Here is a 108,621-nt window from a genome sequence, read left to right on the forward strand (position 1 = left end):
ATAGTATAATAAAGATGTAATATGAATTTGAATTCCTTATTATTTGCACATAAAGTAATAATTCAATACGATTATTTTTCGTGCAAAATAAGTTAGAACATTGAACTAACTAAAAGGATTTATTTGAAGGATTTATATCGATTTTTTTTAAGATTTTATTTCTAAAATCAATATAAATATATATATAATTTTATGTCAAGTTTATAATTTATTCAAGTCGACAAAAAAGTATATTAAATGTTTACAGAATTTTTAATGAGACTGATTTTTTTCTATATTCAATTTTTTTTTCAATTTTAGTTCAATTTTTTATTACTGATTTTCTACGTATTTATTTTATTATTTTTATATAAATTATGATTTTATAAATTATATTTTCTGCAAATATTTCCGCAATTATTTTTGTATAAATTATATTTGGAATAATTGTTTAATTTAATAATTTCATTCAATTTTAACAATATCATTTTAATTTATTTTTAAACTTATATTTCATCACTAAAATCACTAAAACAAGATTTCAATAAAAAAAGAAGATTTCAAGAAGAAAAAATATTATATTTTTATTCATTTAAATTAAAAAAAAATTTATATATATTTAATTGTATGATTTACATATACTATTATATAATAAAATATATCGATATATCTATTAAATTCAAAGATCGAAAATACTCAAGCAGATAAAATGACTAGAAATATATATATAACATTTTTATAGAATGACCTTACATTCTAAAACTACTAGTCATAAATGAATGCAAAATATTTGTGCGATATATTTCATTAATTCCTAAAACTTTGGTTATTTGTTAGAATCTGAGAAATATCTATTAAATTAAAACGAAGAAAGGAAATATAACAATAAATTAATTAAAAGATGAAATTATATATTTCAAAAAAAAATATTTCAAATATAAATATCAATAAATTGTAAATAAATATAACTAAACTAAACTATAAGTATCAATAAATTATACTAATATTATTTTCTAAATTTTTGTTGTGAGACAATTATATTTGGAATAAATTATATTATATTAAATTATATACAATATAAAATGATATATTAAAATATAATATAATATAATAGTTATTAATAGAGATAGTTATTAATTATATGATTACAATTTAATCATACAAATTTAAAATCAAACATTATACATATATAATTGTCCATGGAAAACTCTGATATTTTTCATAAAAACGTGAAAATAATTATCTCGATTTACTATAATTGATTATTTTTGACAGATTAATATCAATGTCACGATCAATAACATATAGTATGATTAACTTTAAATTAACTTTAATTGATAAAATTGAACAATGCTAATTTTTTACTGTCAACTTATGAATTTAATTGAGATTATTATGTATATGTATAAATAAATATTATCATATATATATTTATAATATATATGTTATATATATATATATATATATATATATATGTTTTACGGATATAAAACTGTCTTTGCGTAAAACTGTCCTTGCATATAAAATAAATATATAATGATCCAATTCTATTTATTTTATATTATTATTATATTATATTATTTTATATTTAAATTTTTCTAAACTCACTAGATCCTTTGTTCTAAGGATCCTTATAAAGATCTTAAAATTAATACACTTTTATTTTACGAATTATTAATAACGTATTTTCGATTGAAAAAAATCTTTCTTCTAAGTCTCGTAAAAAATACAATTGCTTTATCTTTTTATCTTCTAATTCTAAGTTCTGTTCCAAATTTTCCATTCTGATGACGTAGTATTTGTTTAAGTAAATTGAGTTTAACTAATAGAGTTCTTTGCTTACTATTATCACTGAATTGTTTATTTATACAAATGTAATTTTTGATAAAAAATTATTTATTGGAAATTTCCTTTTATTCTTTTAATAACAAAATATTAATTTATAAATTATTAATTTATAATACCGTTCGTTCAAAATTTAATCCAACTTTTAAAATATTAAAATACATATAATTATTTATATATTTATCACAATTCTTTATTTATCGTTTGTCAGAAATTTAAAAAAATTTTCTATTATTAAAAAAATTTTAGTTAAATTATTTTCATATTATCCTTAATTTATTATTAAGCATTCTTCAATTTTTTATCACAAAAAAATATAATTTTGTATTAAGCATTTAAAATATCAATAGCTTAAAAGAATAAAATATATTCTTTTTTTATCTATAAGGAATGAAAAAAATTTAAAATAATAAAAATATTTTTTTTATATATCTAATAGAAATAAACTATTTTTATGATATCTTAATGGAAAATTGTTTGTCACGGAAAAATATTTCGACACTAGTAACCAAAATATCGAACCTTGAAATAATATAATATACATATAAGCTTATATAAATTTAGTATTCATATTTAATTTAATAATATTCTAATTTATTAGTTAAGATTTTAGTTAATTATTCACTTATCTATAGTCTATTAATTATAGTTTAAAATTATTTAAAATTATTTATTTCGTTATTTAATAAAGCTATTCGTTATTTAATAAAGTATATTCATTTTACTAAGATTTCTATCAAGAATAATTAAAATTTTTCATTATAATATAAAATAAATTTACATTAAAACATAACTTTTTTCAATGTATTTTTGATACATTTTTTAATTACACGAAACATAATATATGAGATTTCTTTGAAATATTTTTACATAACATTGTTATTCAAGAATTGTCTGTTATGAGAAAAAAATAATGTCATCTTTAACAACATATCAAGAAAATTTTAATTAAATTTTATTATATTACCAAAGATTGAACAGCTGAATCATGAAAATTTTCCACTGTAAAATCAATCTAGACTGAGATGACAAACAATGACTAATGCACATGAACCATTTATTATCAATACATTCATTTATTTGCATTTATTGCATGATTATTTTACTTCAAATAAAATATAATAATATGGTGAGACTATCTTTTTAACTATCTTTCATTATTTTTGTTTAAAATTTTATCGTATTGTACAAAAAAATTGCAATATATAAATATAGTTTCAATATACATATATAATTATTTTTATTTTATTATGCAGAACTGATATAACATAGCCATGAGCAAAGTAACATTTTAATTTTATTTTGCGTTTTTAGGCTACTATTTAGGGAGTAGTGCTAAGATGATCTCTCTCGGAAGAGAATCTAAAATAACTAGGTCTCTTGCTAGGTTCTGGTCACTGACCGACAGATTTTACGATCTCTGATAATAAAAAAAATAAATATTTATAAATATTATTAATTATTATATTATAAATATAATTATATTATAAATATTATTATTAATATTATAATAGTATATTATAATAATAATTATAATAATAATATTATAATAAGTATATTATTTAATAATTATTTAAAAAAATAAATATTTTAAATATACTTTTATGTTAATTATACATGTTTTTCTAAAAAACATAAATTATTATTTATATATATATATATATATATATTCTGGTTTTTGAAAAAAATTTCATTGAAAACATCATTCATTATAAACAAAAATATAATATAGTAAGAATAATAAAAAGAAATTTGTTTAAACAATATTATTTATTTTTAAATGAAATTAAATATAAAATATATTTTTTTATAAAAAATATTTATATATATATAGTAAATAGATATATAATTTTAATTACTTGAAATAAATTCTTATTTAAAAATAAATATAAATAACCATTGATTACATTTGATTAATTAAAATCCACGACAAATATAAAAAATAAGATCATATTTTTTGTGAAAAATATTAATCTATTTTAATAATAAAATAAAATACATCAAAAAACGTTTTATTTTTATTTGATTTCAATTTTTTTCATATTTTGTTTTGCATTTTATACATATATTTTTTGCAAATATTCATTTTACAATAGCAAATGTTAATAAATGCGATACAAAGCAGATGTATGTATATAATGTATGAAATAAATTATTTAAACAGTTATCCTCAAGTATATATTCTACATCTTCAATTATAATGTTGATGCATCACTGTTAGTGAAAGCAAGAACTGTAAAACACACCTCTTCTGGATCACGAGCCATATATTCTTTACAAACACGCGCTGCATCTTCTAATAATGTTTCCGGACTAGTTGTACCATGATTAATAGGAGCAGATTTACGACCATCTAGAAAGTCCCATATATATATATATATATATATATATATGGAAATATTATGATGATATTCTTATAATATTAATCATTATAATTATTTATTATTAATGTTTTATTTACTGTTAATGTAATATTTTTATATGTTAATTATATATTGTAGAATTAAAATATTTACCTAATTCATATAAAACTCCATTCTTTTGTATGAATGCTACAAAATGATGATAAACTGGTTCTTCTTCACTTGGAACCTATCAAATATTTTAAATTACTATGATTGTTTGATTGATTGTTTCTATGATTGTAAAAATCATACCTCTGTTTGTCCTTCTTGTGCAACATCTTTATGAGTAGTACTAATACCATGCGATTCCATTAAATGTTTTCCACATTCCGTAAAAGAAAGATTTTTTGCATCATCTAAGAAAGATTTTAAAAAACCATCTTGAAGATTTATGCTGAAAAAATGAATTAAATAAACTATAATATATAATATCTGTTTCAAAATAAATTAACAAATTAAATTAATTATGTATTTTTAATAAAATGCCTACATATTTTGATTATTTGCAACACTATGAATTAATGCAATTGTACCACAGGCATTATGAATGTATTGTTTCATATGAAAAACTTCTGCATCTTTAAAATTATTTGCATCTTTCATTTTGTCAGCTTCCTCTTCATCTTCTAAACTATTATCGCCCTATATTATATAAAATTATTATACATATTATAAATTATGATCTTAAAGAAATAAATAAAAATATTAATGTAATTTTAATTTTTTAACCTTTTTGGATAAAGGATATAATAAAATAACAGCAAGAACTGGTTTAGGTACAAGAGCCAATAGATCAGGTTCCAATCCATAAACATCAACAATACACCAATCTTTTGGTACACCTAATTTGTGTAAAAACTGTAAAATAAATATTTTTATTAGAAAATTTAATAAAAAATTATTAACAAAATTATTTTATAATCAATTTAATTATTTCATATAAAAATTTATCAGTATAAAATTATCAGTATAAAATTTATCAATAGTAAATTTATCATATATAAATTTATCAGTTAACTTTTTAATAAATATATATAAAAAATTTTAAAATTATTTACAATATAAATATCGTAGAGGTTAATATCAACAATGAAAAGTCATGATTTACCTTTGTCATAACCTGAAAAAGAAAGAAATGAATTTAATTTATGTATAAAATTGTATTTTTTAACATTAAAATAAAAATTCTTACTTCTGGATTCGATTCCATTGGTATCCAAGACGTCATGATGAATTTTATTGAATTTTATTTTATCTAAAAAATATAAAATTCAAAACTTCATATTTAAACTTTATATTTATTATAAAAGATATAATAAATTTTAAAAAGAATTTTTATGAAAATAGTTACTCACAACAAATGTTGGAAATTCACTAAAGTGTATAGTGTTATACCTACGTAAAATTTAAATATTGATATATATATTAATTTATTACACTCTGACGAATTTTTTATCTAAACTCTGTAACATTGACACAATTGTGTAATATGTTATTGGCTCTGAATAAAATCAATGTTAAACTTATATGAGTAATAATAACATATTTATTTTTATCTATAATTTATTTTATTAATTTTAAAATATAAATAAAAAATTTAATCTACTTTATTAAATTTTTCAATTGTCTGTAGTAGTAAAAATAGCTAACATTTTAAAATCAAAATATCTTTAAAATTTTTAAGCAGGTAAGTACATATATGTTTATATAAATATTTGTATTGATTATAATATTATAATACATATATATTATAATATTACTTTTTTTTTATTTAAAAGATCTTTGAAAAGATAATAATAAAAAATGACTGTAAGATTTTTTTTATTTTAAATTATTTTAAATATTGATTTATTAGTAAAAATTTTATAATTAAATAATAGATTTGTTAAATAAAAAAATACATTAAAAAATACATTAATACTATAGCAAATAATAATATAGCAAAAATTTGATTACAAAGTAATAAAATTGCCACAAAATCTCCGCAATTTGACTTAAAAAAAAAAAAATTACTATATTCATCATATATATCAAATTACTTTCAATATAAAAAAAAAATATATCAATCAACTTTGATATCAAATTTGCAACAAAAATAGACTAAGATTTGGTACATAACTTAGCATATCTTCTTTTGATGCCAAATATATAAAATGAATAGTTATAAATGAAGTTCAAATTAACAAAGACTCCATAAATCTATCTTTTTGAAAATAAATAAGATATATAAAATAAGATATATAATATAAGATATATAAAATATTTATTTTGTAATTATTTATTTTTTGTATCAAAAATGTAAAAATATATACATAATAATAAATAAATTAAGATTATAATTATATATTTGATAAAACTACAAATAGTTTTATTTTAACTTTAATTTTAATTAATTAAAAATCTTTTTTTGTGTAATTATTATTTTCAAGAGTCCTATTTCAAATCTTCTTCTATATCATGAATTGAAGAACATGAAAAAAAACAATTAGATAAAATACATTAATGTTACATAATACATAATAATACACATACATAATAAAATATATAGTAATATTAATTTAAAAAAATAAAATAATTTGTGTATGCCATAAATATAGGAAATGAAAATAATCATTGTACAAAATCTAATTTGAAATTAGAAAATGTTATGTTCAATCAAACTTATTCTGCAAATAAAAAACACATTATTAATATCGTACATATATGTGTAACACATTTATAAATAAACATAATATTTATATTTTAATTACAATCATTCATTGTCTTTATAATCTATTTTATATCACGTAATATATTTATGTATATTTATATCATGCAATATATTTATGTATATTTATATCAAATTATGTATATAATTATGTAAATTATGTATATTATGTATATTTATATCAAATTATACTTGTATCAGAATATTATATATAAAGATATTATATATATTATTATTATTATTATATGTAAAGATCATATATGGATTCATATATAAATGAAATTAGTACAAATATAAATTTTGAGATATATAAACAAATTAATATATGTATATTATAAATCTAATATAATTATAATAAATAACAACAATATAATTGTTTTTGTGTGTATTTGAAAGCAAAAAGTAAAAATAGATAAATTTATTATGATATTAAATTTTATGATGATAAATAGATATAATTTTATTAATGATATAGATTTTCACTATGTATAATATTGCAATATAATATATATAATATATTATAATATAAAATATATTGTATAAATAATATTGTATTTTGCATTTATATTATTCTATCATCATTGTTTTCTGATGTACTTTTTTTAGAAAACATTTTTTAATATAGTTATATTTACTATAAATTCAATCTTAGTTAAAAAATAATACATAACTGAAACATTTAAAACACAAAAAAATATATAACAGAACTTGATATATTTCAAACACTTGAAACACAAAAAAACATACAACTTGATATATTACCATCAACCTTATTATGTTTTTAATAAAAATTGACTGATATAATTTTGACATAAATCAAGCTTTGTATATTTGTAATACTAATTTATTAATATAACTTGATAATCAAATTTTATATTGAATTTGTAATATTTTAATTATAAAACTTATATCAAAAAATTTTACAAAATCTAACAAAAATAAATGATTGACAGAGTTTAATCTGTCAAATTATTACAAATAATATAACAAAATTAAAATTGATAATCAAATATATCAATTTTCAATTTTTTATATAAAAATGTATGAGTATAAATATGTATAAAGTATTTGTACAAAATATTTTATATTATTTAAATTGAATTTTAGTTTACAAAAATTTCATATTCAAATTTTAATCATTTTTATAATATATTTTTCATAAATTTAATGAGGAATAATATGCAATAAAATCAGTCTTAATTATTAAAATTTAGTTTAAGTTTAAAATATTTACAAATTTATGAATAATTTAAAATTTTTGTTAGTTATATTAGTAAATTTTTATTGCTTGAAAAATAAAAATCACTAAAAGATTGAAAAATAAAAATCACTAAATTCGAATTAGTTTTCAATTTAGAATTTCATATGATACAATTAATATTATACAATTATTATTAGTATTATATAATTATTAATATATAAATTTAATATATAAATTAATAATTAATTTAATTAAATTAATATATAAATTCATAATATCACATTATTCCCATTGTCACTGTTAGATTAAATAAAATTAAATAAAAGCATCTCATATGATACGATAGCTTTGCTTTGAAAATTTGGCCAACAAGAGAGAAATTAAGCTATACTGATAGAGAAATTGTGTATTATCTGCGTCTGACAAATCTATAATTCAATTTGAGTTAAATCCAGATATACCAGACTTATAAGCTCTAGAAGGTTCTTTTCATATTTTGATTTTGAAATAATAGAAAAAAGCTGATTGAGGAAAAAATGTGATGCGATTATATTGTCAGGATATATGTGTAAGAATTTTGTGTATTGTGTATTGAATTTTTATCATGATATATAATGCTATAATATCGTGAGAATGATAATATATGTCTTAATATGTTTCTAATTGCGTTGGTAGTATTGTGCCAATCGAGCACAAATTTAAGCAATATATATCGAAAAAATATATATCTATTGAATATTATAATTTATTTATTGTTTGTGATATAATTCAATATAATTTTTCATTGATAAAAAAATATTATATTCCATTATTTTCAACATATTTTGTTTAGATTTGTTCATATTGGCACGTAGCCAATACTAGCATCGTGATGATTATGTTATGCGCTCTATGATTGGTCAGTGTTTTTTATTAATAATTCATTAATAAAATTGTAAAGAAAATTTTTACAAAAAAAAATCTTAAAATTATTTTAAAAATCTTTAGTTTTTTTTAAAGATATTTTAGGATATTTAATATTTTTAGGATATATATGTATACTTATAGATAATCTATATGTATATTGAAATTCACGAGTATTCATTGAAACAAAAAAAAAGAAAAATAATAAATATTGTTTCAAATATGTATATATATTTATAACTATAACCAGCTATAAATAAAATTATATATTTATTTATTTATAATAATTATTAATAATAATGTATATATTTTGTATAAAAAATTATAAAAGACAACAAAAATGATACAATCTAAATCCAAAATATATGTTGAACCAAAACTTTGTATTTATTTTAAACTTTTATTCATCAAGAATATACAAATAATAACAAATAATAAATTACAATTAATAAACTAATAATATTAAAAATATTAAAAATAATATTAATAACATTTCATAATATTTTACATTATCTTCAAACTTTGTATAAATTTATTTTACAAAGTTTCAAAATTATTTTATTTTATAATCAATAATTATGAATAAATAATTTTCTTTAAATTATGTATATTTTCTTAATTTCTTATTGTTTTTTTAAACTAAATTATAATTTTTTTTAAATTTTTACTAATTAAATTTTTAATAATTAAATTTTTTTAAAATAAATTATAAGAAAATAATTACAGATTGTATATTATCAATTAAATTTAATCTTTATTTTAATTAAAATTTAATAATTTAAATTAAAATTAAAATTAAAATTTAATTTTTTTGAAATTATAATTTCCAAAATATAATTAAAACACATTATGTTTAAAACACTATTTAAAATCATAAGACTAAAATAAAAATTAACAGATTAAAATAAAAAATATATATAAATAATATATAAATATATAATATATAAAATATAATAATAAAATATAATAAAATATATATAAAATATATTTTAGACTTAATAATGTTTAAATTACATTTTGTAAATGTTTATATAATATTTTGAAAATAAAAATTTTTATCATTATTTTGTTCGCATATTACTTAGATAATTTTATTTCTGTATTAAAGCAATTAATCGAACCCATATTTATAATAATTAAATCAATAGCAATAATATTAATGATATTCAAACGATTTAATATCAAAATAGGAGATATCGAAATTTTTAAATACTTGATATCATTTTTTGGTGATATCTTTTAAAAAATCATTTAATATTTGAATCAAAAATCATTTAATATTTTATGAAAGTATCGATATTACTTGTTTTATACAAAGATTTTATTATTTTACAAATAGAGATTAGTTTTCATCAATAGATTAGTTTTCATTTTTAAATATCAAAATCAGATATTGATCAAATATTGCATACTCGAATAATAATAGAATAAATACAATTAGAGAGAACAAAATATAATATATTTACGATAATATACGATAATTAAATACAATTAAATACGATAATTAATTACAATTAACGATAATATATATCTATTATTTGTGATACCTGATAACTCTCTTTCTTTTATTCGACGATATATAATAATTTTATTTATAAATGTGATTTCAACATGCTTGAATGTATTAAATCAATCAAAATTAATCAATCAGATTTGTATTTTTTATAGAGGATTTCTTATCAATTGCATTTTAAAAGTTTCGATCGTTTCGAAAGTTTTGTTTTGGAAGTTTTAAAAATTTTGATCGCCTCAGAGATTTTTTAAATTTTAAAAAATTCAAAATTTTTATTATCTCATTCATATTAGCTGTTTTTCATTCTTATTAATGTTACCTGATTCTGGATTTTATTGGTACTTTTCAAAGGATAAAATCAAAAATAAAAAAAAACAATAAATTATGCAAATGAAGTAAAATAACTTTCAAAAGATTTGAATGTTTTAAAATAATTAAAATTTTCAATTAAGACAAGAAACAATTAAGATTTTCAAAATTTTCAAGAATTTTTAAATTTAGAATTTTCACTATTTTAAAAATTCGAAACATTGCAAATTCTATCAATTTATATTATATAAATTGAATTCTCTTCTTAATAATTTGAATTCTCTATCTAAAAGACAATTTGAATTTGATGCACAGTGCTGCTTATATCACTTAATTAGATTAGATGAAAATTCAATATGGCATCATAACTTACAAAATTTTCAAAAAATTCTTAATTTGAATAATTTGAATAATATGTGTGTGACTTTTGTGTAACTTTTGAATTTAACTATTAAATTACCCTAAATTTAATTTAAAGTAGGGTAAAATAAAATTCAATAAACTATTATTTTTAAATTTATAAAAGTATTAAAAAAAGTTCAAAAATTTGGATGCAAGTTAAGTTCAACTTTTATTTATAATAAATTTTAAGAAATGCAATGATTTTATCAATTTATATTGTTTTAATCTTTTCAATATTATGTACATCATGGGAAGATCAATATATATCTATAATAACTGATAAAGAAAATTATAAAATATTTCGGCCTATAAAAGCAGAAGTAAATAAATATTTTCCAACATGGAATAGTTTAGATAGTCGTCCACTTCCAAATTGGTATAATGATGCGAAATTTGGTATTTTTATTCATTGGGGTATTTTCAGTGTTCCTAGTTTTGGCTCTGAATGGTTTTGGAATAATTGGAAAGGTAATTTATATTTTTTTATTATTAATTATAATATTTTTTACTTAATTTAAAATTCTATATTTTTCAAAATAATATAAATTTATATTTATATAATTAAATTTAAATTTTATATATAGAAGAACATATTGGTACAAAATACCATGATTTTATGAAACAAAGGTATCCCCCTAATTTTACATATCAGGATTTTGCTCATGACTTTACTGCTGAATTTTTTAATGCATCACAATGGAGTGAACTATTTCAAGCTTCAGGTGCAAAATATATTGTATTGACAAGCAAACATCATGAAGGATATACTTTATGGCCTTCAAAATACTCATTTAGTTGGAATTCTATAGATGTAGGACCACAAAAAGATCTTATAGGTATTAATTAAATTAAAATTTATATTAATAGTAACAATCCAATTTTTTAATTAATAATTTTTAATATTAGGTGAATTAGCTACAGCAATAAGAAATTTAACTAATTTGAAATTTGGTCTTTATTATTCTTTATACGAATGGTATAATCCTCTTTATCTACTTGATAAAAATAACAATTTTACAACTCAAATCTTTGTTGAACAAAAGATAATCCCTGAATTACATGAGTTAATAGAAAAATATAAACCAGAAATTATATGGTCTGATGGTGATTGGGAGGCATCAGATGATTATTGGAAATCAAAAGAATTTTTAGCTTGGCTATATAATGAAAGTTCTGTAAAAAATACAGTAGTAGTAAATGATAGATGGGGTCAAAATATATCATGTCATCATGGTGATTTTTATACATGTTCTGATCGTTATAATCCTGGTAAATTGAATCTAATATAAACAATATTTTTTCCAATTTATATTTTTTATTTATTTATTTGTAATTTAAATTTCTTAGGAGTACTTCTACCACATAAATGGGAAAATTGTATGACAATTGATAGAAAGTCTTGGGGATTTCGTAGGAATGCTGTTCTATCAGAATATTTTACTTTAGCAGAATTAATAAAAGAATTAGTAATTACTGTAAGCTGTGGAGGAAATTTATTAATGAATGTAGGACCAACAAAAGATGGTATTATTACTCCAATATTTGAAGAAAGATTACGTAGAATGGGTATGCTTATAAATAAAAATATATACTCATAAATATAAATTTATTTAAATATATAATAATTTATTTAATAGGTGATTGGTTAAAAATAAATGGAGAAGCTATTTATAATACTAAACCTTGGACAACACAGAATGATACTTTAACTTATAATGTTTGGTATACACAAAATAGAAACACAAAACAAATTTATGCAATAATTCTTACATGGCCAAATGAAGGTGTATTATATTTAGGATCATTTCGAGCAACTTCCAATACACAAATTTCTGTACTTGGATCTAATTTATTAATAGAGGTATACATAGTAAGAAAATAATGAAGCTAATAAAAATATGAATAGTAAATTATAAATTTTTTGTTTTTTTGAAAAAAATCTCCAAAAAATTTGACAAATATCAATTTATATTAATTGTTTAAAAGAGTTTTAAATTGAAAAGAATGTAAAATTATTCTATTTGCATTTAATTGTCTTATTATATTTTGTTAAGTATAAAACACAAATTTATGTTTTTAATTGTCTTTTTCATAAATTATCTTTTTTTACTAGCCTCATTATTTTCTAGTATTATATATATTTAATTTTAATAAAAACATCATATTATATAAATTATATAAATTATTATATAAATAGTAATATAAATATAATTATATAAATTTAATAATTTAATATATCTTTAATTTCAGTGGAAACAAACTATTAAAAAGTTGAAAATATTCTTACCAGCAGAACTTAATAGAGGACAACCAGCTTGGACATTGAAAATAAAATAAAAATAATATTAATTCTTCATAAATGAGATTCATTTGTAAAAAGATTAAATTATACATTTGTAGTTATGTATGATATATTCAAACATTACTTAAATTCTATTCTTAATTTAAAATGTTTTAAAAAGTTATTGAATTTTTGCTGAATTTTTTAAAGATTTTTTTTACCTATTGAAGAACACAAATGACAACGCAAAAATAAATAAATAATTCCCATTTTTGAAATAAAGATAAAATAAGGACTTAATTAATCTTTTTTAATTAAATAACATATTTAGTTTTCTTATGCAAAGAAAAAAAATATATTCAAATCAAAAATATAAAATGTTATTTTTTTATTTTTTATTACATATTTTTCCTTCAAAATTTTATTTATGGATGTTTATGTCATAAAATATTTATAAAAATACAAAATATCTTTGGAGAGGATTCTAGACATCAAAACAATGACAAAAATTTATTGATTCAAATTCAAAATACATATACATATATATTAACTAAGCTTAATTAATGAGTTATAAGTAATTTTAAGTTTACATTAGAATGAGGATAACAAGTAAAAAAAAAAAAAAAAAAAAATAAAGAAAGAACACTGAATTGAACTTATTTAAATACTTTAATATATATTTTTACATGATATTATTATACCATAATAAGCAAAATGAAAAAAAAATAAATACAAAGACAAATTTATATATTTTTAATAAACTATTTCACAATAGCATAATATATCATACAATGTATATTATGTAATTATTTATTTAACAAAAAATTACCTCAAATAAGTTACAACAAATTTTAAAATATTGACATTATAATATAATAACATTAAATTCATAGATTCATTTATATTTATAGATAAATTGTACAAACATTTTATTTAAATCCATAAATAAATTGTTATGTAATATTCAACTTGTCTATTTATCAAAATCTATAAAAACAAATCAAAACACACTTTCATCTAAATTAGAAAAATTAAATATATTTTTCTATCCAAACTTGGTTTTTTTAATTATTTTTATAAAATAAAGATAAAAGCTGATTCATTCTTATATTCAATAATCTGTGAAATTCAAATTAATACTGAGATTTTATATATATATAAGAATAAAACAAGTTTTTATATAGAAAAATATTTAAAATCTTATGGGAATGTTTTGATTTATTCCTATAAATTTTGATAAGTAGACAAGTTGAATATAATACGATGATTCATTTCAATTTGAAATGTGTAATATAATATTGTATATCATGAAATTGGTAAATTGCAGATTAATATATGTTAATATATATTGTTCGAGCTAAATGCTCTTTGTTAAATAATTAAAAAAATTATATAGATTTCAATTTATATAATTATATTTTACTATATCTATGTAAATTATATATTATATTGCATTAAAATTCAGATAATTATTTATACATAGAATATTAATACGTTTATTTTTGGAATTGAGGAGTTGCTACAACACAATATTATCGCGCGTTGAACATTCTCCTAACATTTTACCTAACATACCTAACATAAATTTAAAATGCTTATAATTCGTTAATTAACGTTATCGGATGTACATATATTTATTTTTTTTTTTTCGTTTTAATAGAATCCATCCTTCAAAAATATCTCATATTTTTATAAACATTGCTTATAATACAAAAGAAATAAGTTCTTGAATGCGTCGATATAAATTTATATTTTGATTATTTTTTTAATATATATGTATGTGCATGCAATGTTAATGTTGAAGTTGTGCTATCTCATATAAATAAGCTCCAAGTATCTTAGTCTAAATAAAAAATAAAATATTTTTATATTTAAATAAAATTATAATGAAATATATTGTTTTAAATAAGAATACTTACACCTTCAATATAATTACAAATATTTATTTTTTCATTTTGAGAATGTGCTCCATCATCACTAGCACCAACTGGTAAAAGTATTATATTTTTGCCTGTTGTTTCTTGGAATGTCAAAGTAACTGGAATAGAACCTCCTTCACGTGATAAGTCAGGTTCTACATTATAAACATGTTTAATAGCTTTTCGACCAGCCAAATAATTTGGATGATCAGGATTTTCAGACCATGTTTTTCCTCCATGATACATATTAACATTAAATGTATTTGGACTACCTCTAGCAGCCCATTTTTTATTTAAATATGCTGTTACTTTCTTTGCAGTATCTTCAGGTGTCATACTTGGCACTATTCTAATTGAAAACTTTCCAATAACTTTCCTTGGAATAACAGTTTTTGCACCTGGTTCACTAAATGCACCTTCTATTCCATGAAGAGATAAACTTGGTTCTCTCCATCGATGCATCAAAATTTGAATCTAACAATATAATTTAATTTATTAATAATACAAATATATAAAATATATTATTATACATAATTAAAACTTAATAGCAATTAATTTCTTACTTTATCTTCATTATGAACTAATTTATTAATTCCAATAGAATCCCTGAATTCAGCAACATCAAATTCTATTGTTTTATAAGATTCTAATTCTTTTTCTAGAATTTTATCAACTTTATCATAAATATCATCTATTAAAATTTTTCCATTTACATCAACTAATGTGTTTAACAAATATATCAAATCTGGCATTGCTTCATGCAAAATTCCACCATACGTACCACTATGCATATCTTTATCAGCACAAATTACTTCTACATGAAAATAACAAATACCTCTTAAACCATACGTAATACAAGGTTTTTTAGTAGTCAACCAATAATTATCAGAAATGCATATATAATCAACATTTTGTAAAAATGTATTTTTTCGTGCCCAAAGAAGTTCATCTAAACCTTCACTACCACTTTCTTCCATACCTTCAAAGACAAACTTCAATCGAAAAATATTTTAAATAATAATATAAAAAAAAATTGAGAAAAATATTATCACAAAATTATAATTGAAAATACCTTAAGATTAACAGGAATATCTATTCCAATAGCTTTATAAGCTTGTAATACATGAATCCAACAAAGTACAGGACCTTTATCATCTGTACTTCCACGTCCAAATAATTTACCATTTTTTTCAGTAAGAATAAATGGTTCAGTATCCCAACCATCTTCTTTTAATGCAGGTTGAACATCCAAATGTCCATATATGAGAACTGTTTTTTTTTTAGGATCAGATCCATAAGTTCCTAATAAAACAGGTGGTAAAGGAATTTGATTTCCATCGGGAAGAACTTGTTTTCCTATATCTACTAATTCTGTATTGATTCCAAGATTTTTCAATTTGATTTCTGTCCATTTCATCATCTTGATTACTTCATTTCTATGATTTGGCCATGCTGAGACAGATTTTATAGCTACTACTTCCCGTAAATTATTTATATATTCTGTTTTATGGTCATCAATATAACTAAAAATATATTAAAAAATATTACATAATTACAATAAATTATATATAAAAAATAAATATTATTTATATACTTAAATAGTTGTTTCAACGTTGGTGGAAGTTCTGAAGCCATTTTTTTTATATTTTATTCAATATTTATTAAAAAATTATAGCTCTAAACTCGAAAAAAATAAGTTGAAAATATTTCCTGTAAATATATATACATGATGAAGTAGAAATCTTATCTTATCTTGTATTACAAGTGACTCATTTATAATATATATATGACTTATTTTTAACATGACTCATATATTTTACTATGCATTATATAAATTTTAAAAAGTATTTAAAAACATATTTCATTTCTTTTTTTTAAAAAATAAATTTAAATTTTTAAGTTTCAATTTTTTAAAATCTTAAGTATTTTGATGATTATATAATTATACATAAATATATATATAATTATAGATAACTAACTATAACATAATAAGCATGCAATAAAAGCAAATAACTTTAATTATATTTTTTTAATATTGAAAAATATATTTCAATATATTTTAATTTAATATTATTTAATTTAATGTTTAATATATATTTTATCAAATAAATATTTAAAATAAAATTACATAGAAACGTAATTTAAATTTAACCAGTTAAATTCTTGCGTTTAATTGCTATAGTGATTGTAACAAAAATCCAATTGCAAATGATATTTACATACATATAAATTAATATATATAACATTTATCATTTTTATTACCTTTAAACGTAAATAGTAATTAACAGAAGAGAATTAAATATTAAATAGTTGTTAATTTAAGTTGATATAAACGTTGAAACGCCAATATAGATGGCGGAATTTAGATCAACTTATATATATATATTCTTTCTCGTATAATATGGAAAGTTACAAATAATAAAGCATAAAAGGATTGACCTCTTTATTACAATTTTACAAAATGTCTCGTCATCGCGATATACGATGCATGAATTATTCAGAAGGTTCGAAATAAATAAAATACTAATTACATTTTATTTTTATGGCTCTTAAAATTTTTTATCAATTTTTAATGACATATTTTTTATAGAATATGAAGGTTATGATGATGTTTATGGACATTCAGTAGAAGATGACTACTGTGTATCTCCTAGTGGTATTTTTACTTAATACATAATTGATGTATTAAATTATATATATTTAGTATAAAATTAATATTAGTATATTGATTATTTCAATTACAGCTGAACAATTTTTATTTGATCGAAGTAAACAACAAAATATTGCATCTTTCATTACGGAACCAGATATAGTAGAAGATAATGAAGATAATGAGGAACTTCCAATATCTTTAAATGAAGAAGATATAGTGCTTACAGAAATTGAATGGGCTAAGCTTATGTCATGCATGGAATCTATCAAAAGTGTTATAGGAGATACAATATCTGAATCTGAAATTAAAAAGAAAATTATTCAATCGAAATTTGATACTGAATTAGCAATTGATTTAATTTTAAAAGAATCTTCAAAAATTAATGGTATGTGTATTTATTATATATAATATTATATATAAATATTTTTATTATTTTACAAATTAAAATAAATAAATTATTTTAGATTCATCTATAATTAATAAAAATAATTTGGAACTTCATTCAGGTATATTATTATTTATTGACATTATAATTATTGTAATAATTATGAAATATTTTTTAATCAATGATTATATTTCTTAATCTAATTTTAATTTAATTTTTTTGTTTCATGTGTTGTCTTTAAATCCATTGGTAAGGTAAGATGCTGCATCAATTAAATCTCATTCTAATTCATTCATAATTCCTAAATTATCATTTAATAAACAAGAGAATATTGAAGGTACTAATGAGAATGTATGTCTTATAAATAATTTAGAAAGTTTCAAAAATTTAACTATTAGTAATTCTCTTATAAGATTTTCTTCTTTGTCTGAATTTACAAATAATTCTATTGATTCTACGTTATCAAATTCTACAATGGATTCTTTAAAAAATAATACAGATACAATATCATTTAAGTCTTTAGCTGATTTAACAGCACATCATTTACAAAAATCTAGCAATTTAATCGATAATACAAATTCTAATGAAAAAAGATTTTCATCTAAAACAAATTTTGTAATACCAAAATTATCAATTCAGAATGAAAATTGTAATGATACACAATTAGATGTATGTGTTATTCAAAAACATATAGATTATTCTATGGATTCATTAGAAAAAAGTTTATCTAGCGTATTTGCCTCTTCAAAAAATTATACTGACACTAATATAAAAAATGATTCACAAAATATAGAATTAAAAAAAGATACGATATTAAATGAAAATGGTACTCGGACATCATCTCCAGATTCTTGGATGATTGATTTAAATTCTGCTTTAAAAGAAGCTACATCGTTAGTTTCAAGTAATCAGAATTATGCAAAATCAAAAATTTTAGAAGATGATTATAATATTATTTCTAATACAAATTTAAAAACTTTTAATCAAAATGATGAAATTCCATGTGATATGCTCCCTACAACATTAAATTTAAGTTGTCTTAGATATGTTAAACTTCCATATACAAAAAAGAATGTATCTTTATTTGGTAGAACTTTATGCAGAACATGGAAATTGAAAAAACCAATTCTTAAATCTCAGGACCATCATGAAAAATTAAAAAGATTTGATTTTTCAGTTCCATATACTCGTACTTAAATGTGTAATAATGTACAGATTAAATTAAGTACAAAAGTTTTGGAGTACAAAATATTATTATGATAAATATTACTTTTATGAACATATACATATATGTTACACATATATAATACTAAATTATAAATTTTATATAAATTTATGAATACATAAAAAAGTTATAATTAACATACATATATATATATATATATATATATATGTATATATATGTATGTATGTATATATTGTATGTATATATATATGTGTATGTACAAAATATTTCTTTTAAGTAAGAACTGTTTAATATTTCATTGGATTAAAGTTATCAAAAAAATGTTTTACCAAAAGTTTAGATCAAAAGCGCATGTATTATGCATGTACTTTTTTGTATATATTATACATTACTTTTTTATAAGTCTAATAATAGAGATTTCAAGGTCAACTTTATTTTTTTAAATTAAATAAAAACTATGTAATTTGGAATATATTAATCGATTTATCTAGATGTTGTCTATAAAAAAGTATTAACCTATTTACACATATTAAAAAACTATTGGTTTAAAAGATATTTTAACTTGAAGTTATAAAAACTATCATATAAAAAACAAGAAAAGCATGAATAGTAGAATATCACATTTTTCTTGTTTTTCATGATAAGTTTTATGAACTTTAATTCTTAAATTAATAATTTTTCGACATAAGTAGGTTAACACTTTTTTTATATGCCAAAAATAAATCGATTACTGCATTTAAAATTTCATTTAAAAAAATCAAGTTGATCTTAAAATTTTCTCTAGTACTTAATTTGCAAAAAATAATCTGTACTATATAATGCTTTTTTTAAACCAAATTTTTATTAAAATATTTTTTTGATAATTCAATATAAAATATTCCATTATTTTTACTTAAAGAAAACGTTTTGTACATAAAAATATATACATACATATATACACATGCATACATACATACATACATATATATATAAAAGATCATATAATATAATTTATTAAAAAATAGTTTTACTTATATTAATTATATTTACTGTAAAGTATTATTTTCATGTAAATATTTTCGAAATTTTAAAACGAAATTTGTGAATTTTTAAACTGCAAGAAAAAGAAAATGTATTTTTAATACTAGAACTAATAATATATGTTTATATTAAAATCTTTACATATTTTTTTTATATTTAACATTAAAATAACAATTAGTTACTACTATAATAGTAGTTTACAATAAATTTTATGATAGGTAAAAAATCATCCAAATCTACATTTCAAGTTACAACATCTTCTAATGCGAAAATCATTCCTGCTGGAAAACGACCTATTGTAAAAGGCTTTAATGTAGGCGGAATTGAGAATACAAATGTAATGAATCTTCATATTGAGAGTTCTCGCTCTCAAAGTCCATATTCTGATTATAATAGCCCAGAAATAAAAAAGAAGGAAAATTTATTGAAGGAAAAAAAAACTATTTCTTTGAATGTAAATAGTCCACGATGTCAATCTCCAATATCAGGATATCAAACATTTGATTTGGATTCTAAATTAAAACTTAATGAAGAGAAAATTGATATTATGAAGATTTATAAAAATAAAAGAGAAAATAGCAAAGAACAATTACATTTAATTGTGGTTGGTCATGTAGATGCTGGTAAAAGTACTTTATTAGGACGGCTTTTATGTGACTTAGGACAAGTTCCATCTAGGTTAATACATAAATATCAACAAGAAAGTAAAAAAATAGGAAAACAATCCTTTGCTTATGCATGGGTTTTTGATGAAACAGGAGAAGAACGGTGATTAAAATTTAAAAACTAAAAAATAATTTAAAAAAACTGATATACATATTTCTATTATCAATTAATTTTTATATGTTCTTTTAATAGGGAACGTGGAATAACAATGGATATTGGTCATTCTAAATTTGAAACAAAAACAAAATCTATTACTTTATTAGATGCACCTGGTCATAAAGATTTCATACCTAATATGATTACTGGTGCTACTCAAGCAGATGTTGCTTTATTAGTAGTAGATGCTACTAGAGGTGAATTTGAAACTGGTTTTGATAGTGGTGGTCAAACTAGAGAACATGCATTATTATTACGTTCATTGGGTATTTGAATTTATGTGAAATATTTATATAGTATATAAAATATTCGTATAAAGCATTTATATGTCATCATGGCTAAGTAATAAAAATAATTAATTTTTTAGGTATATCTCAATTAGCAGTAATAGTAAATAAATTAGATACAGTAGATTGGTCAAAAGAGAGATTTGATGAAATAGTGAGCAAAATAAGCATATTCTTGAAACAAGCCGGATTTAAAGATAATGTCATTTTTGTTCCTTGTAGTGGTCTGTCTGGTGAAAATATATTAACAAAGCCTAAAGAATCTTTGTTTAATTGGTAAAACTATTAGTTAAAATATTTAATATAAATATACATATATTTATATTATATAATATAATTATATTATATTATACATAGGTATAAAGGACCTACATTAGTGGATGTTATCGATAATTTTAAATGTCCTGAACGTCATATAAACAAACCATTTCGTTTTTCAATTAATGATATATTTAAAGGTACAGGATCTGGATTCTGTGTTTCTGGTCATGTAGAAACAGGAATGGTATCTTTGGGTGATAAAATTTTAATATTACCAAGAAATGAAACTGCAGTGATTAAAAGTATAAAGTATTAATCTTATATTCTTCTTATGCCAGAGATATGAATGTGCAATTCAATAACTTATAGAAATTTATATCTTAAATGTAAAATATAATAAATTAATTATCTTATAATATTTATTATAAGATCAATATTTTATTTTATAAGATATTTATTTTAAAATTCAATATTCAGTTTTAAATTCAATATAAAATATTGTTTTATTATTGTGAAATTTAGAATAAAAAACATTCATTATTCATTTGCACATTTTTACTTATTGGTATGAAGAAGATATTATTTTCCTTACATATTTAAATATTTGTAACATAAATTGTAAAATGAAATTTTAGGTTTACAGATAGATGAAATATCTATAACAAATGCATTTGCTGGAGATCAAGTTTCCTTAACATTATCTGGAATTGATCAACAAAATGTAGGAATTGGAGATATTATTTGTAATCCTCAAAATCCAGTTCCTGTGACATTATGTTTTCAAGCGCATATTGTTGTATTCACTGTGAAAGTACCAATTATAAAAGGTCTTCCTATAGTAATTCATCAACAATCTTTAGTTCAACCTGGTGTTATTACTAAATTAATAGCACAACTTCATAGAACCACTAGCGAAATGATAAAAAAGAAACCACGTTGCTTACCAAAAAATTCAAGTGCTATTATTGAAATTACAATGCAAAATCCAATTTGTATGGAATTATATAAAGATATTAAACAATTGGGTAGAGTTATGTTACGTGTAGAAGGAACAACTATTGCAGCTGGTTTAGTTACAAAAATTAAATAATAATAAATTTATTATATATTTGCAAATCTCATTTTAGAAATACATTATTATTTTTGTTTTTTCATTATATTCAGTTATGTATTTATAGTAAGTATATATAATATATAATATATCATATATATAATATATTGTTGTAACTTATTAACTAAGTGTATATTTGTATATACACTTATTTAAAATAGAAAATTTACTTCATTTTTTTTTAATTTATATATGTATATGTATATGTTAATATATTTATAATGATTTATAACATTTTTAAGAATAATCCATATTTTTAATAAAATTGTCCAAAAATTTTGTGTTTAATGATTTCTTAGAAAAATTTCATAATTTTATTTTTCAATATGTTAGATTATGATAATTTAAAACTTTGGAATAATTTATAATTGCTTTATTTCAAATCTTAATTTTTATCTAGTACAACTTCTACATCCTCCAAATGGAATATCAATAATATTTCCTGTATTAGGTCTTCCCAATCTACGAGTTGGTGGACGTGGTGGTCTATGAACAAATATTAATTTATTTAATATTCATTTTATGATAAAAATATCATGATGTGTAATTATTTTAAATCTTACCCAGATCCAGGTTTATAATCTCTTGTATATTCATTTCCATATTTATTCATATTAGGATTAATCAATGTCTTAAAACTACATAAAAATAATTCATTCATTTATGTTTTTTTTATATAATAAATTAATATAAGAAATGATACTTACAACATAATGATCATAAAGATTATGCCTGTGAAAAATCTAAATACTTTTAAATATAATGGAGTACTACATAAAACGCTTCCATCTAAAAATTTATTAATAATAAGATTTTATTTACAGATTTAGTTATATATATATAGTGCTTATACTAAATTTTCATTATATGATATTACAGATTGTACTAAGGTTATCTTTATTACCATTTAACACATAAACCATGTTTTATGATTATTTCATAAAGAATATTGTTTAATTTATTTTAGTAATTAATTTATTTAAAATATTGCTTATTAATAAATGTTTATATGAATGTATTTAAAATTACAAATTTCGTAGTTTGGTAGTTTTAATATCACGTCATATATAGTATGTGAAACATTAATGCGTAAAATAATAAAATAGCGTTAACTTCAGAAATATTATATTGTACAAAGCATAAAATATACAACATTATAGATATTTGTAGAATGCTTTTGAAAAATTAATAAGTTTAAAGGCAACAAACATAAAAGTTTTACAAAAATATTACTTATTTATTAAGTCATAAGTAATTGAAATTTAAATTAAATGAAGTGAGGAGGCAGAATGAAGCAGCAATGTAACAAAGATAAAACTATTTCATTTTATGCTTTTTATTTAATGTAAATTTTAATTGATTATAAGTTAATAAATAAGCATTAATTCTATATCATACTTTTATATATCAACTTTTATATTTATTTTTATTTTTAAAATCGATTCTCATGTCGCAGAAATATATTAACTATAATAATATTATATTTTATAAACTTGATTTTAATATTATATTATAATATTAAAATATTATATTATTATTAATAAAGTATCATACTTACATATTCACATAAAATATAAAATACGTAAAATGTACATACCAATTCATTTTAATTTTTTTTTCTTTTAAACTTATTAAATATTTATTCATATTTTTGAGTGAGATTTAGTTTTTAAATAAAAATAAAAGATATATTACAAAATATCATTTTAATCCATTGAAAAATAATTTTGATATATATAATAATTATTAATATAAAATTATTCAAAATTTAAAGTCTTTTTTAACAGATCTTTTAATAATCAAAATTATAAAAAAAATATTTTATGTTTATGCTGCAATACTTTTTAATATTTGATCACGTTCAATAATTTTTACCCATAATCCTCCTTGTGCTCTGATTGTCATCCTAAATTTTGGCCGTATTTCCTTTTTTCCAGGAATCGATTGTAATCGGCATCTTCTAAGAATTGCACTAATTATAGATTTCATTTCAAGCATTGCAAATTTGTAACCTGTAATATAATATAATTTTTATAAATAAATTAATATCATTATTATTAATAAATTAAAAAAATATAATGAATTTATTATAATGACAAAAAAATTATTAAAAAAATATTTATACCAATACAATTTCTTGGTCCAGCACTGAAAGGTATATAAGCATAAGGATGTCTTTTCTCCGAATTCTCTGGACTGAAACGTTCAGGTTTGAATGCATCAGGATCTGGAAAATGATGTGGCAAATGATGTGTACTATAAGGTGATATTAATACACTACAGCCCGCTGGTATTATATATTTTCCTAAAATATCCATTATTATTATTAATAAACATTGTTAATAATAATTTTGTAATAATTTCACAGCAAAAAAAAAAAAAAAAGAATGCATAAGACATACCAATTTTTATATCTTCACCTAATATTCTTCCTATTATTGGTACACTTGGGTATAATCTAAGTGATTCCTTGATGCACATTTCTAAACATTTCATTTCTTTTAAATCACTTATTGTAGGAAATCTTGTATCTCCATTAAAAATTTCATCAATTTCTTCTATACATTTATTCTGCCATTCAGGATGGTTAGCTAAAAGAAAAATTGTCATCGCTGTCGCAGTACCAACTGAATCTTGTCCTGCTAACATAAATGTGCAACATTCTTCAACAATATCTTCGTCGGAAAAACAAGGATTTTTTTCATTTATTTCTACCATGTATTCTAATAAGGATATATTTCTATTTTTTTTTGTATCGTTATTAGGGATACGTTCTTTACTTTGTAAAAGATTACGCTTCTCTTTTACCATTTTGAAGCAAGTATCGAAGAGATCTTTTCGTTGCTTCTCTTCTTCTCTACCATATTTTGTTAACCGATAAATCCATTCAATTAAAAGCCAAGGTCTTATCATTCGATATAAAAGCATAATTTGTCCTCTGAAAGAAAAAATTCATGCATTCTATTATTATTTGCCTGTACATTTAATATAGAAAATTATGTATAACAAGAATATAAAAATTAAATTAGAGAAAATTAATTCTCACTTTCGAAAAGGTAAATCATCCATTTCATTGATCTGATTTATTCGGTTTATTCCCAAAACTGTTTCTGCAAACAATTAATAATTACTTTAAATATTGCAATTAAAATTTATATTCTTTTTCTTTTCAATGTATTAATAATAATATATTAAAATATTTATAGTTAGAATAATCCTTTATTATATTATAATTCTTTATATTCTTATTTTTTCATATTTATACATAAATCATAATAATCATTAAATTTTGATAATAAACATATTATTATTGATTATATTTAACGATTTTTCATTTATGAAATTAAATTATGATCAAATTTATTTTCAAGGAAATATATCATAAAATAAAATTGAATATAAATTTATTAACTCTAGATATAAAATAAGTAATAAAATAATAAAATATAAATATAAATTAATAAAATATAAATATATTATGTTATTATTTACTTAATACTAACTGTTTAATTTTAATATAATATATATAATATATATATAATTTTAATATAATATATTTAATATACATTTATATTAAATTTATATAATATATATATATTTTATATTAAAGTTTGCGTAGTATATTTATTTTAATATATATTATTATTATTATTATTATTATTATTATTATTATTATTATTATTATTATATATGTATCTATATATAATAATATATTTAACAATATACTATATGTAATCTAGGCTATATATATTAAATATATGTAATTCATAAATTAATATTAAATTAAAAAAATTATTAACTGCAAATTATTTGTCGTACTTTACTGATTTTTTTAAAAAAAATTACAAAAGAATATGAATATTTCAACTAACAAATTATTGATTCTGTTACTCATATGCGAAGTATATTTGCATGAAATTAGGAAAGCATAGATGACTTTATGATGTATCATTATTTTTAAATGTATTTTTAAATACAATTTTTCATAAATAAATAAAATATGAAAAAGTATAGTAGTTAATATTAAAAAATTTATTATATATTTTATATTATTTAAATATAGAAGAATATTTAAATATTATTTTATATAAATTAATATATATATAAGATATTATAAAATATTATAAAATAATATTTTTATTTTGATACATAATAATGATTTATCGAAAAATAAAATTATATCATAAATTGCATATATACATTATTATATCATAGATATGTAAGATTCATTATAAAAAATAATTATTCAATATTTAAATATTATTTAATTATTCAATATTTAAACGAAAAACATCGAAAAGACAAGACTTTCTTAAAATTTACAAAAAGAAAAATATTTTATTTTTATATTTATTGGTTTAGTAATTATTTTTATTATATTATAGATTATAATGGATTATAAAGATATTTTTACTTACCACTCAAGATATTGTAAACAGAATCATTGATGAAGGTAGTAATATTAATTTCTTGATTGTTCTTTTCAAGAATTTTGTTCATTAAATGATCTGCATGTTTTGCGAAAGTGTTTGTAAATTTTTGAAGAACATGAAGATGAAAAGCGGGCTGTAATAATCTTCGATGAATTCGCCAACTTTTAATATCTCTTGTAATCAAACCTTTTCCAAGAAAATTATCTAACAATTTGTAAAAAAATACTTTCCGCGTATGCTTTGCATTGTTGAGGATCAATTGGATATCTTCTGGTTCCAAAAACATTACATATGGAAATATTGTTAACCATATTCTGACAATACGTCCATACATTTGACTTTCATATGCTAATCTATAAAGAACTGAAAATTACACAATATTTTAAATATGATTATATTTATATTATTTATTTATTTCTTCTAAATTTCTTATGTATTAAAATATTAATTTTGAAAAATTTATTTTATTCTTTTCAATATCAAATGCTTACAATTTTCTTTAAGAATACTGTTTGCATTTCCAATAATTGGTATAGTTTTCGGGCCATTTAATCGAGAAATGTGTATGACACTTCTGATGTAAGTCCTCAGAATATATAGAATGTAAATACTGGTCAAAATGATGAGATATACCCACGCCTCGCCCGGTGTATGCTCCCACTAAGAAGAATAGAAAGTGATGAATTGCATTATTAATTATTATATAGTATTATATAGTTTACTTGATTTATATAAATTAAATTTAAAATTGAAATATATAATAAAATATATAAATTTTAAATTAAATAATCTAGAAAAAGTAATTTAAAAAAAATTTATTTAAATGTTATTTATATATACATATATATAAATATTATATTATATAAATATATATTATATAATTATATAATTATATATTATATTATATTATATAAATATATATATAAAATTATGTAAAAATTAATATAATTATTAATATAAATGTATATATATATGTAATTATGTTAAAATTATTATTCTCATTTTTCAAAGAAAAAATATTATAATTTTCGAAATATTGCAGTTATCTTTCTTATATTGTATTTAATTATGCTATTTGAATTGTGAATAAAAAATGAATCTTGTTAGCAAGTATTGTCTTAATTGTTGTATATACAATGTACATGTTTACATATATTTTTTCTTATTCGTAAACTAATTTTATTAAACAATCTATTTGATTAGTGTTAATGAATATATAACATTCATACAATAAATTTAACTTTGACTTGATTATAAATTATGAATTAATTATTATGAATTCATTTTTTATATTAATATTTATATTAATATATATTTTTATATATTTATATTAATATATATTTATATTAATAATTCATTTTTTAAATTATAAATTTTTAAATATAATTTTTGGTTTTTAATACATTTTTAATACAAATTTTTAATACATGTTTTAATAAAAAATTTGTATATTATATCATTTTAAAATTGTTTAATGTAAATATATATAGGATTAATAGAAATATATATAGGATTTTATAAAAACTATTCATTCACTATTCAAATTAGATTTATTAATTGATTCATTGATAAGTGCTATTGGTTAAGGATACATGCTATTTGAATAATAATATATCAATAAAATAATAAAAATAATAATACAAATTAAAAATAATTTAAAATAATAATAATAATAACAATATAACAGAATAATTGAAAATATATCTAAATATTATATCAAAAGAAAATTTAATTGCATTTATTCAATATTTTTAATATTCCTTATATGTGATTTATAATTTAATTTTACATAAAATATAAAAATATACTTATATTATATGATATTTAATCTTTATATCTAATCACAAAATATTTTTCATCACTTACTATTTGTTGAGCTGTAACAACCATATTTTTTCTTAAATGTATAATATATAATAATTGCTTATGTTAACAATGCACTAAAATATACTTTTGATAAAATATATTTGGAATCGCAACATCGAACTCTGGCATACCCATAAAGATCCAGGCTATTTAAGCATCTACTCCCACCAGATTTGTATGGATCACTCAAGATTTGCTCAAAGTCCATAATGTATTTAGAATACGTCATATCTTGTATCGAAAGTCACGTAAATTTTTCATCCCTAACAAATATATTTCAATTCTATTTACATATGTATATGGCACTTGTTAAGAGTGTAAAGCTACCAATTATGAACGTCAATTCTTCGTATTTTTCGATTATCTTGTATTATTGAGAAAACGAAAATATTTTATAAAATGTATAACATTTCAATAATATCGAAAAAATACATATGGATCCAAATCAAAACAATTCTTATTTTTCGATTCTTATATTTTAAGGATCAAAAATTATATATTAAACTATTAAAAATTTATTTATATAATAAATTTTATAATAAATTTTATATATAAATATAATTACAATAAATAATTTGTATTAATATAAAAAATGTATATTTTTATATTATTATATTATTATTAATTATAAATTTTCTTTTACTTTTATCTCATTTAATTATAATTATTAATTTCATTAAGTTTGATTTCGGAACAAATTTGACTTACCTTTAGGAGCACCATAGAAATATCATAATTGTTTGTAACGCGAAATAAAAACAACTCTGCACATGCGATTAAAGTAATCGATCAACTAAACCTCACTAATGGGTAGAAATAGTTTATATAGGTGTAATGGAACATGAAGTGCTTACAAAATTCATTAACAAGCAGTTCACAAACAAATCACGTATTGCTGATATGTGCAGGCGTGCTTTATAAAATATTTCTTTTCCGATCAGCTTCTGGGAGGCAATCACCAAAGATGATGTTTTATACGCATCCTTCTTGTCAGGGTCGAAAGGAAGGAACCTCGAAAAAATTAGTTGTGTGAATATACTTATCGTATCGTTAAACAGATGTTATCATTATAAATAATAAATCATTGATTAAACGAATGAATGTATTATTAGCAAACAATAATTGATATATTAATTGATAGATAATATAAATTCTTATATTCATTAAATTATTTTTTTATTTATTAATTTTATTAATATATTTATATATTATTACATTCATTAAATTTTTTTTATTTTATTTTTTTAAATTATTTTTTTATTTTTATTAAATTATTAAATTTTATTTATATATATATATATTGAGATTAATTTTTTAAATATAATATTTTATGGAACGTTTGTATTTATAAAAATAAATTGAAATAAGTTAATGTGATGTATGAAAACCTTGAAATGGAATTTACAAATGCTATTACGTGTTAGCTTAAAATTCTCTTCCTTTAACAATCTTTGTTATATGCAAATTGGCAGTTGAGCACAATTAATTGTCTACAATATACCTGGTGTCAACAATCTTTTAATTGGATAATTGCTAACTATTTTACTAAATTCCATTGCAATTTGTGTTTACTACATTATTTTGGGATAATAAAACTTTTTTCTTTTAGGAAATAAACATTTATAAATTAATCAATCACAATTATAAATAATTAATTAAAATTATTATTGAATAAATAAATTATAATATTATAAGCATGAAATATTATAAATATTAATCTTTATATTTATGATTTTAATAATTAAATTTCTAATATTGAACGATTGCATCCAAAGTTACATGAAAAAATTTTTATTATAAATATTTCTAATTGTTATGTATTTTATATTATATTTCATAGAATTTAATTTTTCAATTTAATCTTCATTACTCTTCATGTGTTGTTAAACTAACTATTCCTCGATTTCCAAATACTTTATGACATTTCCATTTACTTTATGACATCATATTGGATAGGCCAGTTTTCTTATGTAGATACCACCATAATCACAAGACCACTACCATAGATGAGCACAAATTTTACGTCAAATATTTTATATAATAATAATTTTTATTTTATAAATGAAAATGTAAATTCAAAAAATTGTGAAATTTTTTTATAAAATAAATTGATATATAGAGGATATGTTACATAATTTTTTATTGTCCAAAATTATTCTAAAGGAATGAAATCGATATCTGCAGATTCTATTTTATTATTTATTATTTTATATAAGTCGTGAATTGTAAAAGAAAAAATAAAAAAAAGTTTTCAGACATAAGTTATAAAGATTGTAATTCTTTTAATTAGAACTATAATTTACTAAAAAATTTATCAATTGTATATATATTCAAATATACATATAATTAGAGATATGTTATAAATAAAAATATTAATAATTTTTTCTAAAATTTACTTTTTCACATAAAATCTTAATCAGTGATTTATGTAATTGTAAAACTGCATAAAAAAATAAATTTTTTTATAACAAATTCAAGTTTTGTTGAATTATTGAATTATATTTCTTGAAAAACTTCTAGGTCTCATTGTACATATGACATGAAATATGACAAACATTTTTTTAATATAAAAATATATGATAATATAGAAATATAAAAATAAATAATTTATAATATTATAAAATTTTTGTTTTCATTATGTATTGAATAAATATGTTAGATAAAAATAAGAGAAAAAAAAAACTAAAATTATATATATTTTATCTTTATTAAAACTTTTTATTTTTAAAATAATTAATGAATTTTTATTTTTTCATAAAATAAAAAGATAACTTAAAGATATAATAAACAATTCAAATATAATTAGATACTAACTTTGAAAATATATATAATATTATTATAAATATATATAATATTAATATAATAAATTATTTTTTATGACGAAATTCCAATGTTTAATTAGATTAAATTAAATTTTAAATAGAATTTTAAAATTTTAAATAGATTAAATAGAAAAATTAAATTAAATTAAATTAATTAAAAATTAAATGTTTAAAACATAGAAATTTATTATATCGCACATTATGATTGTTGCATATGGAATAAGTGAATTGAACCGAATATATCAGATTTCTTTATGAAAAATTTTGAAATCTAGAATTTTCAAAATTATTTAATTTTTTATTAAATTTTTATATATAATATTTTTTTCATTTTTATATATAAATAAATATATCATAATACTTTGAAAATTGATTATAAATAAAATATGACATTAATTTAATGTAATTTAATGCATTCCATGCACATGACATTCCATGTAAATCAGTATCATAATTAAACAATATTATAAGATTAAAAAATTTTCGTATAAAAAAATCATTGTATGTAGAAATCATATTTATCAAAAAATTATGTTCTTGTAATTTTCTTTGAATGAAATAACATGCTATTTAACATGCTAATTAAATATACTGTTTTCTAATAGATGAATTGTGACCAGTTCACAAATCCAATAATAAAATGCTTCGAAATTTGATATTTAATAAATATATATTTGTTAATCATTTATTAAACCTTATTTTTATTATTATTATATATATTATTATATATGTTATATGTATTATATATTTATTAAATTTATTAAAAAGTTCTTTGATTAATAATAAATATATTTTAGAATTATATAAACATTCATTTTATAAACATTCCATACATTTGAAATAAAGATTGAAATATGCATAAAAAATTAAATTACTATTAATACATTATAAATACTATTCTATTCTTTCAGGACAATGAAGAGCGAAAAAAGAAATGTCTTCCAAAAAAATAATATGATTATGATATTATAATACACATAGTATAGCTAATAACGAATATAGATTATCATAATATTTTTTATTTTTTATAAAGCTAAAATAAAAAAATATAATTATATAATGTAAATTATATCCATTTTTATTAACATTGAATATATTTCCTGTTTCATATTTTTAACATAAAATTTTATATTATTAATAAAAACTAAAATGACTTTATTTAACTGTTATGAAATATTCATCATAAATAATATTTATTTATCAAATTTTAAATATATAAATAAATAAACTTTTTGTTAAAAATATTTTTATTTTTTAATTTTAAAATATAAAATGCTTAGATATTAAATCTTATAATTTAGAATGTAGAAATTAGATACCGATACGATATTGAATAGATAAAAATTAAAAAAAAATAATTATATCAATATTTTTATAATATAAAACATTAAATATAAAACATATTTATATTTAATATTTAAATCTTATAAATAAAATCGATTTTTATTTCTTTTCAGCTTAACATTTTTATCAATTCATTTTTTTAAATGCAATATATAGACTATTAATATTGATCCTAAAGATCAAAATAAACAAAAGTTATACGTTTGTGTAAAATGAAGATAAAAATAATAGACTATGACAGCGGCGGTATAACGGAAACAGAGTGATCTCATTTTATTTTTATCTTATTTTATTTAATACAAACTTCAATTGCTTGTAACTTAATAAATAAATTCTAATTAATATTTTTTATACCAACTTTTATGTTTATTTTTTCTAGAATCGATTTTTCAAAAGTATCACACGAATATATTAACACCCTGTATATTTGCTATACCAATGTCTTACCGACATCTAGTGTTCATAAAAAGAATTATGTAATAAAATACGTAATAAAATCGAAATAAACAGAAATTAATCGATTAGCATTAAGTTAATTTTAGAAGTATAAAACGATAAATATAAAGATAGTATATATATTATAAAATATAATCTTTCACATAAAATAGTTTAATTAGTTAATCTTTAAAGATGTATAATGCCTAAATTATAAATTAAATTTATCATATTTAAATCATATATATTTATAATACGATATTAATAATTTTCATTACATTATTATGTTAATTTGATAAACATATTTGCGATTATTTTTATGAAAAGAAGAATATTTGCGCATGCGTAGCAAATGTCGACATGTCTGTAGTCATGCTTCGCAGCTCTCAGGTGCGTGCGCATCTCGGCGCGACTCGCGGCTTTCAGGAAAAAATTGAACGTACCACTCGCCAGTAAACTGTGAGACTTCCAGCGATTCGTCAGGTGAAATGTTGTGTGACTATTAAATTTTTCTTTTTAATTGTATCATCGAATATTTTAACATACAATTATTCATCGAAATTACTTACTTTTCCGAAAGATTTTAATCATTTTGATCATTGTTATCGGTTAACTGTCAAATTATCAAAGATACGACGGTACATATTATCTAATTTCTCTTGCAATTTATTATTAGTCATAATAGTGAAAAAAAGACATCGCAACAGCCATGGATATTAGTCAGCTACCAATCACGAAATAAATCTGGTATTCGTGCAAGACTAATCGATTTGAGAAATCGTGTAGTCTAATGAGTATTTGTCATCATATCAAAAATGCAGGTTATTATTGTATTATCAAAAATATAACACAGATTTCATTATGAATTAATTATCATAGTACAAGATTGTGATATCAAGAAACAAAAATAGTAATTATCATAGTATAAAATACGTGACGACAAGAGAATTCAAGTGACTGTGAGAGTGTTAGATAATAAACAATCATTCGATGATTAATACTTATATTTTGCTGTGACGCGAATAATATTATGAAATACAAAATTAAAATATCATAATTCCCCCGGAAAACACGCAGTGAAGTTAGCTCGGTGGATGTCATTGACCGCCATATTCAGGACAGTCGTCCGAGACAGTTTCGAAAAAAAAGTTGGAAGGTGAAGTGATAAGAGTGTCGAAAGGTTAAGGATTGTGCGTTGAACATATTATTACGCATAAAAATCAGTAAAACTGACACAATAAAAAACTTAAGATGGAGTTCAAGTTCAACGTAAATAAACTTTTACCTAGAAAGATCAACAAGGTCACACATACTCTCATTCCAGAAGATTTCAAAGGTGATCGTCGTGAATTAAAGTAAGTATTTCTATTATTGCTATTACAATTCTACAATTTAAATCTTTTTTCATTTACTTAATTAATTAATCTTAGTATTCGTATTTTGATTCTTATTTTAAAAATATTAAATTTTTATTTTACTTTATTAATTAATAGAAAAAAACAAGTTGAGTATTTTCTTATATTTATTATATTATAAATATTTTCAAATTTACGAATAAGAACATCATAAAAAACATCATGAAAAAAAGTTGATACATTATAAGAGGTTATTTATCATAGTTGTCATCTTCAAGGTTATATCGCAATATGGATATATATGATATGCATATATATATATTTTCATTTTTCATCAATAATATCAAGTATAATAATTTAAATTTATTTTTATGTCTATTATTTCCTGAAACATCGATTCTTTTTTAATATAATATAATAGATAGATTTCATTCGACATTTGAATAAATTAACAAATTTATATTTGCCGATATTATTGGTAAATCGATAGCGAAAGTAAATGCCAATGAAACAATCATGCGTTGGCGTGATTCAAATTCTTTAAAGATATTTCCTTGTGAAAATGTTTATAATATGATTTAATTTAAATAATTTTTTTAATTACAAATATATTAATTTTAATGCAAAATAATTTTAAAAATATAAATATACATGAAAATTATTAAAATTAAAATAATGAAAATGTCATATATTGATTATAATAACAAATAAATAACTATTATATATATATAAAACAAATTCTCTAATAATTAGAAAGAAATAAAAAATGAAACTTAATTAAAATTGAATATAATGAACAATGAATTTAATATACATATAAAAATAATTTGTTTTTGATACTATTACTAAATTATTTCATTACTAAATCAACAATTATTTTTCTTTAAATAAACTATATATTATTAGTATTATTTAGTCCATTTCAATTTGAATAAATTTTATATTATCTCTTAAATATTTTTCTATTTACGAATAATATTATACACAAAATATACTATTTTTTTTCATTTAGTATTGTCAAAAATTAAATTATTTAAATTAAATTAAATTTTGTGTCAAATATATTCAATTCTATATTTCATACAGTATAATAATTTATCTAATAATATTATATTTAATAGTATAATATCATATAATATGACAAATCATGTATTAATAATATACTGATATAATTCTATAAGTATATAATATATGTATAGCAAATAAATATATATATATATATATATATATGCATATTATATAAATGTATAGAATATATTATTATATAATGTATATAAATAATATTATTATTATTATAATATTATTAATATTTATTAAAAAAATGAACATTATAAAGTTAAAAAAAATTTAAAAAATTAGAATTGAATAAAAATAATAATTTTCGCTCATTTTATTTCTCTAATTTTTGTTAATTATTTCTTTAAGTTTCTTTCGATTTATCTTAAAGCGTGAATGTTTAATTTAATATTTTCACTTACTAAATAGCGAATCAAATTATATCTGATCTCTCATATGTATTAAATTCATCGATAAATTTAATTGCATGTTTTTATGTTTAAAAGTAATACTAATATTAATTATTTCAAAATTCTTATAATAATTCGATATATTTCTACAGAAAATATATTTATATAGAAGAACTGCGATATATTTGAAAAATTAAATTTAAAATACTATACTACTAGATATCTAAAGAACTAATATTTAATTTATAACATCATAAATATTAAGTGTAAATGATCTAACTAATAAAATTAACTAATGAAATTTGTAAAAACTGTAATTTTAGTATTTTTATTATTTATCGATGAAAATTTAATTTACAAAAAAATAAAATTTTTTCAATAAATATTTAATCATTGAAATCATAATTAAAATATGATCAGAACTTTAAATTATTTAATCTATTCATTTTAATTTTATAATTTTAATGAATTTTGTAAATATTCTGAAAATATTAATTTGATATAATTTTTGCCAATTCGGATTATTGAAGATGAAGATAATTTGAAATACTTAATTTGAAATACTAATAATAGAATATTCTATAACGTTCACATTAAATAAAAAAAGACATTGATTAATTAATTTATAAACAAAATGATTAGTTATACATTTGTAACGATATGATTCTTGACGAACATTTTGAGAAATTATGGTTGATTAAGTAACAATGGAGAAAAAAATTTTATTAAAAATGGAAATTAATATTTATTTAATGTTGTTTTTTTGTATTTGATTTCGCAAGAAAGAATAATTTTAATTTTAATAAATATTTTTTTTTTTTTTTGCAAAATTATGATATTTCAAATTATCCATATTTTAATGAAATTATATTATTTTGCGCTTTTTTTTAATTAAACCAAAGTATCAAGTACTTTATATTTTTTTATTATTATTCAGAATTTGAAATATAATAATTTATTAGTTATTCTATAATTTTATTTATTTATTATTTATTATATTTTTTATTTATTATTATAATTTTATTTATATATTATTTTATTTATTACTAACAGCAATAATTTCTTATTCATTTTACACAAAATAATATTCCAAATATATTCCTTTATTTTCCTTTAATTTCCTTTAATTTCAATTAATAAGTGATCATTTTCACACTAGAATCTTTTAATATTATTAGAATTTAATTTTTTAAGCTACTTTTTAAATAAATTATAACTCTAAATTCTTAATATTAAATTTTAGATATTACGAAATTATAAATTAATAATCCTAACTTCTTAACTTCTTCATAATATTATAACACAATATATTAAGATCGATAAATAGCATAAAGATATTGAATCTCAAGATAAATAATCTTTTGATAAAAAATAATGTAATAAAAAATACTATATATATGTGATATTATAATTTAAAATGATATTATAATTTATAATTTAAAATGATTTGGTTATCTAAAGCTGAGAAAGTTTATAAGACATATTCAAAATTCGAGAGAATGTGTCAGCACTATTAATATCATAACAATTTCTAGATTCAAAATTTGAGGAATCTCCGAATCATTTAAATTTCGAGAATTAATTAAATAAAATACAATCCAAAATTTAATTAGAATTATTTAAAGCAAAAGATTTCGATCAAAGTAGTAGAGTCCTTAGAATTGAAATAATTACAACTTAGAATTATTTAAACTCTGAATTTAAAAGATTTGATTAAAAATACTCTCAGTAAAAATTATCTAAATCCACGTAATAAGATTAAAATGATTCAATATTTTTTATGGATTTTAATTAGAAAAATTTAAAATTCGAAATATTCTATTAGAAAATAAACTATTCATTTATATTTCATATTTCATATTTTTATTCAGATAGATTTAATTTTTCGAATTCTAATTCATGTTTTTAATTTCTAATAAATAAGTTATGTAGACTAGAATTTTTAAATTTTATGTATGTTTAACACATACAGAAAATTCTCTTAATTCTGAATGTTTTTATTAGATTCCATTGTTATTTTAATAACATCAATCACAATGTTTCTTAAGATTCGAATATTAAAATCTTTCATGTTCTCAATAACTGCAACAAGATTGAATGGCTTCATTATTTTTCAATATTTGAGCTTCTCTGGATAAGATTTCAGATATTATGATTTTTTATACTTTAAATAGTTTTAGACAAGTTTCACAAGCTCTAATTGTTAAAACCAAAAGATTTGATCATATTGTTAATTGATTCCATGTGGATTTCTCATATCCATAATAGTATCAATTTAATATATAATATATAATTAATATATAATAATTAAACATAATAAATATTAAATATAAATTAATATATATATAATTAATATATAATTAATATATAATATATAATTAATATATAATAATAATAGTAAAAATACTTTAATCTATAAAATTTTATTTAATATATAATTATCATATTATTTTATAAATTGTAATTTTTTATATTTTATAATTGTATCTATCATATCTATCATAAATCCTAAAATTAATTTTTTATAATTTTAAAATCTTAAATGACTATTTCTGGAATTAATGAAGAATATTTTCTGTATTTTTTTAATATATATTGCTCTCGATTTTGCATTACATTTATATCAATTTAAAATTATGCTATTAATGTTTAATTAAGATTAAATTTCACATATTTTATATTTATTTAAACTTTCAATTAATGAACGATATATTATAATACATATATCATTGTATCAATATATGTATTAATACATCAATGTATTAAAGGATAGATATTTTAGGTATAATCTGAAAATTTTATTTAATATATAAAGATAATATTTAACATCATAATTATAACAATTAATTATGACAATCAAATATCATTAATGAAAAAGTATTGTCTATCAATTAGCTTGATGAAGTAATATTTTTAACTATTCTTATATTTAGTTGTATTTAGTTTTTTTAAATCAATAAATTAAAATAATTATAAGAATATGTTATCATTTCAAATAAATAAAAATTTCTATTTTAAAAATTATGTACATTATGTATCTTAGTACATAATTTTTTAATTTAAAGTTAATCTAAAGTTTCGAAAGTTAATATATGAACTAAATATTTTTAAGATTCTTCAATTCATCAATTTTCTATAAGATGTATCAATTTTAAATAAATATAATTAAATTTAGCAATAAGAACAAATACTTAAGAAATTATTTTATCTTATTTTCCCATGATAATTAAAGTTTTTGATATTATATGATTTAGTCTGATTTTGGATGATTGAATCATTGATGAATTAAAAAAAAAACATTATCTGATTACAGGAAAAAATATTTTTCAGAAAAATCGATCATTTTATAAGAATCACTCTAATACAGAATGTTAATATATTCAATATCATATGTACAATATTTTTGAAAAATCGATTATAAAAATCAGAAAAAAATATTGATTCATTAAATCATTAATTGAAGAAATTATAAGCAATTTAAATTTAAATAAAATAAGATATCTCCGTCATATCATCATACTTTATTTTTTGTCTATTTTAACTAACGCAAACTTAAATTACTTATAAGTTATATCTTAATTAATAAGAAATTTCATTTGATATTTTTATATAACAACTTTTATCTTGATGTCTTCGAAAAAATCGATTTTCAAAGATATCCTGCATATATACATATCGTCAAAATATATTTCGAATCGTTCAAATATCTTGAAAAAATATGAATGCTACGAAAAAAATGCTTCAAACAGATACTATTTGATATAAAAAAATACATGACGCAATAATAACTTTTTTACAGATTAATTTTGTAAAAATCATGTAAAGATTAATTTTAATTTTTTAAATGGAATAATTTTTATTGCATTAATCAGTGTAATCTATTATTTTTTATAAACAATTATTAAATTATTATTATTTATATTGTTGAAAAATTTTTAGTTTAGAATATATTATAATTTAAAATTTTTGTAAAACTTACCATATAAAAGATAAGAAGAATATGAAGATTAGAATATTGCTTCGTTTCCTTATATGATTTTAATATCTTTTATTATAATATCTCAAATTATAATATTTTTCAAACTAAAGATTTTTCGATAATTTAAATAATTTTTTGTAGAAAATAATAAATTGTAATCATTAGTGTAATACAAATTATATAGTTCTAATTAAAATTAGAATATTAAAATATTAAGATTAATTTTTATATGACCTTAATACGTCAATTTGTAAAAAAAAACTATTAATATTATATAATGTATTTTTATTTTTCTCATTTTATTATTCTTTTATATTTTGAAACATTTTTTTGTATGATTTTTGTATTATTTTAGAATATTTGAGCGATTCAAAATAAACCAGGCATAATATTATATTATATTGTATAATATTATTATTATATATATTATTATATATATATATAATATGTTATAATATAATATATTATATATATATATATATATATATATATATATATATTATATATAAATAATTATAGGTACTATTATGTAATAGTATTATTAATAGTAATTAATTATTATACATGTTATTATTATTATATATATACTAATTATATATACATGTATACATATAATACATATTATATACTATATGTATATAATTATATATATATGTGTATTATATACATAGAATTAGTATTAGTAGCAATAATTCTTAATTCGTAAATATCTTGAAAATGAAAACTTATTATATATAAAATAATTAAGAAAAGATGCGAAATGAAGAGAAATATTTTAGGTAATCATAGAGTTTATCCAGCAAATATTAACATAAGTGTTTTATGATTTTTTTTATAATAATTTGTAAAGAAGATCACCTAAAATGAATTGAATTTGCTGTATCATTTGTAAAAAGTGGTTATATAATATGTCTTTTGTTAAGTCTTGTGAAAAATGTAGCGAATAAAAAATATTATATAATTTTTTGTTTCATTTGCATCATTTCCAACAATGAAATGATGTTTTAATAAAATTAAGATGATAAAAAAATGTTTTTATATTGTAAATATATAAACAACTTAGCTAATACATTAAAGCAAGATGCCAGATTGTATATAAGAAGAATTGTTTTTATTAAATTAATATTTAATTTATTTTAATTTAATAGTGTTTATTTCATAGTATAACAAATAAAGTTTGTTGATTTATTAAAAATATAAATATTAAAGTTTTTGTAAGTTTAATATAAAATTTTAAATAATCTATATCTAATTTCTAATTATCTTATGGGAAAAAGTAATTCAAAATATTGATTTTTATAACGTATTTAAAAATCATAGAAAACAAAAATGACGATTATTTTTTTTAAATAATTTCTATAAAATTGTTCTTAAAAATTAATTAGTAATTGAAAATACGAATTGATATATTTTAGATATATGTATTTTCACAGTAATTTTAATGAATATAACCTACATATAGATATATTATTATAAAGATTTATGATAAACATATTCAATATATATTTATGAAAATAATATTTTTTTTTTGTAAAAATAGCATTAAAACTTTGTTTTTTTGTATTTTTTAATATTTTTTTTATTTCTCTTTTTTATTAAATTGCTTCATTCTTTAACATTTTATTAATTTGAAATGATGTCCTCTTCAGAAGGGAATAAAAGTTAATTGATTCAAGTTGTTGGATTTTCTATATTCAATACAATAAAATAATATTGATAAAACTTTAATGACAATTTTATGTATGTGAAAAATGACTGATAAATTTTCAATGATTATATTGATGCAGTTTTGAAATTATCCCAAAAATTGTATCTAATTTTTATAATTTCTAATTTTTTGTCTGAAAATATTCTAATAGATTCTGAATTTTATTTGTACGAACAAATGGTAATAAATAATATGTTTTTAAAGAGAAGAATAAATATATATTTGCTTATGATTACTTTGCATATTACGTGATATGATAAATATCATGTAAAGTTTTCAGAGAAATATGGCAATTGAATTTGCATGTATTCTACGTAAGATTCAAGTGATAACCAGAAAATAAAATTTATGTCTAACACAATGGAATATGAAATTTTTTAATGGATTATTTATGTTTCATTGTATATAAAATCATATATTTAATATTGACTTTAAATTTTTAAAATTGATAATTTTTTATTTAAATGAATGTAAATATTTTGAGAATGAAGGAAGAAAAAATTTTGATTGATTGAAAATTTCTTAGTAATAAAATTAAATAATTTTCCTATTTTGTTCTTTCTAATTCTAAAATAAAATAGTATCATTTTTTAATCTTTAAAACATTATAAATTGTAAGAAAAATTATATTCATATTTTTGTAAAATTTATGATAATGAAATGAATATTATAATATAATGAAATTTTCAGATATAATGCAATGGAATATAATATATATATTTTAATAGATTTAAAAATATGTGTCATGACTGTAATGATTCCATTTCATAGCATCATAATTGGTAGTCAGTATATTCATATAATTATATATATTTTATAGAAATAGATTCTTTTACTAACAACAATTCAGCATCAATATGATTGCTTGCAACTTTTTGCTAACAATTTAAATATTTTATCAATAACAGTTATGAGTATTTAATTATGAGTATTTATTCATTCACTTTGTTATTGATATATGAAGATCTTAAATTTATTAAGTTATAAGCAATTTAAATTCGCATTAAATGAAATGAAATGGAGACAAAATCTATATCACATTGCCATTTCGCTTCTGATATAAAAATTGCTTAAAAATAAATCGTATTAAATTGTTTATAATTTAATAAATAAATCTCAATATACATTTTTATTAAATTTTTTGTACTTATTTTAGTCTTTAGAATTGATTTTTCAATTATAAATTTTGGATGCAGAAATGAAAAAAAAAAAAATAATAAAAAAATAAAGAAAAAAAAAGAAAAACAATTTAATTTGGATGATAGAAATAATAAATAAGAAATCATACCGTGCAGATGCATATATTGTCAATAGATGTGTTATATAAAATTTAATGTATTATGTCAAAATTTTTTTTTATTAATATCTCGGAAAATAATAAAAATCTAAAATTTTATACAGGATTTCTTTTCCTTCTTTTTCTTATTTTACTTCTCAAAATTTCAGCTCGTTTGGTCATGGGATGCATGGTATACTAATAAATATATGCATTGTTTAATAAATAATATATATATTTATTAAGAATAGTAAATTCTTATATTAAATTATATTTTCATTAAAATATTCAATAGATGATCAAAGTTATAATAATCGATTTTGAAATACTCTATGGATACTGGAATCGATGTGACTATATTATATCAAATACTCTATTTAATTACATTTGACGCAATAACTTATAGTATGAAAATGATTGTGTTAATCTGTGTAAGCAACATTTAGTGTGTTAGTTATATCTATATAAATAGAATTCAATATTACTAATAATTTTTAATTAATATTGTTTACGGCTGTAAGAGTAGTATTGTAATGATGATAGTGAACGTAAGCTAATAGCTAATATTTGTAAAATGCCCTTCAACAGATGTCATAGCAAGTGATATATTTCTTAATGACGAGTGGAGTGTATTATTGGTTACACTTGCAGTACGCATGCAGTACTAAATCTCTCACTATTTTATAGCAAATAATCATGTCTGATGACCAGAGCACAATGTGATGTTAGAACAAACTATCTGTGGTGTTGTATTCGGCGGTCAGACTACGACGAAAATGAAACTTTGTTTACAAATAATGATAGATAATTAAATAAAATGTTCAATGATCACATTACGATGTAATCACTATGAAATTTACGAGTAAAATTTATTAGTAAATTTCGTTCGTGTTTTCAGAAAATCTTAATTCAATTCAGAGGATTTCCTGACGGAGCACAACAATAACCAATAACATCGCGGTTAATGCCTGAGTTGCGACACTTCTAAGGAAATTATATATATATATATATAAATCTTGGTATCATAGTTATTACTATTTTAACTTCTTATTTATCCTTTATTTACCGATCGTGGAATGTGAAATTAGTTCTTCACGTAGTATTCAATTTTTTGAATTTAAGAATACGTAGAACAAGGAAACAAACATAGTTGAGTTTCGATGATTCAGATGCTAATTTAGAAGTGTCGATGTATAATCATTATGTAATCGATTTATGAATCCTATTTGAAAGAAGAGAAGCTGTAGAAACATATTTTACTATAATTAAGCGATAAAAAAAAATATTATATATAAATAATATTTGATAAATAATATTATACATATTATATATATATATATATATATATATATATATATAATATATAATATAATTATATAAATAATAGTGATATTTGATAAACTAAAAAAATAGATAGATCGAAAATTGATGAAATTGATGAATCTATTTAATTCATCAATATATATATTGATAAATATATTAAATTACTAAATAAAAAATTAATAAAAAATTATTAAATATAATTTATTAAATATCTAAAATTCATTTAAAAATAGTTATTTGTTGAAATGATTATATTCTATTTAAAAATCAATATTATTAATCGTATCTTATATAATAAAAAATAAATGGAAACTTTTTTCTTAAAAATATATTTTTCAAAAGTATATGTATATATTATATATATATTTTATATTTTAAAAATATATATATTTTGATCAAATATGAATATGAAATAGAAATATAAGATTTTAATTAATACATAATATCGATAGTTTTGATAATGATTATACATAATATTCCAAATGTTATGACGACTAAAATGTCTCTTAATTGTTATTGTCTCTTATTGTTATTTTTCTTTTGTTTAATATTTTTATATTTTAATTGTAATAAAAAATTTCTATACGAGCTTATTCAAATGAAATTATTTTATTTTTAAGGAATAGAAAATATAAATCATATTATAATAATATAATATAATAATATAATAATATAATAATATAATAATATAATAATATAATATAATAATATAATAATATAATAATATAATAATATAATAATATAATATATAATCATGGTTTTAAAATATTAATAAAAATTTGAAGTTTTTATTTTTAATTATGATATGATAAAAAAAAATAAAATAATAAATTAATAATAAGAAAATAAAATAAAGATATAAGATATTTAACTGATAACAATATAATTAAAATTTTTCGAGTATTTTAAAGCGAATTATAAAAAATAAATCGTTTATCATACTAATTATAAATATATTATAATTATACGAATCCAGAAAGGAAAATTTATATACAGCTATTGCAAAATAAAATAAATTATTTACTTATAAATTTTTCTAATTATGATTGATTTATTATATTTAATACTATTTATTGTACTATATTAATAAAATCTTTTTGGTAATAATTTAATTTTAATGTTTCCCTCAAAAATAATAATAGTGTCTTATGTTATTCAAATTATATATTTTATATATATTACTATATTTAGAAAAAATAAAAAAATTAAAAGTTCTAAAGTCATTTATATTTGTATAATATATTCTATATGAAATTTTTCAAACTTTTTTGATTTTTTTATTTGTTAAATTTATTATTATTCTAAAATATCAAAAAATAAAATGAATGTCATATTTGTACTTTTTTCTCTATGCATTGAAAATTATTATAGTTAAAATTTATAAAATCATATAGGAATTTTAGAAAAAAGTTAAGAATTAGTGTAATTTATATATATAATTAGTGTCATATATATATATATATATATATATATATATATATAACATAATCTATATAATCCATATTAATATATATTGAAAGTAGAAAAAGAAGATATATAGTAAAAGAAGAATTTATAGCATTTATATTATTATTATAGAATTTATATTAGAATATATATTTATATATTAATTCATAATAATTTCAGAAAATGGTTTCCTTATATTATATTGTTAATTACTGAACTATATGATTTTAAAAAATATATGATTTTAAAAAAGTATGTCTTGAAAGATTAAGACTGACTAGTTAAATATATAAGAAAAAATTAAAATCATTTATAATATATCATTTATAATATATTTAAAAAATATCGAAATAAAAAAATAAAAAGGTTTTTTTTGCAACTTCATTCAATATCTATATTTATAATTAATATCAACATAATAAACAATACTTATATAATTATCTCAATTATCCTTTCTCGGATTATCTATTTTTAATTACTAAATTATTATCTTTTCCGTACATTCACAGTCGATAGCGTTTTATATATATATATGCGACAAATTTAATTTAAATTTCTAAGCTATTATTTGTAATTAGCTTTAATGTTTGATCTTAGTTTTTGAGAGTATTTGAAAAAAATTTGTTGTTATATTGAATTTCACATATATTTATATATCCAATGAATCAATTAAAAAAATTATTTCATGAATTTTAATTAGCTTGAAATATCTTAATCTCCTTAATGAACATTAAATTAAATTAAAATAATTATATTTTTAGCTAATAATTTTATCATAATCTCAAAATAAAAAGTTGAAAAATATATTTGTAATTAATATAAGCACAAAATTTTAGAAAAATTATTTTTAAATATTATATATTAAATTTATTATTTTATATTATTATTTATTATTTTGTCTTGATAATTATCATAAATGAATTATAAATATATTTATTCAATTGCATTTTTAAGTTTCAACTAACACAATGCTAAGTGTTTTAATCTGTATTATTTTATATGCATAATTATAAGTTATAACAAAAGAGATTTTTTTATTAATATCTCAGAATTTTTTTAGTAAATTTAAACATTTTTTATTACTTTAATTGAAATAAATATATAAAAAATTTTGTCAATTTTCTTTCTGATATTATAATAAAATATAACATAACTTTAATTAAATTTATTATATCTTAATGTTTTAATATATATTTTATCGCAATAAAGATAGAGAAGAATCTCAAAAAAAAAAGAATAGTATTTTTTTAATAGTAATTATATGAAGAAAAAGGAGAAAAAAGAAAAAAAAATTAAAAGTGGAGCAGTTGTTTCGTGCTATTTAAATTGTAAACCGTACTTTATAATTTATGGAAGTTAAAATAAATAATTCTGAAATTGAGGTTAAATTATTAAAAACAAATAATTCATTTTCTTTTATCAAAAATATTTTAATCATATATCTCTTTTTTGCACATATATTATATAAATTATATAATATCATATAAATATTAAATAAATAAAAATTATAGAAAAAATATTGAACTTAAATTAATCATGTAATTTTTTAGATAAATTTATATTATAAAATGAAATAAAGAGTAAATATCTGATAATAATCTTAAATAAATAAACAGAAATCAATGAAAAATCAAATAGATTTGCTTGTAAATTTTTCAACTAATATTAATATAATAAATTTGTATTTTAAATATAAAACTTATATATATATGTATATTTTTTCAATAAATATAATATGTCACGTTAATGTTATATAATTATAAAATCTAAACTCATCCAATTTTACTAGAACATCACAAAAATTATAATTATTATTATCATGTTCATTATTTTTATTAAAAATAAATATTAAAAATAAAATTTTACTAAAATAAGTTTCTCACAGTTTGTGTTTTTTTTTCAATTTATTTAATATTAATTTTAATTGATTATACATACACAAAAAAAAGATTTTTTATTCCTTATTAATTTTTTTATTCCTTATAAAATTCCTTATGAATTGTTATATTATATTTTTTAATTCCTATTAATAGAAGAACCTATTAATAGAGAGAATAAGAAATATAAAGAAAATCATCAACAATTAATTTATTTTTTAATTTTTATTATTACATAAATATGTAGATATTATTTAAGTAATGTAATAATTTTAATCATACAAATGAAAATATAGTATTATAATATTATATTAAAATTATCTTTATATTCATTTCCTAAAAATTATCTAAATTTATCTTTTATTATAAAATCATATATTATTTTTTTAAATATATTTTTAGAAAGCTTTAACATGTTTTTAAATTATACAATTTTTAATGCTTGTGAATTCATGTAAATTGATTGAAAATTGTAATTAATATTTGCTATATTTAATATTTAACTGATTTAACTGATTGAAAATTGCATAATTAATATTTGCTATATTTAATATTTTCATTTTTATTGATTGTATATATGAATTTTTGCAGCATTGCATTATGTATGTATGTAATTTTTTTTATTCGAAGTAGCTATTATTATGCTATTTTTTATATATCAAGTGGAAATTGTAAATTCTTTAATTAATAAAAAATTTTCTTGTTTCAGCGAATGTCAGAGACAACTGAGTAGAATTGTTGATGATATGGGAGAGGCTTCTGCCAAAGCTCAAGGTCTGAATAAGCCAATAACCAGCGCCTTAAAACTTCGAGATACGGATCATATAGTTTATTTATTAATGGATAATGAAGCTAATAAGTAAGTTTTTTTAAATTTCTTTCATTCAATATTTTTTGTTAAACTAATTTTTTGTTAAATCAAGAACAAATATTTTTCTTTTGTTTTGTATTAGCTTTTGTTTTAAAAATTATATTTCATGATTTTTTTGATATAAAATATTTTTTAATATCAAATAATTATCGTATTTCATTAATTTTTAATTGTACTACTTCTAAAAATTATATTTCTTGCAAATATACAAACATACATACAAATAAAATTTCTGAAAATTTTTTATTCCTTTTACTATTTTATTTCTACTGTATACTTTTATCAAAAATTATGAAATCATTTTCTTTTGTTAATCAACTATCTATAAATTCCTACTTTTTTCTAGTTCAATATTTTTTATATTGTTCTATTTCATTTGATTAATTAAAATAACATAATCTTCTAAAAAAATATCTAAGACAATGTTTTAATATAGAAAACGATTTCACTATTCTCTCTCTCCTCTCTCCTTTTCTTTCTGTCATATCACTAATATAATTAAAATTGCAAGATTTCTTTAGTATTTTAGTAATATATATAATATAGTTTTATCTTAAATATTTATTTATATTATATTTTATCAAAATTTTATTATAAAATATATCAACATGATGGTGTAATGGGATATAATTAAAAAAAATTAGGAAATATGATTTAAAAAAAAAGTTAATCTTAATAAAGAAAAATAAGTAATAATATATAAAATAAAATAATGCAAAATAATTCAGTTGAAAAATGCTATTATCTATTAAATAAAAAAATATATATTTTTATATAAAATATTTATTTTATAAATATATTTTATAAAAAATATAAAATATGCTCAGATAAATTTTATTAATTATTACTCTAATTATTTATTTTAAAAGCGGATAAACCAAAATCCTCGTAAAAAGTGTAATTTATTCAAAAAAATAGCCAGAAAGGAGTTATTACATTTCCTAGGATAAGAAATTCATAGTGTGTAAAATGGTCGAACGATCAATATATGGGATGTTCTTCTGAAAGAATTTAATTTCTTATCCTTGCAAATTCTCATTTCTCTTTTTGTTGTATATTCAAAATCTATTATTCAAATTTAAATTAGAAAATCATAGTAACAAAATGAAATAATATTAAATATTCAAATAACATTAAATTTCAAAATATAATAAATATTAATAATAAATATTAATAAATTTAATAAATTATAATAAATATTAATAAATTTTGAATATATGATGAAAAACGATATTTAAAATATACTTATTCTTATTAAATATATATATAGATGAATATATATATATAATGAATATATAACTTTTATATATATAACTTTTATAATGAATATATATATAATAAATATATAATGAAAAAAATAACTTTTATAATCTAAAATAATTTTTTTATTGATTTAAAATTATAATGTAAATATTCTCTTTGCAAATAATTGCTTTTTCTATCTTTTAATATTTAATCTGATTTTTTTTAATATAATATTGATTATTATTTATCAATTTTCTTTAGTTAGTTAAAATTTAATTCCAAAATATAGAGAAGATTATAATATTCAAGATGGATTATAATGTTATAGAGTGAAAATTGATAAAGAATATAATCGAAGAATAAAAGAATATAAATTTCTTAATTTTATTAAATGAAAAATTTATATATATATATTTATATATATATAATAAATTAAATGCAAGTTTATTATATGAAAACTTTATTACATAAAAAAATGACTTATATATTTATCATAATATAAAATAATTTTTAATTTAATGAAACATTTTATAATTTTTAATTACTTTTAATTTTTTATATAATTTTATAATTTAATTTAATTTTATTTTATTTATATAATTTTAATTATATAATTTTTTATAAAGACTTATATATAAATTCAATTTTTTAACATTATTTAATTGGGACTGATGCAATTAAGTAGTTCAATCAAGGACAGTTGTAAAACTTTTTCCATTTCTCATTTTTTATTAATAATTAATTTAAATATTATTTGATATATAATAAAACTATAATAACTCAATAATATTAGATAAAAAAGTAACATTTTCGTATAAGAATTTTGATGTTAATATATATATTTCGTATAATAATTTCTAAATATGTAATCATATTCCAAAGTTAAAAATATTACTACCATCCTAATCGCTTCTAATTGAAAACAAAACTCTATTTGATATTAAAACATATTATTTTCAAATTAATTGAAAATTAAAAGTATTTAATAATTAACATTTTATTTATACTATCATCGTTAAATATAGATATACATACAGGATATTTATTTAAAATTTTTATAATATTTTGAAAATAACGTATTTTCAAAAGAATATTAAATTCAAAAATTTAATGATTTTAAAGAAAAAATACAACTATCTTATTTATTTTTAATTTTTTGAATGTTTTTGAAATTATTAAAAGATTAACTTTTGTAACATGTTTTCAAAATGCTCCATTTTTTCTAATTCATTTTTTATTTTTCTTAAAAATATTTTCTTAATATTTTTACATTTTTTTATTAATCTATTTCTTAGTTTGAAATTTTCTAATAAATTATATATATAAACATAAATCAATCATAAACAAATTTTAACTTGATTAAAGATTGTTCAAAATTATTTAAATTTGATATAACTATTGATATATTTGATATAAATGTGATTTTTTATTTAGTAAAAAAATCCTGGAATAATTAATTATTTTACCTTATATAATAATAATTATCTAATAATTATCAAAGGATTAAAAAAATTTTATTTAATTTTCTTTCTTTTATTTTTTATTTTGGGAATAGCAAAATAAAAAAATTTATTTTATTAAATCTTTTAGTTGTTAGTATTGATATAATAAATTTAAACAAAATTATTATTTTCAATATTTTCTTTTCTTAAAAAAAATCTCATATATTACAAAAATTTCAATATAGTGATATGATAGATTATTTTTATTAATAATCAAATATGGCAAAACATATTCCAAATATTTTATTCTGCTCTATGTATAACAACGCAAATCTCGTGTGAACTACATGGATGAATCATCATCGCATAATATTACAAACTTGTTATGATTTTATAGCGGACTGGGCAGTGTGGTGGGACTGTTAAAAACTGGATCGAAAAATCTTTTCATGTTCGACGAGACTGGCGCTCATTATCAATTAAAACCTAGATGCATTCTGGATTTTTATATTCACGAATCACAACAGCGCATGGGCCTTGGAAATATTCTCTATCAGCATATGCTTTCCGTAAGTAATTATGAAATTGTTCTAATTAATGTATATAAAATGAATGGTTTTAATCCCATATGGAATATATAAAATTCAGTATTCTAAGAAGAATATAAGAAAAAAAGATAAAGATTATGTTTAAGACCAATAATGATTAATAATAAAAATAATATTTTAATTTAGTATGTGATATTATGAGTAATTTATGATAGTTTTAGAATCTATAGCTTTAATATTTATTTTTTATTTTTTTAATATTATAAAATAAATAGTTCTTGATAGAAAAGTCAGTATATGTGAATAGCAAAAAAGTTAAATAATAATTTTAGAATTGCAATAGAATTTAAATTTTTTTAATATAAATAAAAATTTAATTTTCATTTATGATGATATATATTGTTGATAAAATAAAAATATAATTAATAAGAAAAATAATTTAATATCTTATCAAGTTATATTTAATAAGAAATAAATATGTTATCATGTACGTACATACATGTAAGGATATGCATATTATTTTAATTTTATTAAAAAATATATTATTTATATAATAAAATATAATATTTAAATATAATATAATATATAATAAAATATATAATTTTATTAAAAATATATTAAAGAAACTCAAATTTTTTTAGGATAGATATTTTATTTTATTCACTATTGTCAATATTGAAATTGCAAATAAAAATAAATAGAAAAAAAGAAAAAACGAAATAGAAAAAAAATAGAAAAAAAGAAATTAAAAACATTTTTTTATTCTATATTTATTATTATTTATTCAACGTTTTATTTATTTATATTAAATTAATTATATAATATTCAATTAATATGATTTTCCTGATGTAGTATTTTTTCACTATTAATGCTTGTTAATTTGACTAGGACATTCTACATGTAGAATTTATTACTAGTAAAAAAATCATATTTTTTTATTATTTTGTAAAATATTTAAATTAATATTAATTACAAAGTATTTTACATGCATTTTTGAAAATAGAAAAAAGTAAGATAGATAAAAAACATTCAATAATCAAATATGTTATATATTTATTATTATCTATATATTATCATATATATTATCATTATCTATATATTATATTTTATATATATTAGTCCAATGTTAGTTGACAAAAATCAAATTTTTATTAAGTACATTAGATATTCTTTCTTATACTATTCAGTATATTCAAGATTGATTTTACATAAAAAATCATATTTTTCATAAAAAAATCTATATTTTACAATTTTAAAGTTAGTTTAAAATTGTATTTGACTATCTGAATTTTTAACATGAATTTCTCAATAAAAAGATTGTTAAATTTTAGCATTTCTTAAACAAAAATTTATTTATTATTATTATTAATTTTTAATATAATATCATAATTTTATATTTTCTTATATATTAAAATGAAATATTTTATTCTACATCATTTTTGATTTTTAATAATTTTAAATAATATATAACAAATTTCATGATATTTTTTATTTTTTTGTGAAATTGAAACAATGCATAAATCAAAATGTTGTAACCGAATACGAATTTTATTTTTAAGCAGAATAATGGCTAGCTTTTTTTTTCTATCATGTCTCTTTAAATGTTCATATAATCTGTTTCTTTTATGTTCACCAATTGATATTCTTTTTCTTTAATTTCTTGTAAGATCTTCAGTTTTATGATTGAATAGAAGTTTATTGACGAAATTATCAAAATTAAAAAAGAAATTAAAAAAAAAGTGAAGGAAAGAAAAGAAATAAAATCTAAAATTTTAACGTTGGATATTTATTAATTTTTCAAATATTTATAAAAAATTTTTGATTCTATTTAAATCTGCAGATGTTATTAATATATTGTCTATTCAAATACTATTAATACAATAATTAATTACAACAGTTTATTATAGTCATGTTTAGTATAATTTTTATTTTGAGTAAATATTTATCTATATCGGCTTTAATATCTAGTGTGTTTCATTTATAATTCACAAAAATTTTAATTACTCATTCTCAAAATATTAAACATATTTGATTTATCAAATAATATTGTATGATATCCTGTAAAATGGAAAATGCAAATGAAAGCATATTATGTATAAATATGACAATTATTATTACTTTAGACATACTTTGAATAGAAAATCATAATAATGAATTAATTTAAAAATGATCTCTATGAGAAAGTCGCTTTTACAATATTTGCGATTCTTCATAGTAACAATTGAAGAAATGGGATCGGCTATTGACTTCTACAATGAAAACAATTATATTAGTCATATCTAATATGTAAAATTTATTACAAATATTATTACTAATTTTTCATTAATATCTCGATAATAAAATATAAAGCTTAAATTTTATATAATAAGATTTTTTTAAAGATTTACTTTCTCTTTTCTATTGTTCTTTCAAATTTCACGTTAATTGACTATGAAATTATATATTTTTAATATTTTTTTAATATTATTTTAAAACTTACTATTACTTCTTTTTTTTATTAGTTTTTTATTTTTATTTTAAATTGAAACTTATAAATTATTTTTTTTTCAATCATAAGTAACATCCAAGAAATAAAGAAATTTAAACAATTTATAGTCTATTTATTTATTTATTGAAATTTAAAAAAAGTCAAAAAATAAAATTAGATAAATAAAGTTGAAATGAAATATTAAATATAAATATTATATATTTATTAATATTTTTATTTTTCTTAATTTTTTATTATATTATATATAAATATAATGATATGTATATTTATATTATATGTTATATTTTCTAAAACACAATATTTTTATTATATTATAAACCTATCTAAATAGCATATGAAATAGAAAATATAATTGTAATTATCTAAATAATTAATTTCAATTAATTCTCAAACTAGATTCCTATTTTGTATTTATATAATGTATAAAAATATTAAAAATGGTATGTTTATCTAATATCAAATGAAAATACTCATTTGCTTAAAATATTGATTTGTTTTTGAAAAGTAGTAATATTTAGATTATGATAGCAAATTAATCAATCATTAAAGAAAAATGTCATTATGCATGAGTTTTATGTTCGAAAAAAATAACTAAATTCATTTAAATTCTTCAGTAAATTCATTTATTTAAGCATTTAATAAAAAAAAAAAAATGAAAAATGAATGATTATTGAAAAAAGAAATGAATTATTCTATTTTTTATATTCATATTAAATTAATTTTAATAATTAAAAATAACTTCATATTATTAAACTTAATGCTATTTTTAATTTTCAGGAAGAGAATATTAGACCGGTGAAATTAGCAATCGATAGACCTTCAGAAAAATTTTTAGCCTTTTTAAACAAACACTATGCTCTTACGAAGATTATTCCGCAAAACAATAAATTTGTCGTTTTTCAAGGATTTTTTGATGACGGTAAGTATTTTTTTTTTCATCCTCAATCTTCTTTAAATTTCTAAAGTTAGTAGCTTATTATTAAAGGTTATAAACATTGTTAGAAGTATATATATTTATATATTGAAAAATATTTTACAAAAAAAAATAAATAATGTTTTTATAATTTTATTAATAATATTTTTAGATAATAATCCTTTAAACAATTCTATTAAATTTACATACATTTGAATAATGGATCAATATCTATTATAGAAATATTATATAAATATTATACAAATACATATAATAATAAATAATAAATAAATATTGTCTATTATACAAATATGACAATATTAATATTTTGTCTAGAAAAAAATCTAAGATTCAAGATGAAAAAAGTTATGTTTCATTTTTTTGTGAATTAGTTTTAATTAGGCTAAATTAAAATAATAGTTCTAAGACGACCATCTATATCAAAATAAAAAAATTTATTCATTTAATTACGTTTTAAGATTGAAAATTTTATTTTTTGTGCATATTATGTACATATATGCTGCCATGGACTTACACATAAAATTCAATATAATATAATATTATTTTTGAGTTTTTTGCAAATAACTTAAAAAAAAAAATTAAAATCAATCGCCAAATAGTTATATATATGTATAGGAAAAAATTACTCATAAGAAACTCCAAATTTAAATTTGCAAATTTAAAAAAATTTTAGAACTTTGGGGATATATAAAGCAGATAGATATAAATTATACACTTTTTTTGTGCAAATTCGATTATTTTCCGATATTGTATTGTAATTCGCAAATTATAAGATGGAAAAAAGTTTTCAAACAAAAGTTGTCTTTTTAATGATTATCATTTAGTTCTTAACAAATTTATAATTTTTTAAAAATTTTAATTAATAATTATGAAATAGAATAAAAAATTAATATTTTTTTATTTTAAATGCAAGTTTTATTGTACCATGTATTTGATTCATGACAAGAATTTCTGGATCTCATTATATAATATGTAGTGAGAATCAAAAGTGAATATACATTTGATCTTAACATTTAAGAACATAGCATTTATTTAACAATTATTACATATATGTTACATTAATGAAAAAGTTATTTGAAAAACATAAAATATAAAGTGATAAGAATTAAAAATAGAAAATGTAATTCAATCTAATAAATGATATAATAATGATATCATATAAATGATATAATTTGAAATATAAAATATAATTAAATAACTTAAAATAATTGAAGATCTATAAAAATATAAATTAAAAGTAAATATATGCAATAATTAAGAATGATTTATTTTCATTTATTAATAAAATTTATTAATTTAATATTTTTTTGATCCATCTTTAACTTTAATTACAGCAACTAACCATCTTAGCATGGATTCAATCAACTTATATATTGTTAAAACAGAAATATTATTTTATATTTTAAGATTTTCTTTGTTTGTAATTTTTATTGTGCATAATTTCAAATTTAATATTTTTTATTTCTCCTACAATTTCTCTATTACATTAAAATCTGGGAATTAATGGAAAATTTAGTTGATTTGAAGCTTTTTGTTGCAACCAATTAACAATCTTTGTATGTTTAAAATCTCGATCTTGATAAAAGATTCACAAATCTGAAAACTGAACTGTAATACTTGCAGTTAAATTTGTTCTTAAAATATCTAGATATTGAAATCTATTCATCGTATTGTTAATAAAAATTAATTTCTCGATTCCAGAGGCTGCCATGCTATCTCAAATCATAATATTATCTCTGCTATGCTTAATAGTATTAATAAAATTTTTCTAATTTTTCTAATTTCGTATTTTTTTTGTTGCATTTTTTTTTACAAAAATTTTAAATTTATTTTTATCAGTAAATACATGATGTTCCAAAATTCGAGTAGTTTGTTCATGAATTTTTCTGCGAATTATAATCGCAATCGATTCTTTGCACTTATTACTAGTTTCTTGTGTGGAACATATTTGCATGCATATTTTGAGAATTTAATGATCTACAAATCGTACTCACATTAGATTTTTGTTATATTTCAGATAGCTCTCATTTCTTGAGCTAATAAAACTCAAAGTGAATTTTTTCATTATTCGTGTAATTAATCAGTTATTTGTTTTATTTGACTTTTTTGGATGATCGAAACGAGGAAAGTTTTTTATACTTTTTATATCTTTATATTTAACTATGATTCTTTTTATATTATTCCATTTTAATAACGATTTGCTATTTTCTCTATTTCTCGAAATGATTTTCATTTCGAGAATTCATTCTTAATTTCTTTATTTCTTAATTTAACAATAAATTTTTTCATTTCTTCTAAACTTTCTGTACGTTTTTCATTCATATTCATATAATTTTATTTACGTACTAAATATTTCAAAATTTAATTAACACAGAAAATAAATAATGAAATAATGAAAATTTACACAAATTCACGCTTATTCAGAAATTAAAAAACCATTTTATCTGACTACCTTTCATAACAGATTAATTACATATATATTTTTAACGCGTTCGTAAGGAATCTATTTCTGATAAATATTTGCTTTCAAAACATTTAAAACGTAAATCATTAAGATATGTGTTTATATACGATTGTGATACTACAAATACCATACACATATCATATAACACAATTACTATATACTATTGACTCTCATTATATATCACATGACGAGTAATCTTTTTTTAATACTTATAATGATAAAATAATTTATATTATATATTAAAACAAATGAAAATGGAAAAAAAGGAAATGAAAGAGAACTGTATGTATGTAGTTCAAAGATGTAGTTCATCTTTATTAGAACTTTTAAATATAATTATCGAATTTTGTCATGAAATAAATGAAATCATGTAAGGGATATAATAAACAATTCGATTTATGAATATAATTTTGAAAACACATAATATATTTTTCATAATAATAAAATTCTTCAGAAATGTTTAAAACAGAAATTTGTTATATCACGTACATCATATATGATAATATATGATTACCACATATGGAGCAATGAGACAGATGAACGAAATTTTGTAAAAAAGCAAAATCTATTGAGTTTATATAACATAAGCAAATACATCATAATATTTTCGTGATGAAAATTGATTATGAATAAAAGACTTTATTATAATTTAAAGATATTCCATCTATGTAAATCATCATATAATTATATATATTGTGTATATTATAAAATATTAAAATTTTCAAAGTTTTTTTCCATATGTGGATATTGTATATATTAAATGATATCATTTCTGTAATTTTTTTCAGGATTATAAATTTCAATATATTTCAATATATTAATTAAATGATATATATGTTTTATAATGATAATTCATAGATCCAATAACAAAATATTTTGAAATTGATATTACATACATTAATCATTCATTAAACAATTCTTTGGTTAACTTTTCAGAAGTTAATATTACATGACCGAAATAAACATTATTGTACACATGATTCAGAAATTCTTCTAAATTATTGCGAAATAAAAAAAAACGAAATTATATTTGAAATGAAAAAAAATTGTTTATTTATATTGTTTCAAGAATTATTGAAATTATTGCTTATTCGATTTGATTTCGCATGAAAAAATGAATTAAAAGAAATTATATGAAAACATTCAACTGAAAATATTTGAAATAATTTCAAGCAATACATTTTTCTTTGCAAAAACTTTCGATTATGATTTTATTAATGAATTATTAATAAAAAAACACTGGCCAGTCATGAAATGTATAGTCAATCCTAGCCGCGATGATATTCGTTATATCGATCATATACAAACAAATTTAAACAAAATATGTTGAAGAAAATGTGTTGAATATTACAGTTTATTCATTATTCGTGATATAATTCAATGTAATTTTATTGATAAAAAAATATTTCTTATATTTAATATACTTTCTTCGATATATATGTTGCTTGGATTGTTCGTGTTCAATCAACAACATATATAATTAACGCTACCATCGATTTGATTACGCATTTCATAATTAATCAGCATTTTTTTGTTAATAATTCGTTAACAAAAGTAAAAAAAAAATATTTTTGCGAAAAAAAATGTTGCTTAAAATTATTTCAGGAATCTCGAGTTAATGAAATTGTTATATTTTTAAGACATTCTTTTGTATAACTTTTTTCTTTTATTTTATTAATATTTAATTACATAAATAATTGATACATCTTCTATTAGATAAAAGAAACACTAAAAAAATAACTTTTGAATTCTGAAAACTCTTTTCTTTATTTTTTATAATTTAAGAATTACAATTTAAAACCGAAAAATAGTCGAATTTTTATGGATCAATTTTGCTTAAAATAAATTTTGCAGTAAAAAAAAATTGCGTAATATATATTTCTATATGCACTATATATTTTAAAGTTTTAAAATTTTTTGAATTTGAATATTTTTTCCCAGAAATGATATCTTTAACATTTATTAATGATTTTTAATAATATTTTAAGAACATTAAAATCAGTAAACAGATAGTTTTTAAACAAGTTGTTTAAATTTTATTTTATTTTTTAAATTATTTTTTTAATACAAAAATATTTTTATTTAACTTTCAGTTCAACAATGAATAAAAAATCTAAATAAAAAATTTGAAAAGATATAATGAAGATGTCAATTTAAAATTTTTTCTACATTTCTGCAATAATATTACTTTTACATATTTTCAGATCTGTCGGAAATATCTTATTCTGTATCGTTGAATAGTATGATTAAATATCTTATTTCTTTTTTTATTATTATAAGGTCATATCATTGATGTCTTGTTATTTTTTAATTTTTTTATAATAGCATATATTTTCTTTTTTTTTTATTATTTTATGATTTTATATAGATTTTGTATATATATAAATTAGTAATACTATCGTTTAATAGAATTTTCAGTTTATTTTTCAGAAGATTTTTTACAGATAATCTGTCATAATTTTTATTTGATTCTTAGATTTAATCCAACTTCTGTTTTGTTTTTGGATTGGAGATATAGGAATTGCTTTTGAGTCTTTTTATACATTTTCATAGCTAATAATCTATCATTTCTATATTGTCTAAATTTTTTATAAAATTATTAAAGTTAGCATTTATATTTTGAATTTTCTTTTTAATTTTTATACATCTTTTAGATATTTTCAGTAGATAATTTCAGTTATTGTTAATGAATTTTTTGTAGTTTGTCCATTCTATAATATTATTTATGGATGTAGATTTTGTTATAATGTTTTGGTCAAATTCAAAGATTGTAAAAGATCCAAAGACAAATCAAATAATTTTTTCGCTGTGATAGATTAATGTTGGCAATTACAATCTAATAAATCAAATCTTTTATTTATGCTCATAGGCCAATATATTATAGGTTTTCTAGAATAGAATACTTTTAGTTGATTTTTAATTATATAGTATACCTTTTTTATGGTTATGATTCTAAAATCTCAACAACTGTATTTCACATCACTCAGAATCATAAATTTCATATTAATTGATTCGAAGAATTTTTCATATTCTTTCTCTTTTATCGCTTGTCTATTTATCTTATCTTTTATCTTTGTCTAATTATCTATTAGTGGATAAATAAAGTGATAAAATATTTACTATACAAATATTCAATTTAACATTAATAGTAATCTTTTGTATTTTTTCTGTTTAATATGATTTTATTTGTGAATATTTAAATTTTTTCTTGATATAAATAGCCATTTGTTCTATCTCTTCTTCTACTTAGATATAATATATATGCTGAAATATTTATAATTTGGAATTTTTAAATATGATTTATTTATCTCGTGCGTTTTTACAACAGTAATAATATTTATATGTTTATAATTTAATAGTTCAGTTAATTATTGTTATTCTATTGCATTATTTTGAATTTTCTGCAACATTAAGTTTTCTTAATAAATTTAACATAATTAACATTTAGTTGATTAAATTTTCTATTAATTTTTTCAATTTGTTGCAATAGTTTTTGTATGACCATAACCTTGCTCTTATATCTTTATTCTTTTTCAGAAATTCAACTTTTATTAATATGTTACACATAATTATAATGTTAAAAACTTTCTTATTATTATTGGTTTTTTCTATTAAAAATATTAATAACGGAATTGTGGAATCTCTTAAGATTAATAATGCTACTTATATTTTTTTTTTTTTTGCAAGATTAATATATTCTATGTTTAATTTCAGATATATAATTCTTTTAATATAATTTCAAATTTTCTTTCAGTTTTTAGTTCATATCTATAATAATCCTCTTTTTTCCTTGAAAATTTTTATAAATATATGCATCTGAAAAAAATATTTGTAGATTTATATGTATGTATAAAAAGATTTATATTTGTAGCTTGAATAAATTAGGAAAAGACTTAGGAATTTCAATAAATTTAATGGTCTCAACTTTCATTTTTTTTAAATTCAGGTTTTGCAATATTGTATGTTTATTAGATAATTATGAATCATTTAACTATTCTGTTTTTTCATATAATTTTATAATTTTGATCATTGTTCTTATGTTTTTTTTTTTTCTAAATTGATTGCAAGTTTTCTTTTCTTTATTTGATGTATTTTCCATTAATCATCATTTTTTTCCATTTCTATTTCTGAATTACAATTGAAATCTGAATAGGTCATTTCTGTGATTCTGAGATTAATTTTTTCTTGCTTTCAAATAGCTATTGTTTTGCATTTTTAATACACAGGATATAGTTTAATCCCCGGAAAATATCAACATCCGTTGTTAAACGGATTTCACTAGTATTATTTCAAAATGTCATTTGTTATTTTAATTATTATCAATTCTGTTGTGTTTACATTCAATTGATATGTCCTTACCTATAATGTTTACCTATTGATGTTTAAGACGAGAATGAGTTTTATATTTGAACAAACATTTCGATAAAATTTCAATGAATATTAAAAAAATTAAAATAAAAAATTGAAATAAAAAATTAAAATTAAAATTAATAATTAATAAGTTAAAATATAATAAAGAAAATTTTTAATAGCAATTTTGTTGTATAGCTTTTTTTTACAATTGTTTATACTAAGAGATACAATTAGTAAAATTATGATATAACTATTATATAATATAAGAAACGTTGTACATGCCAATATACATAGATTGTAAATGTATGATTGAAATATAAAAATCAATCTAATTCTATAAAAAAAATTATTTGAAATATAATATTAATAAGTAATATCAAAAAATTATATTTTGTTATAAAAGAAACAACAAATTTATTCTTTTTTTAGAAAATCATTTTAAAATTGTAGTATAGTACATAATAAATATCAGAAATAGCCACAATTTTATATCTATTAAATATTAAAATATTTTTAATATTTTTGTATCAAAAATAATAATTTTATTAATCAAATAAAAAATTAAGATTAATTTTTTTAAATAAAAAAAGAAAAAATCTTTACGTTAAATAATTGTAGAGATAAAAATTCTTTTATAAAAATAATTTCTCTAAAAATTTATAAAAATTGTCAATTTAAAGATCTATTTTTAATTTTAAAATTAGAAAAATGAAATGAATTAAATATCTTCCATTTTCATATGAACTATAATATATTTAATTTTAATAAAATTCCTGACATTGTGATGTAGTAATTGATTTAGCATAAAATAATTCGAAATATAATTTTAAAAAATATATACATAGAATGAGAGACAATTTTTTTGTAAATAAAATAAATTATTTGTATTTGGGTTCAATTCGTAATAAGTTATGAATATAATGAATAAGTATATTCTTGAGCAAAATAATATTACATTTTATATTTTTCGATATTAATACAATCAAAATTTTAAATATATATTCATATCCTTTTCCTTAATAATAATTTTAAATAATAAAGAGAAAAATCAAACAGACATTTTCTTTTATAAATTTTATCCATTTATGTGAAAAATAAATCGGATAAAATAGTAGCAAACGAAAAAAAAGATTCAACTTAGGAAAATATTCAAAAAACATTCTCAAATAAAAAAAAATATGTCAAAAAACATTTTCAAATAAACATTCAAATTAACATTGTCAAATAAAAAAAATTCATTAATTTAATATTTTGTAATAGCATGTATTATTTTTCGCATAAATGAATAAAATTTATGAAAAAAAATATTTGTATTTGATCTTCTTCTATTATTAAAAAAGAAATAAATATTTCATATGGATATATATTTAAAATTTTGATAAATTGCATTAATCGATATTAAAAATCATAGAATGTATTATCATTTTTGTCCGGAAATATATTATCAAAAACAATGAAAATTGTTTCAATTTTATGTATATATAGAATGTATATATAATCTGTTTAAATCTTATGTATGTATAGCACATAATAACTTATATATATATTAATATTCATATGATATCTTTGGAATATCGATTCTAGAGGCTAAAGTAACTATGATTAATAATAATAATATATAAAAATGTCATTAAATATAAGTAATTTAAATTTGAATTAGATAATATAAAATAGAACGAGAATAATCTTATTTTATTTTTGTTTTATCTAACCTAAATTTCAATTCTTACATAAAATTTTTCTTTTATTTCCAAATCGATTTTTCCAAAATTAATTTTTCAAAAGTTTTTATGTATTTAAATATATTAAATATGCACTAAATATATAAAAATCCTATATATGAATATCAAATAGAAGATGAAATAATTATTATATTTTAGAGCTTTTCGATTTTTTTTAAATATAATATACAAAATACTTATAATGATACAAAATAAAACAAAAAAAAATATAAAAATAAAATAAAATATAAAATATAAAATATAAAAAATGCTGAATTATAAGGATTGATTTCTCATTCAAAAATAAAAATAATATTATTGTAATATTACAAAATATTTCAATACATTCAAAAAATGTATTATTTCATATATAATTCATTATATTCTATATACATATACATATAAACATTTATTAAATTTATTAAAATTAAAAATTTTAATTACATGAATTGAAGCAAAAGATATTTATGCCTCAAAATATTAAAAAATGAGATTTTTATTAGTTCTAGTTATTATTCTATGATTTTTCTTTGTTAAAACTTCATTAACTTCATAAAATTTAAAAAAAAAATTCAAGACTTTAAAGATTTATAGTCACTAAAAGAAAATCCAATCAATATATCAATATGTTCTGCAATTAATTCTTTTGACGCAAACGAAGTGCAAATTTTTAATGTTCATTCATATCTGCTTATTATTCAAATATAAACATTTTATATAAGATCTTGACAATGGTTTTTAGTTTGTTTGCATTTATGAAATAATTTTTTTTAATATAATATAATAGTAATATTATTATGATAATATTATATATTATATATTTAAATATATATTTAATTATTAAATTACTTGAGGTAATATTATTCTAGATCAATTCCTTTGTGTATATTCAATATATTAAGAAACTCATTTGATATTAAATCTTTATTAATAATAAAAATAATTTCATATCAAAAGAATATAATTGTAAAGATCTATATTGATTGGATATTTTTTGCAAATTGTCTGTATACTGTAAAAGAAAATATAATATGATATGTTATTAATTTTTTTGCAAATAAAAATAAAATTTAGAAGATATACAAAGATCAAATTTTTTTTTAAATAAAATTATATATTTTTTAATAAAATTAAAATTATATATTTTTTAATAAATTAATCAATAAATTATTATTTCTTTTAATAAATTATTATTTCTTATAAAAAATTATTAAACATTTATAATAAAAATTTATTAAAAGATGTTTTAACTTGAATTTTATAAAATTTACCCTATAATAAACAAGAAAAGTAGGAACAAAAGAATATCATTTTGTGTATTCTTTTTCTTTTATATAATAAGTTTCACTCTATATGTAAATGATTGTTTTCTTTGTGTATTTTAATTTCTACAAGAAAGAGTTATCTACACGGTTTTTATCTAATTATTATATAAATTTTATCTAATTATTATATTATATGCGATTTCATAAAGAATGATAAAAAAAAAAGATATAACTTTCATATTACATTTATTATTATACATGTATATTTACAAAAAATTTAAATATAGATTAAATATAGATTACAAGAAAATAAAGATAAAATAGAATAGAAGATAATAATAAATATAAAAATAGATAAAAATAAAATTTACATTGTTTCAATTAATTATTATAAGATAATAATTATAAAATTTATATTATATTTATATTATATTATAATTATATTATATTATAATAATTATATTATATATTATATTATATTTAATAGAACTTAAAAATTTTCCCATGTGATTTAATGCGAATAAAGAAATGTAAAAATTGATAGTTTGATATAATTTCTATTTTATTATTATAAAAATTGTAAAAATTATATATTATTATCGTTTAAATAAATTTATTATCTGAAAAAAATAGATTTCTTATGTACAAAAAAATAAATTATAATTATATATTTTCATAAAATTGTTTATTTTTTATAAAAAATCTTAAATATATTAATTTACATGTACAAAACAATGTAAGTACAATTTTTAATAATTTAAAAATTTAATGAGACTTCTTCAAAGCACTTCTGTAAAAGTAATATTTATAGAGCAGTCTATGAATCTATTGTCGATCTGATTTCAAGAAATAATATAACGAAGGTCGGATTTGTTTTATATTTCGTTCTTCAATAGCTGTACCCTAAATCGATAATTCTTATGTATAAAATCCCGGTATAAAATCCCGATCAATGTCATTCTATGTAATGATCTTATTATATAAATCTTTTGATCGAATCAAAACGTTGATCGATTCAGTGATAAACGGTGAATTGAGATTTAATAAAATTATTGATTATAATCGAATTGATCCAATTTTTTTGACATAATTTCTAGTATAAAATTAATTTGATTTTAAATTAAGTAAAAATGATCATAAATTATAAATTAAAATATTAAGTGATATTTAATATAAATAATATATTAAGTGATATAATAGTAATAGTAATATTATTCTATTGAAGAATTTTAAATTTTAGTCTAAAAAATACTTATATATAATTTAACATTCTAGTTATTTTTATTAGAATTAAACAATATTAAGTTCCTGTTGTCTTTTATTTTTACTAATATTTTTATTTAAACTTTTTATACTATTTTTATAAATATTTTATTAATATTAAATTATTTTTATTAAATTATTTTATTAGTAAAAATTAATTTATAATTATTAAAGGAAAAATCAGATTATTAAAGATTAATAAAGATGTTATATAATAAAAATAGATTTATATTATAAGAATTATTAAAATACGACAGGGAACAAAGGAACATAAAAAGTTAATATATATATTATGATATATATATATAATCCAAAATAGAATAGAAAAGATTTTTATGTACATAAAAGGAAGAAATTATGATTATTATTTAATATGAAACTAATTCAAATTTTATTAAATTTTTAGATTTTTGAATAATTTTGTTTATATATATATATATATATATATATATATATATANATATATATATATATATAATATGGTTCATGTAATAATATTTGTTTTATATTTTACAGAACATCAAGATGTGAGAACTAATAGATACAGCTTGCCCCCAAAAAATTCGATTGATATCGGTGCATCGAATGCCATACATAATAACATTGTAAAGAGTAATTCTAGGTACAATGATTGTTATTTATGATACTTAATATAATTAGAAAATTTATATATAATATATAGATATTATATATATTATGATAATGGTATAAGTAAAGAATATTTTAAATGAATATCTTATATTAAATAATAAATTTTATGATTCTCAAAATATTTTTAATACAACACGATTATTATTATTTTAGAAAAAAATCAGATTGATAATTTCTACCTTGGTTTCAGTTTGAATGGTGTTTCTTACTCTTCCTCTATTTCACGCACTTCATTTGGTAGATATGCTGCAGCACGACCGCCTTGTTCCATGGCCAATGTAAGTACGATATAAAAAATTGATAATCGTCAAATGCGATATATTATATAATATTTTAATTTAATTTATAATAAAATATAATGTTAAAAACACATATATATTTTTTTCATTAAATATGGATACATATAAATTAAATATTTTATATTAATTTATTAAAATTAGTATTTAAATTAATTTAAGTAATCTTAGATAAATTATAATATTTTATTTAATAATATTTTTATAAGTATAATTTGTCAATGCTTTTATACAAAATATTAATAAGTAGATTTTTTCAAATGATCAATTTGTTTTAAAAAAATAATGATTGAAAATTACAGTATTCTATTTCTTAATAATTGAAATAAATTCCATAAGTAAAAAATATTACTTATAATACATTTATAAATGTTATTCATTTATTGTTCATGTTATTCATTAGTTGTTCAAGTGGATTTCAATTAATTTTTTAATCGATATTAAATTTTTTAAACAAAGAGTATTCATTTCAAATATTAAAAGATAAAGTATTATATTTTTAATTATTAGTGTGTATAATAACTTCATTTTTTTTAAATTAATTAAATATCTGAAAAACTTCTTTATAAATGCATTTTTTAATATTTTAATATAATAATACTCTTTATAATTAAAGATAGAATTTGGAATGATTCAAATTATTTTAAATTTATAAAATGACAAAAAATTCAAATCATTTCGAATATAATTTGAATTCTCAAAATTTCTAAAAATATTTTGTATGAATTTTGAAAAATTCGAAATTTTTGAAAGTTTTGTCTCACTTTTATTATTTACTTTTCAATTTTATTCGTTTTTGATTATTAATCAATCAATGTCTAAAATGGAAATTATATAATTCTGACTCAAGTCTATTAATATTGAAAAATATATAATTGTAAGAGATAAATAACTCTTAAGAATTTTAAATTGATCAAAAAATTTTAAGATTTTCAGGATTTTTAAAACTTTCAAAAATTTTTAGACTTAAGAATAAAAATAAAAATTAAGAGATTAGAATTTACAACTTGATGTATAATATGTATTTGGAGTAATTAAAAGTATTCCAAATTTCATCATTACTCACAATATAGTATATATGTTATACACAGATTAATATATTATACAAGATTAATATATTTGTGAGATATCTTGTAAGATTTTTTCATCTCTGTTGTTTTTTAATCTATTTCTATATTATTTTAGATATAATTTAAATTGTTTATAACTTAATAAAGCTTTATTAATCAACATTTTTACATACTAATTTTTGTCTTGATCTCTAGATAGATCTCAATCCTGAAAATATTCTAAGATAAAGATATTCTATAAATATCCTATATTATAATTAAGAACACATAATTATTTGATTTTAGATAATCCATAATACTACCGTGCTTGGTGCATCTGCCGAGCGTACTGGGTAAGTAAAATAAAAAAATAATCATTTAAATAGTTGAACAATTCTATAAAAATTGGATCTAATTCAGATATTAATTAATGATTAATTTCTTTTTATCTATGTGCAAAAGTCCTCTTAGACATTTAATATTTAAAATTTTTAATTAGTTTTTCAGTATTCAAATAATTCTAGATGAATAATATTATTTTAAGTTATGTCAATGATTTGCAGTAATTGATAGCGATATATTAGATTCATAATATTTATTAAATTTTTATAATTATTGAATTTATTATATATGTATTTATTATATGAATTTACTATATACAGGTGTTCAAAGATTTATTAGCATTATTCTCGTAAAAGATAAATACTAGAAGAAAATGTTAAAAGAAAAAATTTTTTTGTTTTTTAAGCTGTAATGATGTATATCAATTTTTTTATATTTTCAATATTTTTCGAGAAATGAAAATAATTTTTAATTTTTTAAATGCTGCATATGAAACTATATGTCAAAACAAATTTACTTATATGTATGATCATGATATTCAAAACTATATGATTTTTTACTTAATTTATGAGAAAAATGCTGATTAATAAATTTTTAAACATTCTTTATACATTATTGACTAATTTTGAATATCTTAAAATTTCGATGAAAAGATAATGTATCATCTATTGTCTTTTCATATATATTTATATATTTATATATTTATATTAATATGTATATACATACACATTATTATATTATTACTATATATATATATATAATTATCTATTATTAATATTGTATGTATATATGAATAAATAATAAATCATATATTACCTGTTCATCAAGATTCATCAAGATTTTAAAACATTCAAAGTTGATCGTTAAAAGATTAAGAAAAACATAAATAACATAACAATATATAACATAAACAACTTCACTATTTTTATACTAAATATATATATTATTTTTTACCAACACATATTTGAACGAATATTATATGTATATTTCTTAAGTTTTTTTCTTGCTTAAATTCTTAAATATTGATTCGAAGTTTAACTTGAACATCACTTTTTTTTCTATAATAACAAATATATATAATATAATAATTTGATTATATTCTTTTTAATAATTAAAAAATTTTTATGTTGTGATATTTTTTATTTTAATATTTATACAAAAAAATTAATTTGTCTTTATATAAAAGAATATACAAAATTATAACAAACTATAGTATGATATTAATATTGATTAATTTATTCATTATAAATTGTAAATATTTCAAAACATAGAATGGAAATTCTTTATAGAAATCTAAAAAAATTATAGAAATTGAAATATTAAAATAATGATAGTATATAGGTAGATAAAAGTTATAATATTTTTGAAAAAGTAAAAAGTTCTACAAAGGATTTTCAATATTTAATTCTTAAATAAAATGATTTACTATCATTCTATTATTTTGTTTTTGAGATACAAATATAGTTAATTTGCTGAACATATATTTTTTGTTAGATTAATTTGCGCATATATGTATATATTTATATTTATTTATTACGATATGTATTAAATGATCATTCGCATTTGTGTAGATGATTAAAGTGTGTTCATTAAATATGCTGCATGGACTTTATATTTATTTCCTTTTCATTGACAGATATTAAGCGATTCCACTCCTATGAAAAAGACCAGTTCAATATTCCCAAAATCCTCTGCACAATGGCAACACGTTCCTTTTATTCTTATTTTCAGAGTAAGTAATTTTTTTCACTTCGCTTGCAAAAATTTTAATCCATGATGCATAATATTTTATTTTATTTTATTTTTTATTTTTGTTAAGAAATATTTCGTTATTTTATTTGAATTACACAAAATGTTCCATATAATACTTAATAAATTGTTTCTTCGAAAATATGAATATGTTTTTTTATAAATTGAACGATACACAAGAACCAATCGTTAATAAAAAAAATTTTGGGAATAAATCTTAATGTATTTTAAAAAGGAATTTTCTATTTTTTAAAATTAAATTATATAAATTTTTGTTAGACAGTATTGAATCTAATAATACTTATTTGACAATTTTTTTTTCTTATTTTACATAAATTATATTAAAGAATACTTTATATATATAAAAGAATATAGGAAACAAATTTACTATATAGAAAATAGATTAAAATAAATATAAAAATTAAAATGTTATTAATTGTAAATATTATTAATTATTATTATTTAATAATAATTAAAAAATAACAAAAAAAATAATATCTCATTTAAAAAAAATAATCGATATTTCCTCCATTTCTTGATTTTTATTTTCGAAATTTGATTATTATTAATTGAATCTTATATAACTTTTAATTTGCAAAAAAATTATGTTGATGAATCTATATTAATATCGAAGAAAACAATTTGAAACATTTAATATGGAATATTTTATATGAAGATAAAATGACAATTTATTTAAAAAAAAATTTTAAAAAAAGAAAATATTTTATTTAATTATTCCATTTTACATTAAAAAAATATATTTTAATATTTTAATATTTTTTGCTTCTTAAATATTTACTATTAATTATAAAATGTCTACATTTATTATAAAAAAACATTTATTATAAAAAAAATGTAAAAAAAAAATATTTTATTCAATTATTTCATTTTAAATATTAAAAAAATATTATATTTTAATATTTTCAAGTATTTTTTATTTATTAACATTTACTATTAATAAGATTTATATTTATTTCGTTAATCGTTTTAATATAATTATAATAATATCATTTGATAACATATAGATGTATTATACAAATAATTATAATTATATTATCATTACCATAAACATGACATTTTCATGGAAAGTTATTATTTTTATTATTTTTTCAGTGAAAAATCGAGCACTTTGGCTACAATACAATTGAAACCAGAACGACCACGATCATTGAGTCTTTATTCGGAAGAAGAACAGAAGCTACGTACAAATGAAATGTCAACAGTATCTACACCTGCTTTACCCGATTATCAACCAAGTCCTCTAGTTACTATTTTACGGGAAACAGAAAAAACTGAAAAAAATGTGAAATCCTCACCTTCATGTAGCCAAGAAGTAGCTGGTACCAATCAACACAGTCGATTAGATTTAAAATTCTATCATTCTCCTTTATGGTAAACAATAAAATTGGGACAATGTTAGAATTATATTGAAAATTATACTGTTTTTATGTGCAATAAGATTATAAAGCTTCTCAAAATAAAATATCAGTGAAAAAAAAAATTTTTAAGTTTGATGAAAACTGAAAAAATATAGCACTTAAGATAAATACATTATTAATGAAATTTATATAAAAAAAAAAAAGTAAAAAGAAATGTAGATCATAGTTAATAAAAAAGATTTTTTTTTCTCTCAATCAATCGGAAAATTATTATTGATTATTGTTAATTTATATATAACATTGTACTAGATAAAAAAATAAAGAAATTTTCTAATATTTGATTATTTTTATGTAATTATTTTTGTAATTTAAAAAGAAATTATAAAAGTTATATTTTCTAAAAATGAAATTTTATATTTGTGATGATCATTTTTTGTATTTTTTCGAACTTCAATTGTAGATTTATGTTATATTAAGAAAAAAAAAATAAAAAAACATTATTTATATATTTTATTTTTCTTATTCTGTTACCTATTTTTATTTTTCTGAATACAATATAAAAATAAAATAAAATAATAAAAATATATTGATTATTTTATTATTGTTATTAAAAAATATTATAAAAAAACAAAATAAAATTATAATGCACGATTAATTTTATTATTTATAAAATACGATATTCTATTGTTTGTAAATTTTACAAATCTCAAATTAAAATATTTCTTAAATTAATAATTTTTAAACATACTTAAGTAAGTATTACTTAAGTAAGTATTACTTAAAATCATGTATATATTTTAATTTACACATACTAAATTTATATTTGCAAAATATTATTATCATATGTTAAGATTTTGGAAAGAAATTTATTAATATATTAACTATTTAATGATTTTAAATTATCTTATTTATTAAATAAAATTTTAAAATTGAAAATAACGACAATGTAACTACGACATAACGAAGTTTGTAAATAATATACAGAAATTATTCATCATTAAGAATTGTACAAGTTGATAGAAAAAATAATAGAAAAAATCGAAGAAAAAACCATTTTTTTTTTGTCTAGTAATGAGTATTCTATGTTCTCAATATTATTCAAATGTTTTTTAAATAAGTATTTATATTTTAAATTAAGTAAAAATAATAAAACAATGAAACATGCAGAACTAGTTATTTATCATTAAAAAAATGAAAAAAGTTACAATAAAATTTCTGAAATAGTTAATAGAAAAAAAAATATAATACAATTGGATATTTAAAAAAAACCATTTAAGATTTATATAGCATATAAAGTATTTTAAGTAAAAAAAACGTTAATAAACATAAGTCAAAAATTGTTTTTGATATAATTATTTTTTGTTTTATATTAATATTATGATTGATTTATTACTGATTTTTAACATCGTATGCGATATTTATAAATCTTCATAAACTATTTTTTAAATGTTCTCGTACAATTTTTCTGCATTCTTTATAAATACATAGAAATGTATCAATTCTCAACCGATAAATGACTTAGTGAAACTGAATTTATATGCTTATTAAATAATTCTGAAAAATCTGAAATTTTCTAGAGAATTCGTGAATCTTTAAAAAAAAGATGCCAAGCATATGGAAATAAGACATATGTCTATGGAATAAATTATGTCTATAGAAAAAATAGTAAGTCAATTATGATGCTAACATAACAAAATAAATGATTGTATTTCCGAAATGATTAAGTTATCTGGCTTTTTTACTTTATATAAACTTTACTAACATATACTCATCCCATACCATATAAATTTTGAATGATTTTTTTGAACAGCCTGTTAAACTGAATAATTAATATAGAAAATTTAATCTCAAACAAATTAAAAAGCAGGTCGAATAAACAACTGAATATATGAAATAAACATTGGATTATTAAAATTAAAAATAATTTACAAATTAAAGTCTTAAAATTGATTGCTGAAATAAAAAAAGTATTATTATTAGTATATATTATTATAATATTAATATTTAAGAATAAAATAAAGAGTTTATTATAAAAAGAATATTTAGATATAATAATTTTTTATTAATTAATTTTTTTTAATTAACAAACTCTATATCAATCACTAAAATAAAAGAAAAAGAAAATTCGCTAAGGAATATTTAAAAAAAAATTTTAATTTCTCAAAACATATCATTTTCATTGATGAGTAAACATTTAACGTATTTATATATGTAAAAAAAAAAGATGAAAATTAAAAATTTTTAATTAATAATGAAGTTAAATGGGAAATGTAAAATGAAGTAATGCTAAATGATTTGAAATTGCATGCCAGTTATAGCAAATTTGATCTTTATATATGCAATATGAAAATAAAAAGAATTGTAAGAATTCAAAACAAAGAATACTAGAAAATATTTTTGATAAAATTTTCATAAAATATTTATATATTAGAATTTTAAATCAATTTTATCGATTTCATTATTAACAAAGCTTATTGTCAATTATTATTATTATCATCTTCTTTTTTTTCTATAAATCTTTAGTTTCTTTCTTTTTTATATTTTTTATACATATATATATTTATTATATTTTTTATACATATATTTTTTATACATATATTATTTTTCTTTTCTATATATCATACAAATAAAAATCTAATATGCTTACTTCAAAAGACATATTAAATATATAAGATGTACAAAATTTCTGCTTTCTTAAAATTCTTCTTTTTTGTAAATTTATTTTTTAATTTGTTAACTATAATTTATATCATAAAACAATTTTTTTTTATTTGAAATTTTGGAATAAAACTTTTCTTTTTTATATAATTTAAAATAATTTTTGTCTCTTTTAATATATTTTCTTCATTTTATTGTCATTTTATTTTTCGATGTTTTATCATATTGAATAGTTTCAAGTAATTTGATTCTAGATCTTTTGTTGCAATATTTGTTTCTATTTCAATCCCTCTATTTTAATATCTTTTATATATTTAAAACAAATACTTTTATTTCTTCAAAAATATTATCGTTCTATATATATTTAATTAACTTTTGTTTATATACATATGATAATCTATAGATATATAACATATAATTAATATATATAGTTGCAAATACTATAAATATTATACTCTCAGTATATTTAAATATATAAGAATTATTTTTTAAGAAATAAAAAAAAAATTTATTCAATTAATATCAATTGGATATATGTAGGATAATAAATTAATATATACAGGATTCTATATTAATAGGAATTTAAAAATTAAAAAAAAAAGAAAAAAAAAGACTTATTAATCAATAAAAATGAATTGGATTTAATTAAATAATGTGAAAAATATATATTTTTGAAAAAATATATATTTTGAAAAAATATATTTTTTTTTAAATAAGATTATTTGTTAAACAATTTATCAAATTTGTATATATCAGATATTGTTTGACGAACAAAACGAACATAAAAAACACAAATGAGACAATATATTATTTATCATTATTATTTGTAATATTTTACGTATTACTATTCATAAATCAAGTATATATAATAATATAAATAAATACTTATTCTATTCAGAAAAAATACTTTTCTAAGAAAAATATAGGCCGAAATTGGATTTCAATTAAAGAATTCTTTGGAATTAATAAAATATATGCAATATGAAAATAAAAAGAATTGTAAGAATTCAAAACAAAGAATACTAGAAAATATTTTTGATAAAATTTTCATAAAATATTTATATATTAGAATTTTAAATCAATTTTATCGATTTCATTATTAACAAAGCTTATTGTCAATTATTATTATTATCATCTTCTTTTTTTTCTATAAATCTTTAGTTTCTTTCTTTTTTATATTTTTTATACATATATTATTTTTCTTTTCTATATATCATACAAATAAAAATCTAATATGCTTACTTCAAAAGACATATTAAATATATAAGATGTACAAAATTTACTAAATTTTATTAAATTTTCTTTTTTTAATTATGTAAAATATACAAATATATTAAACATTTTATTTTGTCCGAATTATAATTTTTATATACTATGCAATTTGGATAAATCAAATATCAAGCACAAAATTGACTTCAATTATTTTGAAAAAAATAGTCAAACTTGTTTTTTATAATTTTTTTATTTGAGTCTGAAATGAAAATTTAAAAAATACATTCTGAAGATTTATATTAATTATATACATATATGTTGTTTCATTGAAATCATTTGAATGGAAACAAACAATCGAAAGAAATTAAAATTTATTTTTTTATACAAATTTTTAAAATTTAGATCGAAAGAATTAAAAAATTACAATTTTCATCATTTTTTACTGTTTGCAGTTTATAGGAATGTAAATAGATTTTGATAAAATTTTCAGAATACATGTATAATTAATAGAAATTTATAAAATATATTAAAAAAATTTTATTAAAAGCATACATAAAAAAATTTTAAAAAAAAATCCTTACTATTCGTTTCATAAATCCAATCAATAGCAACTTTTTTAAAAATTTTTTACATCATCTAAATTTTCAAAATAATCCAATTTTAAAGAACTTACCTTTACCTATGTTTTTTACCAAAGAATACTTTGTGAAGTTATTGCATATCTACATCATAAGTTCGATTATATACAAATTAATTTTGATTTTAATTTGTATTATAACTATTTATAATTTGAAATATATATAATATTTGAAATATAGATAAAAATATATCATATAGTTATCACGCTAGCGATATTAATCATATTTATTAAAAAAAAAACTTATATATTGATAATTAATTATTGATATTAATAATTAATTAATTAACTTATTTCAAGAGAATGATAATTAATTGCAATATTGTAAATGTAATTAGAAATTCTGCATTCTCAGAAGATATAAATAACATATATACTGAATAAAAATCGTCATTCATTGTTGTTATTATCAATACTTTTTTAGATCAATATCGATATATTTACACAAAAAAAAAAAAAAGAAAAGAGAAGAAAAAATATACCTAGAAGTAGATGTATATGTAGATATATAATAGTATTATCTGTAAATCATGATATAAAATCAAAAAGAAATCAGGAATATTCTCAATATGAAATCAGGAAGATTCTATGGATCAAAATAGGATGAAAATATTACATAAATTTTTTTATTTACATATTATATTTACGCTTCGTTTTCAAATAAATTAAGTTTAAAAATTTTTCAAATACAAGAAATTAGCTAATTCTTAATTAAATACAAATAAACTATCAATAAACGATAAATATAACAAAAAAATGAAAAAATAAAATAAAATTTTATCGCTTAAGTTTTTATTTTTAAGAAAACTGGAATTGAATACATTATATATCAAAGAATTATATAATTGAATTTTTAAATTTCATTTTCTCATTTTCATAAATAAGCATTAACTGAAATTTTTGAAAATTAGTTTTTTAATAAAAAAAAATATAGGATATATTTTTTGTTTATTTTTTTTATTTAAAATAATTTTTCTATTAGTTTATTAATATGCTAAGAGAATTAGCCAGTTTCATTTGTATTTAAAAAATTTAAATTTAATTTATTTATAAAAACGAAATTTTCTAATTTCATTACGATATTAGAATTTCTAATTATTTCGAATTATAGATATAATTTTCTATCTCGATTTATAATATAAATTTCCGATTTCATCCTATATATTCATAAACTTTTTTCTCTTATATATATTTATATATATATAAATTTTTATACTATATATTATATATATATATATATATATAGTATAAAAAATGTTACTTTTATTTTTATATTGCAAATTACGAATAGTTTTTACAAATGTACTCTATTGTATTTAAATACATCTAAAAAATAAAAAAAATACATTTATTACATTAATATATATAAGTTATAATATATATATGTATATATGATTATATACATATATAATATAAGATTCTACGTTACACTAGAATCTTATATTATTATAAATTTTTTTGAATTTTTTTTTTACATATTCATAAACAATGAGTAAATTTTATAAAATTTTTTATTATAATAAATTAATATATATCATCAAACTATTTTGAAAATATCACAACAATCGTTTATAATTGAAGAAAAAAAGAATGATATATAAAAAATTAAAAATTAAAAATTACTTTTTGATTTCATAAAAATGTTTAAATTATTATAAAAAATTAAATAATAATGTTTGAAATGAAATCCATTTTTAATCTCATGTCATTTTTTTCTATTATAAATAATATTGATCGCTTTCAATTTATCAATCAGAATTTTACATTATCACTTTTTAAATATATAAAAATTTTCACAGTTTTCATAAATATAAAAATTTATAACTATATTGATTTCAATAACTATATTGTTTTCGATTTTATATCAAACTGTAGCTTTTGATTCAGAAATAATACATTTAAAATTGATGAATGTTGACATAAAATGCTATTGAGAATTGAATGTTTTTAGAAATATTTCTAAATTGTATTTTGATTAAAATTTAGATAATATGTACGTTACAAAAGATCAAATATAAATATATAATCATCCTTTCTTCTTACAGAATATATTATATTGGATACTATACTGGATACTATACGGGATATTAGATACATGTATACTGGATAGTAAAGTTTTTTTTTTATTAATTTCTAATCTTATTGAATTCAATAAAATAAAAATAAGTTTCAATATAAATTATGCAATAGATGTAAGTTTTCTTTTTTATATATATATATATGTATTTTTTATATGTATGTGTAACTGTATTTCTATAATTGATTTCATTTAAAACTACAATAATTAATTTCATTTATAGAAATTTGGTTATTAAAAAAGTTTCAATAAATAAATAATACAGTATTTCCCCATTGATTTATTTAATACGAATTTGAATTGTGTATTTAAGTAAGTTTCAAGCGATATTTTTACGTTTTTAGTTTTTGTTTTGATTTTTAAAAAAATAAAGAAAAAAAATATCCCACAAACATGTTAAATTTTTCTAAATTTTGAAAAATTGTTATCTGTTGTTAATATATTAACAAATATTTAAAAAATGGCGAAAATATATATATATTTATATATATATTTATAAATAGCTCTATAATTATATTTTATTAAATATAATATAAAATAATATGACATAATGGAATTTGAAAAAAACAAAATATTTATTGAAAGTTTCACATATTGTAAAAAAACAAAGTTTTAGAATACATAAGATTATTTAAATAAAAAAATCTTACCAATATAAGTATAAGTAATAATCTTAGCAAAAAGTAAAAAATTAGTCAAAAAATCTATATTTTTTAATATTTTAATAAGAGATGTATTTTAATTTTTTTTTAATTACTTTATAGATTTATAAGAATATATATTATTATTTTATATATTAATTATATTATAATTATATATATTATTATAAGAATATATATTATTTATTTCTTAAAATATGTTCTGATAATTAAATTTCTAAAATATTTTTAATGAAATTAATTATTATATAAATATTTTTTATGTTATACATTGTACATTCGATGGTTATATTTTAAAGACATTGAACTTTCAATTATTAGATATTTATAAAAATCTGTAACTTTATAATGATGAAATTAAACAAATATAAATAATAAAATTATTATTACAAATATAAAATATCAGATACCTATTATATTTATATTATTTGATATGAATTTATAGTTAAAATCATCTCAATATTAAATATTATTTCTTATTATTATTTTTTTAAACTTTTTTTTCTACTATTGATTAGAAATTAAATTTTGTTTGTATTTTATCAAATAATATAAGATGTTTTATATATTTCTTAATATTAACTTAATATATATATTTAAGAAGTAAAGTAAATTAATTTTAAACATCATATTCTGCACCAGCCATTTTCTCATTAATTAACCAAGATACTAAATTTAAACATGTTTCATTATTTAAATACAAAATATTCATAAGCATTCCTTCAGCATAACCTATAAGTAATCCTGCACAAACATCAAGAATATGATGTCTCCTCATTAAAATCCTAGACATAACTACAGCAAATACCCACATTAATAATATTATAAGAAAAATAGCAGACACAGGCCATATATATGCAAAGAAATAAAAAATAAGCATTGAACGTGAAGCATGACCTGAGGGAAAAGCATATTTATCAGGTCCTATTGAAAAAGGATCATTGTTATGTGCTGGTCTTTTTCTTCCTGTCAGAGCTTTCAATATAGCAATAATAATAATGTCTAATAATAGAGCTAAAAACATAAAATGTTAAATATTATGAAATATTAGCTTTTGACATTTATAAAAAATTATTAATGGAATTAATACACACCTGTTATTAAATTAATTTGTACTTGATATAAACTTTTAGAATTAAGAATCCAAATAAACGCAAGTGACAATGCTAACCAAATTATCCCATGACATGATACCTATATGAATAATACAAGTAATATATTACAATTAATCTATATTATATTTATTTAAGATAACTTTTATTTTTATGTATATATACAAAAAAAATTGATTTTATATTTTTTATATATTAATTGTATCTAACTGTAAAATATGAACATACCTCTAATATCTTGTAATATGCTTTTAATTTTCTCATAGGTTTTAAATCTTCTATACATTCTGCAAAAACTTTGGTTAATCTAATATCAAGATCTAATGTATTTTTTATTATTAATGGAATTTCTCTTTTCTTATTCTGAAAAAATATTTTAAAAAATATTTATTTTATATTTTTATAAAAGTTTTTTAATATTTCTATATATATAATATAGTAATATTATTCTAATATAAAATTCTATAAAAAAATAGTAAGTAATCAATAAATAGTAAATATCGAAATGCATAATATCTATGATGAAATTAATTTTAAAAATATTATAAAATATAAACGATTTTTATTAACTAAAAGATTAAAATTATGATTAAAAGTTATTATTAGACAAAAAGTTTATATATGCAAATAAAATATAAAAGTATATTTATTATTAACCTTATATAATATACCTTATTCATAGTACGTTGTAAATAAATTTAGTAAAATTTTTAAGTTATTAGTATTACTAAAAAGTCTATTTAATGAATTGTTATGAATTATTAAAATTTATATAATATTATCTTTTTTATATATATTCATAGACATGATCTGTAAAAATTCACGAGTCAAATTGAAGCAAAAATAACGAAGAAAATATGACGTCACTTATAGAATTAAATAATTATGAATAATAATGAATAATAAATATTTTATACAAAAAATTGTAAAGAACGACAAAAATAATCTAAGTACAAAATTTATTCTTTTGAACTGAAATGTTTTACATTTATTTTGAACTTTTATTATTATTTTATTTATATCAAAAATATATAATTATATTAGAAATACAATTTATATATTTTTATCTTTTAATTGTACATAAGAAACTATTTTATTTTGCAATTAATAGTTAAAATAAATATTTTTATTTCAGAATCTATATATTATCTTTTTTAAATTAAATTAAATAATTAAACTAAAATAAATAAATAATTATAGAAATAATAAAATAAAATAAAATATTTATTTCAAATTTAATAATGATTAAATTGTATTTCGTATATATTATTTCGAAAACTTTTATTATTTTATATTACTTTAAGTGACATTATAGATGATTTTATCTTTACATCAAAGCAATTATCTAAAGCTATATCTATAAATATATCATCTTTATGCCAGTGATATGAATGTGTACATTATCTATTTTATTAAAGACTGGAATGAATTTTATATTTTTATTTTTTTATATATAACTTTAGTTTACAATGATAAAGCAATGTTTTACTATTAAATTGGATTTTAGTAAATACTCATCTCAATATTGATCTTGATAATTGTCTTTTTATATTTTATACTTAAAATGTAAACTTCTATAAATTATTGAATTGCACATTCGCGTTTGTATAAAGATTTAAAAATTTTAAGGTCCAACTTAATCTGAATTCCATTTACAATAAAGTCTAGCATTCAGAGAGGGCGCTATTAACCTCAAAGAATAATTCGTTTCAAATCAATTCTGTAACTCTGTTGTTTTTTTTTATGTTATTTAATATGTTTTTATTTAAAGATTCTTAAATCATAAAAATTATATAAAATTATAGAATTATAAATTAAAAAAATTTTTGTGAATATAAAAGATTATTAGTGTTGTCATGATTTATATTTTATTATCTAAAAGTTTCAAGTTAATTAAATAAAGATAATTGTGAATAAAAATGCAAAAAAATCATCTAGAGATGCCAAAATTAAAGCGAATTAAAAGGTAAAAATAAAATATTCAATATATTTTCATATAATGCAATTTTATATATTTTTAGAATATGTAGCATTATACTAAAAGCAATAAAAAGAAATAGCAAATAACAACATAATAATAATATTCATAATATTTATGCAGATAAATTGTTTATAGATCAACAACATATAAATATGATTATAACAATAAATAATTGATATATATATATATATATGATTTTCAATATAAATATGATTCTGCGATATTTTGCTGTACAAAGCAAAAATTTTATTTTAATTTGTTACAAAAATAAAATTATTAAAAAATATTAAGCAATTATACGATTTAAATTTAGAGATAGAGATAAAATTTTTTTATAATCAATATTTGCAAAAGATGAAATTAAAAATAATTTTAAAAAAACAAACGAAAAGGAAGAATTGTTTTTGTCAGTTAACTATAATAATTAAGAGACAAGAATATAATGAAGATTATTTAAATTGAAAAATAAAGAAAGATATATAATAAATTATATATAATATATAAAAATATATATAAGTAAATATAATACTTTTTAAATTATTATATAATTAAACACATAGTAAATAATTGTTTTAATTATAGAAAAAGAAGATATTAAAGCGTTAAAAGATATTACATCATTTATTACATTATTTTTCAATTATACATTATTTACAATCTTTAAATGTATTTAGTTGTAATAATATCATTTTTCTTGTAGCATCTAAGAAATAAAAAGATACAAATAAGATTTTAAAAGTTTATTCAAAGTTTAAAATTTATTATAGATTTAATTTAAATAAAAAATTAAACATATCAAAATATAAATCATTAAAGAATTTGTAAATATTTTTATAAGAAAAATCATAGAAAAATAAAGTTAAAATTCTTAATATTGAAAATATATAAATATATTATATATTATATAACTATTAATACCAAATTATTATTTTTATTGAGCTAAGAAAAAATTTTGTAATTTGCAAGTTTTGTATCAAAAACCCTTATTTCTTAATGCAATAAAAAAATTACTATTATGAAATCATATATAATACTCAATAATTACATATATAATATAATATTAAATTATATGTAATAATATAGTTTGTTTAAAATATTTAATGTATTTAAGATTTATTTTTTTTATTATAATTTTTATACAATTAATATATATCTTTCTTATATTTACTATTTTTAAAAAGAAATTAGTAAATATTATAATTATATATTTACAATAAAAATTGTGTTAAAATATTTTAATAAATTTTAATATTATTCTTAATATTATTTAATATAAAAAAATTATACATTTTTTGCATCAACTTGATTTTGTTTGTTGAATAAAATTTTTTTTTATATGATGAAGTAAGCAACGCCATGTTTTAAAAATTAATAACATTTTAATTACTAATCATTGTCATTGCTATGTTAATTATAATATTGGTTATATTGATAATATTGATATATCAAGCTTAAGAAAATAGTAGAATACTACAGAAAGAAAAACAATTAAATATTTTTTTTAATGTAACAAAAAATATCTTAATTTCTTGAAACATAATACATTCCTTAAACGAGAATAGCGCTGCTGACGGAATTTCTTTGAAATCTGCTCGCATTTGCTGATTGGTTACTTGGAAAATGGAAGTGGAGATCCATATACGCATGACTGCGACCTTTCGCCATATTTAATTTTTACCAAATTTTGTGAATCGATGTAAAGAAAATTAAAAGAATAAAAATCTTGTATCATAAATGATTAATTAAAACAATTTGGAAATAGGTATAAAACGTTCTTGTTTTAGAATCAGAAAATATTGTGATAGAAGTAGTTAGGTGCAAGTTGCGTAACTGCATGCATCCAACCCCCCGCGGATTTTTCCTCGCTCGCGCGCGATTTTATTCTGCGCATGGAAAGCAATTTTGCCCAATCATAAATAGGGCTATTGTGGGGGGATGGTGTATGCTGCTGGCGCATTTCATACATCCGAGTGTAATGGTAACCAGATAGAGGCGTCGCGCGGGGCTATCGGCCGGTTAGCATCGTAAATACTTACTACTTACTTTCACTGAAAAATTTTTTCTATTTTTCCTCTACTTTTCTCTCATTCCGTTTCATGATATTTATGTTATTTTGTTTTTTCTAATTTTCCATTTATTTTCATTTATCTTCTGTTTTTTTCTCTCTCTTTATTTTTCTTTTTCGTTTTTTCTTTTCGTCCGCGGTATTTTTTTTCTCGCGGCGTATACGTATGACGTACTGCGTGCACGAAACGGAAAATACGGCGTGATGCACGACACGTCGCGCGCGCGTTCTCTCTCTTTTTCTCCTATGTGCTTGTGTGCTGCAGTAAATCGCGTTTGTGCGTGTGAGCATACGACCAAGCGAGTGATCTGTGACGTCAGTGGTCCGATCGGTTATCACCTGTCAAGCAAACGTAGTTCTTGAATCTTACCTCGAATTTTCTCGTTTACTGATGCAATTCTTATACTCAGCTACTTTTTTTCACCTATATATATGCTTTCATTCCTAACCGCATCTCTATCTCTTGCTCTCTTATCTTTCATTCCGTTGCATTCATACTAACTAGACTTGTGCCGACACGCAATCCGATCCATTTCCCTCTTACCCCCTTCTACTTTCCTGTGCTCCATGAGTATCAGCAACTAATCCCCTCTCTACTTAACCCTCGCGATTTCTCCCTCTCCCTGTAGTTTCTTGTGTCCACCCACCTTCCTCCTTTCCATTCCTCCTCTTGCTCTCATCACTGTGCCAGCTTCTATCCTTTACTACTCATTTTCTCTCACTCTTTTCGGTTGGTAGAGCCAACCAGTGGTGTAGCCAGCAAAATTTTTCTCTTTAGAATTTCTTTCTCTAGAAGATAAATGATTTTCATTCATTAGTATTAGTATAGTATACTCGAATAAATAATATTACTTGATACAATATTATATTTTTACAAATGATATATATATATAATACATATTAAAAAAATGAAAATAAAAATAAAAAATAATAATATAAGATAATAATAAAAAATAATAAATAAATAAAAATAATCTTAAAGAAAGAAAATATAAGTATCAATTTATTTCAAGTTATTTTGAAATTAAGAAATATTATAATATTTTTAATAGATAATATAAAATAATTGATTGAAGTAGAAAATGGCACAAATACTCGATTTACACCATTGGTCAGCTACGTGTATCTATTCGTCCTTCTCTTTCGAGCTTTGAAAGTGCTCTTTTACGCGGCTTTCCCTTTCCTCCTGTCCAACCTGGTGGTAGCAAACCACCCCTGTGCAATTCGCCCTTCCTGGTCGCCTCTTTGTCGGACCGAAAAGCGTCGCTTTGAAGCAGCGAGAGTGCGACTGGCACCCATACTCCCCACCACCCACTGTTGGTTGCCGGGTTTACCACCCACCAATATACAACCCCGCTCGCTCCGCTTGCCGCGACGACCGCAGACACAAAAACAATAACAAATCGATTCGCGAGGGCAATAGGAAGGGGTCAACGAGAGGTAGGACGATGAAGAAGAGAGGCAGAAGAGGAAAAGAGGGTGGTTATACATATCTCTCTCTATCTCTTGACTCTCCCTTCATCCCACTCCAACTCTCTTTCTCTCTCATTTCTCCTCGTCCCTCTTTCTGGATATTGTATAGAGAACGTTATGCTAAAGTATGCATGCACGAGGGTCGGTCCAATGGTCAGGAATCTCGCGAGTTCGTTCTGTGGCAGTACGTATCCGGACGTATTTCTCTGTACCCCATTCGTGTTTCGCGAGGGAGAATCCGTGTGCACATTATTTGTGTACCGATGGTACTGCATAACTTCCGGTCAACTGGACGGAAACTTACAAAGATCAGCTGTGTGCTTCTTGTTATCATAATAAGAATCGGGGTGAAGCATAACTAGAAGATGATTTACTGTAATGATAATCGGCCTGAATTATAGTAGGCTACCGGACGGGTTTCCGTAAGAAGAAATCTTTTATTATGTTTATTTTCTGTTTCTTTTTTCGTTTTACATTATTTATGTCCAATATATCCGCGTTTTCTTTAATTTGATTTTTCTTTTTTTTTTTTTTTTGCTTTTTTCATCAATTTTTTTGGCAGAATTATGAATTAGTATACAATCTATAAATACAACACTACATTTTTCATTGTTCTGCATGATTCCTTTGGAAAATTTATTTTTCTTTTACTATTATGCTATTTCTTTTCTTTATTTTTAAGTTTTTTTTTGTTTACAATAAAATTATGAAACTTAGCATGACAATTACTATATATATATATAATTTTCTCGTTATATGGATTTCATTTATATATAGATAGATTGAGCATGAATCAAGTTGAAGAAATAACAGTCAAAACATAAATCGATAATATTTTGTTATTATTTTACTTGTTTATCTTGAATATGCAGAGTTGAGCATTGAATAAGTTCATTGAAGAATTTATTAGTAACAAATCTAAAAAAATTATACATAAAATTTATATAAGCATCGCGTTATTCGAGACGTTATGATAGTTAATTTTTTTAAATACTACTTGTGCTTCGACAGTATAGTCGTTTCGAACTTTGCTCGTTGCATATATATAAATAGATTTTTACCGTTAATATGAATATACAAAAATTATTTAAGATAAAAGTATTTAATATTTAAATAGTTATTATATAATTACAATAGTTATTTATGATTAATTAAAATCTTATCTATTATATAATAACTTTTATATTCTGATATAAATATAGAATAATGAAAAGATGAAGAATAATGAAAAGATGAAAAATCTTATAAATAAAGTGATCTTTGTTATTATAAATTTATATTACTTATTATTATAAATTATTATATTACTAAATAATATATAATATTATATAGAAATTATATAATATAATTATATAGAAATTATATTTTATATAATTTATATATAAATTATATAAAATCATATCTATTATGAAGCCAATCTTCTACTATTTTATTATTTATTTTTTTAACATATGTATAGTATAATAAACGAACATATATTTACACATACACACACACACACATACACACACACATCTTGTAATTTTTGTAATTCACTTATCAATTCATAAGATTAAATCGATATATTCATAATATATATGTACACACACACACACACACACACACACACACACACACACACACACACACACACACACACACACACACACACAGTGTTTATTTTATTGAAATGTAATAAAATATTTTTTTTTAAAAGAAGAATAAAAATGATTATTATTATATTATATGACATAAAAAAAATGATTTTATTAAAAATTGTTTGATATTTTGACATATATTATAAAGTATAATTAATATATTAATATATAATATATTAATAGTTTTTTTTTATAAATGCATAATTTTTTTATATTGATGCACAAATTATATGAAACCCAATTTTTATTTTTTAAATGCAATTATATAATTTATATATAATTATATAATAATATATATATTAATTATATATAAATATATTTATTATATACTTATATTATTGTTATATTGAAACATTTTTGGATAATATACTCTAGAAATTGAAACAAATATAAAAAATACAATATAAAAAGTTACAACAAATACAAATATAAAAAGTTGATTAACAAAAATTTCAGTTAATGCTTATTTATTAATCATAAACAATTAAAATTTCCATTAAGGCAAAAAGATCATTTTATCTCCATTATATCATTCTGTTTCCTTCTTCATTTAACTCGAATTTAAATTATTTTATAATTTAATAAATAAGCTTAAGTAATTTTTATATGCTAACTACTGTATTTATTTTGATTTTTAAAAAATAAAGAGGAAAAGATATTCTACGAATATATTAATATTTTATATATATATTATTTATTTATTGAAATTTTTTTAATAACAAAATTTCTAACGATTTAAATGAAATTAATTATTAGCAATACAGTTACATCTATTGCATAATTTATATTGAAACTTATTTTTATTTTATTGAATTCAATAAGATTAGAAATTAATAAAAAAAAAACTTTACTATCCAGTATACATGTATCTAATATCCCGTATAGTATCCAGTATAGTATCCAATATAATATATTCTGTAAGAAGAAAGGATGATTATATATTTATATTTGATCTTTTGTAACGTACATATTATCTAAATTTTAATCAAAATACAATTTAGAAATATTTCTAAAAACATTCAATTCTCAATAGCATTTTATGTCAACATTCATCAATTTTAAATGTATTATTTCTGAATCAAAAGCTACAGTTTGATATAAAATCGAAAACAATATAGTTATTGAAATCAATATAGTTATAAATTTTTATATTTATGAAAACTGTGAAAATTTTTATATATTTAAAAAGTGATAATGTAAAATTCTGATTGATAAATTGAAAGCGATCAATATTATTTATAATAGAAAAAAATGACATGAGATTAAAAATGGATTTCATTTCAAACATTATTATTTAATTTTTTATAATAATTTAAACATTTTTATGAAATCAAAAAGTAATTTTTAATTTTTAATTTTTTATATATCATTCTTTTTTTCTTCAATTATAAACGATTGTTGTGATATTTTCAAAATAGTTTGATGATATATATTAATTTATTATAATAAAAAATTTTATAAAATTTACTCATTGTTTATGAATATGTAAAAAAAAAATTCAAAAAAATTTATAATAATATAAGATTCTAGTGTAACGTAGAATCTTATATTATATATGTATATAATCATATATACATATATATATTATAACTTATATATATTAATGTAATAAATGTATTTTTTTTATTTTTTAGATGTATTTAAATACAATAGAGTACATTTGTAAAAACTATTCGTAATTTGCAATATAAAAATAAAAGTAACATTTTTTATACTATATATATATATATATATATAATATATAGTATAAAAATTTATATATATATAAATATATATAAGAGAAAAAAGTTTATGAATATATAGGATGAAATCGGAAATTTATATTATAAATCGAGATAGAAAATTATATCTATAATTCGAAATAATTAGAAATTCTAATATCGTAATGAAATTAGAAAATTTCGTTTTTATAAATAAATTAAATTTAAATTTTTTAAATACAAATGAAACTGGCTAATTCTCTTAGCATATTAATAAACTAATAGAAAAATTATTTTAAATAAAAAAAATAAACAAAAAATATATCCTATATTTTTTTTTATTAAAAAACTAATTTTCAAAAATTTCAGTTAATGCTTATTTATGAAAATGAGAAAATGAAATTTAAAAATTCAATTATATAATTCTTTGATATATAATGTATTCAATTCCAGTTTTCTTAAAAATAAAAACTTAAGCGATAAAATTTTATTTTATTTTTTCATTTTTTTATTATATTTATCGTTTATTGATAGTTTATTTGTATTTAATTAAGAATTAGCTAATTTCTTGTATTTGAAAAATTTTTAAACTTAATTTATTTGAAAACGAAGCGTAAATATAATATGTAAATAAAAAAATTTATGTAATATTTTCATCCTATTTTGATCCATAGAATCTTCCTGATTTCATATTGAGAATATTCCTGATTTCTTTTTGATTTTATATCATGATTTACAGATAATACTATTATATATCTACATATACATCTACTTCTAGGTATATTTTTTCTTCTCTTTTCTTTTTTTTTTTTTTGTGTAAATATATCGATATTGATCTAAAAAAGTATTGATAATAACAACAATGAATGACGATTTTTATTCAGTATATATGTTATTTATATCTTCTGAGAATGCAGAATTTCTAATTACATTTACAATATTGCAATTAATTATCATTCTCTTGAAATAAGTTAATTAATTAATTATTAATATCAATAATTAATTATCAATATATAAGTTTTTTTTTTAATAAATATGATTAATATCGCTAGCGTGATAACTATATGATATATTTTTATCTATATTTCAAATATTATATATATTTCAAATTATAAATAGTTATAATACAAATTAAAATCAAAATTAATTTGTATATAATCGAACTTATGATGTAGATATGCAATAACTTCACAAAGTATTCTTTGGTAAAAAACATAGGTAAAGGTAAGTTCTTTAAAATTGGATTATTTTGAAAATTTAGATGATGTAAAAAATTTTTAAAAAAGTTGCTATTGATTGGATTTATGAAACGAATAGTAAGGATTTTTTTTTAAAATTTTTTTATGTATGCTTTTAATAAAATTTTTTTAATATATTTTATAAATTTCTATTAATTATACATGTATTCTGAAAATTTTATCAAAATCTATTTACATTCCTATAAACTGCAAACAGTAAAAAATGATGAAAATTGTAATTTTTTAATTCTTTCGATCTAAATTTTAAAAATTTGTATAAAAAAATAAATTTTAATTTCTTTCGATTGTTTGTTTCCATTCAAATGATTTCAATGAAACAACATATATGTATATAATTAATATAAATCTTCAGAATGTATTTTTTAAATTTTCATTTCAGACTCAAATAAAAAAATTATAAAAAACAAGTTTGACTATTTTTTTCAAAATAATTGAAGTCAATTTTGTGCTTGATATTTGATTTATCCAAATTGCATAGTATATAAAAATTATAATTCGGACAAAATAAAATGTTTAATATATTTGTATATTTTACATAATTAAAAAAAGAAAATTTAATAAAATTTAGTAAATTTTGTACATCTTATATATTTAATATGTCTTTTGAAGTAAGCATATTAGATTTTTATTTGTATGATATATAGAAAAGAAAAATAATATATGTATAAAAAATATAAAAAAGAAAGAAACTAAAGATTTATAGAAAAAAAAGAAGATGATAATAATAATAATTGACAATAAGCTTTGTTAATAATGAAATCGATAAAATTGATTTAAAATTCTAATATATAAATATTTTATGAAAATTTTATCAAAAATATTTTCTAGTATTCTTTGTTTTGAATTCTTACAATTCTTTTTATTTTCATATTGCATATATTTTATTAATTCCAAAGAATTCTTTAATTGAAATCCAATTTCGGCCGATTATATTATATAATTAATACATATAATATATAATTAATACATCTGGATCTCTTATTTGGAAGTCATATTAATTTCAATGACGCAATACTAATTGCAGTACTAAAAATTGCAATATGTTAAAAAAAAGATGCTGAAAAAAGGGTTCAAAAATTTAAAGGTTTATAGCATTCATCAAAAGAAACCATAAATGTCTAATTAATATAAATTTTGCAGTGAATCTTTTTGACATAAAATTATTATTGATAAATGTTCGATGAATGAATTTTTTTGCAATATATTGAACATAAATAAAGAAATTGATCTTCATTTATATATTGAATATAAATGAAGAAATTAACTCAGGATTTTTAACACAATTATAATATTACTAAATGATTAATTCTATTAATAATTATCTATTAATAATCTATTAATAAATCTACTAATAATTAATGATTATTTTAGATTATTTTACATAAATATGAAACCCATTGGCAAAATTATAAACAAAATATGTATTTGTTTCTTATATCATTTGTTACTTTCGAATAATAAGTAGACGTGAATTGATCCAACAATAACGTTTTTCAATAGTAAATAAATACTAAAAATTTTCACTTCGTTTACGTGTATAGATTGATATCTTTTTATTTAAATTTTATTTAATTTAATTTTAATTATTTTATCTATGAATTTAAATTTATTTGCATTTTTTTATACTATTTTTTATATTTTTTTAATTTTATATTTCTTTTTTTAATATTATTCTGCAACATATTTGAAATTCTAAAAATTCTGAACTTTATTTATCAAATTTTTCTATTTTTAAATGATTCGTATAGTATAGCTAGTACTATTTTTATTATTTTATTTGGTATTTAAACGTATTCATTTCATTAAATTATCATGAAAAAATAAAATATTTTCTAATTATTCAAAAGTATTCAAAATATATACAAAATTATTTCAAATAATATAATATTAATATAAATAATAATATTTTTAATTTATTTTCTTCTATTTTTATCAATAAATTTTATAATCGTATGAATATATTTTTCTTAGAAAAGTGTTTTTTCTTAATAGAATAAGTATTTATTTATATTATTATATATACTTGATTTGTGAATAGTAATATGTAAAATATTACAAATAGTAATGATAAATAATATATTGTCTCATTTTATTATGTTCGTTTTGTTCGTCAAACAATATCTGATATACACAAATTTGATAAATTGTTTAACAAATAATCATTTTTAAGAAAAATATATTTTTCACATTATTTAATTAAATCCAATTCATCTTTATTGATTAAAAGTTCTTATTTTTTTTCTTTTTTTTTCTATGATTTTAAAAATATAATTCATATGATTACATGCTTTATATTTCGTTACATTTAATGATAGTGAACATAATTTGTATATATAAAATTATCTCTCTCGTATCCACACATGAAAAACGATCGATAAATTTATTAAGGAAAATATTTGTTACATTATTTTTATACTTTTTTGTTTGACAAAATGAACAACGAGAAAGGGAATAGATTTAGGAACTGACACATAATCAATAATTCTTTGGTTCATTTGGAAATTTTTAAATGGTAATGGTTATTAAAATATTTATTGCTTCTATAAATAATTTTCCAATAATAATAAATAGTAAATAGTATATACAAATTTTTGTAAATAATGAGTTCTGAACTCATCATTATCATCAAATTTATTTAATAAATTATTATTTAATATTATTATTTAAAAATGTATTGCAATTAAGTAATGCATATTTCAAGCTGTTTCAAGAAATTTTGCGTTCGAACTTATCCATTTTTTTGTTTCTTTTGTTTTTTATTTCTGATTTTATTTTCTTCTTTCTTTATAATGTAAAAAAAAAAAATTAAAGAAAAACAATCTAAATAAATAATTATATTTTAATTGATTTCTATTTAATTAATTATAAATGAAATCATAGAAGTGAATCCAAAAACCAACTGAAGGCAATTTTTGTTTTTATTCGTTATTTTTAAATATTTTCATTTTTACGCTATATAAAGATAAATGCAATTTTATCTTTAATTTTGATTTTTCATATATTTTACTGACAATGTTTTTGAAATTGTATGCGTTTTCACGTATTTTATTTCAATATTTCATTACGAAAATCTATTGTAAATTTTCTCTGAATTTTGTTCCTAACTTTGTCATGATTTGTTCATGATAAAAAGTTTTTCTCATTATGAGAAAATTATCTTTATTATTTATATTTTAATTTATTTTATTTATATATTTCATATGAAAAACATATTAATATGTATATAATAATTATAATATCATTGTTTAAATTATTTTCATTTTTTATTTATTATTTTTATTTATATCTTTTTATATTCAATTTTTTAAATTTTTTATTTTAATGTTTTTTTATTTCATTGTTTATATTCACAGATAGATATTTTCTTGAAAATTTCCAGAATTTTAATTTTTCTTTTAGATAATTTTACGATTCCACATGAGACATCATTCTTATATTTTAATTTCAAAAATCATTTTATTTCAGCATTATATATATATATATATATATATATATATATATATATATATATANATATATATAATGTCATTTATCTTTAATCAATTCTAATCGAAGTGTTACATGTATAAGAGGAATCGGTAGTTAAAAGCAAACAATGAATATCATTATTTTTATTACGTTTCTCTATTTTAAACTTTCCATTTATAATATATTATCAGCTGAAGTTTTAGAATTTGTTACTTCAGAATTTGAAATATTGAAGAATCAATGTTTTATCTAATGTTTTTTAAATTATTTATTATAATTCGAACAAAAGATACGAATCTATAAAATTATTTTTACAGTTAATAATCACTCTTTCAGATGGAATATGGGATCTGGAGTTTTTACGCCGCGGGTGAACTTTGGGGTGATCCGCGTCTCACCCGAAGGCATCCGATTCTACCATCAAGTGCAACACAGTTACTGCCGAGATCCGCATTCGCCTTGAATGGCTTCCATCGACCAAATATGGTGTCATTACCATTGACTTCCGTTGGGCTACCATATGGACCTATGGAACTCGTTACAAAACGGAATAGTGAACGGGATGTGAAGAACGAGGAGAGAAAAAAAGAAAAACAAGATGACAACGAAGAAAACATCGAACGAGCCAACGAAAATGATAATCAGGTTTGAATTTGATGAAAGATTTATTTTTTATATAAATAAATTCAATAAGATCATGTATTCATGGTAGACTTGGATTTAATCAACTATATTTTAATCATTATTATAGTTGATTACTACACTAAGGAAATAGTCGTAATAATCATAATCATTAATTAAATAATCATTATAATGATGTATAATATCTCTAATCATTGATCAATAATTTTTAATTACTTATCATATATGATGCATATTGAAATATATAAAGAAAATGTTGTGTATAGAATATTTTACAGATAATGATATAAAAAAGAGTCTACATGAAAAAATAAATTATAGAATATAGATTATAGAAAATATAGAATAAAATTTCTTCATTTGAGTTTTTATTTTAGAATAAATATTTTAGAATAAATATATTTTAGAATGAAAATTTTATACATATAACTGTGGTTAAATTCTTGATTAGATATGAAATTATTGATATTCTACACGTAAAAATACTACAATAATAATAAATATAAATATGAAAAGCACATAATTTTTCTTCGACAAAATATTTAAAATGAACATTAATTTATAGTTAATGTTAAAAGAAAATTATATTTACATATTAAAATAACCAAATAATTTCCTATGTTCAAAAATTATATAAATAATAAACATGTATTTTTTAAAAACTATAAATAATATTGTTATTAAAAAATTAAATAAATTATTGATTTAATCATAATTAAAATTATAATCATCTTATAATTAATTATTAACCTAATCAATGAATGAATTGAGTTTGAATTAATTATTATAATTACTTCTTTTAATTATTATTTATTGATTATTTAATTATTTTTTAATAATAAAATCAATTATTTAATAATTACTTAATAATCAGTAACATAATATCAGTAACATATATAATATTTATACTTATAATAATAACAAATAATATACAATTTAAATACATAATAAAGAAAAAAATAATAATGTACAATTAGAATATCCCAATAAAAATAATATATATGCGCTATTATTTATATAATATCAAGTTTTCTGTTTAATAATAAAAATATTTCAGCCCTATTTAGTCTTTTATAAGATTTTAGATATTTCCGTTAAATTAATAAATTTTCTTCAAATTTTTCAATATCATTATAACTATATAACATAACTATATATTGTATATATAATATATATTATATAATATATAGTTATGTATTATTTATTTATCTATAGAAATTTTTTTATATTTAAAATAATATTAGAAGTTTGAGTATTTAGTAATAGGCTAAAATGAAATTTCCTATAAGCCTCAAATATTGTATTTAATATTTCAAATACAGAGATACATATATTTAAAATTATATTTAAAATTATCTATATAAGATCATATTTAATTGAATATTTGAATATCATATTTCTATATCTAACATACATCTTACATTTATTCTATAATGTTTCTTTTATATAATGTTTATTTTTAAAACATTATATAAAATTTTAATTGAAAAAGAAGAATAATAGCGTGATCAAAACTTTAATTTATAAAATTAAAAGTTTAATTAATGTAAACAAGAATTAATGTAAACAAGTATTTTAATTCTAATATTTTGTTTATGTCATTTTTCATATTAATTTTGAAGAATTGTATATTTATATAGATATACATATATTATATATGATATAAAGATAAATAGAAAAAATATGGAAATAAGTAGAGAACTTTAAAATATTTTATTACGATTTAATCATAAAATTATTATATTATTATTGTTATTAGTGTTATTTGTGCTTATGAGATTATTTATATACTTTCTTTTAAATTAAATTAATTTAAATTAATTCTTATTTTTTTCATTAAGTCTAAATAAATGTTTCTCATTAAGAACTTAAAAAAGTTAAAAATAAATATTAATAATATCTTTTTTTATATGAAATACTTAATTATATTAAAATATTTATTTCTCGATGATTCTTATTTGATATTAATTTTTAGTGCGTCATTAGTGAAATTATTAGTTTCTTATTTATTGTTATTATAATTTTTATTATTTTGTTATAATTTTTCTCAAAACGAAAATATTAATTTTTTAATTTATTAATTTTAATAACAAATTATTATAATATTTTTTTTAAATTAAATAACTAAAAATAATAAATAATAAATAGTGAAACAAATAATAAATAGTTAGAATTATCATGCACTCAAGCTATCAAATCAAATAACTTATAATTTAATAATTATAATTTTTAATTTAATAATCAAATCTCATGTATTTTTTTTATGAAATAAATTTTTTTAAATTTTTTTTATTATTCTTTATATTTATTATTAATGTCTATTATTTTTATTATTATTATAATGTCTATTATTTTTTATTATTAATGTCTAATTTCTCATTATATTTATGACTTGTTTCTAAAATAGACATTCATCAATCATTTATTCACCATAAAAATTTTAAAATTATCATGAAGATATTTAGAGAAAGTATATTTATATATATAATTTATATAGAATCACTTTATTTAAACATATCTGTTTCTTTAAATAATTTTATTCTTTCGAAAAAAAGTAAACATGAGTTTATCTCAATGAAAACATTGTTTGTACATTTTCATGAATATTATAGAAAATCAATGAAAATGAATATTATATCTATAACTTTTTTAAATAATTTTTTATATTATAATAATATAATAATCTATTATATAAATAATAATATATATTATATATATATATAAATAATAATATATATAAATAAATAATAATTCATTTTATTTATATTATATATAAATAATATAAATAAATAATATATAATAAATAAATAATATAAATAAATAAATATAATATAAAATATAAATAAATAATAATAATATGAATTATATATGAATTATATATATGAATAATAATTACTAATAATATTATTACTATTAAATATTATTTTAATATTTATATTCATCATTTTTATTCAAAAAAAATTTTTATATTATATTATATTAAAATTTTTTAAAGAAAATATGTAGTTTTCAAAATAATAATTCGTTATGAAAAAAATTTGTATGTTATTTGATATATTATTTTTTAAATAAATGTAATAAAAAAATGTACGAAGATTAAAACTAAATTGTTAGTTATTACAATAATTTAAATTTTTTAAAAAATTATCGAAAAACAAATTAAAGTTCAACATTAATATCTACATCTTTAATATAATATTTGATTCTTTACATTTCTTCTAAGTGATGGAAAATGATCATTATATCAATGGAGCATTTCATTTCAATGTTTCTGTTTTCCAGTGTATTCTTTCGCTTAGCTCTTTGAATCAGCTCTTCTATCTGGGTAAATCATGATTTATCAGTGGCTATAGATGCGTTGCTGACATATCATATCAATATATTCTATTGCTGTATGTCGACATATCGACAAAATGACTGGAAGTTTGATATATAAATAACAACAAACCATGATATTAATAAAGTTTATATATACAAACGAAACAAAAATTAATCTATAGTATAGCCAAGTGTATATGAATTCAATAAGCCTTCAACACTAATTTATTCAGAAATGAAATTTTAAAGGCAAAAACTTTTTTTCGACTTTATTTTTTCATATAGATTCATCTCTTTGCCGTTTATATCTGATCAATGATATCTTGTATATAAAATAAATATTTATTCATTTTATATTATATAATAAATAATCAAATCTAAAATTTTTTATAAAATCAAAAAACTTTTCATCAAAAAAACAAAGTTTTCATCCAAAACTCAGTTGTGATTTCATTCAGAAGTAATAATCGTGATGAATTTTTTTTGTTATGCAGACTTCCGTGCCGAAAGAAAATAACGACAATGAAGATGCTGGAGAGGAAAGCGATACTGGAAGTACAAATAGTTCACACCATTTAGCTAACAATAATTTACCGACAAAACTACTCGATCCTATGGCTTATCTGACATTTGACAAGGTTCGTTTAATTTTATATATATTATATTATTTATATTATTATAATATTATATTATGTATATTATATATTATATATATTATATTATATATTATATTATTATAATATCTTATATATTATATTATTTATAATACATATACACATATATTTATTTTATACGTGTGTGTGTGCTTGCGTATGTATTTAAGGAATCAAAATTAAAATTATTTATAACTCTCAATTGATATTGAGAAGTCACAGTGATCACAACTTTAACTTAAATAAGATGTTTATGGTACATATTTAAAATGTTAACATAGTTATATTTTATATTTTAAACATAACCGACAAATTAAATAATATTTATTATTTAAAAATTTATTGTTATTTATTATTTAAATGATATTTACTATAATATATTTAAAATGAAATATGAATTAATATTGAAATATTGACTTATAATAGCTATCTAAGTATTTATCTTATATATAAATAATTATAATTAAAGTGATGTCATAAAAATAAACAAATATATGTAATTATATTTTTATTTTAAAAGAAAAAAATTTATAAAACAAAAAATATAAAATCTATCATCCATTTTGATTATTTAGTATTAAAATGAATTCCAAGTTTTTCATATTTAAATTAATATCAGAGACATTGAATTTATATTTATATCGATTAATAAAAAAAAATATATAATTTCATTTAAAATAAGAGTAAAATAATAAATATATTCTTGCAATTTTTGAAACTTTTCACTTTCAAAAAAAAAAAAGATTTTTGTTTTTAATTATTTTAATTATATATATTACATGGCATTTTATTTTTACTTTATGTGTTATTATTTATTTATTTTCATCATTTTAATATATAAATTTTATTAAAATATAAATTTTATTAAAATATTATCTTAATTGTACCATTTCTATAATTTTTTTTCAAATCAGAATATCTAAAATAGATTTGAATAACTCATTTGTTTTTTAAAAAAAATATATCAGATCAAAATTGAAATTTCAAGATAAATATAATCTAATATTAATAGTTTTTTATAAATGAAATATCAAACTTAACTTCTTTTTTCTTTAATAGAATAATATGATTTTTTTTACTTATCTTTTAATAAAGAATTTTAAAACAAATATAATGAAAATTATTCAAAATTATTTAAAATCAACTTAAATAAAAAATAAATTGTTTCAAGACATTATTCAAATATTTTGACGATTCACATATTTATATAGTTATTATTAATACAAATATACAAAATGGTGATCTTGAATATTAATTCATATTCTGAAATATTTAAGAATATACTATATAATGAATTTCATTTAAATTTATTCAAAAATTTATTTTCTTATATGTTTTTTGTAATATGTAATGTAATTTTTTATTTTTTAAATATTTTATTTGTTTTTTTTCATTTTCAATATGTTTTCATAAATAAAAATCTAAAAATAATTTCTAAATTTTCTGTTTAGAAATTCTATAATATAAAATTCTATATAATAATACATAATAATTAATATATCAATAATCAAGAAACAAAAATATTCAAATAATATCTTAAAACATTTTATTTTTCATTAAAAAAAAAGATCTAAAAAATATTTTAAAAAATATTTTAAATAAAAATAAATTAATATCTTCATATCTTCTTTACCATTCATATCTTCATATCTTCTACCTACAAAAAAATTATTAATAAATTATTTTTTCGAAATAAAACAATTTTGTGTGTAATATTTTTTCTATCACTATTAGTTAATTTAAACTCTTAGCTATCATCAACGATTTTATCCAATGTTAATTAATTATACATAAATTATTACATTATTAAATTTATTAAGTAATTAAGCAATCTGAAATACACGACAAAAATAAGAGAAAATGTTTTTGTAACAGGATGGAACAGTTACACCAGTTCTGAATGGCTGGGTCCTTGGCGCTTATACCGCTATGCTTGAAAGACTTTCAGCAGCGACAGCAGCTCTCGAAGCAACAGAAATTCCAAACATTCCATCTGACAGCGATTCTGAGAGCGAGCATTCGTCTTACACCGAAAAGTATGTGTTATGATAAAATTATCAATTATTTTTCTCAAGCTAAAAATATTATGACATATTTAATTTGGTTTCCTTAATGCATTGAAAAATTACAATTTTTTTATATATTTACTAGATCAGATCAGATAAAAAATTAAAAAGAAATTCAAATGATATTATATATGCATATATATATATATATATATTATGTATATTCGTGTGTATTGAGATAAAGAAATATTCAAGTGCAAGTTTTTTATTTAATATGTCGTGGAATCGATAAAACGAACCAATGAATCTGTCCGGTTAGAGAGCGAATCTTTTTTCTTGATCAACAATACGAGAGCGCGTTTCTAATATTTCAAAAATTCAAAGATAAATGGCATCATAAATCAACAGCTTTGAAGGATATTGACCAGCGTTGAGTTATGACCGATCCGTGAATAACGATTACGAAATTTAAAAAATAGAAAAAGAAAGGAAAAGATTTTTAATTCTGTGATATTTTTTGATTTTGATTTTATGCATTTCTTTTTACTTGTATTAGTGATATTTTTTTTTTTTTTTTTGATTGAAATAAATGTGATTAAGAGAATTTCAAAATAGAAAAAAAATTAAGCAAAAAGATTTTATCGAAATTTCAAAATTAAATTAATTTTCTTAATTTTTCTAAATATATATATTATTCTATTATTCTTCAATTTTTTAATATATTGGTTATCGTCAAATTTTTTCCTATATTCCAGATATAAAATAATATTTTGAAAACTTAATCAAATTAGAAAAAATCTTAAAATCATTTTACATTAATTATATATTTTTTTATGTAAAAATCACAAAATAAAATATTAAAATATATGTATGCGTATATAATATGTAATGTATAATGTAATATAAAAATATATTAATTTTTTTAAATTCTTATTTTATATATTGAATTGATATATTAATATTTTAATGAAATTAAAATTTGTTATTGGATTTCAGATCTCGAGGTAGTAGTCCAAACATTAGCAATGCACATCGTGGTTATTCCTGCGGTTCTTGTGACATGGTTGCGCCAACAAGGCCAGCTTTGCGAAAACACATTGTTAATTGTCATCCATCAGTATTCAGCGCAGAAGCTGGAGAAAAGAAAAATTGTCCGTCCTCGGGCTGTGATTTTACCACGAATAGTAGATGCGAAATGGAGACTCACGTAGCTTCACACGTAGCACAAGGGATGACACCCACTGGAAAGAAACGAACTTTTGCATTACAACGCGTCAGGTATAGGTACTTAACGCTTGTTTTAATTTTTTATTATACTAATATTTCATTGTTAACTCTTATATGGCAATCGATATCTTTTTTTAGATGCAAAAATCAATTTTTTTTTATTTATTTTCTTTTTTAATTTTATATGAAATTAACAAAGATTTTATTCTTATATATATATTTTATATATTTTATATATATATATAATATATATATATATTTTATATATTTTATCTTATACATATTCTTCTTATTCATATTCTTATATATATTTAATATCTATATATATATATATATATATATTGATTTTTATTATATTCTATTAAAATTTTTAAAAATATAAATTCTGAATTAAAAGATAAATTTGTATATAATATAAATTTTTAATTTCATTATATAATATAAATTTCTAATTTCTAATATCATATACATAATACTTTTACAATTTATATTTGAATAATTATTTTGACGATTGCCGTGTGAATATTAGTAAGTATTATATCGTTAAAAATAATTAGAAAATCATCCATTCAATTAATATCTTGAAATATATTTGACAAAAATTTATTAAAATATTTAAATATTTAACAATATGAAAGAATGAATACAAATGAAATATGAGAATCTTCATTAATAACAATCTTCAAATATAAAATAAAACAAGAGAGTGATAAAATATAATTGCAATCATGTTTATGATCAATAATTAAATCAAAATAATTTATTAAATAAATAATTAATCAAAATAAATAATTAAATAATAAATCTCTAATAATAGTAATATTTATTGCATTTAAAAACTAAACATTTAATACAATTTTGTAATATTATATATCTTCTTCTTTGTATACATTGTAATAACTTTAGTTAGTTTTTAAATTATAATGTAAAAAAAATTTTAAAGTTAAGAAAATTTTTAAATATATTAAATGATTTATAGAAAAGAAGTATTAAGTGCTATTATCTGCTAATTAGAAAATTATTAATTAATATTTTAAAATATATTATTATTATACTATATATTATTATATTATATAAATTAAATATTTAATATAACTTTATAATATTATTCTTTTTATTTTATAATAATCTCTACTTTTTAAAGCTAAAAAAGATCTCTAATTATGTAAAATAACATACGAAAAAAAAACTTTTTATAATTTTATTTATTTTTTTTTTTAATAAATCATGATATAAATCATGATTAATTTTTAAATTTGCATTCTGCATCTCGTTAAAATAATATTTTTATTTAAAAAATTGAATTTACTTAAATATTTTTACCAAAAAATTTTTTAGTGTAAATTATATTTTATATAAATTTTATTTAAAAAATTTAAATTTTTTATATTTATAAAAAGAAATTTAGTTTAAAATTTAGATGAAATTTATTTAAAAAAAAAACTATTAAAACTTCAATTAATAATATTAATGTTATTTTTAAATTAAATTAAGAAGTTCTGACTTATTATATCAATCCATACATAGGTATGAAAGGGAAGAATACAGATGCTCGTTATGCTCATATGCCTGCACTATCGAAAAGGCATTTCAGAGGCATTTGAGAGCCCACGCAAATGGTATAGCGCCGGAAACGAGAGTGAGTTGTGCTGTTTGTGGGGCGGATAGATCATCGGAAGTCGATCTGAGTAGACATATGAGAAGACATCGTGACGACCGATACTTTTGCTGTGACATTTGCATTTTTCGCACAGTACAATTAAAAAAGGTAATATTTTTTTTCTTTTGACACAAAAACTTTGTTATTGGAAATATTGATGCATAGAATTCCAAAGCTACGAAAGCAATTGAAATCAATGAACTTCGATTGTTTCGAATTCAATTTCGAAAAGCTCGTATAATCTCTACGTAAAATCTCTAATCGTAAATTCTTTGAAATTTCATAAAATATGATTGAAATATTTCTACTTAGAAATAAAAAATTCTATATGTATAAATATATGATATAAACATATGATATAAATGATAATACATACACGTCAACGATATAATCCGATATAACGTAATCAAAAATAATATGCTATTTACACAATAGATTTAGTTTCGAACAAGATTGGATTGTAATTATATTATGATGAAAAAAATTTCAACGAACAAGATTGGATTGCAATTAAATTTAAAAATGTTAGGCTTATTGTGAATATAAATCAAAAATAATACATAAAGAAATTAAATAAATAATTCATCAGTATGACATTTATCATAATATAAATATATTTAAAAAATATTTATAATTTATTATAATTTCATATATAAAATTCAATTATAAATGTTCAAAAATACAAAATATAATTCTTTAAATCAAAATAAAACAAAAATCAAGAATAAAAAAAAATTGTTTTCGATCTTATTTTTTAAAATTTATGAACTATATAAATGAATGTAACTCATGTAATAGAGAATATAATGATCTTCAACTCAATAACACAGAGCAATATATCAATATAAGTAGTCATAGAAATAAAATAAAAAGTAAAATATTTAAAACTAAACTTTAGAAAAATATTTTGAGTCACTATACATGTGTTGTTTAATCTGATTTATGTTTCTTTTTGTAAGAAAATTCAAAATTTATGTGTGAGATAGATTTTAATTTTTTATCATTTATAATTAAAAAATAAAATCGTAAATGCAATATTTTTATTTTTGATTTTATCTTATTTTGACTTGAAGAATATTTTCAGTTATAAACATCCATATAAAATTTTTCTTTAATTGTAAATGATCATATTTACATACCAAAATTATATAAATTTTCTATTTATTGTTTTTAAATCTCTAAAATATTTTAACTATTTTATAAAATTAATATTAATAATATTTAAAAATATTAAATATTATAATATTAATATTAGGATATAATTTTGAAATTTTCATGATTTATATCATCTTAATATATTTTTATTTCTTCTAAATTATATTAGTGATATTACATTAGTGAATTAATATGTTATACTCATAATTATTCATATCTGTTCAATCTATTATCTTTCTTCATGTATATATATATATATATAATCCAAAAGAATGTAAAAATATATTTAAATTGATATAGATTTGTTTAAATGATATATATGATGAAAATTTCAAATATACACATACAATATGTATGTATGTATGTAAAATAATGATTTCTTGTATTTCATTAGCTCATTCAACACCGGCGAATGCATACAGGCGAGAAACCACATCTATGTCCACATTGTGCATACAGAAGTGCACGTCGTGATAATTTACGTAGCCATGTAAGAAGAGTCCATAAAAAAGAGAATCTGTATTGCGATACATTTAGTCCACGTGGTATGTTGCTTACACCTACGATTGAAAAAGATATATCTCTGATGCAGAGCCCGGAATCTTCGCCTTCATCCAATTCGGAGTCGATGAATTAATAAAAAAATACAATACAAGACATGAAAATAATTGAAATTTCGAAATTTGATTGGGGACCGAAAAATTAAGCGGTTCGTCGTCGCTTTATATGTCCTTAACTTTGTCAATATATAATGACTTAGTCAATATATAATGACTTAGAGATAATAAAATCGATTTTACATTGGCAGCGAAGATCATATCGTCACTATTCGAGCTTTTTTGAGAATTGTGAATCGATTCTTTTAAAAATTGATCAAATGATCTAAATTAATCTTGAAATAAAAATTTGTAGAAAAATCAATATTAGTTATTTCTTATTTGATTATTTCAATCAAAATAAAATAAGTACATAATTTTTCAAAATGATAGTTTAATTTGATTTAGATTCAATTTAAATAAATAATTTAAAGAAAATAATTATGTTATAAGTTCGATTATAGAATATGTTAGAAAAAATTAAAATATAAAATTGTAGATTTCGCGCGAGATTAGTGACGATGAAAATAGTCAGAAGTTGTAAATATATGGAGTTTAAAGAATAATAGTTTTGAAAAAATTTTTTAAAAATCAATCTTAACTTCTTGAAGAGAATTATAATCCAACTTTTTAACTTGATTATATAAAATATATATACGATTTTAATAATAGATTACAATATGAAATATATGAATATAAAATAAAGATTTAAAGCCTAATATACAATTACATTAGCGCAACTTCTGGCTAATATAACTTCGTCTTTAATAAATAAAAATTATGTAGAGAATTGCATGTGTCGATAATTCAATTTAATCTTGGAATTCTAACGTGATTTTATCATTAGCCAATTTAATTATCGAAATCTCTTAGTTGATCGACAAATAGCGATCAACAAAAATTAAAGCTGCATAATGGTGCTAGAATTGTAGACTGGATTATAGAAAAAGACTGAAAATAAATATTTTCACGATATGTGAAATTCGTCCTTTATCTTCACTTTAAACCGTGATTTAAATATAAAATTTGCAATTATTAAGACTGCTATCCAATGGTCAAGAATTTCTCATGCTACAAAATCGATTAATCTATTATTATTCCATAAAATTATAAAAAACATATATAATTTTAACAAAAGAATTTTTATATATAAATTGATCAATTTCATTTTTTACATTTAAAGAAATTAAGTGTATTAATAATATATATGTATACATATAAGTCTAAATTAAATAATTATGTAGCATGAGATATCTGGTATCTGGAAAAGGTGCTATTTTGCAAAAATAATTTTATCATCGCGTTCTTTCATATTTAAGCTTCAGCTATAATTATTATTATTATAATTATTATTATTATTTATGCATATGATTATATACTAATGATACCTTATTGGATAATGATATACATTATTATTATTATTAATGTTATTATTATTATTTATATAGTATGTAATGCGAATATGGAGTAAATTATAAAGTTTCTTATGGAGTTAACCAGAATCAAAACAATATGTTGCTATAAAATAGCATGTAATATGATGTGTTCGTTAATTGAGGAAAGAGTAATCATGAAAAATTTTATCGAATTTTCATGAAGATAACAAGACAATTGTAATGTAAAAGTTCTTTTATTATCAGTCAATGATATAATAGAAATATATGTTCGCTTAATAACATAAATAAAGTAAAACATATAATAAAAAAAAAAAAAGAAGAAAAATATGTTATTCACAATTTTTTCTCGCCTGTTAATAAAATAGCTATGAAATTGTAAAAGTGTGCATTAAACATCGAGTGTAGGATTTTCCAACACATTTTACAATACGCAAACAATTTTCTTATGTGTTTCAAATATCTTCAAATCAATAAAAGTTATAGTAGTTTAAAATATGAATTATTAAATAATTGTTGTTTTTAAGTAAATTTGTTAATGTCTCTTTAAAAACACTTGATTTTACTCTGTCCTCATTTGACATCTATAGAAATTATTATTAAAATATGACAAGTTTTTTCTCTTTTTAGAATCAAAGACCGTCCCCAAAAAAAAAATGATTCGATTATGAGTTTCAAACATTTTTTGCAAGAAAGATAGAAAAAAAAAGAAATAAAAGGAAGAAGGAGGCGATAAGGCGAAGCCCAATATACATATAACATAAATATGTGTCAATTTTTAATGTATCATAATTATGTTCTAGTCGATAAAAGTTTTTATGGGGAGAAAATAACAAGACACAGAAAGAGTATCTATGTATGCTCTTTGATATAACGTTATGGCTACAATTAGTCAACTATGTTTTTTCTCGTCCGAGACGGCCATATATTGCATTTAATAAATAAGGAAATATGAAAAAATATGAATAAATAATTAGGGCGGAGAAAAATTAATTATGATTGATCAAACTGATGAAAGAAATGAACATTAAATAATTTTAATTTTTTACAATTTTAAATGTTTGATAATTTTAAACAATTATTATTTCAAATGATTTTTTCATTTATTGTTTATTTTATTTATTGTTAGTAAATTGTAGCATTTACTATATTAATTTATTATATTAATTTAAATTTAATTAATCTAACTACTTTAATTATATTTGAAATTTTCAATACATATTCAAGATGTTTAATTTGATTTATTATTATTAGATATTTATTATTTATTAGATATTATTATATATTTATTAGAAATGAAAAAAGATTATTTGTTACATGCATATTTAATTATTTTTATAAAAAATATTTATTAAAAATATTATAATTTTTAAGTAAGAAAATTAATAAATACTTGATAAATATTAATATCAAATTATTTTATTAAATTAAAGATATTAAAGTCTTTAATTAT

At 18.4% G+C, this 108,621-nt stretch overlaps 9 protein-coding genes across 19 annotated transcripts; 4 read left to right on the plus strand and 5 right to left on the minus strand.

The window, feature by feature from the left end:
- Positions 1 to 3,861: 3,861 nt before the first annotated feature.
- LOC122719673 (ubiquitin carboxyl-terminal hydrolase) lies at positions 3,862 to 5,711 on the minus strand. 2 transcript variants are annotated; one of them, XM_043945685.1, is made up of 8 exons: positions 5,585 to 5,711; positions 5,422 to 5,484; positions 5,338 to 5,349; positions 4,959 to 5,087; positions 4,720 to 4,871; positions 4,482 to 4,623; positions 4,341 to 4,416; positions 3,862 to 4,177 (listed from the first exon to the last, which is right to left on the minus strand). In XM_043945685.1, the coding sequence occupies exons 2-8, from the start codon at positions 5,455 to 5,457 to the stop codon at positions 4,020 to 4,022; spliced, it is 705 nt and encodes a 234-aa protein (XP_043801620.1). In that variant the 5' UTR covers positions 5,458 to 5,484; positions 5,585 to 5,711; the 3' UTR covers positions 3,862 to 4,019. The 2 variants fall into 2 exon arrangements, with proteins under 2 accessions (XP_043801620.1, XP_043801621.1); XM_043945686.1 differs by having other exon boundaries at positions 5,422 to 5,506; positions 5,585 to 5,636.
- A 5,744-nt stretch (positions 5,712 to 11,455) lies between these two features.
- On the plus strand, positions 11,456 to 13,881 carry LOC122719668 (alpha-L-fucosidase). Its single transcript, XM_043945673.1, has 6 exons — positions 11,456 to 11,732; positions 11,849 to 12,100; positions 12,171 to 12,533; positions 12,612 to 12,830; positions 12,902 to 13,125; positions 13,515 to 13,881. The coding sequence occupies exons 1-6, from the start codon at positions 11,462 to 11,464 to the stop codon at positions 13,599 to 13,601; spliced, it is 1,416 nt and encodes a 471-aa protein (XP_043801608.1). The 5' UTR covers positions 11,456 to 11,461; the 3' UTR covers positions 13,602 to 13,881.
- Positions 13,882 to 15,276: 1,395 nt separating this feature from the next.
- LOC122719680 (cytosolic non-specific dipeptidase) lies at positions 15,277 to 17,180 on the minus strand. The gene is made up of 5 exons (XM_043945699.1): positions 17,059 to 17,180; positions 16,537 to 16,987; positions 16,028 to 16,456; positions 15,465 to 15,938; positions 15,277 to 15,388 (listed from the first exon to the last, which is right to left on the minus strand). Exons 1-5 carry the CDS (start codon positions 17,097 to 17,099, stop codon positions 15,338 to 15,340), a joined length of 1,446 nt encoding a protein of 481 aa, XP_043801634.1. The 5' UTR covers positions 17,100 to 17,180; the 3' UTR covers positions 15,277 to 15,337.
- Positions 17,181 to 17,733: 553 nt separating this feature from the next.
- Positions 17,734 to 23,274, plus strand: LOC122719678 (HBS1-like protein). Of its 3 annotated transcripts, none has more exons than XM_043945693.1 (10): positions 17,734 to 17,968; positions 18,055 to 18,120; positions 18,209 to 18,502; positions 18,582 to 18,623; positions 18,762 to 18,839; positions 20,927 to 21,476; positions 21,567 to 21,796; positions 21,898 to 22,093; positions 22,175 to 22,380; positions 22,714 to 23,274. In XM_043945693.1, the coding sequence occupies exons 1-10, from the start codon at positions 17,926 to 17,928 to the stop codon at positions 23,166 to 23,168; spliced, it is 2,160 nt and encodes a 719-aa protein (XP_043801628.1). In that variant the 5' UTR covers positions 17,734 to 17,925; the 3' UTR covers positions 23,169 to 23,274. The 3 variants fall into 3 exon arrangements, with proteins under 3 accessions (XP_043801628.1, XP_043801629.1, XP_043801631.1); XM_043945694.1 differs by having other exon boundaries at positions 21,567 to 21,727; XM_043945696.1 differs by lacking the exon at positions 18,762 to 18,839.
- A 273-nt stretch (positions 23,275 to 23,547) lies between these two features.
- Positions 23,548 to 24,390, minus strand: LOC122719681 (selenoprotein K-like). The gene is made up of 4 exons (XM_043945701.1): positions 24,094 to 24,390; positions 23,897 to 23,978; positions 23,753 to 23,827; positions 23,548 to 23,675 (listed from the first exon to the last, which is right to left on the minus strand). Exons 1-4 carry the CDS (start codon positions 24,110 to 24,112, stop codon positions 23,582 to 23,584), a joined length of 270 nt encoding a protein of 89 aa, XP_043801636.1. The 5' UTR covers positions 24,113 to 24,390; the 3' UTR covers positions 23,548 to 23,581.
- Positions 24,391 to 24,942: 552 nt separating this feature from the next.
- LOC122719679 (probable cytochrome P450 4aa1) lies at positions 24,943 to 30,249 on the minus strand. Of its 2 annotated transcripts, none has more exons than XM_043945698.1 (7): positions 30,197 to 30,249; positions 28,114 to 28,282; positions 27,608 to 27,985; positions 26,236 to 26,299; positions 25,592 to 26,127; positions 25,315 to 25,494; positions 24,943 to 25,201 (listed from the first exon to the last, which is right to left on the minus strand). In XM_043945698.1, the coding sequence occupies exons 1-7, from the start codon at positions 30,209 to 30,211 to the stop codon at positions 25,017 to 25,019; spliced, it is 1,527 nt and encodes a 508-aa protein (XP_043801633.1). In that variant the 5' UTR covers positions 30,212 to 30,249; the 3' UTR covers positions 24,943 to 25,016. The 2 variants fall into 2 exon arrangements, with proteins under 2 accessions (XP_043801633.1, XP_043801632.1); XM_043945697.1 differs by lacking the exon at positions 30,197 to 30,249 and adding an exon at positions 29,489 to 29,632.
- Positions 30,250 to 34,497: 4,248 nt separating this feature from the next.
- LOC122719667 (alpha-tubulin N-acetyltransferase 1-like) lies at positions 34,498 to 72,792 on the plus strand. Its single transcript, XM_043945671.1, has 8 exons — positions 34,498 to 35,444; positions 49,229 to 49,378; positions 52,475 to 52,646; positions 55,891 to 56,032; positions 67,630 to 67,735; positions 67,955 to 68,042; positions 69,416 to 69,462; positions 72,314 to 72,792. Exons 1-8 carry the CDS (start codon positions 35,341 to 35,343, stop codon positions 72,594 to 72,596), a joined length of 1,092 nt encoding a protein of 363 aa, XP_043801606.1. The 5' UTR covers positions 34,498 to 35,340; the 3' UTR covers positions 72,597 to 72,792.
- Positions 72,793 to 80,333: 7,541 nt separating this feature from the next.
- Positions 80,334 to 81,771, minus strand: LOC122719677 (phospholipid phosphatase 6). Of its 2 annotated transcripts, none has more exons than XM_043945691.1 (4): positions 81,606 to 81,771; positions 81,163 to 81,297; positions 80,917 to 81,016; positions 80,334 to 80,836 (listed from the first exon to the last, which is right to left on the minus strand). In XM_043945691.1, the coding sequence occupies exons 1-4, from the start codon at positions 81,612 to 81,614 to the stop codon at positions 80,442 to 80,444; spliced, it is 639 nt and encodes a 212-aa protein (XP_043801626.1). In that variant the 5' UTR covers positions 81,615 to 81,771; the 3' UTR covers positions 80,334 to 80,441. The 2 variants fall into 2 exon arrangements, with proteins under 2 accessions (XP_043801626.1, XP_043801627.1); XM_043945692.1 differs by having other exon boundaries at positions 81,592 to 81,771.
- A 971-nt stretch (positions 81,772 to 82,742) lies between these two features.
- LOC122719690 (zinc finger and BTB domain-containing protein 41-like) lies at positions 82,743 to 106,133 on the plus strand. 6 transcript variants are annotated; one of them, XM_043945733.1, is made up of 8 exons: positions 86,082 to 86,459; positions 86,563 to 86,875; positions 94,854 to 95,162; positions 98,972 to 99,115; positions 101,006 to 101,166; positions 102,133 to 102,420; positions 103,891 to 104,131; positions 105,573 to 106,133. In XM_043945733.1, exons 3-8 carry the CDS (start codon positions 94,854 to 94,856, stop codon positions 105,813 to 105,815), a joined length of 1,386 nt encoding a protein of 461 aa, XP_043801668.1. In that variant the 5' UTR covers positions 86,082 to 86,459; positions 86,563 to 86,875; the 3' UTR covers positions 105,816 to 106,133. The 6 variants fall into 6 exon arrangements, with proteins under 6 accessions (XP_043801666.1, XP_043801667.1, XP_043801668.1 ...); XM_043945731.1 differs by lacking the exons at positions 86,082 to 86,459; positions 86,563 to 86,875 and adding an exon at positions 82,743 to 82,900; XM_043945732.1 differs by lacking the exons at positions 86,082 to 86,459; positions 86,563 to 86,875 and adding an exon at positions 84,264 to 84,930.
- The last annotated feature ends 2,488 nt before the right edge of the window (positions 106,134 to 108,621 follow it).

Source organism: Apis laboriosa, unplaced genomic scaffold, assembly GCF_014066325.1.
Source record: "Apis laboriosa isolate Shangri-la unplaced genomic scaffold, ASM1406632v1 scaffold93_cov139, whole genome shotgun sequence".
Taxonomy (NCBI): domain Eukaryota; kingdom Metazoa; phylum Arthropoda; class Insecta; order Hymenoptera; family Apidae; genus Apis; species Apis laboriosa.

Bases quoted from the DNA above. Each gene is read 5' to 3' on its own strand.
- LOC122719673 (XM_043945685.1), bottom strand. From the start codon at position 5,457: ATGACGTCTTGGATACCAATGGAATCGAATCCAGAA. The intron at 4,872-4,958 runs GTTAAAAAATTA...TATATAATATAG, and splicing joins TATATCCTTTATCCAAAAAG to GGCGATAATAGTTTAGAAGA. The intron at 4,178-4,340 runs GTAAATATTTTA...GGGACTTTCTAG, and splicing joins TGGAGTTTTATATGAATTAG to ATGGTCGTAAATCTGCTCCT.
- LOC122719668 (XM_043945673.1), top strand. From the start codon at position 11,462: ATGATTTTATCAATTTATATTGTTTTAATCTTTTCAATATTATGTACA. The intron at 12,101-12,170 runs GTATTAATTAAA...TTTTAATATTAG, and splicing joins ACCACAAAAAGATCTTATAG to GTGAATTAGCTACAGCAATA. The intron at 13,126-13,514 runs GTATACATAGTA...CTTTAATTTCAG, and splicing joins GATCTAATTTATTAATAGAG to TGGAAACAAACTATTAAAAA.
- LOC122719680 (XM_043945699.1), bottom strand. From the start codon at position 17,099: ATGGCTTCAGAACTTCCACCAACGTTGAAACAACTATTTAA. The intron at 16,988-17,058 runs GTATATAAATAA...ATATATTTTTAG, and splicing joins ACGTTGAAACAACTATTTAA to TTATATTGATGACCATAAAA. The intron at 16,457-16,536 runs GTATTTTCAATT...TTTCGATTGAAG, and splicing joins ATATTCCTGTTAATCTTAAG to TTTGTCTTTGAAGGTATGGA.
- LOC122719678 (XM_043945693.1), top strand. From the start codon at position 17,926: ATGTCTCGTCATCGCGATATACGATGCATGAATTATTCAGAAG. The intron at 18,121-18,208 runs GTATTTTTACTT...TTTCAATTACAG, and splicing joins CTACTGTGTATCTCCTAGTG to CTGAACAATTTTTATTTGAT. The intron at 18,624-18,761 runs GTATATTATTAT...TGGTAAGGTAAG, and splicing joins TAATTTGGAACTTCATTCAG to ATGCTGCATCAATTAAATCT.
- LOC122719681 (XM_043945701.1), bottom strand. The intron at 23,828-23,896 runs GTAAGTATCATT...ATTTTTATGTAG, and splicing joins ATCTTTATGATCATTATGTT to TTTTAAGACATTGATTAATC. The intron at 23,676-23,752 runs GTAAGATTTAAA...ATTTGTTCATAG, and splicing joins GATTATAAACCTGGATCTGG to ACCACCACGTCCACCAACTC.
- LOC122719679 (XM_043945697.1), bottom strand. From the start codon at position 29,512: ATGGTTGTTACAGCTCAACAAATA. The intron at 27,986-28,113 runs GTAAGCATTTGA...TGTAATTTTCAG, and splicing joins CAGTATTCTTAAAGAAAATT to TTCTTTATAGATTAGCATAT. The intron at 26,128-26,235 runs GTGAGAATTAAT...TTTTTCTTTCAG, and splicing joins GATGATTTACCTTTTCGAAA to AGGACAAATTATGCTTTTAT.
- LOC122719667 (XM_043945671.1), top strand. From the start codon at position 35,341: ATGGAGTTCAAGTTCAACGTAAATAAACTTTTACCTAGAAAGATCAAC. The intron at 35,445-49,228 runs GTAAGTATTTCT...TTCTTGTTTCAG, and splicing joins GGTGATCGTCGTGAATTAAA to CGAATGTCAGAGACAACTGA. The intron at 68,043-69,415 runs GTAAGTACGATA...ATTTGATTTTAG, and splicing joins CGCCTTGTTCCATGGCCAAT to ATAATCCATAATACTACCGT.
- LOC122719677 (XM_043945691.1), bottom strand. The intron at 81,017-81,162 runs GTATGTTCATAT...TTATTCATATAG, and splicing joins CATATTACAAGATATTAGAG to GTATCATGTCATGGGATAAT. The intron at 80,837-80,916 runs GTGTGTATTAAT...TTATGTTTTTAG, and splicing joins ACAAATTAATTTAATAACAG to CTCTATTATTAGACATTATT.
- LOC122719690 (XM_043945729.1), top strand. The intron at 95,163-98,971 runs GTTTGAATTTGA...TTTGTTATGCAG, and splicing joins CCAACGAAAATGATAATCAG to ACTTCCGTGCCGAAAGAAAA. The intron at 104,132-105,572 runs GTAATATTTTTT...GTATTTCATTAG, and splicing joins GCACAGTACAATTAAAAAAG to CTCATTCAACACCGGCGAAT.